Source organism: Perna viridis, chromosome 4 (genome assembly GCF_037379345.1).
Source record: "Perna viridis isolate PV_CMFRI_1.1 ecotype Kerala chromosome 4, ASM3737934v1, whole genome shotgun sequence".
NCBI classification, from domain to species: Eukaryota; Metazoa; Mollusca; class Bivalvia; order Mytilida; family Mytilidae; genus Perna; species Perna viridis.
Genome location: NC_142448.1, coordinates 28,471,207 through 28,615,385, shown reverse-complemented (window position 1 = coordinate 28,615,385; position 144,179 = coordinate 28,471,207). Strand labels below are relative to the sequence as shown.

General features: G+C 32.2%; 2 protein-coding genes across 2 annotated transcripts; one reads left to right on the top strand and one right to left on the bottom strand.

Annotated features, from left to right (window-relative positions):
* Positions 1-38,699: 38,699 nt before the first annotated feature.
* On the bottom strand, positions 38,700-74,604 carry LOC148619618 (neuropeptide SIFamide receptor-like). Its single transcript, XM_088579733.1, has 3 exons — positions 73,979-74,604; positions 41,175-41,274; positions 38,700-39,951 (listed from the first exon to the last, which is right to left on the bottom strand). Exons 1-3 carry the CDS (start codon positions 74,313-74,315, stop codon positions 39,198-39,200), a joined length of 1,191 nt encoding a protein of 396 aa, XP_088435859.1. The 5' UTR covers positions 74,316-74,604; the 3' UTR covers positions 38,700-39,197.
* Positions 74,605-90,298: 15,694 nt separating this feature from the next.
* LOC148619617 (transmembrane protein 94-like) lies at positions 90,299-142,131 on the top strand. The gene is made up of 29 exons (XM_088579731.1): positions 90,299-90,422; positions 94,262-94,497; positions 95,591-95,742; positions 96,637-96,830; positions 99,557-99,708; positions 99,909-100,014; positions 101,320-101,406; positions 102,657-102,770; positions 103,385-103,552; positions 104,955-105,117; positions 105,691-105,743; positions 121,926-121,991; positions 123,760-123,881; positions 126,415-126,508; positions 127,882-127,990; positions 128,391-128,493; positions 128,979-129,140; positions 129,951-130,137; positions 130,665-130,748; positions 131,471-131,950; positions 132,365-132,464; positions 133,701-133,809; positions 134,600-134,774; positions 135,930-136,175; positions 137,042-137,169; positions 137,924-138,018; positions 138,993-139,086; positions 139,567-139,731; positions 141,169-142,131. The coding sequence occupies exons 1-29, from the start codon at positions 90,414-90,416 to the stop codon at positions 141,239-141,241; spliced, it is 4,026 nt and encodes a 1,341-aa protein (XP_088435857.1). The 5' UTR covers positions 90,299-90,413; the 3' UTR covers positions 141,242-142,131.
* Positions 142,132-144,179: the final 2,048 nt, after the last annotated feature.

Sequence of the window (144,179 nt, the reverse complement as noted above, 5' to 3'; positions counted from 1 at the left end):
AATCTTCACTCCTAAAAACAACGTTCAGAGTAAATTAAAAAATGGCAGACTTTTATGAGTCGTATACAATTGCAATTATTTAAAGGCCTTGGGTGATAAAATCAGTGTTTAATATTTAGCTATTTGAATTTCACTTGAGCATTTTTTGTAGGATAAAGTTCAATAAGAACATTTGTCTCGAATATATTGCTGATAATATTTTTCTCTAATTTCAACATTTCAACGGGTGTTTCTAGAAAAGCAGAGGACGCTTACCCTACCGGTGCACCTGGTCCATGCTTCCACTTTTTAGTGGAATCCGAGTTGCTCATTTACTTTTGTTACTTTGTATGTATGATTTTAGTTACTTTATGTTCTTTGTTGTGTATATCTGCTTTCCATGTCTGGTCTTTGTCCCTGGATTACATTCTTTTGATTACCGCTATAACCTTGGTTCCCTTGATTACTCTTTCAAAAGTGAAAATGGAATTGCTCATTTGCTTACTGTCACATTATTATTATGTACATTGATTGTATTTAGTGTTAAAACGTTTACAAGAAAAACTGAAAGAAGATCTTAAAATCAAACTTCTTTATAAATTATGTTTTGTTCTACATGCACCTGTTGTATAGGGATGACAAACGCGTTGTGTTTGTTATGAGTGTTATTAATTGCTGGGGTGCCCTTTATAATGCTGTATTTTCTATGGACAGTATGAGGAATATGTAATTCACTCTTTTCTAAACAAAGAAAACGAAAAACAAAAACAAACAAAAACAAACAAACAAACAAACAAACAAAACACAAAACAAAACAAAAACAAAAACAAAAGAAACAAACAATACAAAATTCTGAAAAATTTTATCTGAATTTTTATTTAAGTGATCATATATCAAATGTTGATGATGTGCGCTGTCTAGTAAAATTAAAAACCGAGATTTGTCGAATTTAAAACATTAGTTATTTTGTGCTTTTCACTTCTATACTCACAGCTGTCAAAGAAGGTCTCCATACTTACCAAAAACACTAGTTACCGTAGTGGTATTAATTCATTGTGGATCCTGAAAAAAATCCGAAAGATCTTTGGAGAACCTCAATTCAAGATTATTATCAAAATATAATAGCATTAAAACCTATGATTTTTCAGTACTATATATTTCTATTCCCCATACGTAGTTAAAATCCCGACTTAAAAGCATTATATATCGTTGTTTCTCAAAAAAAGTTGATACACTTAGATACTAATAAATATAGTTCTTGGTAGAGATTCCTCATACTTTGTAAAAATAATTCTAAATCATCTTCCAAATATACAGAAGTAGATGTTTTAAAAATACTGGAATTTTTTATCGACAACATATTTGTCCTGTGTAGTGGACGCATTTACAACAAACGGTCGGCATTCCAATGGGAACAAATTGTGCTACTTTACTTGCTGACCTATTCCTTCACGATTGTGAGGCTGACTTTATAGCTGATCTAATCCGAAAGAAAGAACATTGTTTAGCTAGATCTTTTTAATCTCAGTTTTCGCTACATTGATGACGTATTATCGTCAAACAATCCTAATTTCGGGGATTTGATACATTGCGTCTACCCCACAGAACTTGAGATAAAGGATGATATAGACATGAAGTCAGCCTCATATCTTGATATACACTTCGAGATCGATGGTAAAGGAAAACTATTGACCAAACCTCACGACGAACGTGATAACTTTTCATTCAGAATTGTCAACTTCCCTTTCATCTGAGGCGACATCCCGTCATTACCTGCATATGTAGTTTTCATATCATAACTCAAACGTTATGCCACAGCTTGCCGTAGCTACACTGACTTTTTGTATCGCGCTAGACTTCATACAATTAGGCTTCTGGACGGTGTTATGTTGCTACAAGATTGAAGTCATCACTACAGAAGTTTTATGGTCGTCATCATGAACTTGTGGATCGTTACGGTGTATCTATCTGCCCCATTAAACCTGATTTGTTCAAAGTGTCATAGTTGTCCTTTCCTCTCTCCTCTACCCCGGACTTTTCATGAGCAACTGGGCGGGTTTGTATTTTCAGAAAAGGACGCTTACCCTACCGGTCCATGCTCCTAGTTTTTATAGGAGTCCAAGTTGTTCAAATACTTTTGTTACTTTGTATTATTTTAGCTACATTATGTTCTTTGTCGTGTTTGTCTGTTTTGCATGTCTGGTCTTTGTCCCTGGATTACATTCTTTTGATTTTCGCTAGAATCTTTGTTCCCTTGAGTACTCTTTCAAAAGGAAACTAATAATTAAAGTTTGTTTTTGATAAATTAATACACAATGAGTATATTTTGTTTATCGAGAAAATCCATTGCTTTTTTTCCTTGAATTTTGACCAATTAAAGTTCTCTTATCAATAACTTCCTCATCGAGCCACATTGAATAGATGTGATAGACCAATGAAACATATACATAAATAGATATATAGTAAGAAATTAACAGGAAATGAGATAAAAAATAAAAAAAAATATTAAATCTATTAGCAATCTCGTATGTCTCTGCCATGTTCTAATTAAGCATATATTGTAAAACTAAAAGTTCCGGCAGCCAAATACTTTAGAAGTAGAATTATATATTGAGAATTCATCTTTGAATATACTTCATTAGATTAAACACGAAAAGCAATTACTTATACTGTAAATATGATAAATCGAGAAAGTGCATTTCCTTGAATGCGAACCTAAACCAAATTATAAATGTAATCTATTTGGAATCGTTCACTTAATTCCATTAAAGAATTTTAAAAAAGAGACAATAATGAATTATAGCATATTCAGAGGAACATATTATAGTACATTTCCCTGTTAAGCCGTAAGTCTCAAATCCTTTTTTTTATTTTTTTTTTAAATTTACTATATAGTGTTAATATATTAACTCAGATATATTTTATTTCTTGTTTAATCCATTATTGAGAGAAAAAAAACATACAATTAAAAAGTTTTAAAAGTGACCACGAACTTATTCAAACTTATTTTTTGGGGCAAAGATTAAAATTAAATTTGTGAAAGTTGTTGATTCAATTTGGTAAAGATATTTTTTGAAGTTGTTTTCCGTCTCTGTACAGTTGTCCTTTGAAAAAAAGGTCTTGAGAAGAATTTCCGCCATGTGCTTATAACAATAATTTAGTTGTTGTACGTTTATATCGTACAATTCCACTAAATTTCAATGAAACACATCGAGTTCTACAGTAACATAGTCAGAAATTAAGTTGTGTCGCCCCTATTTGCTGACAGTATTCCAGTAATCGCAAACATGGTACAATAACCTCAGCAACTGCTTCTTGGAACCAGGTTTAATCCCCAAACTGTTGACGAATCTGCTGAAAATGTAAGAACTGAAGCTTTTTCATGATAAAACAAGCCCAGTACTTTTCAAAGATAGCTTCGACCCAAACTCTGCTTACATTCTTTTGAAATTAAAATAAATAGTTGGAAAGGTGATTTATTGAGTTGAGTGCTTTGCTTAAGTCTAGAAGGGACCTTTAATGAGATTCCACTTGAGAGACAAAGAGTGTTTGTTGTATTAAACTATCACTGTTGTAAACAAAAAATGAATTTTGCTTATCAGGTAAATCTTTCTGTCGCTATGTTATAGGTTCAACTTGCAGTATAAAACAACCCTGGGAATGAAAGCATATAAAGAGATTTGGTGAAAATGCTTGAATTTGGACGTCTAATAAAAAATCTATTTATTCATATTCTTAAAGTGCAAGGAGAAGTGATATTGGATTCGGCGTTTATTTCAAGGGAAAATGGGTACATGCTCACTGGCCTAGTGATAGGGCACACACAGTTCTCTTGTCAAATATTACATTCTCAGAGTTATTTTCCGTAATTGCTGTTTTGCACATTTTTTAAGCTATCGATAAAATTATGTTTTTATTGAGGTGTGGTTCTATTCTGATTTAAAATTTAAGCATGTCAGACAGAGAAATGGGTCTGGTGAGAACACTGTCGTGGTTTTACGACAAAGAATTAAAAGCTCGACATTTAAGTTAAGCTGAGAATGATATCGATGCATTGCCCCGTTGCAATTTTCAGAGACTGAGAGATTTAGCTTCTGTCCGACAAAGAACTAGTACCTATTCCAGGCCTTCTTTGGAATATTAAGCCAAGAAACTCGTAGTTTAACTACTAACTCCTTAGCCCAGGATACCTACAGTATCGTCCTTGGAGAAATTTGCGGTCGAATATGGTCTTTCCTTAACATGACCCATAGGTGTGCACCTCTTTCTTAATTTCATCGTTCAGCTGCACTTGTATTTCTCCGTCAACAATTTCAAATTTCCTTGCGTAAATAAGTAAATTAGTAAGTACGTAACATTTATTTAAAGTCGGAATATATATATATAAATTATGCTGCTTCATATCTAAAGGATTCCTTACTATAGACAGTGGTATTTGGCCGGGGTACCTCCGCTGTTTTTACATACCTGAAATTATAGTTCCTAATTTTAATAGTTACCAAGTCTTGCAAAACATTGGACTTTATTTGTTTATAACTTTGGAGGTCTCCCAGGCAATAGTGCGCATCCTTCTTGTCTTTATAGATGGTAATTTTGACTGTTCCAAAAGTGAATTGTAAGAACTTGTATAATCATTATAAATAAAACAGAACGCGTGCTCTTGTATTTTCTCAATTTTTGCAGTGTTTTGCTCACTACAGAAGTGCCAAGTCAAAGGGCAATAACTAAAATTGATATAATAAAACATAAAGGAATAGTATATAGTGAGCTTTCCAAGTCTATTTAAATGTTTTCCAGTTTTTTTTTTAAAACGTTTTAATTCAACCTCTTCATCACAAGTAATATGTATACAATTCAAATCATATTCTATATTTTTCTCATGAGTCTTTTTGCCAACTGGAACAGCTTGGAACTCATCAGTGTTAGCCTGCATTTTATCATCTGAGAACCATCAATAAGGGATTTTCTATCGTACTCAAGAGATTAATAACATTATCTAAACATTTACCAGCTTTTAAAAGGGTATTGTCATCTGCATAATTATAAAGAGAACACTAAACCAAAAACAATAAGTCATATATAAAAATGTTGAAAAGAACAGGTCCACGTATAGAACGTTCAGGTATCCCTTTAAAAATATCAAACATACTGCTCATATTCCGACCTAATTTTACAAATTGTTTCCTTTTAGTCGAATTACTTTCAAGAAGATCAATTGAAGGTATTGAAAAACCATAATATTTCAATATGAATAATAGCAGATCTTTGGATAAATCCGTTAATATTGCAGCCAAATATTCGCTGATGTCAGGAGCTTTTTTCCAATCTTCAATCACACGTAAAAGGGTTGATTAATATCCAAAACCAGATCGAAATTAAGCAGAAATGGATTGAAGATTTTGTGTAAGTGTTCTAGTAGCTGAATTTGAATTGCATTTTCGAAAATTTTTGATATGACAGGTAGAACACTAACGGATCTGTAGTTCCTTTCTCAAGACCACTATTTTTCTTATGGATAGGAGCAAATTGTGCTTGTTTTACACAGTCAGAGAATGCAAATAATGATATGCATAAACTTACCAACGTTGTTATGGGATTGGTAACGACGGGTTGAGCAAAATGAAGTAGTTTGGGGAAATTCCGTCTATGCCAGTTGCCTTTTTTCACATTGATTTTTTTCTATTTTTTTACATAATAAATATTAGTTAATGTGTGAAAAAGTGAAAGGACTAGCAGCTAAAATTTGGTGGTTGTCTTTAATAACCAATATACTGTGATGTATCATTTACCTTCACTTGATTGTTACCTATATTTTTCACAACGTTTACTAAAGTAGTTGTTAAAATTTCACCGACTTCAGATTTATCAGTCTTTAGTGCATTATCTTCTGACAGTATTGTCCCCCTTTGGTTAATAGCGCCTTTGTTCGTCAAAAACGGTATGACGGTTGGCCAGAAATCTTTCGATTTTGGACCGCCCGCTCATCGCTCAAATAAATAATTATTGATCGTTTTTTCCTAAAATCAAAGTTCTTAAAACGTCTGCTCCTCCTTTTTTGGAATATGTTTCGGGATGTACAGTTTAATTGTTACCGAGGTAAAATTGTGTATATCGCTGATGCCTGAACCAAAGTTGCATACATGTTTGAAGGCACTTTCTTGGGTCATTAAAATCTAAAAGAGTCGCTTTGGCATTATTTTTTAGTAAAACATGAAGCTTTCTTTTTCATATTTTAAAGATTGAAAATACCATGTCGTTATTATCACATATTTGTCTGAATTTAGCAGGTTAAAGTTAAAAAAAAAAACATGTATCTGTCATACCTTGTCAAAATGTTGTCGTCAGTTTGGCTTAAATATGTGTAAAAAGTATCATGGCATTAGTCATTGTCATTAAATATTAGTATTACAGAATCCCAGAAAACATTTTCTGTTTAAAAAGTGACTGGCAGGGCGCAACAAAAGGTTGGTAAGATAACAGAGTGCCGATTTCGTTTTAATCGCTTTGATGATATTCAGGGTATAGCCCTTAGTCTATTCCTCGAGTTACAAAGCGCCCATGGTCTTTTTTTTCTTCATACACTGTTAAGGGTAGACTGATAGCCGACACAAAACCGGACCTTATACAATTAAGGGCAAAGCCGACCAATGCAAAAAAAAAAAACAAAAAAAAACAAGTAAGTATTCTTTGGTCGAGTCTTGGATCTGTAAATGTCACGTTACCCTCGTTCGAAAGTGCATATTTGTGTGTAAAAACTTCCCGGATTATCTATTATTTCTGCATCATGATGGTACGATTAATATATCACTTTGATTTAGTCCTTAAGAAGGCGTTGATCTTTTGTAAATATCCAGTTCATAGCCATAGTCATTTTTTTAGGATGAGTGGGGATACATATTTTAAAAAAAGGGAGTCTCAGTAGAACAGGAAAAACAGCGAGGTCGTCGTATGGCTTGCATCAGAAACCCTGGTTAACGATAGACCACGTTGGTCTTATTTAGTATTGTAATCTAATAAGATAAGACGCCACTAGTATGGCACACGTGGCAAGAGATGGGGAGTTCTGTCCTGACGTAAGAACGTTATCTAAAAAGAGTAATCAAGGGAACCAAGGTTATAGCGGTAATCAAAAGAATGTAATCCAGGGACAAAGACCAGACATGGAAAACAGACATACACAACAAAGAACATAAAGTAACTAAAATCATACATACAAAGTAACAAAAGTAAATGAGCAACTCGGACTCCACTAAAAACTGGGAGCATGGACCAGGTGCACCGGTAGGGTAATAATAATGATCTACACTCTTACTCATATGACGTCATATACATATGCTCAAACAATTGAAGACAAACATAGGGATCTGATTAAGTGCTTAAGCAGTTAAGATTTACGGCGTTTTAGAAGTCTTTAAAGTTTGCGTGGAGTCAAATTTTGCATATAACCAAAACTAGAAATAGGGTTAATATCGCAGTAAAAAAATTAATGTGTGATCTGAGCATTGGATTTGTGTGGATCATCCTGATGTAAGAAATGCTGAGATTTTTATAGAATAGCCGACACACATTGGAAATGATAATTTTCTTGATGGAATTTATATAGGCTGTGATGGATACCTTTTATTCGGCTGGGAAACGAACTTTTCCACAACTTTGTCGATGAACAGTTATTGAACTGTTCACGTGGTAGGAACTGACAGGATGAAAACGGAAGTAAGGACCCTAAAATTTTCAGTTTACGGCAATTCATGCTACCTTGTAATACCACGGACCAGGGGAACGATACATTTAGTGTAGCTATCTCTTGTAAACCGAAGCGGACGGTTCATTTCTCGTTCCAGTTTGGACCTATAGACCCGCCAAAAAGGATTCAATTGAAATAATTGCAATTGTTCTTAAAAACGCACACAACGATTAATCTACCGTAGCTTTGGTCCATATTTTTACCGTTGTGGTGTTTGGGTTGCTGCTTATTTATTCCTTAGTTTCTGTGTGTAAAAATTGAGTAAATTTGCAATTTAAAAAATGTTTCTCAAATTGTCGGTCTACTCTTTGTCACTTGGTTATAGATATCCAGTTCCTTGTTTTAATCATGGTCTCTGTGCTTTTACTTTCAGTTTTACTTCGATTCTGTTATTATCATCTGTTTACTGCATGCTGGATTTTATGATAAATGTTAAGTCTATCTAATTAAAAATTATACATTGGATACATTAGATGAATAAGTTTTATGTTGTAAATACATCATTTTCTAAAACAATAAAATACATTGTCTCGGAATAATTATCAATAATGAGAAAATAACTGTTTGTAATTGTTGTAGTTATCGCATTTTATGTAAAGCTATTATTGTTCGCGTCAACGGTTTATAATTCAAGGCAAATAAATATTATTCACTATTAGATGACCTTACTGTGTCAATGCAAAGAACTGCTTTAATTTGAAAATACAAAATGATAAAACAAATATGAGGTATGATTATTATACAAATACAGCTAAAATTTTATAGCATTTGTTGAATTTTTTATTGCAGTCCTTGACTGAAATGCATCAGTATTTAATTATAACTGCTACATTAATTACTTGAATATGATTTTGCTACGTTTAACAAAGGAATGGAGGAAAAAAGTGACTGACCCTGGAGGGGGCAGGGGAGCTGGCATCCCTCCCTTTTATTGGAAAATTTGTCGTTTTTATGTGTAAAATAGACAATAATTGTAAATATTGCCCTAATTAAACCGCGTTTTTTTTGTTTGGTTGAATCCCGGTTTGCATCCCTTCTTTTCAAAGTGTCTGGATCCACCCCTGGAAAGAGTAATCAAAGAAACCAAAAATCGAAATTAAAAAAAATATGTGTTTCAAGGATAATGACTACAAAGGAAAAATACACACACACAGCAAAAAACATGAAATAAACGAAACAATACGCAAAAGGAAACAAAAATGAATGAGCAACCCAGACTCCATTAAACACCTGGGAAAGCATTTAAAGTGGTGAGCAAATACAACTTAAGGAGGTAGACCTAGGGTAAGGAGATAACTCATGAAATCAGTGATAAGTTGTATCACATTCAATTCACCAAAGCCTACCAAGCTTTCATTTGAAACAGAATGAAATCAGTACAAGTTACTTTGATGCTTACATAAGATTGATGTAAAATCCTAAATACAAACGTTCCAATGATCTGTAAGAGTTGTGTCCCTTACCGTAGGTCTACCTCCATAATTAAAAAAAATTACAAAGTTATTAATTATGAAGATTTAATCTAAACTTACTGTTATACTATTTAACACTATCCTTAAATTTAAACAAAAGTCTTTAAAAACTATAATATTGATATTGCAGGGAGTATACCCAGGCTAACCTTTTCAATAAGACGATTTGGTGCATAGTGTTGATCTGTTATGAACAACGAATATCACTTCTTACCATTCTTAAAATTGACGTGAAATAGAACCAAGTCGCGATTCCGATGATATTCAAATGCCCCAATTTGCCTTTAAAAGGTGACAAAAGGACAAAGTCCGATTTCTCCAAGAAAAAGAAACGGTCTTGAAAGGAATCTTTGCTACTGCTCAATATGTTCTCTTTAGGTGCACATGGCCAAAATGTCCTTATTAAGATACTTCGAGGGCTTAGAATTCCATTGATTATGCAATTTTCAGCCATATTCATAATGCTGTTTTGGGTGTTTTTTTTTTTGGCGTCACGTGCAAAACCACAAAGGTGTTGTTATTAATGAAATGTTGTAAGTTAGCCTCTAGATATATTTGTCACAGCAATTTACATTTGCTGTGTCTTCATTTGTCTTTAAAAGAAATGGTCATTTTCAATTGCATATTATCCGAATTTTAGCTGAGAGACATCTTGGGCAAAATTTTAATAATTCCATGTTTCTGCATATGTTGGTGAAAAACTACCTAGAACTTCATTTCAAGCAATACGCAAAAAGTCTTATTTTTATCTAATTGAAAAGAGGTACTCACTTATAACCAGCATAGGTTGAAAAACTTTAATCAGTTAATCAGCTTTAATCTTTCGTTATTAATGTGCTGCGGTGAAATAACTTATATCAATGACAGGTAACTTTATACCAACCTACCCGATTGGTAGAGGTACAAAGGGAAAGTACCCAGCTCCTTGGTCGATGTCTTTTGCAAAATGTATGTATTTTAAAAAAAATATTTGATAAGATTTAGAATTCCTTTGCGATGAAATACTCAAACATAAAACTCAAATTAAAGCATAAGATATTTTCTCATATTTGAAAAGTTGTCATCATAATGAATAGTAAACTATAACGCCATTAGGTGATAATTGTAGAATTCATAAACATGGCACGACAGGGAAAATTCAATTTTTCATCATAGCACACAATGATTCCGTTGCAATTTGTGCAGCGAATGTCTTCTTAAATATGCACTGCAAACACTTGATTTTTATATTCTTTGTTACTGTCTCAGCATCGTATTAATTTTCCCATAGACTTCTATAGTGAAGTGCATATTTTTAGGATTTTTTAAAAAATATGCAAATTGATTCAATAAAACTTTCACTTATGTAGCATTTCTAAGGACATGTGAAAAAATAATTTCCCGCAAAGAAAATAGGGTGAATCCACGAAGATCGGACAGAAAGTAGTCTTGAACTATAAATAGCCATTTTCCCCACTTTTACTTTCGTTTTGCACTCACCAAACCAACCTTTTCAGGGGAGCATTTTTATGATATCATGTTAGATTTTCTTTTAAAAAAGTTCTTCATCTTGGCAACTGAAATTGTTTTAATGACGTAACAAATGTATTTGAACAGTTTCTTTTTCGATTATCTTGGGATTTGATTTATTAGCCCTGCCTTGTTTTTAAACAGACCCATACTTAAACATTAATTGACAAAGGACCTATTCACCGTGTCTAGTAACGGATGTGTAGGACTTGATGATCTTTTTGTCAGTATAATTAACATTCACAACAACAACTCTGTCATTATCATAAAGTTTTAAGCATTTTATATTTTGTTTTGAAGATGGCAAATCCAATTTGAAAACAAAGCAATTAAACATTCCATTTATATTTTGCTTTCAATACATGGGATATAATTCTGATGTCATTTAATGTTTCTGTTTTTTCCAACATCGTAATTGAACCTCATAAAAATTTCAGACGTGTTCCCTCTCCCACGAATCTTAACATGTTTGTACTGTCTGTAATTTCTTTAATGGGCAGTGAACTATCAATGATTGGTAAGATTATCAAATCATATAAACATTAAGATGTAGTCTAGACTATACCAGGCCTTAGATTACCCGTTCAAATATTTTCAAGCATAATTTGATGGTGTCAACAAGACAGAGCTATTAACCCTGTCCTGAAAAAATATAGAGTTGGGTTTAAAATGTAAGTTGAAATATCCTTATACAAATAAAAACTCTCCCGTGCAGGTCCGGATGTTAAAAGAATAGGCCTGCAGCAGCGCTAAGCTTGTCGTAAAAGGCGACTAAATAGTGCTCAGAACCCCAGCCGGGGGCTAGGGCGCTCTGCCCACAGAGCAACTGGGATGTGAGCCCCAGGTGGTGGAATGGGGTACCTCTGGCGTGTTACATGCTGGGGTTGTCAGGCTATAATACGGGAAACTTGACCGCAAACCATAGTGATGCACCGTGTTGGAAAAGATGCCACGTTCCTCGCACGTTAAAGAACCCTACTGTGGTATTCTCCCGGAGTAAGAACCGTAGGGCTCCGCCACAGGAGGCTAAATTGCCCGACCCTACCCATCTCTCCCTATTTCCAGTGGAAATCAAAATTTGTCGATCCCATTGTCCTTGTGTCCCATCTCTTTTTCATTTCAACATCATTTCATGTTTATTTTATCATCCATTTCATGTTCATCGTCTGAATATAGGTTACAGACCACCAATTCAACCAATGAGCATTTGGAACGTACGCAAAAATAGTCCTACGCAGAAATTACCCCTGTTCCTCATAGTGCTGTGAAAAAAGTTCTCATCTTATTTTAAAAATTTAAACAGTTTCTGAAAGGAAAAACATTTCTGTACATTTTATAGGTGCATTTTGCTTCTTGTGATGTGAAGCCTAATCTCCATAATTATTTTTAAATATACCCCTATCTTGTGAAAACACTGGGATTTCCCATGCTATTTATAGACCCTACACTTCCGGTGACCAGTACTGCACTGCAAGTCTGCTAACCCCACATGCCATTCTGAGGATTGTGAGCTGACATATGTAGAATCATGCTGATATATAGTCATCTGCAGGTTAAAGTTAAGGTAAAGTCCAGAGAAGCCATTGAATATTGTGAAATTAGCATAGAAGCCTATGGAAAGTGGAATTAGTGGTTTTTAGCCTATAGCTGAAATATTGCTGCTCGGACGTTAAACCCCAACAAACAAACAAAAACTGAAGCATGTTAAATTTATTCCAATAATTTTCCTGGATCATTAGCTGTCGGTAAAGGGGTTATAGAAAGAAATTTGTATTGTATAGTGAAATTGTCATGCCAATGACAATTTGTGCATATTTGTAAAGATTCATTCCTTATATTTGGACTTGTAGTCCCTTTTCCAATTAAAATGGCTTCATCCTGTAATACTTTTTTTCAATTGACGATTCTATGTATTGATTTCCACCACCTTATACTTAACATAACATCAAGTTTAATCTGCAAGAAACGAGGACTGCCCATACAGGGACATCTGCATGCTTTTAAAACTGGTAGTGTAAACCTATTTTTATTCTTACCAAATTGGATTTATCATAGCACAGTTCTTTACAATTAAAAAGTAAATGAAAACGAAGCCAAGTGTAATCAACTGAGATAATACATTTTCGAGTCTTATAGTATCATTATAATAAAAAACAGTATAAAAATAAATTTTAATATGACGAGCTCCAAAGATCTTAAGATTAGACGTGGTAAAACAGTGATAACACCATTGGATATGACGAAGAATTCGTTCAACACATAGGCTGCGTCGATTAAAAAATATGAAGTTTCCATGGTTTACTTCTTAAATAAACTAGTTGACTAAAACTGGAAATAGATTAACTAAACTTATGTTTGTTATTGATACAAGGAAATTGAAACTCTTATGATTTATTTGTACAGCAATCATTATATTTTCCATGTAAATGTATTCTATTATTTCATCTTAATTTAAGTTATATGTGTATCTGGTCAGAAGCCATTATAATACCTGTTTACTTTTGATCCGTCTCAAGTTTTCTAAAAGTCTTTTTTCTTCCATTAATCCTTTTGAATGACTCTTATTATACATAAAAATATGATAGAACCATTTCCTTGTCATTTCTTTAGCACTATCATATTTAAATGACAAAGTCCTTTTACATCTCACGGGTTAGCTAAAATAAAAATCAACGATTTTTGTACCGCAGCTCACATTGAAACATCTTGGATAGGATGATGTAATGTCAAGGTCATTGCAGTAAAAATATGATAAAAAAAACTAATATACTGTAATATCAAATGAATTTACTTACTTGTGAGACAGATGTTTACTGATAATACCAATTTATATAACCTTATAATAAGATCAGTTGTATTAACAATGCCAGTGAGTGCGTATAACAGCAACAACAAGAGGTTTAAACACCAGGTAGTGCAAGGGAAATGCAGCTTAAAATAAATTGCATAATGAACTGAATCATGTTTTCAAGCCACCAGCTGTGAAATATTGTTTTCTGCGCTATCCCTCAATGCTATTAAAAACGTGTAAACTGGATCAACAAATATTTTGTGCTATTTTCATGAGCATATGTAAACAGTAAAATGCATTTAGTTTTATTTTAATTGGTTGTATATCATGTAAGAAATGACATTTTATTACAATAATTGCTTTCCTGTAATTGTAACAATTTGCTACATTATGTCATATTTTTATAAGAAAGAAAATACTCTTCTACAGACTTACATGAAAAATAACAAGTGAGCATACTTCACAAAAAATAAAGGTATGAAACTTTAAATTCACTTTTTTTTTTTACTTTAGTCGTCATTTGAAATATGTTTAACTTTTTTATTTGCAGTTTAATTGAGTTCTGTTCACTGAAAAGACTATGGCATGATACTCATTTTCTGATATATTCACATGTACTGCACATATGTTTTCGATATTTTTTTCAGTTCGTATTTGTAACAAAATTGTCCTTTGTATCGTATTTTGTTTTTCCTGAGGTATTTTTGTCATCCCCATCACACTGTCAAGCGATAAAAATAAACGAGAAAAGAGAAAATGAAAGACGTTTACGATCGTGAACGTGAAGCGCTAATTAGGGGCTTTTAAGATCATTTGTGCTTCTTTTGAAACAATTACAGTAAATAAACAAAGGTGACTACTATCATTTACAAAGGATTTTTTGAATAATGTTTTATTGATCTTGATAACAGTTTGTCAGAAATTGCAAGAGACAACAAAAAAGGAAGGAGTACATTTTATTGATTTCTTCAATGTTCCTGAATTTTGCAAGCAATTACAGATTAACACGCTACTTATCATTGAGGAGTAGCATTGAAGATGCAGCGATTTATATCCTTTTTTGTATAAACTGTATAAAAAGGACAGAATTATACCCACAATGATCGTTAAGGAGACGGTTAAGATATTTTGTAATCGTGTGTCACCATGTTTGCTATGCAACTACAGAAGACACACAGATTTCTGTTTGATTAGGTGAATGCTTAATGTTAGACAAGAACTATGAATGGCTAAAAATATTCTGACAGAAATGACGAGATATGTCGACACAGCAGTAATGATGCGCTGTTTTGTCTTTTGAAATGTCGATGGATACGATTTCATATTGATCTATTTATTTAATAATAATTTGGAAATGATTGGCTGTGTAAAAAGTATTAAGTTTTCCAAGAAGAAAGCCTCGCTAATACATGTACTCCTCACCAAATGAGACTTTGCCCATAGCAACATGGCTGTGCACCGTAAACAAAGAATGAGCTCCGTGATATGACAGGGTCAGGAAGGAATATGCTATGTGTTGATAACACAAAAATACTTCGTTTGCATTTTTAAAAAGAACGTCTTTTGTGTACAATGTTGTGACTCTAGAACACGCCGGCCACACACATGCCTTTAGCGAATTCGTAAACATTATGCCGTTTCGGAAGTAAAATTTTCATGAGAAAATATATAGTGCATCATTTTGACTGGCATTCTTCTTTTTTCGGGTACATTACTTAAAAAATACAATATTAGTAAAATATCACTGATCTTCCGTGTAACCCATCGTGTATTTGCTATTCACGATCCTGACCATCCTCCATTCAAGATCAAATTACAATACTTGACTTAAATCATCGATCTGTTCATGTTCATTTCTCAGACTTAATTTTGCTCATGGTAAAAAAGTAGAATACTTGAAGAATAACATAGGAATTAGAGGGTAAAGTCTAGAAAACAATGTTTCTGCCTGTTCAGACATAAATCTGTAACTTTTGATACTAAAATTTTAGATAGGAATTCCTACTCAAATAGGAAGAAAATCATGTCTGATTTCTCTCTCTTGATAGTGTGACGGGATGTGTGTGGCTTTTAAAGAGACGCAACCAAGTTGCACAGAAATAATAAATTGGGTTTTCAATAGCTATCTTAAACATGAGTTTAAACATATATGAATAGCATCCAAGATTGAATAAAACATTCCATGAAACAGTACAACATGGATCAGTTTATGTAAATAAGGGTAACATCAATCCTATTCATAATCAAGTCAAGTCCAAAACAAATCTGACAAAATAGATATCACACCACCGGAGTTGCTTGCCGCAATGGTTCTGACCCTGCACAGGCACACAAGACGAAATGGTGGGTCAAATCCAAGCTTTACAGTGCGTCAAACCTCCCTCCTCCATTGCGGCGCGCCTACACCAGTGGTGATCAAAAAGCATTTGCATGTTATTGTCATAATCGGTAAATCATCAGTCCTATCAACACAAAGAACATTTTACAAAAAACACTATTTACTCATTGTTTTAGAAGAAACTGAGTATTTTTCAACTAAGGACTGATATCTTAAAAAAGAATGTTGCAAGATACCTTCTTCATACCCCTGATTCAGGAATCTGTTCAAAAGATATTTATGCTGCTTTCTAATTTTCTGATACGTTTGTTCTGTAGACTACTAAAGGAGCTATTTTTCAGTACAGTTAAATGCGGCAATAATTTCATCATCTGTACTTTTTCTCAAATTACGAATTGTCATGGATTAACAAGGTACGTACATCATTCTTAATTAAAACAGATTTGGATTCTTGTTGCTGTCTTCATTACACTTGTTAGATAGCAGTTTCAAAACCGTTCTTCTATACAGATTTAAGATCGTCTGTAAGTTCTTAGATTCTTTTTTCAAAATCCATATCTGATTATTACAGTTATACCAATTATATTGTTGTTCTTTCAGAGGGCATAGTTGCGTAGATAGACATAAACAGCTAATTAATGGATTTACTAGCGTATTTTGATACACCCTGCCATGACTTTATACTGACACGTTTGAAGTTATGGTATCCACAATTATAATTGTTTTGGAACCACCACAGGAAGATCGGACCGATTAATTTGGTTTTTTTTTTTTAAGATTAACGTACTTCTAAATAGAATCAAATTAATTAGAATAGAATAAATGACCTTGTGATTTAAGACAGCCTTGACTATATATAAAATGCATTGTAATGCTGATAACTAATCTTATCTTTCCGATTTCAGATTATCATAGCCAATAACGTTCATATGCGATGAAGTTCATTCTTTAGAATTCACTCTAAGAATCGTTTTTTTTTTACAAGATTACAAATGGCTGGACGCTTTTTGCAGGTTTGCGCTCAAGAGGGACTTCTACTTACCCATTAGTGTCTCATGTAACATCATTTCTTTCGCGTAACTATATTGAAAAATGGGTAATAATTAAAGGAGAAGTTTTTTTTTATTTGAAGGAATTATCTTCTTATCGTGCGTGGAAATTTCATCGCCTGAGAGAAATAATCAAGGGAATCAAGTTTTTGCCATTGTCGTCATACTAAATTTCGAATGAGAATATAACTACTTTGTATTATTTGAATGAACAAAGAAAGGGAATATTACAATTAAGAAATCATACTGCTTCGGAAAAACCATGAATGTCAAGCTTAAAGCTATTTATATAATTCTATTACGTCATTAATATGTAATAGATTTCTTTTATGATCAATAAAAACGAAAAAAGCTAGTTATTAGTTGAAGTGTCGATATTTGTTTAAACATCATTTAGCTTTTGGAAACTAATATAAATAATCTTGAACAATATATTAAGAGTAGCAAGAGTAAGACTGTGAGAATTCGCGATGAGTACGACAATAAAAGAGCGCCATTGGATAAAGGCAAGGCAGAGACGTGACACCTAAATCTCTATTGGTACTGCAGTGGTAACGATCAGATAAGTTTGAACTCGTTTAATCTAGTTACCGAGTAAAATACTCCCTGTTTTATTTTTGACTAGAATTTTAGGTATTGCATGATGTAACAATACAAAATATTGGTACTGCCCCATCAATACCTGCCGTGCCAGGCGCTACGGCTCTGAAACGTTGGCAACAAGTTATAAACAATTGTATCTTCAGTTTTGAAATACAATTGTAGTTTATTCTATTTTCTACTCTGCGTATGGAGATTATCTCTGATGCCTGTTTTCATGCCTTTGGCTATATACTTGGATTTTGTCTCCCTGAGTTGTGCATTTGCTTGTTGATTCGATATGTTTTGCCGATATTTTGTATTGAAGTAAGGAATAAAAGAAATCAAAATATTTTAAAAGGCATCCCATTAATGTTGAGTCCAAAGCTTTGTAACAGTTAAAGGCATTGAAAAAAGAAATAAAAGTCTACATCACAAATAATCGCCTTTGTTACTAATTTGAATAGGGCAACAAAATTCAAAACCAATTATAAAAAGTAACCCTTTGTTAACGAGCATATACTAATTGCAAAAACCACATTATGGAAAATTGCCCATGAAATTCTTAAAGCACCTCATCGGGCATGAAAGATATGAAATACAAAAATAAAAACATTCCTTTTTTCTTAAGTTCACCTTCTTTTTACCTGCGTCGCCAAGAGCAAAATCATGTCTAGGATTCGAGTCACTCCGTCCGTCCGTCCGTAACACTTCATCGAAACATCTCTGTGTAATATCCTTTCTAAATGTCCCAAGTACCGTGAACCACGCTCCATGAATCGGAATAATAAAGTTAAAGTTCTTATGAATGCCGTGGAAGACTGAAAGAAAATGGATAAAACGAGAACAAGAAGACATTGATGCTCTGTCAGAGTGGTTAAATTTGAAACTTGAAACGAATGAAAGTAGGTCAATGAGTGCCAAGGCTACATCAGTTTTCAAAGACCCCGATGAAGCAAAAACATTGTCTACTATACATCACAAATATGTTGTCGCACCAGCAGACAAAGCCCAAAACAACATTGTTTTTGTCTGCAAAACGTTTTGCGTGAAATGTTTATTATCAGATGTAGACGTAGAAAATAATAGCAGTGATAAGACCTATACTGCCACCCCACTCTCCAAAGAAGAGATTGTGGAAAACCATAAATCTGTGCGATCTTCTATTGGTTTCTCTACCAAGGACGATGATTATGATTTATCGTCTATGTTGATTACTAAACTCCACAAGAATCAATACAAACAACGTTTCATCGCTGGATCTGCAAAGTGTACCACCAAACCTCTTTCAAAACCTTAAACTTCTATACTCACAACTGCCAAAACACGTGTTACTCCCGTAGTGGTATTAATTCAATATGGATCCTGAAAAATTCGAAAGATCTTTTGGAGACAATCAGTTCAAGACTATTATCTGAATATATTAGCATTAAAACCTCTAATTTTTCAATACTTTTATTCCCCATACTAAGTTAAAATCCCGACTTAAAAACATTATACATCATTGTTTTTCCAAAAAAGATAGATACAAATATATAGTTCTTGGTAGAGATTCCTCATACTTTGCAAAAATGATTCCAAATCATCTTCCAAATATACATAGGAAGAGGAAGATGTTTACAAAATGCTGGAATTTTTAATCGACAACATATTTATCCTGTGTGGTGGACGAGTTTTTCAACAAATGGTCAGCATTCCAATGGGAACAAATTGTGCTCATTTACTTGCTGACCTATTCCTTCACTCTTATGAGGCTGACTTTATAGCTGATCTGATCCGAAAGAAAGAATATCGTTTAGCTAGATCCTATAATCTCAGTTTCCGCTATGTAGATGACGTATTATCTTTAAACAAGCCTAATTTCGGGGATTTGATACATCGCAACTACCCCCAAAGAACTTGAGATAAAGGATAGTACAGACACTGTAAAGTCGGCCTCATATCGATGGTAAAGGAAAACTATTGACCAAACTTTAAGACAAAAGTGATGACTTTTCATTCAAAATTGTCAACTTTCCTTTCATCTGTTGCAACCACAACTCATACGTTATGCCATAGCTTGCCGAAACTACGCAGACTTTTTGTATCGCGCTAGAACTCTAACAAATAGGCCTCTGGAACAGGGTTATGTTGCTACAAGATTGTCATCACTACAGAAGTTTTATGGTCTTCACCATGAACTCGTTGATCGTTATGGTGTAGTTATCTGCACTATGAAAACTGATTTATTCGACGGGTCATAGTTTTCCTTTTCTCGTTTGTCTACCCCGGACATGACTTGTTTATGAGCAACTCGGCGGGTGTTTCTAGAAAAGCAGAGGACGCTCACCCTACCAGTGGTCAATGCTCCCAGTTGTATGTGGAGTCCGAGTTTATGTTGTTTATTGTGTGTGTCTGTTTTCCATGTCCCTGGATTACATTCTTTTGCTTACCGCTATAACCTTGGTTCCCTTGATTACTCTTTCAGCTTGTCATTGCAACTCCTCCTTTAATTCTTGTAAGTAAAATTTATAAAACTTGATATGCAGCACAAACACGATATGTTATTGCGCATATTAGAAAATTATGATTCTCTAATTTCTATAGGAATTACGCCCTTCGAACTTATTTATTAATCGAAAATGATCATGTATCAGTTTGTCATTGCAATTCCTCTAAATCTACAAAACAAAATTTATATAATTTGTATAATTATGTGTCGTACATCTGTTTAAAACACTTTTTTCGTCGCAATTTTCTTAGTAACTATAAATCATAGCTGCAGTGCAACACAAGTTCAGACTTCGCTTGGTCTAGCTTGTTAATCCAGGTTTTTGAATTATTCCAATAACCAAAATTATGAATCGTTGTTTTGAAAAAGGATTCTGAGTTAATGAAAATAGATTAAAAAAAAAACCCGTTTTGAACATAGATTAAAAAACCTTTTTTTTACATTTATGAATCAAAAATGAAATCATCCTAAAAACGTTTTAAAGATAACAAACATGCAGTTTACAACTGAGACAACAAATATAAAACGAACAACGAGTATAATAGTATGTAAACTTTTTAAAGGTACTAGACTACCTGGAAACTCTTTTTTTCAATTTAACATACTGTCACAAACTTATTCCTTGAGGTATTAAATAAATCAAAATGTATGTTGAATTTCAAAATAACAAGAAGAAAATGAATCAATTATATAAATCCCCAAATAACATATATCTATTACTTTTTAAAGTTGAAGGTACCAGGAAGTTTCTGTATAAAATGCATTTTTAATTATACTTTTCCTGAAAATTAAAAGCATTCAGTTTTCATAATTCGAATCATTTTTAAAATTGTAACATAATATATTGTTAACTTTAAGATTAAGACGGCTGCTTTTAAAGATTTTTTTTGATTATCTGTTTCAACTATTATTATAAAAAATACAGAAAGAAAAATGATAAATGTTTTTTTTTTTGTTCTTTTGATATCGATGTAGATATTTGTTAAATTAATCTTTAATTGTTCAAAGAAATCGTCATAGGAAGGTGGTGAGTACTATTTACAAACACATTATGTATGCAATGAGTTACCTACAGACAAAAAAAATATCTACCGTTATTAACCAGTGTTTAAAAAAATGTAAGCAATTGCCTTTTCAATACTAATCGGAAAAAGTCAATTAAACCCAATATTTTGACAAATACTAAAACACAGGGTTAATGAGGAACTCAATGGCCAATACGGCAAAACAGTATCAATACTAAAAACAGGACAAATACCGAATATTATGAACAATACGGTATACAAGGTCAATACAGCAAAACATATATGAAAAACACGGCATTTCATAGTTACTTTTCACGACGTTCAAAATTAGCAAATTCCGCGTAACATTGTTGTGTGGGCGTCGTCTTTTTATCTTGGCATTCGCATGAAGACCGTGTTTTTCTTAGACATTTTATGGCATTTTGTCATCAAATCCCATTGGACGTGTTTTTGTTGATACTTTTGTATAAGTAAACTGGATGTGCGTATCTGTTGCCTTTGGATATTTAAATAGCTCCCAGAAGAATTGAATACTCTTTCGAGGTATATAAGCTTGTTTTCTTTGATCATACCATTCATAAAGGTGTTTGTATTCTATATCGATCTCAAAAGTTAAATCTACATTCGACTGATTTTTATAGTTCGTATTATTGCCGTATTTTCCCACCACTATACTAGGGTATAAGGAGGGTTGAGCCCTCACAAATATTTTTTAACCCCGCAACATACTTTATGTGTCTTTTCCAAGACAGGAACCTATAGTCCAGTGGTTGTCGTTCTGTTTTATCTTCATTTTTGTCTTTTTTTAACAGTTTCACTTCATTTTTTGCGGGACTTCTACAGCTCGCTTTATGGTATGGATTTTGTCCATCATTGAAAACTAATGGTGTGTTGAAGTTCAATTGTTCGTTACTTGGTATTTGGTGGATGAATGTCTCTTTGGCAATCATGCCAAATCTCCTATTCTTATATCAATAAAGCAAAACAGGATCAATACGGAATATTGGAACAATATGGACAAACAGGCTGAATGAAGAAATACAGGACCAATACAGGAAAATAAAATCAATAAGGAATACAGTGCCAATATCACAAAACAAGATATCGAAAACAGGGTCAATATGAGAAAGCAGTATGAATACGAAAAACAGGGCCTATAGAAAAAAAAACAGGATCAATATTGAAAACATGATCAATAACATGACTAATACGTAAAACCGGCCTACTATGGAAAACATTACAAATATGGGATGCAGGATCAACACAGACACAGGACCAATAAGACAAAATAGATTCAACCCCGAAAACAGGGCCAATACAAGAAAGCAGGATCAATACGTAAAACCGGCCTTATATGAAAAACATTACAAATATGGAAAACATAGCCAATACGGCAAAACAGGATCAATACGTAAAATCTTGCCAATGTAGGATACAAGGTCAATACGAAATAACAGGATCTTTTGGAATAGCAGGATCAATACAGAAGAGCATTTTCAATATAAATTTAAGACTTCCAGTGACTTTAATTTAATACAAAACCTGATTGTTTTAACAATTTTGGCTAACTTAAGAATAAATAATATGATGATGCATAACATAAGTTGTAGCAGTTTACATAAACCTAGAAATATTGTTTTCTTTTTCACACAACTGGTATATAAAGTTGTCATAGAACGTGTTTTTTTATATTTGGTCCCGTATAATGTCTTCAGTTAAACCGCAGTGGATCATGGACAGTTGCATCGGGCCTTTGCAATACAGTTTTACAACTGACTTTTGGCATATTACGGGGACAGTTTAAAAATAAATTTTATTACCCTATGAAATAAATGTAAAATAAAATGACAAAAAGTAGAATATGAATGAGGCAATAGCATTGTTTTTTATGTCTTTTTAGACGAACTATTCGATAGTATCAACCTATCGAATTGCAATCATAAAAATGGATGTTTATTATGCACAATTTATTTCTATTTTATTTAGTATAATTAATATTATTTGTGTTTTGTGAAATGCTGAAGACATACAAATGTATCAGGTAAAAGAGGTATTAGGACTGATTTGCTGTTTATATACAACTTTAAAAAATACTGAAATTGATTTGGTCTAGTAACAAACCCTTTTACCATGATGTTCAAATTTACGTGCTGAACATAAAAAAGCAAGCACGTTCGCCATTTCTCTTTTATTCAAAGTCGGGTAATGAGGGGACTTCCCAGAAGTACATTGAAGACGAGACACATAGATGTAAATTGGACAAATGAAGTTGAAAAAAAATCTCTTGTTACAAATACATTAAGAACATTGGTCTTTATGACATTACGTAAGAGCTAGACCTACAATTATTAGAGTTGATAGATATTGCACATACATAGGATAACTTCTAATCGTCAGGAATTGTCTCAGACAGTCTGTTAAGAAACAAGGCATATATTGCTATTAATGAAAACACTTTTTTCAAGCGCTGTGAGAAATTATTCTCGAATACTTTCATAGCCATTGTTTTCCTTTAGAAAAGGATTCATATGACAGCACTGTTTATTCTTAACTCTAATATTCTCTTTAAAAGGAAGTTGTTTGAGAGAGTTACTAATATGAAATACTATATACAGCATAACAGAAGCATATTCGTATCTGATCAAAATAGTTAGGTATCAACTTTATGCTCTATATAAGACGTGATTAAAAAGGAAGTTGGTTGAACACACAAAAAGCTACGAAACAAAACTTAAAGTAGCCGTTTGTATATAAAAAACATGACCAAGCATATGTATAATAAAAAAGGAAATTTACTAAGACTCTGAAGTAGCTTTTGTCTTCTGTACATGACAGATACGTTGAGCGTCCTCTGCATTTCTTGAAACATTCACAGAGTGGCTCAAGTCTTTGATAGGCGAAAAAGGAAAGATAAAATATGATCCCGAGAATAAATCTTTCTCATGTTACAGATCGATACACAATAACCATTCACGAGTTCATGATGATGACAATAATAGTTATGTATTTATGACTGTAATCTTCTTGCAACATAACCCTTTTCCAGAATCCTAATCTTAAGAAGTCTAGCATGGTATAAAATGTCCCTGTGGTTACAACAAGCTTTGGTATAACGTATGTGTTGTGGTATGGTTCAATACACAGATGCTGACAGGATGCTGCCACCTATGAAAAGAAAGTTTAGAACACGGAATGAGAAGTCATCACGTCTGTCGTACAGTCTGGTTATGTGTTTTCCTTTTCCATCAATCTCTAAGTTTAGGGCAAGATAGGAGGCTGACTTCATAGTATCTGTGTTGTCCTTTATCGCAAGTTATATAAGGTAGATGCGATGTAAGAACTCATTTTATTTCAAAAATAATAACTTTTTTTTATGAAAAGAGACACATTTCTGCACATCTTGTAAGACGAGATATATTCTTGTGCTGTAAAATTTAATCTCCATGATGATTTCTAAATGTCCCCTATTTGGTAAAGAGATTTAGGTTCCCCGTGCAATTTATAGATCTTTGGTCTGCACTCCAAGTCTGCAAACTTCATTTGCCATTCTGAAGACTGAATTGTGAGCTGACACATGTAGAACTTAGATATTAACCGAAAATAATCATGTATCAGTTTGGCATTGCAATTCCTCTAAATCTACTAAACAGTATTTATATAATTTGTATAATTATGTGTCGTATATCTGTTTAAAACACTTTTTTCGTCGCAATTTTCTTAGCAACTATAAATCACACTGCAGTGCAACACAGGTTCACTCTCTGGGTTATACTTGATTTATAGTCCAGGGAGAGCCATTGTATATGATTAAATTCAAGCCTAAGGTTTCTAGCCTAAAGTCATGAATGTAGAAATTGTTATGTTGTAGGTAGCTCACGTGTAGTACACCTCAATTATAAACTCTTGTCTTCTTGTCTTCAATATGCGAATGGATTAACGGTTACAAGATAATCACTTAATCATGATCCCATAGCTAAAAATAGTTCCATCAACTGTACAAAATAAGTATTTCTAGATCCTTAAGTTAAATGATAGACAGGATTGCATGTAAACACTGAATTCAATTACTGGTTCCAATGACTGACAAATCCTTGAATAATAATGAATCTCAGCTAGCCGCCTGTAACTTGACGCCTGACTATTATGTAAGTCCGAGACTTGCAATTAATGATGGGTTAAGAGAAATTCAATTTATTACGTGTGAAGTAATGCAAGGAAAAAAAGGAATTCCTATTCGAAAACGATAATATTTTTGCTGACGATTTTTGTTGTTGTTGATTTGCTTCTATATCTCAATATTTATCTACTACTTCTTGTTCTATATTTCAAATATTCATAAAAACTGACGTACCCTGATAAAAAGTTTTATACTGATTTAAAGAATTAAAAAAAAAAGATCAAGAGACAAAAATTAAACGTTTCACAATATATGAGGAGATTACGAGACGAATTGAATAGTCATTGTGTGCAGTAAAGTGAGATGGTTTCTTCTTGTGGTGGTCTCATAGTGTGTCATTTACTGTATTATCTTGAAATGTAATAACTTTAACGTTCATTTTACAGTGCTTGTAGCAGGAAGATTGACTGTTCAACGACATATAGCGTATATAACACACATTAAAATGTAAAGCAAAATTACAATTACAAAGTGCAACGTTGTACGAGCATCATAAAATGTAGCGTAAAGTCGTTTGGAATGAGTGGCTCATTATGTCAACAGTACATATTCAAGTCTGATATACCATAATTGACCCAAAGAAAGACTTTCTGGAGAAATCACATTGATTCAATAATTGACCAATCAACCCCTCCCCGGAAAACAAACAAACAAACAAACAAAACAAAACAAAAGAAAAAACAAAAAACAAAACAAAACAAAACAACAAAAAACAACAAAAACAACAAAAAAACAAAACAAAACAAAACAAAACAAAAAAAGAAAAAAAAACGTATGTCGTATCAATGACTGTAAACAATATGTATTTATGTGACCTATGATTGTCCATATTTATGACATCTAAAACAATTTTCTAAGCCCTGGTTTCATTGCCGATTCTTCATTACATTACCGCTATTTCTGTTTATTTATCCAGGCTAAAATATCGTGTGGAAGATATAATGCTGTATGCAAATCATCACATCCAGGAATTTTACAAAGAGTAAAAGTTCTATATTAAAAGTTGATGATTACAATAATGCCGAACGGCCATTCTATGAATGATTAATCACGGCCTTCTTCAATGCATGATGAGTTTATCCTGACATGTATTGGAGACAAATATATAAACCTTTTGGTTTTATTGCGATTATGATTTATGCAGAACATTTGCTCCTTCGATTCTTTAAAATGAAAAAAATCTTTTTATGTAAAAGGTTTCCTGAAAACAGCTTAATCTCAAAATACAACAACTTTATATTATAATACGTTCTTAGCAACTTTTGGCAACGTTTGCAGAAAAAAAAACCAATTGCTTAAATTGTACGCCACTAAACGTTAAAAGGTCACAAATTATCCTTCTTAACGCATGTATTGACTATTTGCATCTGTGTTTTTTATTTATGGTTGACATACTGTCGCGAAGGAACACAAGCATTTTGTAACTAACAGTACTATTGCAAAAACATAATGTAATATCGTGCCGATTTTATAATGGCAAAGGACGTCAAAAAATTACAAGGACAAAATATATCAACGTAAATACAGCAACTCTTGTTATATTGAGATTATAAATTCTCAATATTTGTTAAATTTGATTCTGTGTTTTAAGATAATATCATCATTCGAAATTGGTATCGCCAATAGTGCAAAAAGGGAATTAAGTATTTTTCAGTGGGTATCATTACTCTGTCTGTTTTGTTACCTGAAGATAAAAAATGACAGATTTGACAAACTATTAATACCAGATGTTTTAGATAACCTTCAAAACATGTGCAAAGTTATGTTATTAATTGAAAATAAATCTTTATTTAAATAGGTAAAGGGTATTAACAACAATAATACTTAAGGATCCAGATTGTTTTAATAACCGCAGAGATGTTGATTGATCAGCAGAAAAAAGCGTAGTTACTTGAAAATGGATATTTTTAATTTATGGCAATTTCATATTCAGGTGAAAAAGAAGACGGTTTGCTGTTCCCTTTGATAATTATTAATGTTAAAGGCAGACAGACGAAATGTTTGATTGATAATGAAGCAAATACCCACAGGGAAAAAGGAAAGAAATGACAACAAGGAAACAATCTAAACATAGTTATGCAACATTTCCTGCTTCTGGCAATTAACACCAGACGAATAAAATGGACTCGTTGTTCGAAATATACAAACTTTTGTAAGAGTGGGTGCGAATACATCCTATTTAGACCTTATAGAGAAAATTTGTTCTTGAAATATTACTAAACATTTTACATACTTAATCAAAATAATGTCATGTTTTTCCTGAAATTTACTCCAAATCCGTTTCAGTACAAGGATGCTTTAGGCTTAAGTTGCCTTAAATTTAGACATTTAGGTCAACTGAAATTTATACGAGTACATATAATGATATAATGATATATCATTTTAATGGTGTACCCGGCGTACATGCTACCAGTTTTTATTGGAGTTTAAGTTCCTCATATACTTTGTTACTTTGTATGTATTATTTTGCCTATTTTCTTTGTTGTGTGTGTTTGTTTTTCATGTCTTTTGTCACTGGATTACATTCTTTTGATTTCCGCTAGAATCTTGGTTTCATTGATTAATCTTGAAGAGATATAGAACTACACATTGTTAATTGTAAGATACAGAGATAATAAAGGAAAATAAATGATAGATCACATAACAATAACACTACAGTCAATCGGTATACCCATTATTCCAATACTCTCATCTCTACTTTAACTTTCTATTCAGAGCATTAAAAGATATGTTGTTTTGACAACGTACCTGATAGAATGACCGTTTAATGTCAAAGGTTAAACGGTTGATAATCGTAGATAGAAACATCAACATATCTTACCTTTCAAATTTTGCTGTCTATAACATTTCAATAATCTTGTATAATTGAATTTAATTTGTAATAAGCTTTCCTTATGTAGGTTTTGTTTAGGAAGCAAAGATTTTTTTAGTTTCATTTTTGGTAATGCGCCGTCATTAAAGTCAGTAAAGTAGTTTGTTCCACAGCTCGCGATTTAAATACATTTAAGTTTGACTGAGGATTAAATTTTTAATTTAGACTGGGTTCGATAGGAATTCGAATATAAAGATTGTTTATCAATGTGACCATGTTATACGTGAATAACCTACTTTTGGAAGATTTATGCGCTTAGTATAAACTGCCCCTACGTTAGTTTTATCGTATATTAAGGTCAAACATTTTAAAACCAATTCTTAAATATACACTATACATATTTGCTATTCACATTTATCTTTTTGTTACTTTTTTATATTCATACATTTTAAAGATTTGTCATTCAAGGCTTTACACAATAAAATGCAAAATTAAAATAATACAATTGATGACCGATATAATACGGGCCAATTATAAGATATCGCACATTGAAGGATACGGTTGTAAGCATTCTATTCCTGTTTTTTTCTCTCTTTCTTGAGATAATGTTTTTGAAGTTTGTATGCTTAAGTAAGCTGCTAAAACATAATTTTTAACTAAATGTACATAAAGAAATAGAATGCGATCATGAAAGTCTTTGTATTTCAACCATGTTTTAGTATTTATGGCAATGATACTAAAGTGAAGCATACAGAAAAGACTACGATATTTTGTTCAAATACAATGCAATTTACGCCATTTATGCATTCTTGATGAACTGTTAGCAGTAAATAAGAAATGCTATTACAGTTAGGAGAAGAAAAACCAACTCAAGCGTTGGATTGGAGTCGTATCTGCAGATGACTTGATTACCTCGTATGGAAATAATATAATTTTTTCCTCCCTACAGATATTTTAGTAACAATGTAATGATATAGGTTGAGATAGCTTTACAGTATATTTGCATTTCCGCTATAATTGGAAATACTGGTGACTCGGTTTGAGGTGAGTAAGTGAAACCAATCCCAGATAGATTATGATTGCAGGTTTATTCCCTCAGAGTTACTACACTTTAGTGCAATGGATTTATTCCGAGCAGTTTACTTGTTTAATTAGGTATGAATCTGATTTAGTGAAGTATTTGAAGGTCAGTTGAATAAATGGAGGAAACAAAAACTTGTTTCTGATTTAAAATCATTTCCGGTATAAGAGAGAACCAACCATTAAATTCAATAATGTTATTAAAAATTATTCTATTACTAACGAGGGCCTTAAATCATTGCATAAGTTTTTTTTTATACTCATTTGCCCTAGGAAGATCGTTTACTCTCTTCAAAAAGAGCTGCAATAATTAAATCTGCACCTTTGCCGCAGAGTGATGCACAATAACAAGATTTGTATTAATATCTATTACTAGCAGGTGAATGATCTAATAAACCATTTCCTATCTTTTAGAATAAGTACCAGCAGCGGTTGAAACATATTGAAATACAAAAAAAGGATATATCTTCATGACTTTCAACATAAGATAGAATTCATTTTGAAAGTTTTGTACTTACTTATGAAAATAGCTTCCTTTGGTTTTGTTTGTTTGTTTGTTTGTTTGTTCGGGTGTTAAATGTCTACTTACTTTATCAGTACCTGACAGACAATTCAAAAATACAATTACAAAAAAAAAAACAAAAAAAAAAAAAAAACAAACAAACAAACAAACAAAAAAACAAAACAAAAACAAAAACAAACAAAAAACAAAAAACAAAAAAAACCAAATAAAAACAAATACACATACAAATATAAGAACAATCAAGCTTCTTTGTCTATCCTTCTTTTGAAATTACGCAAAAACATTATTAGAAGCATTAAGATAGTTATGACCAGGTTTTGTACTAATAAATGCATTTCATTGACAAAGTTCTCTGCGAAAAACGATTTTTCAGTTTTATTTATCTGCAATCTCTAGCACAAAGGTGCGTTCTTTTACTTTTTTAAATCCTGCATTGTTAAGCCATTTATCACACGCACTGTACATTGAAAACAGTTTTATCGATTTTTATCGAGGAGTGCTCTTGCCTTAGTGAAGTTTTAACACCTTGTATAGCAGAGCTTATTGGCCCGCATAGATTTACGTAAGTTTGTAAGGTCCATGGTAAGATTAAAGACTCAATAGCGAGGTAGACCACATGTTGATACCTTTCCCTAAGTGATAAATGTATATGTTTACAACTTTACACAAGGGGCTCAGAATTACCAGAACGCTTTTCACTCAAGGAGTAACATAACTTACTACTGAAAATTTACAGATCCTTATGCTAGTTTGTTTTCCGATATATATTTGTATTATAAATTCTGTTTTGTTTGTGTTGCTTTTTCCCTGTAAAACCCCATTTCTTCTGCACAGCTGAAATGGAAATAGGTTAAATTTATTCTTGTTATTTCTCCTAGAAAAACAGTACACAGAGGTTCCAATATATATTTATCTATCAAAATAGTCTGTGGTATTTATTCATAACTCATCAGTGGAGTGCACTTTAGTATCGAGAGGGTATATATATATACCACCATTACTTACAATTAATTAATACATACAATAATTTCTGAAGGTAGGATAGGCGTTATCAGATTTTGATTTATTATTATGTTATCAATAAATGTCAATATATGATTAAAAAAAATGAAAAAAATTAACACACAAAACACAAACAAAACAACAAAACAAATTAACCTCAAAGATTTCTTTTTTGTTTCCAATTCATTTTTTTTAATTTCAAATGATAATATTCATTTGTATGTTTTTTTTAACATCTAAACACAAGCAAAATTAGAATGCTTTACTGTAAAAAGTTTATAACATTTTGTTTTCAGAAGCATTATACTGCATTATTACTTATCAGCTTACTACAGAGCAAACAGCCTTTACATCCATGTATGTCTGGAAGTCAAGTGATGCTGTTCTGTCATGTTTTTTGTCAATACTGTTTTATTTACCCATCAAACTTCAGTAAATTCAGCAATTTTTGTGTACATTACAGACAGATGAAGGCTAAGTAAACTGACGTCTGAATTATGATGAATCCTTTATTAATTCTACAAAGTATGCTTAAGTATTTTGGAATGTGCATACAATGATACGCAGATTCAGTTCGTTCTGTCAATTCAGATTAATGCTGTTCTGTTTAGTTTAGGTATTCTTTTACGGATTATGCAATAATATAATAGATGATATTAAATGTTATCGAATGAACATATCATGCACGTAGTTGTCATTGATTTTTCTTTCAATTTACTACATTAATACATTTTTTATAAAGTAAACTTTACTTGTCCGAATAATGTTTCAGAATTCATAAGAACATAAAAAGGCAAATTGTGAAAGAAAATCATAAACTAAATTCATTCTACCAACGTATATGTTACACTCCAGACATTCGAAGTAAATGTATTTCCTTTCATCACGGATAGTTATTTGAATCACCAAATAGTAGTCTTTATTTGAACCTATTTGACGGGAGGGTTCCATGTGCTTTTATACAGCGTAATTTGGAAATAAATTAGAGCCCCAAAAGGGTAACAAGTTTAATCAAGTAAGCGTTATTTATAGACTGGATAGCTAAGTTACAATAAAAAAATTATCTCTTAAAGAGCTGTTATAACTGATATTAAGTGAATGACAAATATGCACAGAATGCATACACAAAATCTGAAAGTAAATAAAATGAAATATAGACAGACAGTCATAAATATGACGAAGACACATAAACTGGGTATTTATACATGTATTGAATTTATTTAATCAACAAAAATTATTTATTGAAAATGAACTTTGTCTTATAAAAATCTCATGTTTAAATAACACTATAACAATAAAGTTGAAAATGATAGCACTTTCCATTTATCCGTTACATCCTTCATTTCGTGCATTATAAAGTCGTAACATTGTTGCTTCAAGGAGATAATTCGACTGTCTTTGTGGATATAAACCACTAAAATCCCCCAAAAATATTTCTTAACACAGTGTAAGCAATCATTTGCATGATATGAGTTACGCTGACAATGAGCTGACTGTTCCTGTACTTGGTTTAATTTTTGTTTTTGTGCTAACATATATACTCAATACTGTTAGACTTGGTTTGCACTCACATGTGTAATACATGACGGATTGAAGCGTTTCTTAACGTCCTTGACTGTCGTTTGGGGTCTGTCACGGACGGTGTTAAGCGTCAATTGAAAGCATTCACACAGCCCCGGGCATAGTCAAACCCGTGAATGTGGGTCATTCAGTGTGTATTCGGGGAAATTAGTTGTCATGTGACCACGTTCATTCATGAAATTCATTGAAAGAGCAATCAAGGGAACCAAGGTTATAGCGGTAATCAAAAGAATGTAATCCAGGGAAAAGGACCAGACATAGAAAACAGACATACACAACAAAGAACATAAAGTAACTAAAATCATAATATGAAGTATCAAAAGCAAATGAGCAACTCGGACTCCACTAAGAACTGGAAGCATGGACCGGTAGGGTAAGCGTCCTCTGCTTTCCTAGAAACACACGCCAAGTTGCTCATAAAAAGTCAAGTCCGGGGTAGACAAACGAGGAAAGGAAAACTATTGAAACTAATGCATTATCACGTGATTCAATGTCGATAGGTGACCTAGTGATTTAATTTGGAATATGTACGCGATATACAGCGTTGTATAGCCTACAGCAGCATTTGCTGAGTCTTTGACCCATCAAAATACTTTTTGAGATAAAATCAACACTTTCCAATGCACGTAAGACAGATATTGGTGCATGCCAGTCAATTGATAAGAAATTTCCAAGGCCGAAAAAAAATAATGTTATGTTTCCGAGCACTTTTCTAAAATTTTGTAGGGACGATAGGTAGGGATTTTTATTTTCATTTGATATTTTTGAAATAAAATAAGTGAATGAAAACCAAATATGTAAAGACTAACCTGTAATAGACTTAGTCCACAGCCTAATCCCTTTGGGGATTCGGCGCATGAGTAATTTGTTTTTGTTTTGACGGAGTTGGTCAAAACAAAAAAAAATATCTCAAGTGCAGAATTCCAAAAAGGGATTATCCACGAACAAGATCACACTTATGGAATGTTTGTTTTCAGTTTTCAATTGGCAGAATTTTTACGTTATTTTTTCTTCAAAATTTTAAATAAAAACTTATGAGTATGAGTCTGGAGGAGGGTCAGTAGGGTGACCGGAAACATTTGTTTTAGCCCTAAACGGATGGTCTATTTATTACTCCAGTAGTACTAGAGATTGTCTGGTAAATTGTTTTCTGACTTGGCTTAGGGTAATAAAGAATGGAATTCCAACCTCATACACCAATTGGCTATATAAATACTAATAATGATTCTAAAGAAATGTTAATGACAGTTTTGGGAAGTGCTGAATGTACATACACGTTATGCTGGTTCTGAAACCAAATGATACTGACAGTCCCTCTTGATATATTGTATACAGCTGCAAAACAAGGTACAGTTTTTATCCAAGGAAACACTTTTCAGGCTACAAATGTATATGACTATTTAGAATTAGATAAAATTGTTTGATACAAGATTTAGTTGAAATATTGATTTTGAAGTCTTACTTGGGAGTCAGTACCGATGGATTTAGCCTTCAAGTCTTTTATATACCGGTATTGTATTTTGTTTCATAAGAATGTCGAATGTTTTTCGTTGAGTACATGACTGTAAGTGGGACATTTTTCCATTATGCATTCTTATTCTCTTTTGCTGGAGAACTGTTTTACTAGGACTAATGTAAAAACAAAGACATTATATGTGAAAATTCTTAGCAAATCATACACTACTAATTTGGTCCTAAGGGAGAGTAATTGACAGACTTTTTAGGGAATTGAAAAATGGTGCTGATAGCGACGTCATCTTCGGCGGCGTCCGTGTCGTCGTCATCCATATTCACTTGCTTTTCGTGCAATGACTTTATGGTTATGGTTATGGTTGAATTGTTATGAAATTTTGATATAATTTTACTAACTACTAATAAATGATTGCTCCTATTTAATGTTTTAGTTTATGACCCCTGCCATTTTAAACTTAGGGCCATCCATGTAACTGACAAATACAACACTGTTGGTTTCTGTTTATCTAAAAAAGAAACTGAGGGCCCAGAATTTTATCAAGCTAATCTACATAAAGTGAAATGCCTAATCCTTATTAACATGACACAGCAAGTTCAACATATCCATGCAAATACATCTTAAAGGAAGAATATGTATATGACATGTCTTACGGTTGTGGCAAATCATTGTTGAATTTGTTCCCCATTTATTGATATCAATAGATATTTAGTAACACATGTTCATATATATTATTTATAAACATGTGCATAATTCAATTATTGATTTCAGTAAATGAAGGAGTTTTCTGGGCGATGTAAACACAATCGCCCAACCGGTGCACCTGGGCCATGCTCCCAGGTTTAAGCGGAGTCCGAGTTGCTCATTTACTTTTGTTGCTTTGTATGTATTATTTTAGTTACTTTATGTGCATTGTTGCGTTTGTCTGTTTTCCATGTCTGGTCTTTGTCCCTGGATTACATTCCTATGTTTTTCGCTAGAATCTTGGTTCCATTTGTTACTCTTTCAAGACAAAACGTATGTGTTTTCAAATTCGCTCTTTGGGCAATACCAGTCTGCGTCCATACTTGCCCCTGTGGCAATACTAGTCTGTGTCCACACTTGTAGGAATAAAATAATTCTAAAATTTAGAATTTGTCCTATCTCTTGCCATTCTAATGGCTATTTTGATAAACTTTCGATTACAGCATTTAGAATACATGAAAGCCCTGAAGGCCTTATCATAACGATCATTTCACACAAAGGAACACAAGTTGCGATTGTTTGCCATTCAAAGACAATAACACTAATAAGTAGAATAAGTAGTCAACTTACGTGGATCATGTAAGGGCTTTTATAGGTCATTAGAATCACTTCAACGATTGGAAATGTATTCTGTCTGCTACGATTTTCAAATTACATGTAAACTTACACCAAATAATTTGTCATTTTGGCCTTTCAAAACATAAAACTTTAATGAAATGTTATCACACAATTTGAACACTTAGGACTTTTGAAAGCCTTTTTCTAAGGGTTATTTGAACAATCGAAGATTACTATTTGTAAACTAAAAACTACATAGATAACTTTTTATAACCTTTCAAGGGCAATAGCTGCTACAAAGTCGTCGAACAACTTGGTGACTCGGACCTTGATGTCTAAAAAATGGCAACGACGAGCATGTTTACAAGAGTAATCAAGAGAACCAATATTATGGCAGAAATCAAAAGAATGTTATCCAGGGACAAATACCAGACATGGAAAACAGACACAAAGAAAATAAAGTAACCATAATAACACATATAAAGTATCAAAAGTAAATAAGCAACTCAGACTCTACTAAACAAAACTGGGAGCATGCACCAGTTGCATGGATGGAGAAATCACAATATTCAAAGAAACACATATTCAAGCGGAAGTCAAAAGAATATATTTCAAGGATAGACCCCAGAGAGTAGACAGGGAAATAGACATAAAATAATCAATATAACACATACAAAGAAACAAAATTAAATCAGAAAAACTCCACTTTACACTAAGAGCATAGAGTAGTTGCACCGGTAGGGAAGGCGTCCCCTGCTTTTCAAGGAACACCTGCCGTGTTGCTAATAAAAAGTCCTGGGTAGATGAAGATGGGAAAAATATGATATATTGAACAAATCGGTTCTCATTGTGCAGATGGACAAACCGAATTCATGATGGCGCCCATAAAACTGTTGCAGTGATGACTTCAATATTGTGGCTTTATAAACCTGTTCCAGCCTAACTATTGAAGTCTATCACGGTACCAAAAAAGTCAACGTAGTCATGGAAAGCTCTGGCATTACATATAAGTTATGATGCGAAAATTTTATGCGCAGATGCAGAAGAGATGTCGTCTATTGTATCGGAAATATCAGTTAATTTGCTTCCTTATCTATTTCTATCATGAAAAACAAAAGAAATAATTTACCTACAAATAACTAAAAATGTAATGCACCAATACATAACGAATATAATAAAAACGCAAATCTATCAACAACTGGAGGTATTGATCAGTTCCAACGTTAATGAAACTCCTACTTTAACGCACAAATTAGAGTGATCAGTTAAGTAGTAATTTATATTGTCCTCTGTTCATTTTATTTAGATCGTTTTGGTAAGTCCACGAAATTACGTGCTTCTTCTAAAATCAATGACATTTCACATGTCACAACTCATACGTTATGTCAGAGCTTGCCGAAACTACGAAATGACTTTTTATATCGCGCTAGAATCCTAACAATTAAGCTTTTGGAACAGAGTTATGTTGCTACAAGATTGAAGTCATCACCACAGAAGTTTTATGGTCGTCATCATTAACTCGTGGATCGTTACGGTGTATCCATCCACGCCATGAAAAAAAGTTTTCCTTTCCTCTTTCATCTACCCGGACTTGACGTTTTATGAGCAACTCGGAGGATGTTTGCACCTGGTCCATGCTCCTATATTTTATTGGAGTCCGAGTTGTCCATTTGTTTTTGTTACTTTGTATGTAAGATTGTAGTTACTTTATGTTCTTTGCTGTGTCTGTCTGTTTTCCATGTCTGGTTTTGTCCCTGGATTACATTCTTTTGATTACCGCTAGATCCTTGGTTCCCGTGATCACTCTTTCAAATTCATTGTTAAAAAAACTCCCATGCATCTTTATATTAATAATATATGGGCAGAAACAAATACTTGAATAGTACTAGTATATAATTTCTTTGTATACGATAAAAAAAGTAATTAAAGGAAGTTCTGTTACTTACAATTTGATTTTAGCAAAACTTTTCCCACATTTGTACATTTTTCACCAGTATACAGAGGAAGATGTTTTTACTGTTCTGAACTTTGTTGAGCATTTTATTTATTTTAGTTTGGAAATAAGCATTAACAGAGCACAAAGGAATACTATATGTGGGACATTTTAGCCGCAAAATTTGGGCGATTTTGAGGCAAATGGGTGTACGAAGAAATAAAGCTTTTGGTGGATGCTGAATTGTGCACTGAGTACTTAAGACCATAGTTAATATTTTACGGAATCAATATTGGCGTTTATAGACAGTTCGCTAAGATACGCCACCTTTAGCACCCCTCGAAAAATATTTGCTGTACAGTATCATTTTCGTTATACTATGGACGAAAGAAACTGTTATAACTCTTTCGTTATTTATTTACTTATCGTTCGTTGATACTTGACTGAATTTGATCAAAGTGATATGAGTAGTTATTTTCAAGTCGATATCAAATTAAATGTAGTCTTTTATGTCAAAACAAAATTATACTGCAGACATAATCTTAAAGAGTCATAAACAACCACTACAAACACGGTGTAGTTTTATTACCTTAAATTCCATCTCGACATTTGCCCAAATGAGGAGGTTAATGATTTAGCTTAATTAAAAAAAAAGAAAGAAAACGACGGCTGTTACTTCCTTTTTTCAACTATCCTTTTCTGTGTAGGAGCTTTCAATCCGCCACAGTGTATAAAAGTTTTGTTTTTTAACTCATACATTTTGATAGTACTATTGATAATTGCGACCTTTACACCCTTTTTTCTAGAAAAGGTTCGGTGACTGAATCATAAACTACATGGACAAGGCTATGCTGTCTATAAATAAAGGTAGTCACTCCATATGTGATTAGTGTTCGTTTCCTAAATGACAAACGATTCCATTCTGTGTTAGAAATCAACCCTTTCTCCAGACTTGACATTCAACAAAGGCATCGGCGAATGTTGTACAAGAAGCTGGAACTGCTCACTTTCTCGAGTTCCGTTCAGATATCACTGGTTTTGTTGGGATTCATGTCGATCTTTTTTCTCCGTGTTTTTATTTTTATTTGATTGTTTGTTTGTTTTCATTTTCGCTTTTTAACTTTTCGTTATTTTTCTTGCTATTTTTGTTGTTTTTTTCTTTTTGGCTGTTTTGCGTCCCCTTCTTTCATCAATAAGTGTCACTTACCTGTACCTTCGATATTGTTTTATTGACTTACAACAATTTTGTAGAAGATAAAAATGTTTTGATGAATTTGGAACTTCCCAGAATGCAATTTAATTTCTAAGATATACGTTTGTTGACTTTTGGAATTGCCCAATTGACTGAAAAAACTTCTTTTGTATTTTAGCGGTAAGCGGAAGAGTAAGAGGATATCAGAAGACGAATAATGTATCGATGCACATAAAAGAGAATAAATTAAAATGTAATTTTCAACGGATGTTTCTAAAAAAAAGCAGAAGACGCTTACCCTACCGGTGCATCTGGTCCATGCTCCCAGTGTTAAGTGGAGTTCGAGTTGCTCATTTGCTTTTGATAATTTGTATGTATGATTTTAGTTACTTTATGTTCTTTTTTGTGTATGTCTGTTTTCTATGTCTGGTCTTTGTCCCTGGATTACATTCTTTTGATTACCGCTATAACCTTGGTTCCCTTGACTACTCTTTCATGCATTCGGTTCATATTGATATTGTACTAATTATACTAGTGTTTACTGTCATTGTTATTTGCTCCCACTTCTCTCTCTCTCTCTCTCTCTTTGTGTTTGTTTGTGTGTGTGTGTGTGTGTGTGTGTGTGTGTGTGTGTGTGTGTGTGTGTGTGTGTGATAAATACGTTTACGTTTTTTATGCTTTTTATTATATAAAATAATATATTCATTTGAGTGTTTACAAATGTTTATTGTTGATGAAATATTGGGCCAGGTGCACCGGTAGGGTAAGCGTCCTCTGCTTCTCTAGAAACACCCACCGAGTTGCTCATAAAAAGTCAAGTCCGGGGTAGACGAAAGAGGAAAGAAAAACTATTACAATGGTTGTTTTCGGATTCTGCATGTTTCTTTTTTTTTAATGTTTTTAAAATTCTCATGGAATAAATAGTGAAATTACGCCTTCAAAGTTACTATTAAATGAACATGTAGCCAAAACCCGTACCACATTGTGACTGAATACAATTTCGCTTAAACAGGAAAATAATCTCAATAAATTATGCAATATAGTCACTATAATAATTTACCTAACTGGACAAATATTGTGGCGTGTGCTATACAAACTTTTCTGACTTAACCAGTTTGTTTCAATAACATGTAAAAACATCTGAAAATTAATCGTAGTAGTTGCTGCTGGTAAAACTGCGCATGCTTGATTTCCGCCTTTTCTCAATCCCATGTGGTCTCAATGTCACGTGACCGTTACTATAATCGACAGAGAAGTATCTTGTACTTGAATATTTAGTTACATGTGATTGGTTCCTATCTAACAAATGACCTCTATTACATTTGAGCATGGCTTTGATTCTTAGTCGTATTTTCTTGCTGAACAAGCAGTAAATCACAGGGTTAATTCCACTATTCGATACAGCCATCCATTGTGCTATGGGCGAAATGTACTTGAACACAAACATCAATGTATTGTAGTTTTTAGCAGTATTTGTGTCGAAATATAACCAAAATCGGATAATGTAGTTTGGTATCCAAGAAATAAAGAATATAATTACTACTACTGCTAGCATTTTGACTACTTTCACTTTTGATTTATGGATCACTCCGTTTGCTTTGAAAATTCCTGGAGCGTTTCTATTCCAAACACGGAAAGCAATAAATGAGTAACAGAAAATGATTAAAAGTAACGGTATAGTATAGAAGAAAACAAATATTCCTGTAAAGTAAACTTTTTTAACAGTCTCATTCGGATATATTTCTTCACAAACATTAATTACTCCACCTTGTAGTGTTTGTTTATGAAAAAGGATCATTGGAACACTGACTCCAATAGAAAATAACCACACAAAACACATTATACACTTCGATGTTGTCCATGTCATTTTGTAATTGAATGAGTAACAGATGGCAAGATACCTGAAAGACCAAAAAAAGAAAACACAATGTTAAGTAGAATGAGTAATAAGATATTTTTGCTATGATCTCAATATGCTTTTGTGTATTTTGATATGTTTTAATTTCATGACTTCTTTAATTTAAAAAAAAAAATGAAAAATTATCATTGTTCTGAAATAATATATATAACGACAAACTTTGTAATTATACATTTTGCTTTTCATTTCAGTTTGTTTGTTTATTGGTTTGGTTTGTTGTTTTGTTTGAAATTGAAATATTTTGTTGTAAAATTTAATGGTACCTTTCTTTTTTAGCAAAACGATTGGATCTTTATTGAGAAAAAACTCCAGTATGGATATGTTAAGAATATCGCTGGAGATGAAGTCGAGGACTATATTTTTATTTCATTGTGGCGATCTTGTATACTACCCTCAACTGCAGGCAGTATATGATATATTAAACCGAATAGCATTCGTATATGTTTGGTTATATTCTCAAGCCAATCTGATGGATAGTTTTTAAAGTACCATTTTAGGTACGAATCGGGTAATGGGTGGCATATCATTTTCCCAATTTAGTCATTTTACCTAAAAATATATATAGTACATCTAGAGAATAACTCAGAAGTTATCTAAATTTATCCTGAAGCATCTGTAACGTAGAGTGCTTCTACAATGTATAAGAAAAAAAAAAGGAAAATTTTTCAGCCAATATTTTCACAGTGCATTTCAACGTAACCTGCCGAATCAATATCTTAACAAGGCAAACTTTACAAACACATCTGTTGTTATTTCTAGGAGTTATGAGGTAAAAATACTTGGATAATGAATTAAATCTCTGCATTTTCTTTCTTCATGTGCCACAACTAATACACATTTTCCGACGATTATTAGACAGGGAAGTACTTGATATAAACTAAACAATCACATTCATCTTTGCACAATTGTGTCCTTATTTTCTTTATTTTAATTTGCAAATCCATTTTCAACAAAATAAGTCTGATGTTCTTTAAGTTCTTTTTTTAAATTTGATTTTGGTTGAAGATGAAAGAAAAATTGAGAACGAAACACATAGAAATTTCCTGTTGGAGCGGGTGTTATTATTGAAGAAAGTGTGGTATTCACGGGGAATGTGTCATTCAAGAAAAAAAATCATCTTTTTAAACTAATAAAAAAAAGTAGAATGTTATATGAAATATAATACTCATGCATAACGCATATTCAAAATATAACAATATACATTACCTATCTACCGCAATAGCGGCTAGGGTATTTACAGATGCACAGACAGAAACTGTTTGTAGGTACGGAGTTATCTTACACAATAACGCCCCATATTTCCATTCTGTAAGAACAATCAAATTTAAAAAAATTAATATGATATACAAAATGTTGCAAACTATGAATGAATTTTTGTTTTTAGACGAGAAATAGGAAATGAAAAGAAATAGAACAACAGAAAAACTGCGTTTTTTTTAAACAGCTTATCATACTGTAATTTGTTTTCTTCCTTGAAGATTTTAGCTGAAATTTTAAAGCATACCTGCCTGCGGAACCCATACTAAGTGAGACAAAATGTATTTTATGCATAAATGCATATTTTCATATTAACTATTACAGGATATTAATATTAAATTACAGGATAACTTTTGATATCAAATGAATTATTCTTTGTTTTGAGGCTACCAAACCTGCGTTATTGTATCATTATTATAAAACTGATACATAACTGCCATACAAAATGAAAGTTCTCATCAAAAATATGCAGCAAATATAGATTTAATGAATAAAGAAACAATATATGTCTTTACAGACTTGTTTACAAGTCAAATGTAAGCTTGATTACAAGGTGAACGTTTGTTTCCGATCAAACGTAACATGGTCTTATTGTTGGAAAGTCTGTTGAAACAATTACCTGTAATAATTTCTGAAATGTTTATTTCACCAAAAGGCCAGATAAGTCATTACAGTAAAGATGATAGGGTAGTATAGAGCGCTTTCTTGATGATTAAATTACTTTTAATTAATGTTTACAACTTAGATTGTAGCGATATTGTCTACATTTCCGGTGGTTCATTGCAGTGGCATTTATTTTGGTACATTTCAGCGTAATTGTTTAGACAACGCAATCAGACAATAAAAGAAAAAGGTATTTAAATACAGATTAAACTAACTTGTAACGATGTCGTTTTTCTAGCTTGTGTTAACGAATGTCTTTACTTTTGTCACCTGATACATTAAATCTACGTAAAACAACTGATGTGACGCATCTGAGCATTATATATTACTTAGAATCTGCGATTACTACAAGTTATTGCCCTGCATAATATCAAACCACAATTGTACAACGTAAATATGCAATGCTAGCCAGGCCAAAAAAACAAGTAACCTAAACATGGCCTGGTCTCATTAGCATGAATCAAAATGGGTATTTTTATACAAGGCTTGTCCGAAATAGTCTTTAGTGAAATGTTTTTTTTTCATTTTTTTTTCAAGAAGGAAACCATTCCTTACTCTGCACTGCAATAAAAGTGAAATGCCATTCTTCAATCTAACTAGACATGCTCAAAATTATCAAAATTTATAAGCTAAATATACATAAAAAAATGATTATTCTTTTGCATTTAGTTTTGTGGTGTAAATAACAACTGTTGTTATCTATCATGCAGAAGAAATTATTTGTATTACTTAGACACGTTTGTCTGAAGTAGACTTTATTACTTCTTAATGTCTTATTTCAATATTTTTGTGTCATTTGTATGGTACTCAACTGTGAGTTATTTCTATGGAAATTGAGAGAATAATAATATCTGCAATTTAGACCGCCACTTGAGAATAATGCTCGTGTACAATATACACCATGACTATCTACAGGTGAAGTTGCAACCAAGTGCTTTTTTCTTAAATATTCTTACATCAATAAAATTATGATTTATCCATTTCATATCAACCACAAACAGCAGATTTAATGTAATGCAATATGTAAATGAACTCATAACTTTAACTTATCCAGTACCCAATTTTATTTAAAAAATGGTTAATTGGAAATTTAAGAAGCATTTGTTATGAAATTTGTAGATACAAAATGTTACATGTACATACATTCTTCACGTGAAAAAATAAATCTATATCACAATTTAATATGATATTATATTTTTGACGTCAAAAAGGTCATTTGGAGTAAATTATTATGTCAAATGAAGCCAAGTTTAATGTGTGAATTCAAGTATCTAAAAATCTTAAGGAATGAAGACACCCTGTTATACATTACTACAGATCATTCCAATGTTTTGACATGACCGTACCAAAACTTAATGACAAGCCACACCAGGCCAGGACAGGCCATGCTATGTTTTTAGAGATAGGCATTTTTTTAAGTATGAACTTAATCTTCAAAGACATTGTAAAGACTTATAATTTTAAAGACAATTCTAACACATCAGATAAAATGTCGGAAGTTAGGAGAAAATGTTGATAATGTGCTACAGTTTATATTATTTTTTTGGCTTTATCGTTCTTGATTTTTTCAAGGATAATATCTAATAGAATAAAGTAATTAAGACAGCTTAAGAAATTACAATATTATAAATTATAGACATAATTTATACAATTGAAATATTGTTTTTATAGCATTTTGCCAAGTAGGCATTTATTAAATAATATTTAAACAAGCTGTTCTTCTGAAAGACCATATACTTGGTGTGTGGTTCTTTTAATTTATGTCAGTAAGTCGATGTAAGAATAACATCCTCGATTAACTCTAATGTTACGTAATCATGCCCCTTTAATTATGGCTTGTCGATAAGTTTACGATCTTGGTAAGTCAACAACAATTACATGTAACATTGAACTTGTGGGGTACCATGGTTATAACAAGAATTTACCTGTGATGTAGCCAATAAATCGACTTAAATCATCAGCAATTTGGGCAATTGATCTCTAAAAGAGAGTTCATGTTATAAACATTTTGATTGTTTTAAAAGCAGTTCCACGTATTTCGGCATGATAACTTTTTCCCCCAGTTTTAATCATATAGTTAACAATTTTGTTGTAAACATTTAGAAAACAATGTTCAAGAGTTCTCTTATATTTACAAGTATTTAAATAAGTTCTTGTCTAATGAAAATTAGGAAGCTGTAAAACCGTATAAATTGTATAATGGATGAACAATTTGAACATTATTATGTAATCTGTATATTATAAATATAATAATGATGCACTCTACCAACACAAATCGTAAAAAAATGTTTGCTTAAACACTTCATGTAAAATCCTCTTGTTGTTTGTTATTTGCATAAATCAAAAGGAGAAGTGCAAAAAGACACCAGCAAATATTAAATATTACAGTTATAATCACCTTAACATCTTTATAGGTCAATTTTGTGCCCAGATATCATGTAAACGAGGTTTTTTAACTTTAAACCAAGATAGCAGCTATTTCAGTATGCAATAGTATTAAGAAAACTAATGCATATAAATATCAAAATTTTTAATGAAGATAGAAGTGTATGATTTATGATAACATTAGAGACGATGAACTGATAAAAAAAGATAGATATTAGGGGATATGTCACTTTTCATTACCAAAGAACTTTCAAATGCTAATATAGAACGTTACGTTTACTTTATGTTCTGCAATTAATTAACTAATATTTTCATTTGAGGAGGTAAATTGCGTAGTAACAAATGAAAGTTATTGACTTTTTAGTAGTCATTTGCTCGTCAATGTGTACGTTCGTAATTGAAGCAATTAGAAAAAGAGTATTTGTATCTTTTATGTTTCCTGCACTATGTTGCAACTGTCAAATTCGAATCATTTCATCATTTTATTCATCAATAAAAAAGCTAGGTACAACGTTTTATTGGGAATGTAAAAACTTGCATCTGGATATTTGATTTAATTTCTCTGTGTATCAATACATCGAACACGATAGTATAGCTTCAATATTACCGATGCATTGTTAAATGAAAATGAAGATATACGTTTGCATATGCAAAATATGCAAAATATTAACTAATTGGTTACTGAACAAAAATTATGAAATCATGAACAGTCCTTAATACAATAACTTTGTAATTTCGTTATTTCTAGAAACATTACAACATGTAGACATATTAAATATTAAATTGCATAATGAAGTAGTAATAATGGCTGGAAAAGATATTTTCTAAAGATCAAACCATAATGCCGATGGTATAACGTCAATATGACTGATCTTCTATAAGTTGTCAGTATCTATTTTTGTAGGTGGTTACTCCCTCTTGTTTAATTGTTTCAATATATTTGTCTTGTTCGTCATTATCTTTATTGAAATGTTTATATGTGCTAACAAATATGAATCACGCACTGAATTAACAAGCACGTTGTCTTATAATAAAACGTACGTTAGTATCCATTTATAATGCACAAAATCTAATTTTGTCTATTTTCTTTCTTGTTATTTATAATTATCATTGTCAGAAATCCATTTGGGCATTTCATATGGAAGATTCAAAACTTTATGATTTCCGTGTAATAAAATGTTCTATTTTAAAAGGACAGACTAATGCTTCCATTCAATAAATTCAAGACGTAGTATCAAAGGCTTGAACGTAAGTTCATGGCCAATAAATGTGTCTATGATTTAAGAGGATAGCGTTTGAATAGTGCATGATAAAGCTCATTCATTTTGGTTTTACCTGCAAGTATGACAATTTGACAGATTCTAAAAGAATAGCAACAGAATAGGACGGTTCTAGTATCCTGATGATACAAATTACTGAACCATGATCTGATAGGAAGTAGACAAAATAATAAGTAATAATAGAAGATGTTACAAATTGTTTTTGAAATTCCGCTTTCAGATCATAATAAGTCCATTCGAAGTTAAAGCATAAAAACAACAATTTCTTTATTTAAACTGGTTCAAGTTCTATAGTTAGTTCATTTTTGTTACAGGTAGCAGATCAATGCAATTTAATGAACACTTTAATTAAGAGTTATTCTTGAACTTTACATAAACATGCTCATCGTTAACTACATTTGCAAGATTACTTCAAAGACACAAACAACATCTTACATAGTTCAAAGATTGGCATCATGCTTTCATATAGTTTATCAATAAACTTAAATTAAGCATGTTTTGCACATCTATTTGACTTATTTTATTTCTTCGCTGACTGATTTGTTCTAAGTATGTCATACTTTCTGCTTTATGTGTTACTCTAAAGATAAAGTTCTATTGATAAGCTGTATCTTATATGAACACAAAAGTAGAACAAATGATTTAATTTATAGTTCAGAAAGTGTCCTAGAGTAATCGTTGTTGTTTGGGACAGATGTGATCTGGGACAGAAAGTGTCCTAGTGTAATCGTTGTTGTCTTGGACAGATGTGATCTTAGACAGAAAGTGTCCAGGTGTAATCGTTGTTGTCAAGGACAGATGTGATCTGGAACAGAAAGTGTCCTGGTGTAATCGTTGTTGTTTGGGCCAAATGTGATCTGGAACAGAAAGTGTCCTAGTGTAATTGTTGTTGTCAGGGACAGATGTGATCTTGGACAGAAAGTGTCCTGGTGTAATCGTTGTTGTCTGGGACAGATGTGATCAGAACAAGAACACAGTTTTGAACCCGATATACCCTACAAAACTATTGACAATTATATATTATTTTTGTAAATGTCAAAAGTCCTGTAATGTAACAGTCCACGCTAGCTCATGAACTGAACGCGGTACACAGGTTTCGGAGGAATCATTATTAACTTCTCTACCTACCTACATATCTCCTTCGTGCCCAGTGACACATAAGGCTAACACCAGATCCCTCTATTTGTGTCTGTCGATAGCTACTTCTTTTCCTTCTGCTGGTGTGTGTCCATTTCAGGGCTTCAGGACTCATTTCCTATCCTGATGACGTGGCCCAGCCATTTATATTATCTTTGTTTTATCACTGTAGCAAGGTCTTTTTGTCCTGTTCTTTTATATAGGTCTTTGTTTAATATTTTCCTTAGATTCTACATATCTTTTTGAGACATTTGTATGGAAGCCAGACAGCCTTTGGTTATCCTTTTGTGTTTTGTATATTTTGATTTTGTGTCTTTTCATTGATGTTACTAGATCTCCATATTTTGTTTAGTTGGTAAAAGAAATTTTTCGCCTTTTGTAATATGTTACTGATATCTTTCTGTTACATTTGTTTTGTAGATATTGCTTCCCAAGTAAAATCGTTAAACTCTTCCAAATTCTCATGCTCTAGTTTTATCTGTGCTGGTGCGGGAACAAACTGCAGGTCTTTTTTATTGATGGTAAGACCGATCTGTTTTGCATTTCTATTCTGGTCATCTGTTTTCTTTTGTTGATGGTCTACAGTAGACGATAGTAATTCGATGTAGTCAGCAGAATCTATGTCTTCCAGCATCGATGTTAAAATCCGTCTTATGCCTCTGAATTTGTTTCCAACAGTTCTTTTTATAACCTGGTCAATTGCAAATAAGAATAGCACAGGTGACAAACTGCATCACTCTCGTACTTCATTAGTTTTGTTGAACCATTTGTCATTGAGTTATCATGTATGACACTATATGAAAAGTTGATGATAGATGTAGATGATATACATAAATCAGAAGCAGGCTGCATATCTACCAGGTGTAGGCTGTATGTTTCATATATTCAACTTATAGAAACAGCAAAGAACAGTGCATTGAATGGAATAGCAAAGTCCATATAAATTTCATCGACTTTGAAAAGACTTCTTATATCATTGATAGAGAAAGCCTACGGGAAATAATCAAACTGTATAAATATCCAGATAAATTTATTAATATACATCACGTCTCTAGTTGAAAGTCATTCTTGAGATGGCCGGATAAGTCACTGACTCTTGATACTAAATTCATGTCCTATAGGTGTTATTAGTCACCTATACGACAATTGCAAAGACTATTCATTCCGTACAGACAAACTTTCGTTCTATGGCAATTTATGCTATGGGGTTTTAATCTTTCAGTTCATACGTCAATCGAGGGCTTATCGAAATATCGTGGTTTTGCATCAATTATGATAAACCTTGAAGCATGGATAAGATACATTTGAATTGAACTTTAGATTAATGCAACCATTTGCAAAGTACTACAGTTGCCATGTCAACTGATATGACAAGTGGTACATATCACCATGACATTATATTAATCACATTACAGTGTTCTTATTTCGTACTGGTTCAAACATGGTATAGGTTAGCAACTGACTTTGTCTGGGCAGTTCAACTGGTCTTGGCCTCCATTTTACCAATGGTTGTGTCCTGGTTGCACATATAGTTTTATTTTTTATTCTATATAGCCTTTCTACATTTATATCTAGATTCTTTTACTCGTTCATCTTAAAAGTTAAACAGCAGAGTTGTTTAAGCCATCGCTGCCTTTGATTGTAACATCTTACAACAGAAATACATTTGCGCGGTATGGTGAATACACCCCCTTATTTCGTTTCATCGTAAAGAAAAGCAGTTAAGATGTTTTTTTCTGGATATTTATACTATTCTTACGCAATGCGTCATTTACCTTAAGGTCTTTTCTTGATAATGAGTAATCACGAAAATTTAATTTATTATCTTACAGCATACAAAAATAACCTGTCATGTTTCTTGTCTGTTGTGTTACTCCTAATTCTCCGTGAAATTAGACGGTATTAATACGTAGTTCATGTTGGTGCTCGTAACGTGACATGTCTAATTGTGTAATTGCAACCCATGAGGCAAATTCTGTTTCAATTGGTAGCAAATTGTTGCATGTTTATTCTCAATTTCCAATCAACTTCATAAAGTAACTACTATTTTTCAACTATACGTGCTTGTTATAACATTTTGTTATCAACTAAATTATCCTTTTTGCAAATTTGATGATGCAACTTGATCAAAATTAATACTGTTTTGAATATATTTCACAAGCTGTTCCGAATAATACATTATCACAAATTCTATATGTGGACAAATATTTTAGTAATGGATGACTGGTGTCCAGCTGTATGATATAACGAAACCTGCCTAAACCTAACTCCGTACCCTACTCGCTTACCCTACCGGTGCACCTGGTTCATGCTACCAGGATTTAGTGGAGTCCGAGTTGCTCATTTGCTTTTGCTGCTTTGTATGTGTACATTTTAGTTGCTCTATGTTCTTTGTTTCGTATGTCTGTTTCCATGTCTGGTCTTTGTCCCTGGACTGCATTCTTTTGATTTCCGTTGTAACCTTGGTTCCCTTGATTACTCCTTCAGAACTTAAAATTTGGTTCAATTTAGCGAGATGTTTGGTTAACTAAGGTTCAAATTCATTTATAACTTGATATAAAGGGACTTCAAAAAGTATCTGGTCAAGACAAGTTAATGGCTTATTCAGGGTTGGGTTTAGACATTTTTTACTGTTACGTGATAAAACCTTATCAATTAGGAGGACTATATAATGTGGTTCCCACTAAAAGATTGTGTACAAATTGTCTGACTGATTTATGATTGAGACAGAACAGTGAATCTATATTCATATAATATTTACAACCCTTTTTATTTGAACTGATATTGATTTACAAAGAAATGAACTTAAACTAAAAACACAATTAATTTTATCACATAACTCGAGTTTCCTGAACAATTTCCTTGAATTTATAGAGATCAAAGAGATTCTTTTTAATTTTTGTTTAAAAATAAAACAGGACAGATTCATAAAATGCATATCAATGTAGACATTGTATTATATAAGATAAAGTTTTTAACGTAAATAATCATGAGGGTAAGTTTTAAAACCCATATCTTGTCTTTACCTAACAAATATATCAAATAATCATAAATCATGTTGCCCGATAATTTATGATTTTACTGCTTTCCATATTCTCTTGATCATTAGAATTACCACTGACCAATTATTTATGTTCTTTACATTTGTACCTTAGGTGGAAATATAATGTTATGTTCGGTAGATTGTTGGAAAGAATTTGTTGCGAATGCATATAATGACTATCCTTAAAATTAATCCAAACATGTATTGAAGTTAGCTATATTATGTACAATTAAGTTACTTCTAGCAACTTGACGGGTGTCTCCGGAAAACAGAAAAACAGAAGTCATCATTTTTACTACGTCCCGTATATTGTATTTACACCCGCTTGCATGTTTTGTTGTTTTTCTATTAGGTTTAATGGTTAGTGTATTATGAAGCGTTTAGTTTTGATTGACTTTTGTGTACTGTTAAATGGCTGATCATCATAGTTTCTCTGTACGTGTTATTTTGGTTATTGCGCGTTCTGTTGTTATGTTTGTCTGGTTTCGCTGTCTAGTCATTTTCCTTGGAATGTTCTTTTGATTTCCATTCAAATCTTGGTTCTCTTGATTACTCTTAAATAAGACAATTCAAAGATAGTGTTCATTAGATACTTTTTTAACGTATATCAAAATATTTTTGGACAGATTATAGATCATTATCCTTATAATGATCTTTATTTTAAGCCTGAAACGAAATTTGAATATATACAATACTGAATTGCATATATTAACCACTATCTATATGCCATGATTGTTTTGAAGAGTATTTTTCCATTCATTTTTTAGTGAATTAAAATACACCAGACCCAAATCACTACAACGTGACCTTTTTTTTAAAATGTATTTTTTAGTTTAGATGCAATAACAAAGATCGCTAACACGCATAAGTTATCATGACTCCACACTTATGACAGCAATTCAAAACATACCAAATTAATGGAAGAGACGCGGCAAAACAATAAATCAAAAACTGTTGTCCTTTGTGATACTGTGTAAAATAATTGAAAGTAATTCTCATAAAATTCACTTCGTCCACTTATGAGTAATCTTGTGAGCATCTTGTGGAAGAAAAAAAGGTTTAAAAACTAAGATAATTAAATTTTACATATTAATATGTTGGCGATGTTTCTTCATTTCAATTCCTTAATTTGGAGAATGGTTTACGTTTATTTTTCCACCAGAACTAGGAATACTACTGACACTATCTCCTCGGTGTCATTTTACAAGCTTTACCTCGAATTAATCGAAAGTTGTTATCTCAGTACAAAAAAATATATATGATATACAATTATTTTGTAATTCTAATTTGTAATTCCTTTCATCTGCAGTGATATGTTGGTTTCCCCTGTAAATGGTGTTTATATTTCTCAGCGGTTCAGGTATCATCAAAATATTGTCAGTGCTATTTTAACTACTGATGTCACTAACAGTCTGATGGCAGTTTTATGCTTTATGATGCCTGTTTACACTGCAATGTACCGGGACTAAAAAATCGTAACGAAAGCTGGGAGTTCAGCGCGCAATGAAACCAAATTTAATCCACCATTTACATCGAAACTGTCTGTACCAATCCATGACAACTGTGGTTATTTCAAACCTTTAAAAAAAAATGGTAATGATTTCACCACTTCTTATATAGACTTTCGTTTTTGACCACTGCATTGAGATGCCAGTTCGGTAATTACGATATTACCCTTGATGTCTAATTTTCTTGCTTTTGTTAGTCACATAGAATGTTTAAATGTGATGGGTAAAAGACTTAACAGGGCGTCCACAAAAAAAAAAAAAAAAAAAAAAAAATAGGCAGTGGGTTTGCATATGACAAATTTTGTCTTAAAATGCATCTTAGTTGAATGCTGTTTTGATTAACTGCAGTCGTTAAAGGGACATACCTCATATAGAAAGCATTGAAATTCGTTGAAAGAGTAATCAAGAGAACCAAGATTCTGGCGGAAACCAAAGGAGTGCAATCCAGGGACAAAGCCCATACATGGAAAACAGACAAACACAAAAAAAAAAAACAAACAAACAAACAAATAACCAAAAGAATACATGCAAAGTAACAGAATCAAATTAGTATCTATCTTGGACTCCAGCAAAAACTGTGAACATTGACCAGGTGCACCGGTAGGGTAAGCGTCCTCTGCCTTTCTTAAAATATCCGTCCAGTTGCTCATAAAAAGTCAAGTCACAAAAAGACGAAAGCGAAAAGGAAAACTATGACACGTTGACCAAATCAGTTTTCAAGGTGGAGATGGATACACAATAACGATTCATGAGTTCATGATGCCGAGCATGAAATTTCTGCAGCGATGACATCAATTTAATAGCAACATAACCCTGTTCCAGAAGCCTAATTGTAAGAAGTCTAGTGCGATACTTTTTGTAGCCGGCATAACGTATGAGTTGTGATATGAAAACTCCAAACGAAGGTGCTGAAGGAATTGTACCACAAATGAAAGGACAGTTGACAAGATGAAATGAAAACTCATCGCTTTTGTCGTATAGTCTGATCAACAGTTTTTCGTTACCCTCGATCTCTAAGGGTATGTTACGATATAAGGCCTGACGTCACAGTGTATGCAATATTCTATATCTCAAGTTCTTTAGGGTTTATTCGATGTATCAAATCCCCGAGACTATGATTGTTTAATGATAATGCGTCATATATATAGCGGAAACTGGGATTTCGCTAAACGAAGTTCTTTCTTTCGGTTCAGATCAGCTATAAAGTCAGCCTCATAAGAGTGAAGGAATAGGTCAGCATGTAGAAGAGCACAATTTGTTCCCATAGAAATGCCGACCATTTGTTGAAAAACGCGTCCACAACATATTTTTCCACTTTGGAAAAATATGTTGTCGATAAAAAATTCCAACATTTTGAAAACATCTTCTCCGGAATATTTGGAAGATGATTTGGAATTATTTTATCCATAGTATGAAGAATCTCTACCAAGAACTACATATTTGTATTTAGGCGTACCATCTTTTTGGAGTAATAATGATATATAACATTGAGTCGTGATTGAGTATGGGAAATAAAAGTATAAAGAGTCGAAAAATCATAGGTCTTAATGCTATTGTATTCTGGTCATAATCTTGAATTGAAGGTTTTCTGCAGATCTTTCGAATTTTCAAGATCCATATTGAATTAATACCACTACGGGGGTAACAAAAGTTGTGTTAAGACTGGAGACCCTCTTGGACAGCTGTGAGTATAGAATTTGAAAGTTTTGAAAGAAGCTTGGTGGTACATTTTGCAGATCTGGCTATTTAGTGTTGCTTGTATGGATTCTTGTGGAATTTAGGAATCCAGTACATGGTAAATCACAATCTTGGTATTTGGTATCTGATAACAAACATTGGGTATAATACGTTTAGTAAACAAAAACAATGTTGTTTTGGGATTTGTCTGCTGTTCCGACAACATATTTGTCATGTGTACTTTACAATGTTTACTTTAGCTACATCTGGGTTAAAAAAGGGGGATAAGTCTTTCATTCTATGCAGAATTTAGTTGATTGATTTCTTAATTTTAAATTCATTTTCTGAGCCAACCATTGTCGATTTCTAAAAACATTGTTTGTACTATTCGACATACGTATGACATTAACATTACATTGTAACAAAAAAGCCCAAGGAATAAAATTTACAATTTTCCATTAATATCATAGGAACTGCCTGGTTTCTATAAAATGACAGTCTTTAAAAAAACGCTTACTTCATTCCATTACTTGTTATTAAGTATTGATTTATTCTACTTACCTTAAGTCTTATATAACAAATTTCTTTTTCGGGCTGCTTTTATTGCATGTTTTACACATTATGTAGATGATATATTACCTCTCAACATATTCGTTATCGGAGTTTTAGAATCTCACCTTTAATGCTTTCCTTGTGTTATTATTATTGTTTTTTTTTTAGTTTTAAAAAAAAATTCTGTTTACATTGCAGGATCAAGGTTGCAGGCATGATGCATACCCTTGCATTTGTGTAAAAATGAAGCACAGGTTTTCGAACATGCAAAGTGATGTAATTATGGTAATACAACAAGTCGTTACCGTTGCTAAAATGTTTATCCATTAAGACAATCTTGCCTAGCAACATTTGAATTTATGAGCTTTAGTACACCGTTTCTTAACATTGTGAGGATGTAAATAACATTTTCTCATGGTGCTCATGTACGAACTTTGCATATTTAAATCACAGTCTTGCGCAAAATTTAAAAAGAATCAATAGAGAATAAGCCCTTACGCACAACATCAACAAAATATTTTTGAAAAGACAGAAATATCAATGTTTTGCGATTAACGCCCAAACGTCAATAGATTAATTGATTGTTCCTCAACGTATGTGCTATTTGTTCATAGAAATGATGTTTGCAGTCATTAAACAGTCTTTGTAGAGATATATGAATTTTCCATACTTTTATCTATCTTTAGATTTCCAACAAAAATGGAAGTGACATCTAGTTCTCCATGGTAAACATGTTTTGCTCCACCAGGGGCACCCATCACATTGCAAATATAATACGGTTAAAATCTAGCAACAATAATGCAATTCCTGACACGAATCACAAAGGGATCCCGACAAAAAGACCACGATTCACACTTGGGCGAAATCATCTATTTCATCAAAATAAGCTGACGGAAATCAAGTAAATGATATTTAAATGGCGGAAAACAATCCCAAATAAACAAATTAAGAGAATCAACAATCACTTGAAAACATGGACGAACACAAACTATATTTGTATCTTTACTATAATATTTGATTTTGAACGATATAACAACAATATCATGTAATAAACTGACATCGCGTCGAGGATTTACTGTCGGATTTCATACATATGATGTAAAAATTAAAGTATAACACAATATTTTCATGTCTGGGAAACGGTGAACAAATCGGTTTTTCATAGTTCTCATAGAAACTTCATATCAGTCAATCAAACTGTGATGACGACCGCTAAACGTCTGAATAAAGGCTGAATGTATCCCAGATTTGACAGGTATCTGTGCCCGACAAAGAAACTGTATACTACAAGATCTTAGTATACTATCCCTGTGAAATGGGAGGAGTACAATTGGAAAATCGCTTTGTCATAATATTTTGATTTCAAACGTGATGTATCATTTATTTACAAGTTAAAGTTCAAGTATGAAGCAAAATAAATCGTGTCAGTTATTCTTTGCAGATTATTATACTGCACTCGCATGCTCGTGTACGATAATACCTGCTCGGGACAATAATCACCAATATAAATAAACCGTATATCGTTTTACACATTTTTTTTTAGATTTGTTGTTATTCTTAACAATTACTAGTATTAAAAGAGAGTTTTGCGGATGGATATCTTGAAAAACCAAACATGCACATCGCAAAAGCAAACATAACAAGAACACAGACCAGTTGAAAATTTCACCTACTTTACCTAAATGATTTGATTTCAGAAATAACCAATTGCTGATAAGCTCAATCATTTTGTAAATCAATATGAAAATTTCATGTATCATATCATAGACACACTTTTGCTGTTATCGACCTTTTTGATAAAACTAATAACAATGTTCTACCGATTTGAAGGAACAAGAAAATAAAATATATATATTTTTAGTGAAGCAGTAACAAAAAGTACAAAAATATACGTCTACGACAATTCCTGGACCAAATATGAACGTATGAAAGTACTTATCTGTGGTCCTTTTCACAAAAAGTGTAAAATTAGTCGTAAGTTATGACGTCACAATACTTTGATTTACTGTGACGTCATAACTTACGACTAATTTTACACTTACGATTTTTTATATAAAGGATCACTGGAATTTCAGTTTGTGGAATTTAATAAGGAAAGTATCACTTTCAGCTGACCCAAAATTATGTTGTTATGACGATCGAGTATTCTTGGATTGTATTTTCTGCTTTCAATATGCGGTTGTGAAAGCATTAATGACGTATCCCGGGCCGTAATGTAAAGACGATTAAAGGCCTCTGAGTAAACATCAGACGAGTCACCAGCCTTAACATTGCTTTTCTTACCCCATGAAAATGGTTTGCGTCGGCAGCGTGCGTCGTCTTACCTCGAACAATTCCTACTGTATGTTCATGCTCTTTTTGGAGTAATCGTGACATACAGATCTGGATCTGTTTTCAACTTTAATCAGATGGCAATTTGTGTACCTGTTGCAGAAGCTCAAATAATGACACTAAACATTTTTATTTTGGAGCACGCAGAATTCGGTGACAGGATGAAAAGTAACATTATGGATTTTCATCGTATCCGTCTAGGTCTATTTTTTAAAAAGATTAAAATATATTTTTTGGACATGTATACAGACATAAACTGTTAAAGGGGTTGTAAATTGAAACATATATAAATATTGACAATATTTATTTGTATCGTTCCTGTTGTTGACTAGTATATTACAATATAAGAGGAAATTGTGTGAAACTGTGCCCGACGCACTGCTGTCTTCTAAATGGATCTTCATTTCATCTTTCAAACCCAGCAAAGCAACTCTTTCCAGTTTCATGTAAGGTAGTGTGTTTCCGTTATTTTAACCAGTCTCGTTTCTAATTTGGTAGAAATACGATTTTAATAACTGCATTACAAATCTTCTTAAATATTATGTCATTGTTTGATATTTGTAATTCTATCAATTGTATATAATCCTAACAGACTGCTATGCTGCTGATAGCTTACACTAGTTTTTAGACGAACTTAATTCCGCCCTCATCCATGGGTAAAATGATGTAATCTAAATCTCTAGACGCTATTTTATGCTTTCTTATAGCAACAGAGTAATCTTTTAATGGTTTGACAAAATGTCAAAATAAGCGCATTAGCAAAGTAATTTTATTTTATTATTTTTTCTTTTAACTTCCTAACTTCAAGCATTTTTGTAAATTTCATTTTATTTTTAAAAAAAACCCTACTAGCTCGATGTCTCTGCTGGTCCCCGAGTGTATTTTTCTAAGCATATAATAAAACTCGTTTGACCAAATTACATCATAGATTATATAGGTAGTAGCCTAAATTCTAACCCCTAACCAACCATTCATGTCTTCTTCAACGCATTTTCCTGGATTTGGCACCATATTTTGGTTTATCCTGCAAAGGACGCATTTACTGCCAATATTGCATGTCCAATATTGTTAATCGAACAGTCATACATTTTGTACGTTTTCTACATGTTATATTTCTCATCACTGGAAATAAATAGTTTGAATATTGAAATGCGACTTGTTTTTTTTATGTGATGTATATATAAATGGTGTCTAAGTATTTTTTGTGTTATTTTGTAACCCTATGTTGGCCTATCTTTCTCTTTCCTCATTCCACTGTAGACGCCCGGTAGTCGTTCAAAAATGTCTTCCGACAGTAAAACAGAGCCTGTATCGCAATTTAACATGGACTGATTACCTCTACTTGAACATCCAGAATCTAAATGTTTACATGCATCCACCGCCAAAATCCATGCATAAATGACTCGTTTCGAGACGTAATGATATAGTAAAATCGTTTGACATTTTTATCAAGGTGTAAAACAGTTACCTTTTTCATTTATATTATTGTGATATGTGATTTTCACGATATAAAGTTCAAAATAAATCATAAATTTACGAACTCATTTCAGCGCCCATTGTCAACAATTTCTACGGAAAAGTACATCGCCGGTTACGCAAAAAAGAAATACCTCAGCCCCGCAACCGTAGTGTTGTATAAAGATCATTGTTTGGCATAAAATCATAAAGAAAATATGTGTTTAAATACTTTTAAAGTCATTGTCATTTACATTTATAAAAATATTTAGGTTACAAATACAGAAAGCATTTTCTTCCGAATGTATTATTTCAAAATGAAAGGGCAGGCTCGCACGGATTTGCATACCCATTCTGTCGCTAAGATATTACTACGCGCTGCGCCATTCGAGGCGCAATAGGGTTACTTTTTGTAAACCACGTAAAAAGGCGATTTTATGTAGAATAGACTAAGACTACACCCCGTGCAGTTCCGGGTGTTAAAAGAATAGGTCTGCAGCAGCGATAAGCTTGTCGTAAAAGGCGACTACATAGTGCTCAGAAACCTAGCCGGGGCTAGGCCCTCTGCTCACAGAGCATATGGGATGTGTGCCCCAGGTGGTGGGATGGAGTACCCCTGGCGTGTTACATGCTGGGGTTGTCAGCCTATAATACGGAAAACCTGACCGCAAACCACAGTGGTGCAGCGTGTTGGGAAAGATGCCGCGTTCCTCGCGCGTTAAAGAACCCTGCTGTGGTATTCGATAGGAGTAGGAACCTTGCGCTCCGCCACAGGGGGATAAATTGCCCGACCCTACCCATCCCTCCCTTTTATCTTGTGGCAATCAAAATGTTTTGACCCTAGTATCCTTGTGTCCCATATCCGTTTATCATTTCATCATCATCATTTCATGTTCATTTTGTCATCCATTTCATATTCATCGCCTGAATATAGCTGAGATATTGCTGCTCGGGCGTTACACCCCAACAATCAATCAATCAATCAATCAATTTAAGACTACAAAACACTAATTCAGATTCCCATTACTGTCTTTGTTAACTTGCTCATATTCAGAGGATCCTCAGTAGTTTACCTTAAGATGTTTTAACAATTTTTTATTTGTAGTATAAACACAATACAAAACCAGTGTCCTAGCCTATTGGAAAAATAGGTTACTCGGCGCGAAACGGGGGTAAATCGCTCGTCAAAGCCTCGCGAATCCCCGTTAATATCAATATAGACTCAGTCCTTAAACTAAAAGATGTCTATCTGATAGTTAGGGTAACTGACAGGAAATATAATTTCATTACAGTTTTGTGTCTATACTAAATTGACTTATGACTGTAGTGTCTCAATTTGTGACATTCTCCAGTTTAAGCTTTTGTTGAGTAAAATCATATTTAACGTTTATATACATCGTTGACAGGGATTTTGGGTAGTTCAATGGCACATTGTTGCAGCAAATCAAAGATAACAAAAACTATTATTTCAGAAAAGTTAATAAAAGATACAAAATACAAACAAAATGAAACAGAAACAGCAAACAAACGAAAGAAAACATAAAAAAACGGAGAAATCTTGGCTTCACTACTTCACCAAAACCTGAAAGATGGCGTAAGTGCACCAGTATGTTATGTGTTCTTTTTTTTTTAAGAAATAATTGATTACTGAACTGATAGGCAAAATCTGGGCAATATTCGAAAGAGATGGTCAAATTAACAAACTCAACGCAATAACAAGAAGTACAGGCATTTCTGATGGATACAAGATTGTTTGTGTTAAATAATTGAGAAGAACGTGGAAGCGGAGAAATATTTTGACGGAAAAAATCAACCTTACAAAACAATAAAAAAAAAGAATACAAACAAATGATGTTATCGGCCTTTAATAACAATGAAAAATATATCAAGAGTGGGCCCCTGAAAAGACAAATATTTCGGTTCAGCGAAATACATATGAAGAAATATATAGAGAACAAATTTAAATCACTTAGAAATCGATTGTAAATAAAAACTATTGACCAAACTTTACGACAAACGTGATGACTTTTCATTCAGAATTGTCAACTTTCCTTTCATCTGTATCAACATCCCTTCGGCTCCTGCGTATGGAGTGTTCATATCACAACTCATACGTTTTGCCAGAGCTTGCCGAAACTACGCAGTCTTTTCTTATCGCGCTAGAACTCTAACAAATAGGCCTCTGGAACAGGGTTATGTTGCTACAAGATTGAAGTCATCACTTCAGAAGTTTTATGGTCGTCATCATGAACTCGTGGATCGTTATTGGTGTATCCATCAGCACCATGAAAACAGATTTATTCAACGTGTCATAGTTTTCCTTTCCTCGTTTGTCTACCCCGGACTTGATTTTTTATGAGCAATTCGGCGGGTTTTTCTAGAAAAGCAGAAGACGCTTACCCTACCGGTGCACCTGGTCCATGCTCCTAGTTTTTAGTGGAGTCCGAGTTGCTCATTTACTTTTGTTGCTTTGTATGTATGGTTTTGGTTACTTTATGTTCTTTGTTGTGTATGTCTGTTTTCCATGTCTGGTCTTTGTCCCTGGATTACATTCTTTTGATTACCGCTGTAACCTTGGTTCCCTTGATTACTCTTATTATTTTTTGCTAAAAAGAGTCACTTACTCTATTCCAATCAATAAAATACACATTGTATTTAAACAAGAACAAATGTTTGGATTTCCTACAAAAATAAGATATTTTGTAAATTAGTTCACTGACTTTGACTCCTGTAACATTGTGTAACGTTTCATTTGCTGACTAAATGTCATCTAGAAATAGTAATATGTATTGCAATCACAAAAAAATATGATTGGTCAGTTTAATTCGTAAACAATTCTATCGAAGTGGTTCTGTTTTTCAAAGTATTTTCATATCTAGCTGATCACTTCTCCATACTAAGTTGGGAAGCTATTTTCTGGAATAAGAAACTAAAAATGACCACGGAATCTTTGATACGGGCAAAATATTTTCATTTTCATCTATTTGATGAATGCATATTGCTTAACAAAGATATTTTACAGAACCTATTATTGAGTTAAGTCAGGACTTTTCTGGTTATCGAGAATCCGTGAAAAAGAAAGTTATTGCTAATAATTAGACTTTAGAATTTGACGTTTATTATGAAATTCACGATGAGTTCATGTCCTCCAACCAATTAATTTTATAACCAATATACAGATAGAGAACGATACATGCTAATATATTTCCTCTAGGATGTTAATATAACGATTTCTTCTCTAGAATGTAAATGCCAAATACAGAGGTGTAGTTGAGCACTAGTAGAAAAAAAATGCTTAATTTTGGTAAAGTATTACAACGGCTGAATGGTTATGCATTCAAAGTTTCAACAATTAATTGTACTAAAATGCCATTAGTCGAAGTTTCAATAGCAATAACTTTATATCACATGATTTTGTTAATGTGTTTTCATAAAAAAAAAACCAAATAAATGGTTTTACATTATTGACATTCTGAACAAATATTATTTCAAGTTGTTGTTAATACTAAAAGCAAGTAAAGCAATAAAACTCAATGACTGACATTCGGCTGTACATTCAAAGCCATTCCACTTTTAAATAACTTACAACTGTAAATGTGAGTACCTTCAATCAAACTGGAAGTACTCATCAGACTATAATTCATAAGCATTTCAGGATATTCATTATTTTCATTTGCTGTGGTGAATGTTGCAAACCTTTATAGGAAACAAACGATGTTTATGTACGAAACACCAAATTGAAATTTGCATTTAACACTATGACTTGCGTGACAAAATTATTTACATGGGTTACATATTGATATTAGCATGGAGTCTAAAAGCTGAGTTGAGCCAAGTTTCGGGAATCATTGTATGAAAATACGATTTTTCAACTCGGCGGGTGATTCTACAAAAGCAGAGGACGCCTACCCTACCGGTGCACCTTGTCCGTGCTCCCAGTTTTTAGTGGAGTCCGAGTTGCACATTTGCTTTTGTTATTGTATGTATGTTTTTAGTTGCTTCATGTTCTTTGTTGTGTATGTCTGTTTTCCACGTCTGGTGTTTGTCCCTGGATTACATTCTTTTGATTACAGCTATAACCTTGGTTCCCTTGATTATTCTTTCAGATGCAGAAATGCTCCAACAGCAGTATACAAACGCTAATGTTAAAACGTAATTACAAATACACATAATGGTCGTATCACTTGTTTAATCCTTTGATTAGAATCATGTCCAATATAGTGCAAAGTTTCCAAGCGCGCTTTGCAATAAATAAATCATTTATGTAAAACATAAAACAAATGATCGGTGTAAACATTTCATAAAACTGATAAATAAGTTATGACTGTGTTTCAAAAGGAACCATCATGCTTAACAGTTTGATTAATGCGTTAGAAAAGTTGGAAAATATTTTCTTGTGTACTGGTTTAAGTACTGTAAAAAGTGTGGGTTATTATCATCGTTGTTCTTGTCGTTCCTGTACAGTAAATAATAAAAATTCTCACTTTTTGCAGACAAACTGTACTGGAATATTAGACATTTCCTTCTTCTAACATTATAAACGCCAATTATATACTCAATACCAAGGTTATTAGAAAATGTTTGGTAGCAAATGTTTAGGTTTCATAATGAGTGAAAGTTGCATGTCGCAAAATATTAACTCAAATTATTTGATTTCAATATCGTTATAAATGTGTCTCGGTGAGTTTGTTATGATGTTGAAATTGAATAAAGTGAGTAGAAATTTTGCGATATTCAACTTTAACCAGTCATAAAACGTTTTTCTCTATGATTCCTCTGGAATATTTTGATAGCATTGATATACGGCATCTGTAATGCTGGAATTCTAGCGATCGTCCTTCTATATCTTCACCAATGTTGTCGAGAGAACAACGTTAGAAACGTCACAACATCGCTTTATGCCAATCAGGTTTGGCAGAAAGTGATACACAATCACACAACAACCAATCGCAAGGGCATTTTTTTCACTAGTGCCTATCACATGATTTCGCAAATGTCTAGCCCTTCCAAAAAGACTTTAGCGAGGGCATATACTTGTAAAATTAAATCGCTAAAAATGTGATATTATTAGTTCATATCATCAGCTACAGATATTTAGAGGTAAAAAATCAGTTATTTTGTTCTTCACTATTAAAATACAAAATAAACTTTTCGCGAAATAAATTTCGTTCATAGTATTAAATGTACATTGTTATGACATTATTGAAAAATAGAATGGAGATTGTTTATATGTGTTAAATTGCAGTATCGTGTCTATTTGTTGTGTAATATTAGTTACACATATCTATCATGCGATTAAGCAACAATCGTTTTTGTGACACAAACGGTCATCAGAGATTATGGCGTTCTTGATACAATTGCATGAGTCCATGATTGTAATAGTTCAAATTTGATATAAAATGAGTTTACTCCGTCAATTAAGACGCGAAAAAAAAGATATGACTGTCAGAACGGTGATTTATTCTTTGCATTATTGAACGAAATCAACAAAAAACTCAGCGAATTCTACAATTGAAGTACATATATCTGAGTAAATTTATATATTAATAGGGTAGGTAAGTCCCAATCTAGTATCATTTTCCTTTCCGGAAATTCCAATGTAGAATGTATTGGAATCCGGAGACCGATCTGCATTTTATTGTTTACTTAAAGGATCTCGAAACGCTGCATTACAATGAAATATCTTCTTTTTAGTGTTTTATATATACTTTTATCACATAGAAAGAGTAATGAAGGGAACCAAAGTTATAGCGGTAATCAAAAGAATACAATCCAGGGAGAGGGACATAGACCAGACACGGAAAACAGACAAACACAACAAAGAACACAAAGAACACAAAGCAACTAAAATCATACACAAAAAGCAACAAAAGCAAATGAGCAACTCGGACTCCACTAAAAACTAGGAGCATGGACCAGGTGCACCGGTAGGGTAAGCGTCCTCTGCTTTTCTAGAAAAACCCGCCGAGTTGCTCATAAAAAGTCAAGTCCGGGGTAGACGAAAGAGGAAAGGAAAACTATGACACGTTGAACAAATCAGTTTTCATAGCGCAGATGGATACACCGTAACGATCCACGAGTTCATGATGACGACCATAAAACTTCTGTAGTGATGTCTTCAATCTAGTAGCAACATAATCCTGTTCCAGAAGCCTATTTGTTAGAATTTTAGCGCGATACAAAAAGTCTGCGTTGTTTTGGCAAGCTCTGGCATAACGTATGAGTTGTCATATGAACACTCCATACGCAGGTGGTGCTGAACGGATGTTGACACAGATGAAAGGAAAGTTGACAATTCTGAATGAAAAGTCATCACGTTTGTCGTAAAGTTTGGTCAATAGTTTTCCTTTACCATCGGTTTCTAAGTATAGGTCAGGAAATGAGGCTGACTTCCCAGTGTCTGTAGTATCCTGTATCTCAAGTCCTTTGGGTAGATGTGAAGTATCAAATCCCAAAGATTAGGATTGTTTAAAGATAATACGTCATCTTTATAGCGGAAACTGAGATTAAAGGATATAGCTAAACGCTATTCTTTCTTTCGAATCAGATCAGCTATAAAGTCAGCCTAATAAGAGTGAAGGAATAGGTCAGCAAGTAGAGGAGCACGATTTGTTCCCATTGGAATGCTGACCGTTTGATAAAAAAACGCGTCCACCACACTGGACAAATATGTTGTCGATTAAAAATTCCAGTATTTTGTAACCATCTTCTTCTGTATATTTGGAAGATGATTTGGAATTATTTCTTACAAAGTATGAGGAATCTCTACCAAGAACTATACATATGTCTCTAGGTGTACCACGATATTTGTCATTTTCATTGGTATTATCAATCTAAAATGTTGAATTCATCGCTATGTTAATGTCAAATTTGAATGGTAGACAAGGAGTCATTCTCATGAAACAACAGAGTCACGTGACGAGATTTACATACCCTATTGACAAATGTGTATGGTTATGTATTTTTCTAATTCTTTTTGTCTGCACAATATTATATTAATTCTCTTTTATATTTTGATGGTTATTCAAAACATGAAACCCAACATTAATACAAACCGACAGAAGTGTTTTTTTTTTATCCTGCATTTGGATTGTTTTTATACTGTACTTTACTGTAAACTACGTAGTTTTGTAAGTAACTCTTAAAAGGAAGAATATTCTTCTTGATGAAGATCTTCTCAGATCGTTATTAAAGTCCAAACGGGCAAATCTGTGGATTGTGTTTAAGCTCTTGAAATTTATTCATTTCATAGTAAGAACTCAAATAGATTACTTAAAAAAGATAAAAAGCTTTACAGATTCCAATAAAGACCCAATTCTATTAAGAGCATTCTGATTGACTACATTAAAGCTTCATTTTGTCAAGTTTATAAATTAAGATGGCACATGCTATTTCAAAGATACGACAGCTGTTGTGTTACAGTGCTATTTCCTACCTAGTTGAAGATATATTTTTCAATTTAATAATCTAATAAAATCAATGTATAACATAAATAAATTACAAAAGAGTACAACAGTTGCAAGTTAATATCTTTGTTCTTAAATGTGAAGAATCTCACACAGAAATGTAATATGACATTCAACATTTTTAAAATTGTTTTGATATTCATCTCGACAAGTATGAACAATCTTTGGACAGAAAATAAAAACACTCTTTTATCTAGTCCCATTTTAAGATAAAAATGTTTTCTCTCTGCACTTCAGATAGTTCAATATTTAATTAAAAAAAATAAATTAATATCATTTTCATGGAGTCACTCTTTCTTAAGCAACTCTAGATTAAACCACCTTTAAAACCATCACGGTTAAAGCAGATAAAAGGATAAACAAGACATACAAACAGATTTCTTTGTGATTGCAGTTTATTTTGTGATTTCCCAATGGTATACTCATAACAAAAGTACTCTATTAGTAAGCAACCGTAACCTTAAAAACTAGCAGTATCATTTTGATAGACTATTTCATTGCCCTAATCTCATCATCCTCACACAATACAACGGTATGGTAAACCAGGAAGCGTAGACCGTACTGCTTCCATGATTTCCTCTCCATTATTCGTCAATGGAATTATATCTAGACAGTCACTCATTTTGATAGTACATTCGTCATTCAGAAAATCTAAACATTTTTGTTTTATATAGAAGGTCAAAATAGTTGTCTCCAACAACAAAATAGAGGGAAAACGCATAAATTCATAATAAATTGCGTATATCGATATAACCATGTATTGACAGACTTGGTAGACTTCATGTTTATCCCATTTACGGTTAAAACATTATTTTTTTCACAACTTTTAAGGCAGTGAACATGCTGTAAGTTTTCTTGTACAGTATAATAGTTAAACTTGTGATTTTTCTGAGCTGTTGGAGATTCTATATTAAAGGTTTAATCAAAATATAGTCATAAAAGACGAACTCATCTTAACAATGATTAACAGTTCAAATACCAGTTGAATATAACAAAGAAAGAAAAGGCTAATACTACATATGTCATTAAATTTAACTATAAAATATACACGAAACCGTCCTCTTATACATAGAACAACGCTTACTAAAATAGAATAACATCGTGATGATAAACATGTTACAATACCGTCTGTGGTGATATAAAACTTGTATTGCTCAACTAATTGGTCCGTCGAAAAACGTATCCATTGGCACAGTTTCCACACTTGTAGATATGTTGATGATTACAAGAAGATAAATCTGATAGAGTGCAAAAATTAGACTAGTAATTACGTAAACTATTTAAATACGATTAATGTGTAATCTCGGAAATGCGAAAATTGGTACAATCTTGACCTAATGCACACAGCAGAAAGAAGTCAATACGATACCTATCGAGACGCTGTTAATATGTCTATATAAGGAAACCAATTTTAGTTAAACCCTAAATTGAATCCCTTTTAATTGAGGTTTACCTAGATATAAATCATAGATGGACTCACACACAAATAGTTAATTCGCACAATATTGTACTTATGATCTACTAGACTTGTTATGTGATTAACATGCATATTTAATCTTAATTATGGGCACTTTGAAATCATTAAAATAAACTGTTGTGGTCATTAAGTGTTAAACATTCTAACATTTATTAAAACTATCTTTTTATCGAAATTATGAATAATCTCAAGTCAAAATCTGGAAGCACAAATGCACACATAAGAGTGACAATATATTCATTATTTCGAATCAATATTAAGGGATACTTTCTCGATTTTATGGCATAAATTTAAAGTGAAATAGACGATTTCTATTTGTGCAGGAAGTGCATGCTTATCCTACCGGTGCATCCGGTCCATTCTCCTAGTTTTTTAATGGAGTTAGAGTTGCAAATTTAATGTTGCTCTTTGTACCAGCTGTTTCATGATATTTATTAAGTGTGTATATTTCCCTCGTTTAATATTTATCATTGGAATATATTTTTGATTAGCAATCAAATCTTGGTTCCCTTGGTTCCCTTGACCGAGAAATACATAGAAAAATAAAACTCTTTTTGCCACGAAAAAAGTATTTGTCTCACCTCTGCATTTTTGGAACAAAATCTAAAATCACCTAATATAGAATGTACGCCAAAATCATATATTTATCATTCCGGATGGACAGAAGAAATACATTGAGAAGTAAGAATGGTATATAAGCTATAGTTCATCAAATTATGAGCAAATTGACATTTTTAACTTGTATTTATATGTGTGTCTAAAAATTTGACCTTAAAGTACTCAGAAATTCTTATTAAATGATAGAAAGTTCAAATTTCTGATAACTTTTCACTTAAGTAGATCTGGAAATATTCTTTCAATCACGGGAATACTATTCCCGAAAAAAGCTAATGAAACCATACATTTTCGTACTGATTATATCCTGTAGTGTCATATAACTTCATATTCTCGCTAAAATGTCTCGAAGATCAGAATTCTTTACTTCTTCCTGTATTTATTTTTTCAAATTTGATAATATTGTAAAATATCCAAACCTCCAAGGAATAGCCCATTTAGTATTTGGACCTATGCAGTAAAATTATCGGCCTTTGATTTGCGAAAATTAAAGATGATATCATACTTTTTTAATAAAACTTCCCTGTATGTCTGATGTATTTTTCGTTGATCGTGATGAAGACGGCTGCAAATTTGATGGCTTTAATTGCCGATGAGGGCATGGCAGTATTCTTATATTTCTCCATAGAAAGATAAATTCATTATTAGTTATTCAATATCCACTTGTTCAAGTCAGAAATGGTGTTGTTGTATTTTGCAGTTAGGGGGTGTATCAACGATCAATTAACAACATTCTCTGGACCAAATACACTTGGGACCTAAAATGCTTTTTAGTACTGTCCTCATTACTGTATGTTTCGTCATTTAAACTTTATCATGTGACATTAACAACAGATCTCGAAAACATCTATAGGACAAATCAAATAATGAAAGTCAAATAAATGAAATAAAAAAAAATCTTATTGTTAGTAATCACGTATCATAACTCGTAATAATTCAATAGTGATTTATATCTACATTGCAGTGATGAGATATCACACAGTATGTATAGAATTCGTCATAGACTGGCTTTGATGAATAGTTATTAATCTGATGTTAGAAAAGACTGGTCATTCCTATCGAATTCAGAAGAATAGCCCAATTTCTTGACAATGGTATATGTAAATGATGATTAGTATTTATGTCAAACATAAAAGACATTTTAGACATCCAATTACTGTTCCCATGATACAGACCATTGATACGTCAACATACTGTACCACAGATAAGTTATTTCAATTCCAATTTGATTACGTGTTTATTTTCTATTTATGTTAGGACACGTGTTGTCTCGGACATAGCCAGAATTTATATTATGCATGCAAACACTCGTTAGCTGTAAATTCAACTATTAAAATTGAACTATATTAATAGTCTTTATAGCTATTGAAGATGAATACCCCTTTGAAATGTGATAGCTATAAAACCCAATATATAATATCATTCAAGATAGGAATCTACATATTGAAAATATAAATAGAAAAACATTTTGCTTGTGGCAATAGGCCGAATAACCAATGATACGAGCAAAGTGGAATTATAAAACGGTTTTGTTTAACTTCAATCTAATTTATATATATAAATACTCATTTTTGAAGTCCCCAAAAAAGAAGGAAAATATCTTTCATCAAATATCTGTGTGTTTATTTAACGAGCATAAAATATATAATCGCAAATTTTGAAAGCAAATCAAATGAAATTGGTAAACTATTTACTCAAACTCAGCAGTCAGGGAACAAAAAAAATATTCAAAAGGAGAGAATAAACATCAAACAGAAACTTTATTAACGAACTGCGGGGACATGCTAAATTAACTTGTCATCGCATTTTATATGGTAGGTTATCACCTCTTTCCGTATAAAAAATTTCACCTTAGTTATGTAATTCCAAAATATCAAGAGAAAGGGAATAAGAGACAATTGATTAAAAAAGGAAGGAACCTCAAACAGCTAGAATTTACCAGAACAATTATAAACGAACTGTTGGGAGGTGGGAAATCAAATTGCACTTTGTTTGGTAGTTTATCACTTTCTTCCTTTTTTTTTTTTAATTTAGTCAGGCTTTTCTTAAGTTGTATATGTTGTTCAACTGAAAACTATGAAGTACCTAGAAAGTCTATTTTATTAAATTGATGGCGCTCTTAATTGAAAAGAAATCCTGTTGATTTGTCTATTCAGCGATTTTCCAACACATCCTTTTAAAAATACATTCTATTTGTTTCTAATGATTATCTTTATTCTAAATTGATATTTGAAGCAGTCGGAAGGGGCATATGGACGGAAAATTCGGCGATCTTGTCAATATGGTTATAATACTATAGCATAAGGAGAGCGAACATGGTGGATTTGTCAAAGAGATAACAACCCCATCGAGATGAAAAATGTCATAATAATGTTTGTGTAGAAGACCAATACGACAGGAACATTTTAGTGAGTGTATCAGGAGATTATCGTTGGATATATACTGTCCCTACCGATGCATTCCATCCGTGGTCGGACCAAATATAGTTAAGTCGACGTTTAATCTGGCCATGTTCTTATTTTAATTATTGTTCAAATTGATTTTATCGATTTTACCCATATGTATAGATTCTCCTTATTTCATCACGCACATTTATTTTCCTTTTTTTCATTTGGCTGAATCGGAGGCATTTGATTTTACAAAGAGTGGATTGATTATCGATTAAATATAATTTCGTATTGAACTTCCAGTTTGAAAAAGTTGAATATTGTCATCTCAGTTTTGACATATACAAATTTTCCTATTTGACCCTAAATTTACAGAAGTTTTGTCATTTTTGGGGATAAGCGTAACAACTGTAAAGACATTTTCCGATCAACAACATGCTACTTCCATTGATCTCGTAGTTTCCTCCTTTTCCGTTTGGTGAAAATTGTAATGAAATATATAAAAGTTAGTATCTTTTTCTCTTGCATTGTACAATTGTGAATACGAATTTATGGTAATTATCTATATATAAAACAACCGTTAACGCTAATATATGTTATTCTTTAAGTTTTTCGTGACTTTAAAAGATATATCTGCCAGTCAATATAACGTTAAATGTGTTGTCAGTGCATAATATGAATCCTTTCAAAAGGATTGCAACTACGCAACTACCGACTGTATATGTCTTCAAATCATGAACTATTTTCTAATAATATACCGTAATACTTCGTACAAAACTTCATATAAATGTGATCAGTGTGTTTTGAAAAGAATATAATTTTAGTAGTAACAGTCATAAAAATACAAAATAAAAACATCAGTTAAAACACCTTAATCTAAAACTGAACTTCTTCATACTTCTATACAATGCTACCTGTGTAAACCGAATCTGAAAAATCAGGAAACCTGTCTAAACCAGACATTATAAAGGTATCTTTATATTAGTTCAAATATATTTTGAACCTAGGTAAACAGATCACCTGTCTAAATGGTACCAATTTTAAAATCCAAAAGTGTTTAGGTTTAGAAAAGATTCTCTGTATAACTAGAACGGATTTGAATCGTGCCCCTGACCTTGTGTAACATAAAGACATTCCTATATCCCCCTCTCTCTCTCTGTCTCTCTGTCTCTCTCCCTGTCTCTCTGTCTCTCTCTCTCTCCTAAAAAACACACCTAAAGACCATATTTGTGATTTTTATCAAAATGTTTATCACAGACTTATTATGACAAGGTTATGGCACAAAAATGGCTTTATAACTTCTTTTGAAAGTGATTTATAATACAAATAATATACCTTGGAACGTTCAGTTCGGATGTTCTTTTATCTTAATATGCTCTGTTACTTCGTAAAAACGAAGGACAGAATAAGAGGCATTAAACATATCTAATAAATACGCTTCATAATAATTAAAAACTGCTCGATAAAATATTCACATTCTATATTTAGTTTATCATGAAAGATAATTGTCAATTATATAATTTCAACCAAAATTTGGTTTTATTTTAATAGCAAAGTCACTCCTACGTGCTCAAATATGTATTATCTGAGTGACTTGTAGAGTTCTTTACGAGATGATTGCTTTGAAAAGGCAGTTTGGTGAAAGATCTTCAATTAGCTATCCAATAAAATGATAATTGCTTCTAATGTCGATACTATTACAAAATGCATTTAGAGAGTCAATATATCATGTCAATACATACCAATTTTGGGAAACCTTTTGCTTTTGAGGACTTTTATTCAGATATGGCAATCGTGAATGTCCAAAAATAAAACAAATTCATTTCCACATCCATTTAATCTTCAATGTTTTAAGGAGTGATTGATTTATCATATTGCATGATCACCACCATTCCAGACTAGTGTAAGTCAAAGAGATATTTACATCAAAGAGAAGAGATAATTAAGACAATAAAGCACTACAGATTATATTTCTTTTATATAAATTTCTCGTTTTCTAAGGTGACAATAATACAGTCACTCATCCTGTAATTCTCAAAGGAAAAACTAATTTCATAGGGCTATTGTGTTCCATCTTTATGGCAGATTCAATGTAGTTTACTTCTATATAGTTATTGGTTGATTTATATTTTGATAACATAATCAAGTACTATAAAATGATTTTCGAAAAGATTCATTTTTTGTACAATTGTCTGTTCATCATATTTAGCTACTGCTCTGAATTTAAGTAAATTTAAGTGTAGAAATGAACAAACAGTAAAATAAATAAGGATACAGTGCAACCTTTCTAAAAAAAAACCCAACCCACATTGACTGTAGTATTGGATCATTCAGGGTTGGGAGTAGGCAGGACTCACTGAATCATGCAAACTGTTTGCTCTCTCTCTCTCTCTCTCTCTCTCTCTCTCTCTCTCTCTCTCTCTCTCTCTCTCTCTCTCTCTCTCATATATATACTCCTATTTGGTTATACATTTCAGTTTATACATTTTCAATTTTATAAACACAGAAACACTGAGGATGTGTGGTCCCCTATCAACAAGAGATTAGCTTGTAAATGTCAATCATAATTTAATATCAAAGTGAAAACAAAGTAATCACTGAAAGAATGTTTCATTTTCAAAGTTAATTTTGTCTCCTTGAACCATTCCATTTTTAATAAAAACAGAAAAAAACAATTCTTCTTCAAATCTGGCAACAAATTTAACTGGCTTGTATTTAAGACAAAAAACTACATTCGATAGCGGCATCGGAAGTACGAACAAATTGTTGCGAAGGAAATGAACAAATGAGTTTTATTTAAAAACCAAAAGAAAAATTGGTAAAGCTGACAAACTTCCAAGTTATATAACATAACTGTAGCAATTAGTAAAAAAATTTAGATAACAGTTTTGTCATCAATTTGAATATCTAAAGGTAGTGTTCAAGATTATTTCTGTTCCATAGATTGTCCATAAACTGTTTGTGCAAAGAAATTATATCAGCAATAATAAATTGATTGCTGCAAATCGTACTTGTTCGTGTTTCGGTAGTTTTGTTATAAACATGTAATAATTTTGAGTGAATCCAACAAATATCCAGTATATCATATACAAATGCACGCTGCTCAGAAAGTGTTCAAACAACTGGCACCAAAACATATTACATTATAAAGGGAATTTTTGTGAGAGAAAAAGTTTACGTTTGTCGCCATTATGCGCGACAGTTGAAACAAGGGAAGTATTTCATTGAATATTTAGAACGATTATGGTCAACGAAGTATGTTTTCATTAAGAAAACGGGAAAAGAATTGTTTTGTTGCAATTAGAGTGTGAGGTAATGCATGCCGTGGTACTGTTTCGTGTTAATATTAATTTTCAAACTATATTTAAATATAATCCATAAGTTGTCAAGCGGGTAAATTAACCCTTCGTACAAGATATTGGTATCCCTATAGATCGAAATTTGGTCCTTACCTTTTCTAGATAAGGCAAGACAAACATCGTTTATTTTGTTTTCATTTTTTTAAAGAAAGATGGCATTTTGATGACTTACTTATTCAAACGTTTAGATTGCATTATTATCATAGTTAAAAAAAAACGGGAAAATATCAGTGGCTTTTTAAATGGCTGATGCTAAAAGTCATTATAGATGAAATGGCTATTGGTTGTTGAAAAAAGACACCGAACCATTGTCCAATTGAATATTCTTAATACGATGTTTTTTCTATTTTCGAGTTAAACACACATATTACTGTGACCGAAGAGCTTTGCAACAAAAATCAACTTCTGTTGAAAGTTTCACTATGCAGACTATGCATTTTGCAATAGGTCTGCGCTCTGTATACATGTATATGTCTTTTAACTAAATGCTAAACTAAATGAGAATACCATAATGCAGAGATCACTAATGGCGTAAAAGTATAATGATACTTAGGTTTTTAAGTCGACTGTCAGTAAGGACAGTAGGTACTGACCATTACTTTCGACACTTCACGAAATTGGAAAACAAATATGAACTCCATTCTTGGCATAACAGAGAGTTGTTTTGGGGTTCTCTAAATGCTATATTTTGAAGTAACGATAATCATTGCTGTAATCAGACATTTATTTTTTTAGGAAATCGTACCAAATCAAGAACGATAACTCTTGCAAAAGTACTAATTTCATACACAATCTATATATTTTTATCTCAGAAATGCATTAAAAGAATGGTAATTGTTTCTGAATATGAAATACAAGTTAGCAGTAGGTGGGTATTTGACATGCATGGACCATTGTCTGTCTTATTTGTATATAGACTGCTACATAAGATGATGTAAAGAAATATGTATATTCACGCCTAGAACATCTATAGCTACATTATTAAAATATCCTAAACTAACCTTAGCTTCTTTGTTGTTCAAAAGGGAAAGAAAACCGTTTAATATATACTTCTCTACCTTGGGTTGCCTTTAATTCATTGCAAGTTCTTTCCCAAAATTATTTAATACTCAAATAACGATCACTTATCTTGAAATTAATTAATAAAGTGCATAATGAAAAGCCATTGAATTATTTTTCGATAACATCTGGAAGTAATGATGCAATAATAGAATTTTGACATAGTACTAGTATTTAGAGATCACTAATGGCGTAACAGTGTAGAAACAGATGCCCTTTTCCACGTGCCATATTACTGAGTGGTGGATCAATTAGAAATGAACAGCAACACCAATATAAAATTAACTTAACATTATGCACCTTAGTCTATAATGCTTAAGATTATATATAAATAGACATAAAAGAAAATATATACTTACCAACAAAGATGTGAATTAGCATCGTGATTGGTATACAAAATATTGCTACTAAAATATCAGCTACAGCCAAGTTTACAATGAAAAAATTTGTCACAGTGTGCATCCACCTGTACCGCAAAACTACGGCAATAACTATTAAATTGCCAAAAAGTGCAAATAAAAACGCAATGCAGTAAACTATAATATAAACGGCAGTTACTCCTGGTGGATGACGAAATTCAGAAGACATTACGTATTCGCTAGATTCATTTGAACTGTTTAAGTCATTGTTTGGAGAGATAGTACTTAAATTAGCTATGTCAACTTCATTGCCACTTGTTGTATTGTAGAAATACATCGCCGAAATGAAAAACTCTTCAATAGCACGATTGGTTTTTCATTGCGAAAATGAATACGTCTTCCAATCAATCAGTGTTAGATTCCTATTGAATGAGAGGTTTGTATGCTTCTGTTTTACAATTAACTGCCATGTCCACATGGTTAATTGGAATTAATCGATCCGTCTTGCCAATTGATTAAGAAGTTCGTCATGCTATTGATTAAAAATGAACTTCTGTAAGTCATTGTATAAAATAAACATTATTTTTTCCTTTCTAATCATTCAAGTTAACGATCAAGAACAACTGTTGCAGTATATACTTATAATTATTTTTAGAACAATTATTTACTGTATTATATTATGACATTGGAAACAATACCGCTTTAACTTACTTGTTAAGTTTAAATTGGTAATTCGATCAGCTTCTGCAAACTTTTATTTATTATATACATGCCGTATTAAAATATGAACTAGACTGTTTTATGATGTAATGCATTTACATTTCAATAAGAAAGTTATGTTGTGCAATTTATGTGTATTTACGTGTCATGAAAGAACTCAATAATCTCTATTTCAAGCGTATCGCTTGATAGATTATGCACCAAGTAATGATAAACATGTAGTGAGTAAAACGATGTATTTCTTGACATCTTCATGACTGTTTGTGCGAATCCTTAATCCAGGTTCAATGAAAAAAAACCACAGAAAACAAATAAATATCAAAGGACTTATAGAGAACACTTTAGGAGAAAGGAAATCGGTATTTTAGATTCCTCCTTGAGAGGTTGTGTCGGGTGTGCAGAACAAGTCACTCATTTTTTTAAGAATTCCCTACCAACAACCCATTGGCGAGAAATTTAGCATATTACCAAAAACAAAAACAAAAAAATTAGGAGATAATCTTCAAATCGAAGATAACTGATGATAAAGGTCCTTGAATAAACAATCGAATCTGATCAAATCTGATCTTCATCTCGGTCAGTTTTATTTTTTCATTTGTATAAGATCTTACAAGAAGCTGAGACAGGGTTCTCAAGGGAGCAAATCTTATCATCTTACATCTTGCACTTCTTCCCAAAATAAAACATTTTGAAGATACTGTAAGATGTGCTGATTTGTATTCTTTTGTTAATTCCTTATACCTTCTGCCTTGGTATGGTTAGTAGTAGTTTTTTTACATATATTTTTTTTACATATATTTGCTCATTTACTTTTGTTACTTTGTATGTATGATTTTAATTACTGTATGTTCTTTGTTGTGTATGTTTGTTTTCCATGTCTGGTCTTTGTCCCTGGATTACATTCTTTTGATTACCGCTATAACCTTGGTTCCCTTGATTACTCTTTTATTAAATCCGAATCGAGCTTAAAACAAGTGTAATTTTGAAAAAGAAATGGTTGTACAGTTAAGTTTATACAAACTGAAAAACTACCGTAGGTTGTGTGTATAACTTGGAAGTTATAAAATATCCATTGTATGGATGGTACATAGCAGTCATTGTAATTTGTTGAGACCGTGTGTTGTTAAGACTCGCCTATTGTCTAAAGTAGCAGTCTTTATAAAATAATCAGACATGAGGTAATTCATGCATTCAAAAACCCACCAAATTCTGTTTTAACTTTTTGTTCAGAAACAGTCACTGATCAAAAACAAGTCTTAGTTTTTCATTTGGCTGTTGCCCTTTTGAGAGAAAAAAAAAATAACATATATTGTACAAAAATTGGCAACTTGCAAGAATTATCATTCTTTATTTTGTTTAATTTGGTTAATTTTAGTGGGAAATAAATGTATGATTTTCTCAAGAGTGCAGATCTGAATACGGAAAAAATTATCATGACGAAAAATGTAGCATATGTAGACTGAGAAACCAATGTTTGTTTGGTTGTTTTTTTTTTTTTTTTTCTACAGAATGAATCACTATACTATTGGCAGTGTCTAAATTTTATGTTGACTGGTTCTGAAATTTCATGCTTAGTGCTGTTGCACTAAACACAACAATATCATTCATTTCTATAATTTCTTTTACGTCTTTAAAAACAACAAAGTTTATGTAGTTTAATATCATAATTTTTCAGACACTTAACGATTTGGTAGTATGTTGCAAATAAAACTAACAAAAGTCCACAAATAACGTTTTGTCGATTTCCAAGAAATAAAGAATCAAGTGAAGTGTGTTTGCTCATTTGCTTTTGTTACTTTGTATGTATGGTTTTAGTTACTATATGTTCTTTGTTGTGTATGCCTGTTTTCCATGTCGGGTCTTTGTCCCTGGATTACATTGTTTTGATTACCGCTATAACCTTGGTTCCCTTGATTGCTCTTTAACATGTTCCATTCACGAACAACCATATATAGTATATGTCTTTCATTGTAAAATATTTATATATAAGAGTTAAGTTTATTTTAGTATTTGCAAGAGACAATTTGACGGACTAAGTGGCAATATACACATTATAAAAGTCCTAAAGTGATTTATCTGTACAATGATCAAATCAAATATCATTATGAAGGTAGTGTCTGGAAAATGGGGCTGAAGCATAGTTAGTTCATTGCAGTACCACATGAACACATTATAATATATTTAGATCGACTTCAAGACTATTATCTTAGTATTTGTAGCAATTACAGGGTGTTTAACTTAAATGATGGATTGGTATCAATTCAAACTTCATGAAATAAACAGATCATCCTTCTCTGTCCGGCATAGATTGATGTATAGACCTATTGAATAATTCCAACCAATTACTATGATGATATTTCTAGAAAATCTAATTGCAAAGGCAAAGCTGCAGTGAAGTATAAGGCAGAAAGTCGACAATATGACAAGACCGTTTACATAGCGGAAGCTTCATGATCTTATTAAAATCGAATTGTTTGCAATCATAGGCGTTAAACAAAACATCAATCAGTTCAAAAACTACGGCATGATTTATATCACCTTGGAGTTTGACAAAGAGATTCTTGCTGTTTCGATTTACCTTGTAGTAATATAAAGGTATTAGCAATGTCAATAATTTCCTTTTTTGCTTTTTCTAACTGTATACCATGGAATAATATAAGCACCAAACTAGTTCAAACTGAGATACAGAATTGGAACATCCAATTCCAAGGAATAAAACAAATATCAAGTAAGCAGTGACAAATACCTACTGCAATTAAAACGTACATGCAAACAAATACGTATTAATGGTGCCATTTTCCTATTTGTACTTAGAGTTTCATATTGCGAATAACAAGAACTGGCAATATAACTACAATATATCAAAGAGTAATCAAGGGAACCAAGGTTATAGCAGTAATCAAAAGAATGTAATCCAGGGACAAAGACCAGACATGGAAAACCGACATACACAACAAACAACATAAAGTAACTAAAATCATACAAAGTTACAAAAGCAACTGAGCAACTCCACAGAACAAAAACTATTACTAGTATTACTATATTAACATTTTCTAGAACCTGTCCAATCCACCTTACTATCAATAATTGATAAAAGCAACAATGTATCCACTATATTTTAAAAGTAAAACCGAGGTATAAAACAAGTGTAGATCCATTGACAGAACACATTAAAAGGATAAAACATGACGAGCAAGTCACTCACAACAGAAAAGTACTATAAAGTAATAAAATATTCTAATAAAGCTGAAGTATAATGACAAAAGCGGAACATATACGTTTTTTGTGTGAACTGAATTTAGCAAGATAAAGAGGCAAACACCGGTCTTTCAATTTGACAAGCCAAATCTTGCCTGATTGCTAATGGTAAATAGTGAATAACTCTGATATTTATGTTTAGTACTAGGCTGTTAAAATAAACGGTGTCTTCCCGATTGTCCAACATTTGAAAATTACATGTCAAAAAGGTAAAAAAATGTTGAAGGAAAAAATCAAAATTGCATTTTGACAAAAAGAACTAAATCACAATAATATAGTATTATTGCGTAAGGTTTTCCATTTTGGCTTAGTTATTAGTCTGAGGCTAGCCATATTGGACTGAGGCCTAGCCAAAGTCTAGTATTGCTAGCTATGAACCAATAACTCAGCCAATATGGAAAACCATACATAATTATACCTTTATTGACTAACTATTCCAATACATCAAATTGACCCATGCCAATATGGATTTCAACTAGTGGGAATGTTTTGATAAGAAATATATATGTTAGTTCATTAGAAAATGTTTTGAAAAAGATAGTTTGAGGTTCTATAAAGTGTGTTCATTAAAAGAAAAGAATACAAGTGTTGGTTTATGTTTGTGATGATAGTGTGTATTCTGTTTGTCTTTTATTCCTGTGGTTTATTGCATCAGTATTTATTGTTAGCTGATGTTTTATGACTAACTATCTTGATTATCCTTTTTGTTTGTTGTTTCTGTAATGCCCCATGCGGGTCCGGGTATCAAAAGAATAGGCCCACAGCAGCACTAAACTTGTCGTAAAAGGCTACTAAATAGTGCTCAGAACCCTGGCCAGGGGCTAGGGCGCTCTGCCCAAAGAGCAACTGTGTTGTGTGCGTCAGGTGGTTGAATGGGGTAACCCTGCCGTGCCAATCGTTTTCACTGGTATTCTTCGTTTTCTTGCATTATAAAGGGTTTTTTTTTACATATTCTTGTCTTTTCTTTTTCCCTTTCTCTGCCTTTTTGGCTTCTTTATCCCCAATTAATTCGATGATGATGTCAGTTTAGAAAGTATTCTGTTTCTTTTTAAGAATGTCTACCGACAACTTTACTGAAATACTGTTTAGTCAAGTAACACATATAAGGGGGAAAAAATTTAAGGAAAGTAATTCAGTAAAACAGGCATTTCCGAAGTCGTCTGAGTGTTAAAAAGGAAAAGCTGACAACAAAGTAATCTCCTATTTATTACATCAGTTTATTTTCGGATGAAAACCACACTTACTCAAAAAAAGAGCATTACGAACGTGACTGTATCAATATGCAATACACGTGTTTCAAGGGTTAACCTCTTATCGGCAGTAGAAAAATCAAATACATACAATTATTATAGGAAGATCTAAATCCACTAATCAATTGTATACAAGAAGCACTCAAAACCAAAATTAGCGAAATAGAAAGCCAAATACATCAACGATAGGTACAATCGTGTGCACTATAAAAAATGAAACCTGGGTGTTGTGGGTATTTCTGCAAAATTTGATAAATATGATAAATAAAATCCTAATTTCGGGGTCAGACAAATCTGACTTCTCTGAATATCCTCAGGGACCTTTGGTCCACCAACAATTGCATCGACCCAGTGGTTAGAAAATACAATAATACCAATCATGTGTATTACAAAGTTCGATATACTGTACATGCGTCCAGGAGATGCACTCCCAAACATTCTAGGATCAAGATCTGATTGACTGATTTGACGTGCCCATTTGTAATATGACAAATGACCACTATAGATACTCTTCCTCAATCACTGGGTCTGAATTTTATAAAGCAAAATAAATTTGCAAGTGTCTTGCAAGAAACAATACGCCCATTCGTCCGTAGAAATCCGGTTTTCAGTGGGAATAATGTTCCTTTGTGTTAATTTGTGATAATTGTTTTTCATCTGTTTCCTTTTTTGATGATCCTGGTATTGTCTTTTGTTCACAGATTTCCCCAAATTCATTTTGTTAACTATTACTACTTCTACTGGATAGAAACCACAATATTGCTAAAACTCACCAGAACATCACTTGCTAAATCAAGATTTTTTACCCTTGACACTATGCTAAGGTGGTTGGTAATTTAACTGTAATTGCGTGTCACAAATGTGATTGCTATAATTATATTGTCGATGATTTTTTTGCACTGTCCATTAAATAATATTATTACCAGAAAGGATGGTCATGTGTCTATCAAATTAACTCACAAGGTATTTTAAGGGACTCAATAATGTTCAGTTTTGTATCATCTTTATTCATAACGTTGACGTTCAATTTCTACTACTGGGCTTTTCCATTAGAATGGTGAAGATTATGGTGACATTATTACATAATAATTCAGTCTTTAACCGAAAAAAGCTGAGCCCGAAGGAGGTTACAAAGAAGTCAATACATAAAACCATCATCGCTGCTAAAAGGTCTGAAAAAAATATTGATTGTAACAAACAAGGGTAATAAACCGTCAAATGATGTAATTCAATGGAACATACCGAACGTAATACTGCACCATCCAAAAAGGCGCTGTGTCTTTTCTCTTTTGTTATAACCTTATTTTATTAACAAAGCCTTCTTAGTGAAAATGGTATAAACTTATCTAGAATAATTTGCGTTATTTATATGATCAACTTCTCATAAAAATATAACCTTTAACCTTTCTATGTGATTTCTGAATAGAATAAAAGATATATGTGAATTATATTGTTTAACAATTTATCCCGAATAATGTCAACAGATGAAAATTATATCGAATGCATGCTGAGTAATTTATCTTTCTCATTTCTCTTTGGGATAGAAGACTATATTTAATCAGTTTCCTTCAAGCAACAGTATCTTTTGTCCTTTGAAAAATTATCGCAAGTTAACGTTAAACTGACAAAGAGAAGCAAAATCATTACGATCATAATGGTACTGAAGTAAAAGAAATGTGAGCGCTTGTCTCTATTGATGTTTGTTCATTTTTACAAGGAAGCGAACGTACCCACAAGACAATAAAATGGTATATTTCAAAGAGGTAAAATCCACCCGCCGCGCTATCCGATGAAGTCGTGTCCGGCAAAGAGGAGAACGTGTGAGACTCAATATAGTTCATCTGGAAAAAGATAGGTCATATAACGATAAACTAGGTATAATGACGACCGTAGAATTTCTGAGCGACGATTTCTGTCTTCGGACGTAATATCATTGTTTCAATAGTTCAGTTTTTTTTTTTTTTTTTTTTTTTTCATTTTTGTTCATTTTTAATAAAAAGTTTGGGATTTATCTGTCGTTAGAAATCAGATTTGCAACATTGAGAGACGTTAATATCCTTATCTTTTCAGAGACATCGAATAAAACTGATTGTCTTGGTTCTTCGAGTAGGTCAACTAAACACTCAATGAACTTCATCTGACCTGTTATAGTTATTACCATTCAGAAGTTGTGTATATTAGCATGATGTAGAACTTAGTTGGTATTCAATATATAATATAACGTCCAAGGTAATATATGTTACTAGGAAAAAATGAACACATTTATGCTAGAAACTATCAATGTAACATAACTATATGTATTGATGTGTAGTATGAACAATAGCGAGGTTGATAAGCCGCCATGTGTCAGTTTTCTACTATACCGTCACTTAGTATGTTATGTTGCAATATTTGCCTAGAATCAGGACATATTTCTACAATCAATGTTTACAAATCAATTAAGATGACTTTTCATACCCTCAACAAAATTATTCCACTGCACTTAATAATTATAATAACCTACCAAAGACCATAAATTCTGATTCAAATCGTTTCCTTTTCCTCCATTTTGATTATTGGAGGAGGAAGTCGACAAAAACGTCGATTAAACTATCATTAAGTGCAGGATTAAAACGGTAATTCAGTCAGCAATTTTAGTGTGCCTACTTCAGTTGACACAGGCGTTTCTATAAGAGTTTCTATTTAACGCATTTCAAGTCTGATGCTGAGCTGTAAGACGAGATTTATGAATTAAGTCTCTTTATATAGCTCATGGGTCTTTTTTATTGAATTAGTTCAGATTACGCTTGTTTCCATTGAGTTCGAGAATAACATCCATACATACATTTCTCAAAGGACAATGACCAGTCCAAATATCTTAGTTTTTTTTTTTTTTTTTTAACTCAACATAGTTTTTGTTTTGTTTGTTTTGTTTTGTTTGTTTGTTTTGTTTGTTTGTAAATAAATTATTACTTTCGAGTTTGAGAGATACATAATATGCGTTTTTTTCACCTAATGAATAAAATTTTAATTATTAAACAATTCAATTTGAAATAAAATACGACTTTGTGGCGATATGTGTATACGACCTCCTCATTCTTCACGAAAGATTTTTTTCATATTTCCAAGTTTCTTTTCCTATTTCATGTTGGTAACAAAATGCATCGATATGCAGAACTTAATCATTTCATAATTGTGTTTTAGCTAAATATATTTTCTTTTGGCATACGCATGTCACTTCACCTTTAACTTATTTTATTGCCAAATAAAGCATGAAATGGGGCGAGACAACTGTTGGGAGAAAGTTATACTTATAACAATAATTTTTTCGATGAGAAATGAGAACCTTTGAGAGAACAAAAATAGGAAGTTGCCTGAACGTACAGAATGAATTTATGCACTTATTTAAATAAAAATACATTAGTTAAAACGTTCACCACAAAAAGTCATAGAGCAAAGTCATCCTGGAACTATCCCATTTACTTTCCTTTAAAGCATGTTGTACTTTTGACTTTTATTATGTAGGTCAACCTGCTTTTGTACTTTTCGGTCGATAGAATGTCTACTAAAAGAGCAATCACAATTAAGGAAATACTTTTAATCAAACATTTTTGTAGGCAATATAAAGTCAAGCAGTTGTGGCAAAGTTACAACCTTTAGTGTCATACATATGTACCAATACCGTGACAAAGCAACATTGAAATAAAAACGGCTGAATGAAATCCGCAACGTGTCACGTTTTATATTAACCGTATTTACCGTATAAGAATCCACTTCCGGTGGCATATAATCAAGTAATTCTTGTATCAGCAACTCCTATCAGAGAAATGGTCATTACACGTTGAAACATCATTTGTTTCGACTAAAGTTTAGCGTTGTAGTTGATTACATCATATCCGTTCTTTTTCCCACATTATGTTGTGTCGGAAATTGATGGACAGATAACGAATCGTGCACTGTTAATAGAAAGAGATCATTTCTATTACTGGAACTAATTTTACTATGTAACAACATAAGTATTGCATTTGGTTTAAAAAGTAAAGAGAGAGCATTTATATATAAAAGGATACAAATAGTTGCATAGTCATAAAATGAACGAAAAAGAGCACTATTTTATCACACATTTATAAAATAAACTGGCTTTTCCCCAGTCTCTTTAAAAATAAGATAATAACAATTACTCGATCTATCTTACATTCGAAAATATATTTACCGATAAACGACGTATATGTAAAGTCGCACATGTTTGCGTGGAACTTACCAATTCGATGAGCATTTTTATAAGTACCGTTCTGTGTAAGAACCAGGCAATGAGTGGCACATCATTTTTCTCAATTTGGTCTTTTTGCCTCAAACATATTCAAATACATCTAGAAAACAACTATAAAGCTATTTAAATTTTTTGACTGCAAATGTAAGGAAAAAGTTCGGGAAAATTTTTCCGCCATTTTTCTATAGCGCATTTCAACTAAATTTGACCTATCAATATCTTAAAAGGCAAACTTTACAAACACTCTGAAGGTAATTTCTTGTCGTTATGAAGTAAAAATACTTGGATAATGCAATAAAAACTTCTAGTATTTTTTTCTTCATGTGCTACATTTAATACACATTTCGCCTGATTCTTAGACGGAGAAGTACTTAACATTTTGTCATTGATAATGGACATGTAGGAGATGGTTAGTCGGCAATAAAAGTAGTTCAGGCTGGCATTTGTATAAAATAAATATTAGGTGTAGTGTCAGTGCATTGCCGTTATTTTTAATTGCATATTGTGTCCTTTAACGTTCGCCTATTGTTGATTTTCACAGATAATTATACGTTTTCACTGTTGTTGTGTTTCTCATATTTTGTTTTATGGCCTTAATTGTGGAGAACATTTTATATCGCGGTCTGGGTTTAGTCACGTCATCAATCTAAAGTCAAATGTCCGTTTATCTTTTTGATGGCTTTTCATATTTAGAGTCGCACGAACTTGAAGACTGACATTGTTGAGTCGTTGCAAAACAATTTAGATTCCGCCAAGCTTCAGAATCATCTTTATCCTCATGAAACGTTAATAAGTGAATGAATTGAATTGAATGAATGAGATAAGAGTGTGTGTGAAGCAAGGATTACGGCGAACCCATACTTATACGGAAGGATACCGAATATTCTAAGTATATTCTACTGGAGAGAAATATGCCTGGTGTTCCTTAAACTTGCTTGGTCAGCTTGACAGCAGATATGATCATATCCCTTCGTGAAAACCACAGATCACCTGTATACACAGTCGCGTATATCCGAACAGACCAACTATTGTGGCTGACCCAAAATTATTTTAATTTCCATGATCAATTACTTTTTTGTGATTATTTTTCTTCATAAACGGTTTTTCTCAAAAGATTATTTTACACATTTCTACGGTGTGTATAGAATTCACATAGTCATACTTCTTAATTTCAGTTCAAACTAGTATCTAAGTTGAAATAAATTTATCTCGTGTTTGAAATCGTAATCTTGTGCAGAATTCTATTTTTTTTATCAGGAATATATGTTGCATATAGTTAAAACTTTATTTCATTGAATAAAAAATGTATATACGTATAATGATAACGTCTTAAATAAAGGTAACAACAAAATTACTGAACACTGATTCATTCCATAATCAAGTCAAGTTCAAAATAAATCTGGCTAAATAGATATTACACCACCGAAGCAGCTGGTACTGCAATGTTTCTGACTTGGGGATTTCCTAATTGAAAGTAATTTTATTATCATCCCGGCATTCATTTTCTTTCTTAAGAAAATGCACATTTAATTACAAAATATCGTTACCTTGTCGCTTTTCGGCTGCATGGAAATGCAGAAAAATCACGGAAAATCCGTTTCCGTGACATCGCACCGCGCCGCAACATCTCGAACACCTCCAGGTTTGAGCTGGACTGTCAATTTTTGATTTCCTTCTTCTGTGACACCAAGTCAACAAATAATTTGGCGGGCAACCTGTGGCATATCTAACTGGAATACTTTGACAAAGTAAGAACAGTTTTGGGTATACATTTTATTTCTTTTAATTTTTTTTTGCCCTATGTTAATTTTTATAGCACGATTTATTGCTTGGTGATATCAATGTCAAGGTTTAAAAAAAATACATGACGATTGGGTATATTTGTGTTGATTTTGTTACCTTAATCTAATTTTGTCTTTTTCTGATAATTGTTTCCACTATTTCTAAGTATCTACTACGTTTACACCATGATACTTAGTTGAATGATTTCGCCCCTGTGTGAATATTGATTGACGTGTCGCGGAGCTAGAATATTATATATTATTAACCAACTACCCCAAAAACGTTAAAATATGTCAAAAACTGACCAATTGATATGAATTTAAACCAGGCATCTATACGGGGCCAATATGGATCAAACCAGGGCCAATACGGCACCTATTTAGCCAGATTTATTTTGAACTTGACTTGACTATGGAACGAATTCCGGTCGTCTGACACTGCCATTTTAGAGTTAGAATTGGATTTCATGAACTTTGATCATCAGGACTAAAAGCTGCAGAAACACAAAAAAATCTTCCATTTTATACAAAACGGATATTTAAGACTGATTAATGCAAATAAACCTAAGTGTTCTTTTTTTTGGCAAAACACGAAAACAACTGTTCTACAAATCATTTAGTTGAGTTGGTTAATAAAATTGTCAATAAATATGTAATTTCATATTGGCCCTGTTATAGGTTTCGGTCAATCACATCGGCCTCGACAGCCGTATAGACCCTCGTCTTTGCCTCGGGACCAACAGACCTCAAACCTATAACAGGGCCAATATGAAATAATTTAACATATTTATTAACATATATTATTACCGGATTATACTCGCATGCAATGTGGCGGGTGTTGCTGCCGGAGCAGGACATGCCTACCTTTACGGAGCACCTGATACCACTCTGGATTTTTTGTTTTTTTGTTTTTTTTGTTTTTTGTTTTTTTGTGGGAGTTCATATTGCTATTGCTATAGTTTTTTGTATGAGTCTTGTTTCCCTTATCTTCAGTTTTTATGTGTAATCGTTTATTTAGTTCGCTACATTGTGTATGTAGATCGTCTCTGTTTCACGTGTTCACGTTAAGGCCATGTTTTGTGGTTTTGGCGTATTTCAACCATCCCACTGTTGATGTTTCGGTATTTTTTACTGATATTTGGTGCATCCGATCTCAAATCGCATTTTTTTTTTACAAATCTCAAAGATGATCGTTAAATAATACCAGAAGAAGGGAGAAGGAATTTAATGGTAATGGGAAAAAATACAACAATGTTCAACGACCAAGACAATTGGCCGACAAAGGAAATAATAGCCTGAAAACCTCTTTTTCTGGTACCTTTCTGTAACTTTCCTTTTTCAAAATCTCTTGATCCGCCACTCTAATAGAAGGGTCTGAAAAATATATTTAACAAAACTAAACAAATCAATGTAAAGCTAAAAAATAACATGAAGGGTCAAAGCAAAAGAATAATTAAGTGACACCATGCAGAGCCCAATTATAGCTAAAACGTAGAAGCATGAAACAGAGACGATGTAGACAACATAATAAAACACAATTTCAAATAAAACTAGAGATATTAGAAAAAATAAGACAACACACATAAATTACGATACTTTTAATATGAACATCAGGTTACCTCGATGTGTACGCATTTCTCGCTTCGTCAGCGGCACCCGTCATCGAACATTGCAAGTCCCACACAGAACAGCCCCGAAATGACGTTCGAAACCCACGAGAGTAAACGGTCGCTGCCTGGAGCTTGTTTAAGCAAGATAAATCAAGTTAGATAAATTTTAGCGTCAACTTTGGTGGTTGATCTATCCTAAAGATATCTTAACGCGACTGTGAGATCGAAATTTCATATCTTATTTGACAGCAAATGAGGAAAAACATAAGAAAAAATAGAAAAGAAAAGAAATAATGAAAGAGAAATGTTGGCTATAAACGTTCTAACGTGAAAGTAAGGATTTTTATTCATTCCTTGATGACATCATATATCTAAATTTTATTCGAAGATTTTCTTATGAATGTGTGTTATGTCTTGGTTCTTAGTTACACAAAAGCAAATGGTGTTTAAAATGATGTAAAAATGAAATGCTTAAATTCTTTTGAAAAGCAAGAAATTATGCTTGCCAATATATGTTTTATTATAATGGACCAATTCACAAAGTTCACTTCCGTCCTCGTAATCAACGTCGCGCCGTCGCTGCATACTCGTAAAAATATATTGACCTATCAGAAATATCATGAGCAATAGCAATGCTATTATAGATACTGTTTCTGGATCGCTCCATTGTTCCATTGAATGGTTGCTCCAATGGATTCGTTTTTTGCGATTTATAAAAAGTGTAAAGTGACTCAAATAAAATTATTTCGTATAACCTGTTCAAGAATTAGAAATATTCCTTATATTTTAATTTCTAATGAATGACAGCCCAAATATTTATAATCGATTCGAATGAAAACATTACTTTGCTTGGGATTATTTATTTGAATCGCACAGTGCGGACCTATCGACGTTAATGACGTCATAGTACTAAGCCAGATTATACAAAATAACCTGGTATGCTCAAGAGAACTAACCAATCGGAAAGCTTGTTACAAATCAAATTAAATTATTGGTATATTATATAGATCGAGCTCATAAAATATTTGGCTATGAGAAAAGTCACATAACTGAATCTTTGCAACTAGAATTTTGTAAATACATTATGAGTTAAAAATGTACACGTACTTTCATTGTAAATGGAGACCTTGGTAGAGTACCCTTATTTGTTTGTATTAAGGCTGACAATAATGGGTAGTTTTGGGGAACGTATTGTTACGAGTAATAATGAGAAAATTTATCGTTCTATGTATAACATGTTGTGTAGATTTGACTGTGGTATTGTATATGATTCCAAAATGTTTGATTATGTAAAATTTGGATATGTTGATGCAAGTAATAATAAATTTGTTGAAAAGAATTGTAATTTATCTAAAAACACGAAACAGTTCTACAATAATTTGTTTGTAAACAATTGGAAAGTCCAAATATTTAATACATATTTGGTTTTGAAAATTATTTTATTTTACTTTTTGATTTAAGATACAACTTATGTAAACTTACATGCGGTAGTTATAGGTTACCTATTTAAAGGGGTAGATTTTTTTTTCGTATAGATAGATCAGTAAGAGTGATTTGTGTAATAAAGAAGAATTGGCTGATGCATTTCATTACCTATTTAGTTGTTCGGTTTTTTTTTTTGTTTTTTGTTTTGTTTTTTGTTTTTTTTTGTTTTGTTTTTATCAATGATGAAAGACAGAAGTTGCTACCTGCAGAGTTATGGAAAATTTAACGTGCTGTTAGTTTCACCACAAATTATTGAATAATTTAGATAAATTTATTCATTTGGTTTATCAAAATTTTAGTGTAATGATTTTTACCTTCCTACTCAATGTCGTATAATGTACATATGTTTCTTTGCATTTTTGTTTATATTTTTGTAAGCGTAATCAAGTTAACCAAGATTCTTGCGGAAATCAAAAGAATGTAATCCAGGTACAAAGACCAGACATAGAAAACAGACACACACAAAAAAGAACATAAAATAACCAAAATAATAGAAACAAAGCAACAAAAGATCGGACTCCACAAAAACTGGGAGCATGGACCGAAAAAAAAAAAAAAGAAACTGTGTGAACAACATCATTATCAATTGAAAACAAGTGTTGTGATTTTTTGCATCAAAGTTTCTTATCAGTAAAACCAACTATGATTTAAAAGTTTTGGTATTGATACCCCTGTTACAAATTAAATTATTTTTTTTCTTTTAGGAATCATTTCGTTCATCAAAATCTGACAATTTTTTACAAATACAAGCAATATCATTAAGATCTAAAAGTATCATTAAATTCACGTAACAGATCATGTTTTGAAGGGTTAAAAAATTACAGCCTTGTACTGTAATCAGTAACAGCTGTTAGAGAAACAAATCGGCTCTAAGAGTAGCACAATTTAGTTCCCATTGTAATACCAAAAACCTGTATGTTAGAGTATTACTAAATCGAATATAGTGACTGTCAATTGAAAAAAATCAAATCATTAATAATAGGATAATTAATTGGAAAGAGTGAACAACAAAATATGATCACGAGTGCCGAAGAACGCTTAGATTTAACGAACTTGTTCCGCGCACGAGTTAAATCTTAATGCGTTCTTGGCACAAGTGGTCATATTTTGGTTATTCACGATAACCAATTGAGTATTCTATTTTTTATATAGATTTCCTCCATTGTTGATTATTTTCAACATAAATCTAAAATTTTGTGAACGGCGGATTGATATTCGTGTTATGACGTTTTGGCGGGAAAAAGCGCGAGAGTGAAATTGTCGAATCTTTTTCAGTGTGAATTATCGAAAAAAAAAAAAATGACACTATGAACATTCGGTAGATCCCTGCTATCTATATAATTAATTGATTTAAATATGTCAAATCAATGAATTTATCCCGTCTTAAATCACCGAAAAAAAGCATTATTGTCATTACAAGAAATGAGCTGAAAGCCAGATATTAGTTTAATATAACTTTTCTTTAGTAAGTATATGTGGAAGTGTTGTATACATGGTTTAAAAATCATAACTACAACAGAATCAAACGAATCCTGAAAGTTATGAAGTGGTCCTAATACCTCAGAAGAATTTTTGACACTCCAAATGTAGTTTACATCATTATTTTCAAAATGATTCAAACTAAGATATTTAATATAATCGTATAACTTAGATGTTCCTGGTATGATCTTTAGATATAAAGTCCCAGAATCTACCAAATACATCAAGTCACATTAAGAAAAAAAACTTTTCTTCATTTTCTTCACTATTTTTTCCCTATTGGCTGCATGATACTCAGGTTCAACTATTAGCTTACTCATTACAAACGAACGTAAACAGAAAATGTTTTTTTTTAAATAATAAAGGTTCTTTTCAAGTAAATTCGTTCTATTTTTTAAAAAATAATTTTGGTTTTCATACAAATCTTTTGTGACTTTCAACTTGTTTATTTAATTTCTATTGGTTTTCTAGTTCTCAGGAAATCCAATGAAAAACTATGTTGTAAATGCTAGTCGGAAAAGGTTACAAAATGGCGTCCTCTAGTGATTTGGAAAAATAATTTAAGATGACCACAGTTTTAAAACTGAAATAGCAAAAAAGATCATGATGATGGTATTTTGATATTTTAGAATATGCAACAATTTGCTTTCCGAACTATGTTTAAGTGATTCATTTTGAGAAATGTGCCTAAAAATCAAGTTTTTAACTTTTCAGTGCGATTGGATATGCATGTATCCATGTATTACCTAAATGTTCTTGTAGCCTCCAATGTCACTTCAATTATAATAGACATGTTTTAATCTAAATGATCTCTTCGTCTAATGATACAACTTGCAGATGCACCTTGTTTACTCCTGAAGAAATTCTTGGGAAGAAACCAACAGTCAGACTGCAAGATGAAAGCTTAATCAAGGGTACCAAGATTCTAGTGGAAATCAAAAGAATGTAACCCAGGGACAAAGATCAGACAATGAAAACAAAGAACATAAAGTAACTAATAATAATACATACAAAGTATCAAATGTAAATTAGGAACTAGGACTCCACTAAAAACTGGGGGTGTGGACCAGGTTCACTGGTAGGGAAAGTATCCTCTGCTTTTCTAGAAACACCCACCGAGATGCTCATAAAAAGTCCAGTCTGGTGTAGATGAACGAGGAGAGGAAAACTATGACACATTGAACAAATCGGTTCTCATGGTACAGATGGATACACCGTAATGACCCATGAGTTCATGATGACAATCATAAAACTTCTGTAGAGATGCTCATCATTTTTGCCATTTATGAAAGGAATTCATAGATGATGAAAATATTTTAGATTGTTTTCGTCACTTAAAATTTGAAAAGTGTATAAAAAAAATTCCATTTAAAAAGTATTTCAAATAAATTTTCAACAATTTCGTCACCTTGAATATAAAAGTTGTTAAAAACTGTCAATAGAAAGTTACATAATTTCACCTGGCTTAACGCTTTGATGAGTTTATGACCCCGCGGCCGCGCTTGGTAATTACCGGGTCAACCAGGTGTGAAATACATTCTATTATTAACCTGACAAGCCTCATATGTGCATCGTTAATAATCCTTCAAAATAACAACAATTAATTTATTAATTTTTTGATCATTAGAAGCACAAAAGATAATCCCATGATTCTTTAGCCAATTGTTTTCGACTGCCGAAAAAAGCTTCGAGATGACTCGAGACATTTCCGATTTTAAGTACGTTTAAAATATAACTTATATATATAATTAATTTAAGGATTAGTTGTGTTAAACGATTTCGATCTTTAATGGATGCCGACCGATATTTACTCCCATATAAAAACAATCCCTTCACGAACCTCGCACATATATATCTATCTATTTTTAGAAATTTAAATGCACACACTATGAAAACAGTGTCTCCGATGTGTGGTCATCTAATGGATATCAATTAATTTTAACGCAATACTGGACAGTTAGGAAGTATTAATAAACGATAAATATTTATTTTACGATTCTCTTTCTTCTTGAAATGAAATCACAATGATTACAGACTTCTTCAATTCGACTCATGATCCAGGGTCAAAGGTTACTAAAAAATTACCACCTAGCAGTAAGACATCATGGAGCAACCGCTTACAGAGTTCAAAATGACTTTGCCAATGTGGCCAAGCTCATTTCTCTCTGTCTAGTTTCAGCTTTATCATCTGGTGACCGTGAGGGGGGATTTAGTAAGTACAATCTGATCAAGACCTACACGTATCTTAGGAACAGACTCAAGGTTTCATCAGTCTATTCTCTTCTAAAGATCTGTCTCCATTCTTCTGATTTGAGGAGTTTTAGGTTGAAAAGGGCTTTTGAGGTGTGGTTGTTTGGGAAAGGACAGGAGGATTTTCTCATACCATATTAGTAACTTTTGTTAAATAGTAACTATTTCTAGACTTAATGTATCAAAGCTTTGTCATGATGTTAAAAAGACCTGTTTTTCTAACAGTAATTATTTTACTTTATTATGTAACACACATGTTTTCTTATAGAAAATAACAGTTATTTTATTGTAACATTTATTATATTTATTGTTATGTCTGTATCTGCAAAATTAAAATAAAAATAAATATATCAAGCATGTTTATGTCTTTATATACATGTAGTTTATGATACTATTGACTATTTACAAAAATCTGCTGCCCAATATGTGTTGTTTGTGCTTTACACAAAAGTGAATAAAGCCCTCTAAATCCTAGCTAAAACCCTGGAGATGACTTCAATCTTGTAGCAAGATAACCCTGTTCAAGGAGCCTTATTGTAAGAAGTCTAGTGCGATACAAAAAGTCTGCGTAGTTAAGGCAAGCTCTAGCATAACATATGAGTTATGATATAGAAACTCCATACGCACCTTACACCTACAATTTATTGTCATTATCTCTTGACAAATATTGCTAAGTTGCCTGTATGCATGAACCTATGATTGCTTGATGCAGTGTAGCTAGTGCAGGTTTTCCCAATAAAATTTATTCCAAATACATAAATGAAAAACTCTCTTATTTTCTCTCTCCAAGTGTAAGGCTGATGGTTCCCTTACTTGAAACAACAAGTAAGTAGTACCGAAAGATACCCCTATCCTCTCCTAAAAATGAAAGAAAAAAATAAGTCGTATTAAATAAACCTGTTTTTCAAAGCACGGTGGTCACTTTATTTCTCTAAAAATCTGCATAGTTTAGCTATGCACACATGTAAATTTCCTCACTATATAGAATTGGAGGGACACAGTGTCTCTCATTCTACAGCTAGCATCCTTATGCCCCCCTTTGAGTGGGCCTGTGTCCCTTTAAAGAATTTCAAAGTTCCCTGATTGAATTTTGATAAACAATGTCACCCTAGTCATTTCTGTGTAAAATAAACATTGTGAATGACTGCTCTTTACCCCCTTTTTACAAGTGTATATATTCTAGGTGCATTAAAACAATTTGACATCAGGAGGTCTGGAGAAGGTCTAGTGCATTCTGCATTTACATGTTTATGTAAGTGCCCTCCTTCTGTGCCCATTTATTTTCTGATCCTAGCTACCATAGGTCACTGTATTTGTATAAAGCATGAACAAAGAATTCAAAAGGAAGGCTTTGGTAGGCTTCCACAATTTGGTTTATCTTCATTTCTGGTAATAGTAACTGGCTTATCAAAGGGAAAGATCACCTTTTCATTAAGTTAGGCTCTTATGAAAAATCATACACATGTAAACAAAAATCATTAAATTTTCATGCAAAATGCCCTTTTGTAAAATGCAAAATTCGAAATCTTTGATATATTTGTGGTTAACCGTCTTGCAGATCTCTTCTTTCGAAAGGAAGATCATAAGCAGACTTTATTGATAGCTTCCAATTAGCTTGTGACATCACTAAGTCGGTTTGGTACTGATACAAGTACTGCATATTAATATGTAAACAAAGTATATTTCGTAAATATTTCTACGATCATGTTCTTCTAATTACCAAAACATGCTGTTTTTTCAAGCTTACGATTGCACAATGATAAAAAAAAATATTTAGAAAGTTTTTTGACCTGCAATACGAACACTCTTCAGAAGTAGCCAGACATAATAGTCTTCTAACTGCAAATCCAGTTGTTCATTAATGTTGTCTGACATTTGCTTACACGTTAACTGTGCCTCAATCTCTTCTGTATTTTTTGGATTGAAATTACAGAGGAAAAACGTCAAATTTGTACTTTCTTAGGACATCGTTATCAATTACATTATCATTTCACTTTACAAACTGACTTTGTGACATCACAGCTCAACTAATCATGGTGGCACCCATAGACACTATTATAAATTAGAATTAATTAGTTAAGAAAAGGAGATTGTTTTTTTTTTCAATGTAATTTTCACAAACATTTAACAGATAAGTTTCAATATTTATGACTTGCACAATAACATAGCCGTCTCCTTTAATAATAGATTTATCACTTCAGCCAGAAGATGATGTTATTACTGGGCTCAGAACATGTGATGCCATATCAACATTACATGAAGAACTAGAAGCTGAAATTAGTCATTTTGAAGATATCAACAGATCATCACAAAAGTGGAAGCTAATGCGATATTTCCACCCTAGAGAGCTGAAATCTTCATTCCATTGGACTAGTTTGTTTTTACTAAGTTTGGCAGTATCCGCTTTGATAACTGGTTTTATTGTTTTTGGGAGCAGGTGTGTACATATTCATTGTAATATTTTAAAGAACCAGTATGAATAATGAAGTGCTAGGGAAGGGTGAAATATATAAACAAAACAATACAGGGAATATATATACATGTAAAAGCATCAGTAAAGGTAAAAGTCACCCTAAGCACAATGGAACTGAAATACACATGGAATAAATGAGTAACGTACATTTGTATTTATGTGCCTCAATAGAAAGCAGAACACAGTTTTGTTAACAATTACATGTAAAATGCATGTCATGTACTCAAAACTTGCTTGTTAAAAGTGTGTCTTCTGTTGAATGTACATTTTTTGTAACTTTTTTAGCTCACCTGGCCCAAAGGGGTGAGTTATTGCTATCACCTGGCCTCTGTAGTCATCATTAACTATTTTTTCAAAACTCTTTTCCTCAGAAAGTACTGAACCAATTAACACTAAACATGGTATGAATATTTTTAGGGTATTCTGCATAGAACTGATTTGGGGAATTGTGGTCCATTGAAAAACATGGCTGTTGTTACTATAAATAGAACATAGGGTCAGACAAAAGTTTTTCTCATATATCTCCAAAATAGTTTGGTTTAGCAAAATTCTGACAGTGTTAAAGTGTTATGCATGATGACATCTATCTGTGGTAAAATTTTATTGTAAATCTGTTTTGCCATGTTGGAGTTAAAGATGTAGGACTACTCCTTGTTAGAGTTATTGCCCTTGAAGGGCAAAAATTGAACCAGGTTAGTGATTCAGCCTCTTGTTTTTAAAAAGTTGTTGATTTTTTTTATGTATAAATATATGTACAGTACAAATTAATGTTCAATTGTTGCATGCTATTGTATTTATATTTTAAGCTGTATTGAAGGGGAGAAGACAACCTAAGTTAAAAAACTTGTGACCTAGCCCCATTTGTTCTTTAAGTAAATAGAAGTCATTAAAGACTTAACTAAACCATACTTGATTCTGTTTTTAAGTCAACTACATTTATTTGAGCTACAGTTGATTAGATTTTGAAACCATCTTACACAGTGTACATTATATATATTTATAATTGAGTATAACAGATATGCATTATGCAAGTGACATATTCTTTTCTTTTTCTTAGCCAAGTTGGACAATACCAAGTATGGTGGATCATAGAAGCAGTTGTATGGCTAGCTATTCTAGGATTAAATGTTGTTAATAACATATGGGACAGTTATATAGAATCCAATGAATTGATTAATGTGGCAAGAATTACATTAACTAAGATCAAAGGTAAAGTACAGATGTATCAAATTATTATATAGATAACAGTGAATTATGGAATGTTTCCTGTGTGATAAATTTTGATAATTCACATGTGAATAAAATCTGTATTTTCACTCTTGGACATTCTCCCACCATAATTTCACACCTGTGCCCTCTTTTGATGTATAATTTGATTGATGTCGCTTATAATTTGGAACATCAATCTGCCAATCACAGGAACTAAAATTAATTTTAAAATAACAATAAATTGAGACAGTTTAAATAAAGAATAGGATAATCAATTGGTTATTGTGAATAACTGAAAATGTACTGAGAAGGCTTGGAGATTTCACCTGATCATGGAACAGGGTGTGTGTAATTGATAAATCATGGGTGTTTTTTTTTTTTTTTTTTTTGCACTTCAGATCATATTTTGATTATTCACTGTTTCCAATTAATTATCCTACAGATAATGTCATTATCAATTGTCATTACATGAAGTTCATTTTCATAAAAAGTAAATTCATCCTTGAATTTAAGTGACTTTTTGTCATGGGCAATTTAATAAGGATACATTACAAATTACCTGGTTATTGTTATAGGGTATCTTGACGAAATGAAAGTTATCAAACAAGCTCTGTAGTTGATAATGAATTATAAGGATGTTTGAATTCTGTTAAAATTTGATGATTTTTTTTTTTATCTTGGAACAACATTTAATAATATGTTGATAAGTAGATTGTTCAATGTAAAGGAGCACAATTTTCTATTCAGGTCATTTAGTACTATATCAAAACTACATGAAAAAATATAATAGACAAGTATGTGGATTTTACAAAAAATCTTTATGTAAGAAATTACCAGTATTTAAATTTCTTGTTTGAAACTTATGAATTCATTGTAAGTTTTGTTTGTTTACAGACTGCATGAAGGTGACAGAATGGAGTAGTAGTGAATATTTAGATGTAAACACTCCCCTGTCTCCTTGTGTCTCTCTACAGTGGACAATAAGAGATAATAAGGTGGTAAATCTTCCGGTTCCATTGCTAGTAGCTGGTGACATCATTTTGTTGAGACCTGGTCAAGTTGTTCCTGGAAAGTGTAGAAAATTGGAGGTAAATCTGTGTGAATTTAAACTTAGGTATTATATAAAAGCCAAGGTGGAACAAAGTGATACATTATTTTAACTACCTAATATGTTGTTGCAAACCATCAGAGCTCGAGTCCCACAGAGGGAACGACCAAAAATTTGCCTTTGCAAATTTGACAATTCTAACACATTCTGAGATAATATATTAAACAATAAAGAACCAGTAATGATAAGTATGATATTTGCATCATACATACAATGTACATTACCAACAAAGTTATGACTGCGATCTGAACTGTAATCCAGGGGTGTTGCAGGGGTATGGTACATATTTGTTTGTTAAAATGGTAGTTTTAAAACATTCCATGAAAAACTTAATCTACCTGTACTCAAACTCATGTTATGCCCAGACTATTCAAATTTGAAATTGAAATACAGTCGAACTTCACTCACTTGAACTCGGATGGCTCAAACACCCGGGATTTCTTGAAGACAATTCAAAGTATCAAAATTTTCTCCTATATAACCAATATGAATAACCATGGATTTCTCGAACACTCGAACTGACTAGTCGGTCTGTTCGGTAGTAAATCTTAGAGAATTACCATCACTAATTCGAACTCGTCAGACATCTTGTCAGCTTGGATAATAAAAGGTGTGAAAAACTGAAACCTATCATTAGTCATTGTCATTTTAGTTAATTACAGGTAATACTTGAGTCATCAGTAATTAGGTAGTTTTGATTTTAACATAGTACTGATTAAAGTTCAAGAATGTTCTGAAGTCAGTATGATGAAACCATCAAAGAAAATCAGATAAAAACAAATAATTGACCAAGGAACTCGACCTTTGAACGTTTTTAAAAGCAAACACAGCATTTTTAATGTCCACAAATCAACATAATCTTCCGAAAGCGAATGAAAAGGATCCACAAACTAACACAACTTCGTAAGAAGTAAGCAATTTCAAACGATAAAGTCGAACTCGGACCTGCAATGAAAAAAATCCGGAAATATTCAAACTTCAATTTCTCAAACTCCTCATAACTCGAACACATTTCAATGGTCCCTTGGAGTTCGAGCTACCGAGGTTTGACTGTAGATATACATATTTATATTCACCTACCAATGTTAAAAGTACATGTATTTGGAACTACTGGCTCAATCTATCACAAAATGATATCCCTAAATTTTGAATTGTTTAAATTTGATTTCATTTAAACCCAGCACCACAATGTTGACATTGTCAAACTGACTGTGATTCTGTTACTATGACGATTTTAGGTTATTGGTAGTTTGACTTAAACCATAATTTACCACCTAATGTCTTATCTTTAACTCTTTAAAAGTTTATCATTCCTGCCAAATGTTTGTTTATTTTCAAATTCATGAGAAATTGACTTTCCTGTCAATTCAGAATTTGAAAAATCCTATGATCAGTTTTTTGTGAACAATTGGCGCTAGCAACAAAAATGGTAGAACTACAATGGTAATTCTTGTTAGGAATTATAAAATTCTTTTTATATAAGCATGTGAACTTTAAAAACTGATATTTATTTTTTTTAATTTTTTTTTTTGTAATTAGAGAAACGCTTACCAAATTAAAGAAAGACAGTTCTGCCCTGAGAATACCAGTGAAAAAAATTATGGCTTAATCAATAACTGGTTTTACCTGGCATTGAATATACTGGTACAGTAGTCCCTCTTTGAAATGGCCACCTGTCTTATGCAACCACATTTCAATTGATTTAACAACTTATGGTGCAAATTGTAAAAACATGCAAAGTACAGAAAAGTTTGCAAATAAGGCTAAACATAAAGCAACACCTTAATTGTCGGTAAAGGAATCTTTATGTCTTAAGGAAATTGTAGTTGTATTCAAATAAATATGTGCCAAGTTTTCCAATTTTGGTCATGTGACAGAAGAGAATTCCATAGATTTCTCTTTGTTTCACAACACCTGCACAACTGACTTCTTTTATATATTTATAAGCTTTGCATATAAGCTATTCCATGTATATTTTTATTTGAAAATGTTATTGTATTAGAGAACCCAGGGTGTAAAAATTTGTAACTTTAAAGGGTTAGATCTAGAGACTAGTTTCAGGCCCAATATTTTGGTAAATTTCAACTTGCCATCTGAAACTACTTAAGCTAAAATACAAATGTAATATCTGAATCCTATTGTACAGGAAATATATACAAGCTGTTTTGTCATAATACTGCTTCTATACAGTTTTTTAAAGAATTTTTACAAAAATTAGATGAAAATGAGTAGATTTTTAAATGAAAAAAATATAGAGTGCAAGCTTTGAACAACCAAATGTTTTGTCAGAAGTTTTGTGATACAGAAAACTATTTTTGTATAAATATCAAAGAGTTTGAGCTGTGAATGTTTCTTTATAAAAATATCTCATGAAATAAGCTATTTCACCACAATTTGCTAAATTTTTATAATTTTGCTTGATTTTCTTCAATTTTAATGCAGCACATGCTTGAACATTTCACAGCAATGCAACTTTGTTTTTAATGAAGGCACATATTCTTCTATTGCATTATGTAATTTTTAAATATATTTTCAAACACTTTAGTTTATTTTTTGGCTAATTTTAATATTTTCTGAACATACCCCTTTGACCCTTTTGAAAAAAAATTGCTATAAATTAGTTTTCTGGCAACCGTTTGATTAAAAAGATGAAACTTATGCATAATAATTATCATAGTTTATTTGAAAAATAATTCCTTCCTACAGGTGGACAGAGAAGAAATATTATTGTCTCCTGGTGAAACATACAGTGTTAAGACTGATGAGGAGGATAAGAACAAGGCAGAACCTCATAACTGTAAACCAATCATTCCAGAAAAGTTTGTTATGTTGGAAACAGTGTTCCTAAATAACATTAGGTAAGGGGAAATAATTTTGTTGGTGCTTGTCAGATGATATTTTTTAACATTGCATATTAATTGAATTTTTTAAGTCCTCACATTTTTATTGTGGTTTTCTATAAGTTATCTATAAGTTTTGTAACAGATAATTAATTGAGGTTAGATCTAAGAAATTAATATCTGGGTTAAATATTTACCTTTCATTGTTTTCTTTCTAGAACAATGTTAGATGATAAGTTTCAACGACCAGTAACTGTGATTGAGAATGAAAGATATGTTATTACAACTCGTATGATAGAAAGGAGGCTGTTACCTATTGTTTTTGTAAGTGGCTGTCAGTCAAAAGTTAAAGGTAACCTAAAAACAGGACATAAACCTTGATTTGTCCCTGGTTTGTCAGAGAAAGCTCATTGGGATGAAGTATAAAATTAACAGACACAAATCACTTTGAAGATTTATTTTTGTAGAATCTGTCATATAAACATATTCACAGACATTATTTTTTTTTTTAAACTGATTATTGTACAGTCTCCATATAATTTTATCTGTTAAGTAAATATTTTTTCTAACCATTACTGTAATGTCAATTATCTAGTTAACTACCAGAGACATTTTATGAGGTTATGGTCATTTAATTAAGGGAAAACCAACTCTGTTCCCTGAAGTTAAAAGTAGTACTTGATGTAAATGCCTCAAAATTGATTAAAATAACTAACAGAAAGATAGAAGTGGTAGGAAACACAGTAAAAGAAAGTTGGGATATGACTGAATACGAATTCTTTAGTATTACAATAAAGAACATCAGTTTACAACAAACAGCAAATAATCTACTAATTATTGATTTCGATTTGGTCTTGAATGACTACTCGAGTACTTGCTGAGTACACAGGGATTACATCTCTGATATTACATGATGCTGGACTGTGACATTAGGTGTTAGAAAAAAAAGTATACTATAATTAGACTAGTACCGGTTTTGTTTTTCTAAGTAAATAACATGTATGTAATTATATTATTCTTGGTAAAATCGACTAATAGAGGGAAACTGTATGTTATTTTTAACCTAAATGTATGTTTTCTAAATAACACCGTAGAACGTTAAATAAACTCTTTTAAAGGCTGTGAGATCAAAAAGACAATCCAATGATTATCATAATTATTGAACAAACAAACATATTTACAGGTAAGTCTGTAGGTATTATGAAAACATCAAACATTGTCTTTGTGTCACAGTCTTGGGTCAAAGCAATTGTACACCTTGCTTTTAGCAGATTACAACTCCCTATTCATAATCAACAATGCATGCTAGCAAAGGTAATTATAAGAGGATAGTGATACTTCAATTAATGGCTAAAAATATTTGATAAAGAAAGCAATTATACGACTCAGTCATTATTTCTCTTTAAAAAAAAAACAAGGAGCTGAATTTATGAAAACCCAAACAAGAACAATTTTTGTATAGAGTACTCAAGTAGTTAATTGCTACTCAATACTCTGATTTATGGAGCAATACTCAAATACTTGAGTTTTCCTTGACATCAATACCAGAAATATAAGTTTTTTAATAAGCCACTTTTATTATGAACATTAAACTGTTTATGCTTTTATTGTTGTTTGATTTCTATTTAGGTTTTGATGTTAGTTGTCAACATTGTCAAATGTATCTACATGACTGATCTCATTGGACACTGGACAGAAATGATCTTGGTTTTACAGGTAGGTAAATAGTTAATTTGATTTTACAAAATGTAAATCAAAAAAAATTATTGCCATCTTTTTTTTCATGGTTTTCCCATGAAGTACTAAATTCATTGCATTTCATCAAATTGTATGAAACTTTCTGTAAATAAAACATTCAAATCAAACAAACCCAGCTTATTTCTGGGGAGTCACACTGAGCAAGATACTTAATGTGATAGCTCACAGAAACAATAGTCCCAAGAACTGAATATCATGCCACTGATACCTCTTTATTCTGATCTGTTTTCTCTCTATATTCTTTATACTATCTGCATGGCTGAGAAGCATTCACTACTGATTTTGAATTCATGGGTATGACTAAAAACAAACTTGCAACCGCTTATACTGGAGGCAAAGTGAGGTATACAGTGGTAGGGTTGTCTGGCCTACCTTCTGTTACACAGGGGGACGTATCTCTCATCTGTTACTCCTCCTATACCACTGAATGGATTTGAAAGATACTTTCACAGAATCTTTATTACTCGGTACATTTCTTATTGTGCATCTCCTACCTCTTACAATTTGATCTGAATCATTTTGTGTTGTTTTTTTTGTAGCAAAACATGGACTTTTTCATTTGTTAATATGGGACAAGGGGTACCCATAACTTATCGGCTACTCCTCCTACACCTCCGAATGGAATTGAATGAAATTCCCAGGATTTTTTATTACATGTTCCAATTGTGCATCTCCTGTTTTAGAATTTGATTGGAATTAATGTGGATGTTTCACATAGCAAAACATGGACTTTATCATTTGTTAATATGGGCCAATTTGGTACTTATCTCTCATCTGATACTCCTCTTACCCCACTGAATGGAATTGAATCAAATTTTCACAAAATCGTGTTATATGCTCCCATTTTGCACCTTCTATTTTAGGTGTTGATCCAAATCAAAATGGAGGTTGAAAGTTGCACATTATAAAATAGAGGGTATCAAGTAAGTGAGCATTGCTCACATTAAAGTTTGATTTTGTGAAATATCAAATTCCGAACATGAGTTTACAGCCTCAGTGAACCTCTTTTAAAATCTTTTGAATTATTTCTTTTTTATTGATAAATGTCTTGTCTCCTCAAGCAGGAAATATGTTTCACTGTCTTTTATACTTTTGTTTCTGGTTTACTGTTTTAAACAGAACTGACGTGTGGATTATGTATTCAACTTTCTACGAATATTGTAATTATCTACGAAACTGTCGCATGTTTTATTGTTAATATATTTCAGATACATACAATTCTTCCTATTTTGCCAGTCCTGTATCCATTGTTTTGGCGTGTTCTAAGTATATATGGACAGGCTAGGGTGTTTTCAGCATTCCAAATAGCCAAACATTCCCGGGTATGTTACTTGTATAGATCATTGTCTGGTGAGGCCACTTTTATCTGTTTTGCTCATGAAACAGTTTGTGAATTTTGTTTATATCTGTATGGAAATCACTCCTTGGCTTAGCGGAATTCCGCTATTTCAAATTTGGATTTTACCATTACAATTCTTTTTTTACTGTATATTTATTTCTGATTTTACCAAGTTCTGCTATGTTTGTAGACCTCGTAAAATCATCCGTGCTATTAGTATATACAACGTGCAGCATATAGGTAGTACAGGGCCTTATCTAGTCATTGACAAAAAGGAAAAGTTTTAGGAAATTCTGTTTAAAAATAATATTATTGACATTTTTGTACTTGTAGTCTATTGCAAAAACTTCTCTCTGTCAAGGACAAATGGGAGAAGTGAGCATGAACAAGGAGAAGTTTTTGCTCATTTCTCTTCCTAGATTAGGCCCTGTTGGTAGAAAGTGTTTCACAAGTTAAACTTAAGGTAAAGCTCCATAACACAGTGAACTTGTTTAAATTTGAATTGAAACCTTTTGAAAATGACAATAGTGGTTTATAGCCTTTTTATAGATGGATAATACTGTTCCTTTGATTAAATTAGTAATTTTATACTTGTAGATGGCGACAGAGGACAGTTTTAGTAGCGATAGCACTATATCTGAGGATGATACTAAGTTAGAGATAAACTATGACAAAATTTGGAAGTGGTTCTGGTCTATACTACAAGGAGACTGTAATGTCATATCAAGGACAGTTAACATCACACAGGTCCTTGGATCAGTAACAGTATGTTCTTTATTAAAATTTAAAATTATTAGATGGTTATTGAGAGAATTAATTTGTGTATCCTATCTTTACAGGTACCAAAGCAATCTTTCTCAAATTATTTCAAAGTATTTTCTACAGTTGGGTAAAAAGTTTGTTTGGTAGCATGTGCATTTTTTGTTTTTAGATATGCATTTTAGTTTGTTTGACCTTGACATAATCATAGAGGTCAATGTGTAAAATGGGAATTTGAAACAAACTAATTGGTGTTTAAGAATAAAATTATTAGCCTCTTCCTTTTGGACTAGTTGGATAAATGTGTCATAATTTTAAAAAGTTTTAAGTAGTACTCTGGCTAAGAATCATGCAAAAGGTGATTCATGGGTGAAAAGCCTACATATTTTTATTTTTGATATTTTGTTTGAAATGCCATAGTAAACAGAAATTAACAGTCGGTTTTTCATATACCCGGTGCTCTTAGGAGATAAAAATTATATAGAATGCACTGTAGATTTCAAAATTAAGGGAGATAACTCTGTAAATGACACTCAAATACAATAGAATCTATTGGATTTTCAATGTTGATTATCTCCTAAGAGCAGACAGATTTGAATAAATATTTACACATATCATAATATAGACCCATAAATCAACTTAATATCAACATTAAAAATATGTAGCCTTTTTTGATGTATATCACATTTTACAGATTTTGCATGATTCTTACAAAGACTACTACTTAAATGTAAAATTTTCTAAACTTTAAGCAATAATCAAGTTAAGTTTACTGTAAACGAAACATTTTTGCAGATACTTGTTTTTGAGGTTCATGATGTCAGGTCAAATTTGATGGTGATTTACTTACTATATTAAATACAAAAATTAAATTACTGTAAGCCAGGATATTTTTGCTCTGTTGTTTTTGCTTTTTTAAAAAAAATGGTGATCAATCTACTTTCATGCAATTATGAATTTGATATTGTCCTTCATATTGAATTAAAATGTACTTCTAAGAAAATATTCACCACTGTTTGATTTTTGCATTACAGGTCTTACTGGTAAAAATAGCAAAAACTAAACTGCCTTGGAAATATCATGGTTTTTAGTATGAAGATTGACTGTTATGTCTTTTAGTCTATTTGGAATAAATTCAATGCTCATGGTGTACACTTGAAAATAACACACTTCATTGGTTGTTCAATGTGAATCAAAAGATTGAGGTAATTTCATCAATGCCTGAAAAAAATATTGTAATCATTCCCTAATTACAATTTCCGTGTACCTTTATACATGCGGTTGAATAAATTATATATCAATATTAGCATTTGAAACTTTATTACCTCTTCTGTTCTATAAACTTTATTACCTCTTTTGTTATATAAAATGTAAGAATTATTCATTCAGAATCGTTTTCTTTTGTTAGTCGTTGTGTTGTGTAGACAAGAAAGGAATTTTGTCATGGCCAAATCCTACAGCAGAAAAGGTGTTTTTTCTCTCATCCAATACAAAGAAGCCTGTAGAAGAGAATCATACCCAAAACACAAGCTTTACTGGAAGTGAGAAGAATAAAATTATCCAAAGTTCGGGTATGTAGACTTATAATCTCAATCTCATAACATTACAGGCATGGAAATGAATGTATCTGCATTATCAGGCGTGGAAATGAATGTATCTGCATTATCAGGCATGGAAATGAATGTATCTGCATTATCAGGCGTGGAAATGAATGTATCTGCATTATCAGGCATGAAAATGAATGTATCTGCATTATAAACATTGAGTTATGAAATACTATATTTTCCTTTTTTCATTTTTTATTTCCCTTGATATCAATATATTTCACCATTTAGGTGTTAACTGATATAAAAAATGATTGGAGAACATATTGATATAACCTTTTTTTGCATTCAGAATATGTTGCCCTTTCAAAATGAATTTGTATGTTTAAAAATGTAAATACTGTTCTTATACTAGCCTGAACCAGCCTTTAAATGATATTGATTGGTCTCTTTTTTGAAAATTAATGTAAACAACTATAGAACAAGATTGTAAAAACAGTTTATTGTCATCATAAAAACCTATAAAACATGAGACAAGTAATAAGTCTTATCAGTATATATCAATTTTATTGAGTTTTAGATCCTTTCCTTATTTTTCAGCCTACGGTTCACTAAGTCATACAGAGGTTTTAGATTTGACACACCATACAAAGGTAGGTAACTCTAATTTCTTAGGACTCAGTTGTGGTGATTGGATTATATATCTTTGCATGATCAGTTTTAGTTTAAGGCTGTAAAACATCTGTAGTGCCATTTACACTATACTCTCTGTGAGGTCAGTAATAATACAATAGTGATCATTTTCTTGGTTTTCAAGCATTTTTTTCAAATATTTTCAAGTTGTCTCATTATCCCTTTAAATGAAATTTAAACATGATAAAACAGCTTCATTATCATTTTTACTGGCTGTGAATTCATCAGTTTTTGGAGACAATAATGGAGTAAAAGAAATTTCTCCCTTCCTCGTTACTTTTTTTATGAAAAAAAAATGGTCTTAGTAACAAGAAATCAACATTGTATGGCCTAAGGTTTCGTCAGGGAATATCATTGGTCCATGCCAACACTACAAAGCTTAAGATTAAAATACTTTATCATAGAATATTTTGCACAAGCTAGAAGTTTTAAATTGATTGATTACTTTACCATAGAACATGTGCACAAGCTAGAAGTTTTAAATTGATTGATTACTTTACCATAGAATATGTGCACAAGCTTGAAGTTTTAAATTGGTTGAGCATGAAGATTATGTAAAAAATATTTTGTCTGACCAAAAAGTACTGGTGCTCAGGTCTGGTAACACATGTTGGCTTTAACCTCAGAACTGCTGATGCATTTTAGCTACATGTAGTGTAGGATTATTCTCCATAGAAGAGTTGTTTAGTTTAGATTACATAGACAAAAGATATTTCAAGCTATGCCTTTTGCTAAATGTTTGTTGAGAATATATTTTCTTATGTGTGAAGTTATTTCATATCTGATGAATTAATACAATACAATGTCATACATCCTATGAGAAGTATACTTCAGGTTTACGCTAACTAAGATTAATATTGAAAAACGATGAAGGCCACATCAAACAAAATGAACTGATGTGTTCATATTTACATGTTTTAGTCTCCTTTTAATTTTTATAAAGTAGCAGAATAGCCATAGATCCAAAGAAAGGTGTGTTGCTTACACCAGAAAAATTGTTTATTTGAAACCTTGATTTTTTCATAAATTTTACCCTAAAAAATGTTCTTGTCTTGCTTCCACAGGCTTTAATTTCTAAGTGTGTGACCACAATCTGAAGTCCTTGATCTTCCAATGAGACTTTAATGTAAAAAGAAATTTAATTACTTACAAAATAAATCACAGATCAGTGAAACAGAATATCAAATTCAGATACAAAATATACATACAAAATCAGTGAATATATTCAGAAATAAAGTAACAGCAGGTATCTGTCATTACATTGCATAAATATATGTATATATTTAATTGTCAGTTAAATGAAATCAATAAATGATATAGTTATAGTTAAAATAAAAAATGTAAATGAGATATTGGAAACATTTTTAGTGATATGTACTATAGTACCTGTAAACTTTAGACTCATTCAAAGTGATTAAGTATTTTGTCTGTCAATGTTTTAAATTTAGTGAACAGCCAACATCCGGATTGGTTTATATACCTTCGTCACTAAATGCAGAAGTGGATCCAGACACTTTGAAAAGGAGGGTTGCTAGCCAGGGTTACCTAGAAAAAGGGGGTGCTATGATATTATTAAAATTTTTTGTCAATTTAACACTTGAAAATGATAAATTTTCCAATAAAAAGGAGGGGTGACAATCCCTTGCACCCCCTGGATCTGCCATTGAAGTGACACATTTCCTGGATTTACCCTGGTTCTAATATCCTTCTGTCATTCTGATTTGTCCAGATACCTGTACTTAATTACTTGTAAAATCTGACAAGCAGAGAGCGACAGTGAATATTTAACATTGTAGATTTATAAATTTGTAAAGTAGATATCAATACAGCGATACTAGCAACTAGTCTTTAAGTCTTAACTGCAAGATATTATATTGAAAACCTTTATAACTAAAAAAGAATATTTTATTGATGATATGATCCTTATGATGAAGCTCCATGAAAGTCTGTCTTTACTTGTGTGATGACACTTTATTATATAGATAAAAGTGTTTTATCGATTGTTCCTGGTGTAATAAATTTTGATAAATCACACTGTGAAATTTCACTCTTGGATATTCTTCCGCTAAAACGTCAAAACTTTGATATCAATCCACCAATCACAGAATTTAAAATTCTTATTGAAAATTTGGATAAATTATAAAGAAAATCTATATAATAAATAGGATAATCAATCGGTTATCATGAATTACCAAAATATGATCACTCGTGCCAAGAATGCTCAAGGATTTAACTTGTGTGCAGAACAAGTTCCGCACACTCATAAAATCTAGGTGTTCTTCGGCACTCGTGATAATATTTTGGTTATTCACTCTGTCCAATTAATTATTCTATTATTATTAAAGTTATTGCCTTTAAAGAAAGAGTATGATGTGTTTAAGTTTTTAACTCGATATATCATGAAAATAGATTGAAAGAAGCTTCAAATATACCAAGAACTTGACAAGAATGATGATGCTAGAAGGCATTCAAAGGGCCTCTTTAAATTATTCAATTTTAGTTTTGTTTAATAAAACAATATGGTCAACAGCTTTCTAATTCTTCCATGAGAGCTATTCCTGCACTTTCATTTGAGTCTAGTGCTTTAGTCAAGAACCTTCTCGAAACCTGGTCTATGGAATTAAGCTTTGTGTATAGCTTTCTTTTTACTTTTCTTTTTCAATTCTTCTACATTGTGTTTAGGTTTTTACATGTCAAATTCCTCTATCAATCAGCAGCTATAATAGTTTGAATAAAGAAGACACAAAAATTGAATTGTCAAACTGTTTCCATTTGTTTTTTGTTTTTGTTTTTGTTTTTTTTTTTTAAATAATTTGGTACTTTTATCTGTTAATTATTGAAATCTTTTTATTTAAAACCCGAGTGTAAAATAATTTGTACAGGTTTTTGGATGTTTTGTAGATTGTTTGCTAAATTCATGTTTTTAAACATCAGATTGGAAAGTTAATACAGAAGTAAAATGGTCCATTTTCCTCTTGTTAAAAATTAATCCTGTCACAGTTACATGTTTTATTACTAGACCTAATGGAATTTTTTATTCTTCTTTATTAATAAAAATACCAGAATACCAGTAGCAACACCAATGGTTCAAAACAAAGAGCATTTTTTATTAATGGTAAATCATACCTATTACATTTGTATACACCATTAGCAGAATAGTGAAACACAACAAATAAAGAGTATTTATGATAAACAAAAGATTTAAAGTAAATACCTATTACACAGAGAATTCTTTTCTATTATCTTGCAATATCATACAGAAATATGTATTTTCAATGAGCAAAGAGAGTTTGAAATGATGTAAAAGGACTGTCTTTGATCTATTTAAAAAGAATTTTTGACAAAAAACTATTAAGGTAAAATTACAAACAATTATTTTAAAAAAACTCCTTTCTAGGAGGAGATAATTGGCAGGAAAATGTTCCATAGAAATGCATTGGAAATTTTAGTTCTTAAATATTACAAAAGAATAGGATAAGTCCCCTCTTAATTGTTTTTTTTTAATATGAAAGACTGTCAGATAAGTGTTCTTTATATAGAAATAGATTATTAGAAATTATCTTTATACCAGTTAGCGAAATAGTGAAAATTCTCTACACAATATATATTAAATATTGTAATTTAGGAATGATCTACCTTAACCTTAATTTCATATTCACCTTTCTATGACCTTTTAGGCATTTTAGTACAATTCTACCTTAAAACCATGCAAACAAAAATTCCATTCATCTTCTTGCTTGATTGTTGATCAACTTACAAGTGGTCAAGTTTTGGTCGGGTGTTGTACATATGTTCGAATCTTGTAATCTGTAATCCATATAATAGGTGAGCTGGAATAAGCCGTTCAGGGTTGAAAATATCGGAAGATATGTACGTGAGAGGCCAGCTGTTTAAAATGTTATTTTAAATCTACTAATGCACATCCAAGTATTTTTCTGAGTCTAAATAGCCATTCCCAGGAAGCTTCTGTATCATAGGCTTTGTGGATTTGTCCAATCTTCTCATTTATTTGTAATGCTACACTGAAATCAACACCAGTAATGGAAAATGGTAGTTCTTATCTAATGAAAGTCTGTCTTTAGGTAGTGGTGGAGGATCAGGTGCTCGATGGGCATTTCCAGAAACCTTTTGGAAAGTAGTACATTTCTGTAATACCCATCAGACTTCCTGTCTACCAGACAGTATCTAGTAATGTTGTCTAATAGTATTTGTGTTTTCATTCATTTTATGTTGTCTTCCTTGATCTTCATTTTCGTTGATTAATGTAGTCACTTTCGTTGACACTCATGTACTCATCTGGCCAGTTTCCCTTATTTGGCGACCAGTTTGGTCCATAATTTCATTGCGTACTTGTGTTTTACTGCTCAATGTTATGTTGGGCAATACTTCCATTCGAGCCTGGATGTTAGTTCTATTATTTCAGCTATACAGTTCACTATAAAAATTTTCAGTCGCTTTTTGGATGAAATCCAGTGCAGAACAACTTGACTGTCAATCCATAGAATACAATTGTGGGTATTTCATTGAGTTGTCAATGCATGGGACACTAGTCTTGCTCCTACAAGTGCTGCCATAGTGTGAGTTGCGGTTTTGTAAGATTCTTCAGAGGTGCTACATGACTCTTGGCTATCATGAATGACAACTTGTTTCCTTGTAATATGTATGCACATGCTCAGTAAGCTGTATTTCTTGGGCCAGTTAATACATGTAGGACAGGTTTGTCTAAATCAGAAGCCCCATGCAGGTTGAGGGTGTTAAAAGAATCGGCCTGCAGCAGCGCTAAGCTTGTCGTAAAAGGTGACTAAATAGTGCTCAGAAACCTAGCCAGGGGCTAGGTGCTCTGCCCACAGAGCAACTGGGATGTGTGCCCCAGGTGTTGGAATGGGTTACCCCTGGCATGTTACATGCTGGGGTTGTCAGGCTATAATACGGAAAACTTGACCGCAAACCATAGTGGTGCAGCGTGTTGGGAAAGATGTCACCTTCCTCACACGTTAAAGAACCCTGCTGTGGTATTCAATAGGAGTAGGAACCCTTGCCCTTTGCCACAGGAGGTGAAATTGCCTGACCTTACCCATCCCCCCTTTTTCTATGGCAATCAAATTAAAAACCCCATCAAACAAACAAACAAAATCTAAATCAGAAATCACATTTTTGAAGTATGTTTTCAGAAATTCAACATTTGAGCATTTCTTCAGATCTTGATTAATGTTGATCCATTTTGCTGTGTTTGATTTTTGGCAATATTTCATCCCAACTGAATTTTATCAGTCCATAATTGTTGAGAAATGTCTTACTTCAGATAGTTATGATACTTAGCATTCCAAGGGGGGCGTACATTTTTATAGATATTCTAAGAGTCTCTTTTTGTATTGTGTCTTTGTTCCATATAAGTCCTTGAGCTTTTACATTCTCGTTACTGTCCTTAACACCACATATAATGTAAAATAAATGGTGTACCAGATGCTCCGAAAAGAACGGATTTGAAACAATATGTGATTAACTCAGACTTGGTATATCACTTGGGACTTTAATCTAGTTGAAATGTGTCATATCCAGGTTTTTTCTTGAAGTCCATTTAGGAGAAAGGCTTTCTCTATGTTTGTCACAACGGTGTATTTCTGCTATCTGAAATGCAATAGTAAACTGGAAATGTTATTTAGAATTGGGGGTTTATTCAAGCTGATAATGTCTTTTGACTGACAACAACTACCATTGTATACTATACAGATCGCAGTGGTTGCAGAATCCTTTTTCACTGAATGATGTGGGATGTAATGAACAGTCTCATCAGTACTTTGTGGATCTACTTTTTCAATAAATCCCCTCTTCTCTTGATCTGATATGATTTCTCTGTATTTTGTGAGCAAAGTCTTTAAGTTTTCAGTCTCCTGATAACATTCTCTGTTCTGTATCAAGGTACTTCTTGGTTTGATTGCACAATTGCGATCGTCTCTCCATGGTAACTTAACGGTGTATTTAGAATCATCATAAACTATGCTATCTGATATGTAGTTCTCTAAGTATTCTGTCTGAGTTTGGTCTTCGGTCTCGGATGTAATTCCTAGTGACTTAATTTTCAAAAATTTCTCCAGATCGCTTCATTCTACTTTATGTGAAACAAGAATGTTCATCATGAATGCTGTGCTTCCTCTGTTAGATAGATTACTTTGCCCGGAAATTACATGTAGGTATCTGATTTTCTATTTGACTGTGATAAGGCCTGTTCAACAAATTATTGTCTATCCACACCTATCAACAGATTTACACAAACGAGTCTTTCCTTGGGAGTGTATGGGCTAGTTTCAGTCCTTGTAAGTATGGTAAGCATGTAACCTCTGTATTGTGTGTAGATAAAGGCGGTGCAATTTTGGGTAAGATGAGTATGTTCATTTGAATGTTATTCTCTTTGTCTGTCGGTACTGTGCTCCCTTGTTGACAAGAATGTTTGCCTTTACACTAATATTTGAGTGAATTGACTGTGGCAATAGCAGTTTTCAGGAGAACTTGTGATGCAATAGTACAATGCATTGCTGTTGAAATTTTTTTACTAGTTTCTTCTTTTGTTTATGTGTTTTTTATTACAGTGGGTTTGTCCTTTTCATATTAACTTTCGGTACTCTGTTGGTCTTTTTACACTATCACAAATACTGGTATGGTGTCTACATCTACATTGTTTGCAGGTGAACTTTGCAATCTGTAACTTGATGGTTGGTTAAGAAGTTGAAGCAAGATTTTTTTCTGTTCGAACTTTTTGTGTGTCCACTCACCATAATGCAAATTTCTCAAAAAATATTTTTCTCAAAGTTTGTTAAGGATCCAATCACCTAAACCATATGCTCGCGCAATATTCTCTCAAATTCTACTCAGAATTTTGTTGAGGATAACTTTTGTCCCATAGATTCTTGTCCTCTAATAATGGTCTCTGATTGTTCGTAAAAATTACGGCAAGTCTGTACAATATCAAGTGGAACCTGTATATCTAGGATTTAATGTATGTAGGTATATGCTATTTGCTGATGTTGCCAGAATTTAGGGTGTAAGAGGTTTATGGCGCTGTTGTAATTTGCATTTATGGGGGCGAATCTTGATACTGTTTTTAAGGAGGAAGGACTTCAGATAGTGGAATCTTTGGGAATCTGTGAGTGAGATATTTTTGTGGATCCCCGCATCATACAAATCTCAAAACTCTTGCCAGTGTAGAATGTTGCCGTCATGTTTGCTGGTTCTGACTTCGGAAGTTTATGAAACATGGTGCTAATACTGGTAATGGGTTCATATATAAGAATAGTTGACTGTAATTGTTGATGTAGAAGCTTTATTTCTGTTATAATCAAAACTTTCAGCTAAAAGATTAAGGTTTGTCTGGGGAACTGGGTCAGGGTGTGTGATGGGTGTAAGTAGCTTTTGAAACTTACATATCTTCATTTCCACATTGATGGAATATTAATCTGTTTCTGTAACCTCTTCATTGAACTCATCTTCTGTTTTCTCATTCAATATTTGATTGTTAAGTCCTGACAAGGTTTTTTTTTCTCCACAATTGAATCTAATGTTATCCTACGCTGATCGTTGTCAAATTCTCCACTGATTCTCCCTTCCTTGAATTTCTTCAATTACTTTGTCATTGCATTCCGTTGTCCCGTTTTTAATGACTTTAACTTTAACATTTTCATTTCCGACAGTCATGGCTTAAAAACTAATATCATATATCGACTCAAACACGCATTGGTAGTGATCATATATTTTCACCATAATGGTGCTAGTAAAAAAATTACAGTAGAAAGGAATGATTACACAGTTGATAGGGAAAACTCAGGTAACGACATTCGTTAGTAACGTAACCCATGATAATGTGGCATTACATCTACTACACTTTCTAGTATCCTTTTTTTTTTTTTTAAATTTTATATTTCTTTTTGAATATAGTCAGAGTTTTACAACATTCCCCTACATCACTACCTGACTAGAGTGTAATGGGGTTTTGTAAACATGTAGATAATCCTCACTATATGATATTAATTTGAAAGACTGCACTTATCATACTTATTCACTCTCACTCTCACACTCTGTCATGCTCAAAAGATAATCATTCTATGATACATACATTTCAATTTACAATTTGAAATAAGAAAAGACAAAATATACTGTCTTGTATTTTAAAGTCTAATAAGCACATTTTTAGTTATCAAATATCTGAAATATTTCTAATAGGGGCCCATATCTTCTCAAATTTATGCAAAACATTATTTTTCTTTGCAATAAAATGTTCAATGTGATAGTAATGTTGAATTCTTTGCTTTAAACCAACATTGTTAGGCAGTTTTTCTTCCAATTTACATTTGAATATGTACTTTTTTCCAATAAATAACAAAAGATTTAATTTAATATCTGCCTCAGGAACACCAAAAAAGAAAGTGCTTTTTTCATAACAAAATCAGAATAATATTTTCTAAGAAAAATATGAAAATCATATAAGACATTTGAAGTGACTAAGCAGTCAAAAAACAGATGTTCTATAGTCTCTATACTCTGGTTACAAAAAGAACACAAATTTTAATCTTTTATATGAATCTTGTACAAAAAACATATTTGTAGGTACAACTCGATGTAAAAACTTGTATTTGAAATTGGCAAGATAAGCATTACTACAACAATTCTTATTCAGAAAAAAATCTGGAATTTCAGTATATAATTCACTTTCCCATTTCAAAAATTTTTCATGGGGAAGATAGCATTGTAATTTCACTAAATGACAATAAATAAATCTAATACATTTGTTATTAACAAGCAGTTTAAAAAATGAATCCTCAACGGTGTGTATCACTGTGTTGTCTACATTTTTTTAATGAATTGTCTTAAATCAGTAGGAATACTTGATATAAAGGAAAAATATTTCACAAAGTTTTGTGTATGTATCTTGCATTTCATTTCTGTAAAAGTTAGAAATTTTTTCCCCACTGTATCAAATACATCATTAAGATATTTGACGTTTGAGTCTTTCCACTTAATAAAGTAAGAAAAATCTTGTAAAGGCTCAATGTTTAAAATATCTAAGCTTAAGCACTCATTAATATCTGTAAGTTTTTGTCATGGTTTAGATAACGATAAGGCATAAAACGCATCTTTCCAAAACGGATTTTTAATATTTTTTGATACTTCTAATAATTTCTAGCATCCTGTTTGTCATCCAATGATATTGAAAACCTGACCACAAACCGTTTTGGTGCACTGTATAGGGAAAAATACCATGTTCCTTGCATGTTAAAGAACCATGTGCTGGTAAGAGCCTTGGCTTCACTACAGGAGGCTAAATTGCCCAATTCTACCCACTCTCCCTATTTCCAGTGGCAATCTAAATTCAGTGACCCTATTACCACTATGCTTTTTCTATTTCATCATTTATCTTATGATCCCTTTCATGTTTATTGCCCAGATATACCAGAAGTGATAATTACTGGTATGCTACATTGCCATAATCACTAATCAATCAATCAATCTCTTGATATGTCAGTATAATGTACCATAAAGGTATTTTCTATGATGAAATTAATTTACAGTTCATTTTTTTATGGTCTATAAATAATTTATCAAAAATGCATTTTAATTTTCTTGGTCCAGTTTAATGTGGCATGAACATACCTACCATCATCTTTCATGAGATTTTGGTAAAGTTTAAAAACTTGAAGAGAAAAAATACAAGATCAAAGAAAATGTCATTCATCAGCTTTAAAAAGTTTGAGTGCCTGTGCACTTGGAAGAATCACTTGTTTTTTTCATTTATGTGTACCATTACCAACTGCTTTATTACTATAGACTACTATAATTGATTTTCATGTTGACTTCAAGGTTTGTTAGGTCTTGTCTTTTTAATTCCTATTCATCATGGGTGAAACCTATTAATACATACATCCTTGTGAGGACACTTTGCCCTTGAAGTGTTAATATTACATTATTATGACAGAGTGTAGTGGTTTAATATTCTTTATTTCTGCTACATATAACAATTACTATATGACTATTGACATTAATTAAGTACCACAATACAACAGCAATATATCCATAATTAATTTCATTCTGATAACTAAGACTGGTTCATTTTTTCCCCAGATAACCAGGACTGTACCAAATAACAATCTCAGATTATTCCAATAATGATTCAGTGGGATGAATAAATGGACTATCCCAATGTTTTGCCTGCACTAATACACACTAAGAAGCTTAGTGCATAAAAGTACTGATGTCCCTTCCATGGAATAGTCCATCTGATCTGAGAACTAAAATGGAATAAGCCTTTGTACTTTATGAGCACTATGACTGCACTTATACTAAATAAAAGTACAAAATTTAAAGGTACTGTAATAGTGTAAAGTTCAATGTAAACAACTGTATAATCATGATTAACCTGGGATTATTGATCACAATTTAAGTTCAATTAGATCAATGGGAATAAGAATGTCAGTTCATTCAGGACATTAATGGCTTATCTTTGAACTACAAGCCAGGTACAAGGCATATGCCATTCAATGATGTTATAGGAAAATATTGTTAATTATCAGTAATGTTTTTTTTAAAATCAATGGATTTAATTGTACATGTTTTTTTTTCCGTGCAGACTGACGAAAATCTAACAATGACCATTGGCAGTTCACAAATGAATTTTTACAGACAATGTTTTCATAATGTAAATCAAAATAACTAATTGTTTGAAAGTTTAAATTGCCTTTGGGCAAACCATTGAACAAATTTTAGTCTAAAATTCATTACTATTAATGTTTCAAAATTTTGAAGGTCATTTTTACTTTAATACTTGCATTTTGGAGCTTTATTATTGTTTTTGCCTTGGCCACACAAAAAAAAAAAAAAAAAAAAAAAAAAAAACATGAAAAAAAATAAGTTGAATGGTATCACTATGACAGTGGCATGAACTCATATTGGGTGGATTCAAAAAAATCTTTTCACAAACTCTACCCCAAAAAATTTCTTGCCTATCTCCACTCTGCCTTTAATTCTATTTTGCCTCTCTAACCTGAAGTCCAGGATCAGCTCCTGTTCTGAGTGATATTTAACATTTTGAGGACCAGAGACCAGTGAAATCAGAAATGCAAAACAATGAAAAATAGATCCAAGATGAGAGATTTGATGTTGATGTTATATACTGTTTATCTAGAAAGAGACTGTATTATTGTATTGTATTTTGTCACCCTCAGTGAGTTATTTGATGGAACCATTGTTCGGTTTTTGATTTGTATCAACTTTTTATTTCTTCAAAACATATTGTTCTTAATACTGCTATTGTGAAATGGTGTCCTTTATTTATGGCTTTTTAATTAGAATAATAAAAATTGAATATTATTACTTTGATAATTGTCATGAATTGCAAAAGTTAAAAATGTTACAGCTGAATGTCTGGATACAAGAGAAATATGGGGTTAAAAAGGCATCAGGTTATATTAAATGTAAATACAAACTTGATTCTCAGTTCAAGGTCAATGTTGTTTCCCCCACATTTAAAATGGTTGCTACCTTAAAAGTCAACAGTAGGACAGGGGAAATTTAACATAGAATATTCCACAGCCACCTGAAATGACCTCTATATGAACTTACATGGTAAAAGAGTAATAAAATATCAGAATTATCACAAAAATGTTCACATTAAGTTCATCATTTCACCAGTTTGTAGCCTACCTAGTGTCATGGCAGTTTGCCAACAATTAATGGAAAGAATTTGTTGATTAAATCATATTAAAGTATTGATCTTCTGGATGTGGTTTTCTATTTATAAAATAAAGAATGAAATCAATTTCTCATTCTTTTGTTACTATTGGTAAATAAGATAATCAATGAATGTTTAATAACTTGACATGACCTATAGTAAAATATCAATTAAGTAAACATACCATACAAATATAACCTACTTTTACTTTCTTTGTAAAAGCTGAATAAGTTGTCTTTTTTTTTAATTTTGAAGGTGATCTGGTAATAATAATTTGACCTGCATTTTTCTTAAAACTTTGTTAACTCATCTTAAACTACTAAATAGAATGCAGCAGAACTTAGCATGCAGTGACAATATGTGTATACTGGGAATTTCTTATCCCTCAAATTTTGTTGGAGTTATGTCTCTGTGTAGTATCATGGTTATCTGTAGATAACTTGTTTTTTGCAGTAACATATGTATTAGGTGGTTGGTCTTTGATAATATTTCACAACGAGGTCCCAATTACCATTAAAAGAATGCTTGTATTAACTGTTTGGGTTATGGCCACAACCCTTTTAATTATCGATCAAAACAAACATTGCATATAATTTACTAGATAACTCCAGTGAATGCATGTGGAGGTCACAATATTCTATACCACTGAGGTCATTCTGGGACTGATTTTGGGGTTAAGACTTGAACTGATTAGGAGTGAAGTGCTAAAAAGGGGCCTGAACACACATTTTCCTTAAGTCTGAACAGTAAATTAATTATAAGGTTTTTTGGTCTTATCACCAAAGGGAGGCTGAGATAAACTTTGGGGGTTGTGACTTGAAACAATAAATAATTAAGAGTCAAAAAAGGGGCCAGAAACAGGTATATTCCTAATTGAATAAGATCTCTTTGAATTTTTACTAATAAGTGCCATACTCCCAATAGAAGGTTCACTTTGATTTTGTATTTGTGAATAAAACCAGTTTAAGAATTAAGGGCAAAAAAGGGTCATGTCCATTCTTGTCTAATTCTGAACCTGTGTCAAATTTATAACTGCAATCAAAATTGAAAGCTGTTTTAAGAAGCTTGTATGGTGTTTCCTTACTTGCCCAACTGTTCAGGGTTCAGCCTCTGTAGTCATATCAAACTGCAACCTACAAAGCATCTTTCTTCCTTTTTTTTGTACTTTATCTACATTTGTTGTGATTGAAACAAAAAATCAATAAGAAGAATAATTATTCAATATTTCCCCCATTATTTTTAAACAAATGGATTTTAAAATGAAAATCATAACTCCAGCTGTTGCTGAAAAAAAATCATGCTTATGCCAAGATTTTTTTTTCTTACTCAATGAAATCCCCCTCTATAAAAGAAAATGGTTTGTGCCTTCTGAGTAATTCATGAAACTATATGTATGTGTTTAGGTCAACTCTATTCACTACACTGCATCATCAGATCATGATTGATACAGGGAAGATAGTGTAAGCTAAATCCTTCAAAATAACACCTAGATCTACCATACACTGTGTACTAAGTTACAACCCTGGATTTATTTGCATTATGAGTGATGACCCAGGCATCAAAAGCTATATTTTATAGCCTAGCTGACCAAGTGGTCTAGGGTGCTATACTCAGTAAGAATCATGCAGTGGGTGGATCATGGTGGAAACAAACACACAAGTCTTTACGTGAAATCTTATTCAAAATGTTATTGGAAATGCAAAGATGGCATTTATTCTTTTTTTTTTTTTATTAAAGTGTAAGTAATTTGAGGTATAAATTATATGATATGCATTGCATTATCATCATAAAAATAGATAACTGACTTGCACCTATATCCTCTTACACCTTTAAAACTAATGAATCGTGGGTTTATCTTCATTAGACCATACACTATGTACCTATACTGTCGAACTTGTTTGTTTTTTTTTATTAATTATTTTTCAATTTTGCCAGATTCTTACAGATTCCAGTACTTATTAAACAACAATCTATAATACTAAACAACTTAGAATGTTATTAACAAGCAATTGCAAATTATAAAGTTTATAATTGTATTCAACTATTTAAACTGCATCCTCTCATATGAAATAACATGTCAACAAGGAACTTAGCCAGACAGTTCAGTTATCTATAGAATATTGAACTGCCTTTCTGCAAAGGAAATTGAAATGATATTGTCCTATAAACAGGACAATGACCTGACCTTGCCGAGGAGAACTTTTAACCTTTATACTTCCCTATATAGAGTTTAGACTATTCCATTTCTCAATTGGATTGACTGGAATATTTATGTAGCACTCCAGCTAAGAATCATGCAAAATGTGATACATGGTTGGAAAACCTACATAGTTTTATTTTTAATATTTTGTTTAAAATGCTTTAGTAAACAGAAATAAACATTTGGTTTTTCATATAACCCATGCTCGTAGAAGAAAAATATTATATAGAATGCACTGTAGATTTCAAAATTAAGGGAGATAACTCTGTAGATGACACTCAAATACAATAGAATCTACTGGATTTTCAATGTTGATTATCTCCTAAGAGCAATCAGATTTGAATGAATAATTACACATCTCATAGTATAGACCCATAAAACAACCTAATTACAAAAATAAAAATATGTAGCCTTTTTTTGGGGTGTATCACATTTTTCAGATTTTGCATGTTTCTTACAAAGGCAGCTGCTTAACTTGTAATAAACACATATTTAAAAGACAACATATGGCAAAAGCTGAAATTACCATCTTTAGAACAGACTTTAATTACCTTCCATATTATTTAATACAGGTTTTAAGCATTTTGTAATGACAAGCTACAATGCTCTAATTGTCATTATATATCTGTATATTAACTAATAGCACTTTCTTGTATGTTAATTTTTATTATACCCGCACTCACCAAGTGCCTAGTATATAGGAAACACCTAATGTCCAACATTCATTTTGTACAAATTATCATGGGTCCCAATGGTCCAATGGTTGGATTAGTTTCAAATTTGATGTGTGGTTTCATGTAGCTTGGGCATGCACTGTAAGAAATTTTGGGTGCTGTATGTTCCTGTTTCCTGTTTCTTGGAACTTTTAATTGAGAAAATTCCCATCACCAAAATCTTTGCTCCTCTTGGATAGATTGATTTCAGATTTAGTTGTGTTATTTAGATAATACATATGTTGTGAGCATTTTTGTTTTGTGCTTTCCACTATCTTCTTCCTATAATCTTTGGGTTATAACTAGTACCTAGCACAACAATGTGTGCATTTACTGTGCAACTTTACATTAACCTTAAAATAATTGCAACAAATGTATCATATTTTTTTGTGTCACTACATTGTTCTTCAGTGGCCCTTAATTTCTAAACAGTTCAAGTCACAACCTCCAAAATCAATTTCAGTCTTATTTTGGAGGTATTACACTTTGTGGTACATTTTCATGGAGATCCATTCACTTTAACTGCAGTACATGGAATTGTCCAAACATCAGTTAAATGCTTTTGTTTGGTTGATCTTTGATGATATTTCACAACGAGGTCCCAATTACCATTAAAAGAATGCTTGTATTAACTGTTTGGATTATGGCCACAACCCTTTTAATTATCGATCAAAACAAACATTGCATATAATTTTGGTCCCTATTTCCTAAACGATTTAAGTCACAATCACTGTAATAAGCATTCATCTCAGTAATGTTATATACATATAAAGGCTTTTAATTTCTTCAGTCATAAAAGGGTCTTATTTTATACCTCCCACTTTACTTTTATCAAGTAGGGGAATGGGGGGTATCTCATAATTGAGAATTGCAGTTTTTCTAGTCTCTGTATTGTAGTAGGGTATTATAAGGCTTCTATCTCTGTGATGTGATATAAAGGCCTTTATATCTGCACTATAGAAGGCTTCCATCTTTGTGATATAATATAAAGGCCTTTATATCAGCACTGTATAAGGCTTCTATCTCTGTGATGTAATATAAAGGCTTTTAATTATGTCTGCACTGTATGAGGCTTCCATCTTTGTGATGTAATATAAAAGCTTTTATGTCTGCACTGTATAAGGTTTCCATCTCTGCGTTGTAATATAAAGGCTTTTATATCTGCTCTGTAATAGGCTTTTATCCCTGTGATGTAATATCAAGGCTTCCTTGGTTCTCTATAGCAATCAGTTTGTAGTGTTTCCAACTTATGACATGAGAAATATATTTTATCATACATTTTTACATCATTACCCAGAGGGGTGAAGGGAGTGTATGCACAATACCCCAACCCATAAATAGAAATGGAAAAAGTGTATACTTTTGCATGAAATGTTCCACAAATGTTTACTCCAAAAACAGATGCAATTACAAAATGTAGTGATGTTTACACCCTCTGTTTTCCTTGAACTGTAAGATAAACCCTTTAACCATTTTAATCAGTCTCTACACTAAGATTTGTCTTTTTTTACAGGATGCCTTTGGTCTGCAGTTTGATGACTCTAGCTGGATGCAACATATTTCATCTTTGAAACCTTTGGTAACCTCATGATATAGCAGATAAAAGACAGTTATTTATTTATTTAACTTCTTTGTGCTGCAACACAAATTTAACAAGAAATAACAAAATTTTTCATTTTTCAGACAACATGCACCCAGATGCATCTTCAAAATAATGTAGTGTTTGTAATGTCATAGCAGAGAATTATATTCAGTTAATGAGTGATCTAGGTTGTATCACTTGTAATTATATGATCAGTGTATTTTGAGGACTTACAGTATGAAAGGAACTTCTTGAGCCTTTCTTTAACATTTGATATTTCTGCTTGGTTTATTCCATTATTGTGATATTGTGACCTTATGGTACTAAACTCACTCACATGTACTACTTTCTTATTCTTGTGATAGTTACCTCTATGTAAATTAAGTATACAATAAGTGTAAATAGGATCATTGACTTATATGTACTTCAATGTCTGGTATTTGTAACACCTGTATACATAAATGTTTTTGATTACTTGAAAAATAGCTTCCAGATCTGTCTCACTGTCTTAGCAAGTACATTTGTAATATGCAATCTATATGTTCAATAATATATTATAAAGTGGTAGTCATTTGGGCACAGTGATTTCAAGCATTTTCTTTTAAATGAAGTTCAAATATAATCATAATATTAGAATAAAAACTGGACTTCAGCCTTATGTTATTCCAATCCTAACCATTAATATATGGTAGAAGTGCTTGTTTATTGCATTGTTTGCAGTCTTTCAGAGCTGAACTAGAGAACGTTGATCTTGTAGTAGCACATACTCATGCATAACATATTTTGTAAACCTATCAAGTTCTTATCTATACACACTGCTTCAGATCAAACATTATATAGTTAACAGGATTTATATCCCATCTCACTTTTGTATCCTTAAAATCTATTCTACTTAAAGACTGATTTTTATGAATGTTTCAGGAAATGTTTGTTTGGTAATATTATATTGCACCTGCTTTTTCATCTTTTTATTCAAATAATTTGTTTGTTTCTGTAACATGTAGATGGTATGATGGTACTCATCTCCTCCTAAACTGCTGAATGGATTCTTGAAAATTTTTGGAAAATATTTATTAGTATTAGTTGATGCGGATCATTCATAGTTAGAAGGAAATTTCTAAAAAAAAACATATTTGCATACATTATGATGGTGGTATATGGGATATTCTATGACTCACATTAATTCTTTTTGTGCCAAAACTGGGTTTTAACAAAGAGTAGAATGATACTAAATTTTCACATTGTTAACTTATAGTTTTAGAACTCAATAGAGCAATTCTCCCACACCTGTATTTTTTATCTTCAATATTATACTGTTACTAATTGCAATTATTTGTCCATCCATCCATCCATCTGTCTGTCTTTCTGTCTGTTGGTCCATCTGTCCATCTGTCTGTATGTCAGTCTGTTCTTTAGATATTTGGTATATTTCTTTTGCATGATGAATTATACAGTGTCTCCCGCTTCTCTATTCCTAGATTATTTACTACCTTTGTTTGGCAATTTTCTCTTAATATCATCCAAAAATGAACTGTTTGACAAGTTTGAAATAAACATGGGGTTGTTTTTTTTTACCCAGCCTCTTGACATGACTAGTCTTCTCTTGATTTAAACCATTTTGTTAATTTTCTGTTACAGTTTTAGTCTTGTTTGCTTGACCTCATATGTTTTGGTACTGCATTTTACCTGGGTTCTAAACAGAGGCCCAGAGATTTTTAAATATCATATGGTACTCTTATATGTATTATCACTTGATTCTTTCCAGGGTTTAAATATTTTAGCCAATACTTGTAACCAGAATACAATAGACTGGTATACAGGTTTTACAGACCATGTTGCATGTGTGGCCTTAGACCGGGAAGATACTGTAGCTGTTGTAAATAGAAGGTAGGTTAATATTTGAATTATTTTCAAAATCTGTCTGACATCAGGATATTTATAATGTGAAGTAGTAAAAGATGATGTGGGCTAATGCCATCACTTGATCCCTTCAGCTCCTGCTTTTGGAGTGTTCATATCACAACTCATACGTTATGCCAGAGCTTGCCAAAACTACGCAGACTTTTTGTATCGTGCTAGAACTCTAACAAATAGGCTTTGGGAACAGGGTTATGTTGCTACAAGATTGAAGTCATCACTACAGAAGTTTTATGGTCGTCATCATGGACTCGTAGATCGTTATGGTGTATCCATCAGCACCATGAAAACTGATTTATTCAACGGGTCATAGTTTTCCTTTCCTCGTTTGTCTACCCCGGACTTGACTTTTTATGTGCAACTCGGCGGAAGTTCATAGAAAAGCAGAGGACGCTTACTCTACCGGTGCACCTGGTCCATGCTCCCAGTTTTTAGTGGAGTCCGAGTTGCTCATTTACTTTTGTTACTTTGTATGTATGATTTTAGTTACTTTATGTTCTTTGTTGTGAATGTCTGTTTTCCATGTCTGGTCTTTGTCCCTGGATTACATTCTTTTGATTACCGCTATAACCTTGGTTCCCTTGATTGCTCTTTGATGTCCCTTTTTGTCTATAATCTTTTCTTCAAACATCTTATTCTCTGAATCTAGTGGACAGAATTAAATGGAAGTTGGCATGAATGTTCCTTAGGGTATCCTCCACAAAAGTTTGGATTTTTACTCTATTTTAAAACATGGCCATATATTTATATAGCACAAGGGTAAAACCACTTATTTCAAGGTTAATTTTTCTTTGGCTTGAAAATCTCTTCATTTGGTTAAAGTGTTGAACAACTTCTTGTTATTGTCCATGAAAGGTGAAAAGATGGCACTTTTTGCAGTTTTTAGCGATTATTTTGAAAAACATAACATGATAGAAAAAAAATTCAAATGAAGAAATGATCTTTATGATAAGGCCTACACAAGTCTCCATTGGAACAAATTTATAGGAAGACTCCTTGTTAGAGTTATAGCCCTTGCATGGTGAAAAATAATGTTTTTTGCAGTTTTTATATGACACCAAAAAATTTGCCTTCGTGTAATGGTATCATGTTATTGTATTCATTATCTATAGACACTTCATGTCCAGACAATAACTGGGGTATAAGTGTATAGATCTGTAAGAAAGTGTACCATAAGGTGCCATAGCACAGACGGAAGCTTAGGATTGATTTAGGGGCTATTGCTTGAACTGTTTATATATTAGGGACTGAAAAGGGGCAAGAAACAATCATTTTGACAATAACTTGGCTATAAATGAACGGATCTTTTTGAAATTGTAGTACAAGGTGCCAACAATTGATCAATTGGTTTTTTTTTTAGTATTGTGACTGATAAAGAAATAAGGGCTAATGGGGGCCACGTACAAGAATTTTCCTGATGTACATATAATAAATTGAAGGAAAGTAAATGAATCTTATTTATATTCATCTAAAGCTAGCATACCCCCAAATGAAGGCTGGGATTGATTTTTGGGGTTGTGCTTATTGAGGAATAAGGGGTCAAGAAGGGGCCACGGTGATTCTGATTAAATTATTTTCCTGTTTCAAATATTTAATCCCAGTCAGAATTTAGAGCTGTATTAAGCTTGAATATTGTGTTCATATATTCAGGGTTTGACCTTTGAGTTCAAATCAAGCCATGATCTTCAAATCATTTTATTAGGCAATATCATGAAATCATAATAGATAGAAATTTCAAATGATGACATAATCTTTACGATAATGGTTACAAAATTTTCTTGGATCTAAGTTGTAGGAAGACTCCTTGTTAGAGTTATTGCTTTTGAATGACTAAAAATAAACCAGGTGATTGATTCAGGCTCCTTGGAGTCTTCAGTTTTAGATTTGCATTGTTTTTCTTTTTATTAAAGGGACTTTTTCCCCCAGGGAGCCACCCATAGAAATTCTGTTTATGTTTTGAATTAAACTTCATATTTTGTGAAGAGACCTGAACACCCACCCATTTAAAAAGAATATGCCTCATATGTTTTACTGGAACAGCCCTGAGAAAACCTTATGAAATGTTGTGTCCACTGATATCATATATTTAGATTAAAATATAGCTTTTTTGTTTATGCATTATAAGTGTTTGTTTATACCTTATATCATCTACCCGAAATCGCATACCATATATCATACCTCTAGACTTATATCGCACCCCTTCCCAAACTATACTTGAAGTATGGTTAAAATATATGATATAATGAACATGACATGTTAAAATCTGTATCACATGCTGTATCAACCCGAGACTTATATCACCCCACAGATGGTGGCCCTCTGGGTTATATAGGAGTCACAGGTTGATACAGTATGTGATTCAGATTCTGACATGTAATATTCAGTATATATCACTATGCATATATATAATATACTTATAAAATGAAGGAGCAGTTTTAAAGTACTAACAAAGAATACATATTCATGACCCTTCACATCTTTGATTGTTATACATGTATTTCAGATGTTTATGTGAAATTGCATGGCAGATCGGTTTTACCCACAATGCACTTGATATATTTGATTTAAGCAGAACATTGGGTGTTTATCGCCAAGTGGTAAGTATATTCAGTGCAGTAAAGCTTTTAACAAAATAACACTCTATTTCAACTATAGTATGAAAGTTATTATCATTTAAATTTTCTTCTGGACCAAAAATTAATGTTAATATATGGTATCACTTGGTGATTGTTGCTGTGTACTGTCTGTCATTATCAATTTGTTTTAATATACTGTATTGGGACTGCTTTGATTTTACCCAAACTTTGCTAGAATGGTGTACATAGTACATCACATCTTGTACTACCACTCTAAAACACTTAATAAAGGGATTTTAATGATTAAGCTCTCTGTTGTCCTGTTTTTAATGATTAAGCTCTCAGTTGTCCTGTTTTTTAACGATTAAGCTCTCTGTTGTTTTGTTTTTTCTGATTAAGCTCTCTGTTGTCCTGTTTTTACTGATTAAGCTCTCTGTTGTCCTGTTTTAATGATTAAGCTCTCTGTTGTCTTGATTTTAATGATTAAGCTCTCTGTTGTCTTGATTTTAATGATTAAGCTCTCAGTTGTCCTGTTTTTTAACGATTAAGCTCTCTGTTGTTTTGTTTTTTCTGATTAAGCTCTCTGTTGTCCTGTTTTAATGATTAAGCTCTCTGTTGTCCTGTTTTAATGATTAAGCTCTCTGTTGTCTTGATTTTAATGATTAAGCTCTCTGTTGTCTTGTGTTTGCTTTTAAGGGTTATTTGACTTTTAAAAAAAAAAAAAAAAAAAAAAAAACACACACACAAAAATAGGGAAATAACATAACCAGTGCTTTAGTACAGCTATTTATAATACCTCCACAGGTGGTGTATTGGAATCATGTTGTCTGTCTGTCATTTTGTCCTTCCATCATTCTGTTATTCCATCTATCCATTTTGTCATAATTATCTTGGCTCCCAATAAATGAATTGATTGTAAGCTATTTTGGTTGCTTTAGGATATCATCTTCCTGCTTTTTGGGACTTTGACATTTTGCACTGTTTTGAATAATGGAGAAGATTGTGTCACAGAAATCTAGTTCCCAACTAATGGATTGATTTCAAAATTTGATGTGTGGCTTCATATAGATGTAGCATTCACTGTTAGTGATTTTGGTTGCTTATGAATATCTTTTTCCTGTACGAATGTGGATGCCTGGCTTGACAACTTGTCAACTTGTGCAACTTCATGTTTTAAATGTGTTATTATTGATGATACAAGTTATGATAATTTTAAGCCTGTGGGAATTGTTTCAATAATTTCAACAAATTATTAACTGGGATCAGTTAAAACATTCCATTTGAAACCCCAGTCTGAAAACCTTTTTGGGTTTTATTCATTAAGTTTAAATTGTTACACATATTAGAATTGTGAGTAACTCAGGTTCATTAGAGAATCTTGAATTTCTTTGTAGTCTAATGAAGAGTCGGCCAAAGAGAAGTTGAACAGAGCAAAATCATTTGTACAACACAAGATTCCAATGCCTAATATGGTGTCTGTTGTTCTCAAAGATTCTCACTCAGGTATCACATCTGAAAAAGATACCATCATTTATTGTTTTTATTCATGTATGAGCAATTTCATGACCAAAACAAAAATAAAAACATACATATATATATCATATAGTGGGATTGAAACTAAAATTGAACCTTAACAGTTTTTCAATTCAAAAATTGATAATCATATAGTGATAATAGCCATAAATTGTTATGTGCTTTTTAGAAATCCATGTGCTCAAGACTTTCACAAACTATTAAAATTTGGACAAAGGACAAAAACATGATGCCAAAAATAAAAGTACCTTTTTTACCTTATATTTTGTTACTTCACAGTATGAAAGTGTCTTTTTACCCTGTTTTCTTTAGGTATGAGTCAGTTGTTACTTCACAATATTGAGAGGTCTTTTCACTCTGTATTCTTTAGGTATGAGTCAGGTGTTGTCACAGGGATCAGCTGATATCTTACTGGATTGCTGTAGTGACTACTGGAATGGAGAAGATGTTAGTCAGTTAACTCAGAGTGATAGGTAATACATGTCTGTTGTGTCGTTTACAAAATGATCAGGATATTGGAATATCTCAATGATGCCGTTTTTTTTTCCATTTTGTGTGTTTTTCTAAATTATTTAACTTGTAAAAATATTTATAATTGGAATATTGATCTCATGGATCACCTGTCAGTTTTTTTATCAAATTTTGGACAGTTGTTATAGTGCTACATAATATAGGCCAAGATCAGTCTATTATTAGTTGTCTGGTTATTTTATTTTGAACTTTTGCCATCCCCCTATTTATGGAATACAGATTTTAGATATGCATAGATTTATTGTCCCACAATGTGGTGGTGAATCATTCAGTGCCCCATTAGATACCTTATCACTAAGATATTTTTGTTTTGTGTACACTTGTATTTGATTATATTTAGTGAAGAAAAATTAAATAGTTTATATTTGTTTTGTATTATTGTATAAGGATACCACAAGAATGTTCATGGAAATTTTTCTATTTAAAGGAAGAAAATCCTTGATTTCTATCATCGAACTAGTATGGCAGCATATTGTACAGCCTTCAGCTACAGACCTCTGACACAGCAGATATCTGCCCATTTAGATGGTGCTTTTATACAGTTACCCCAGAACTGGGCATCAGTGCATCAGGACATATCAACATCAGTGTAAGTTTTTAGTATTCAATTTTGACTTTGTTTAAAGTACCAGTTCACATAAAATTCAGACAGTACCAATGGTAAAGTGATTCATTGTGTAGAAAAACCCACCAAACAAACGATGCTTTTTCAGTCTTTATATGCTACACATTCACATAACGATTATCATTTCTGCATTCAGATAAAGCACTTTTTGAAAATTATACCTTTATCTCCCACTAAAATCAACCAAATGAAACAAAATCAATAACAATAACTGTTGCAAAGTGCTAATTTCAGATACAATCTATATAAATTTTATCTCAAAAGTGCAACAACCAAATGTAAAATCTAAGGCTGGTTATGTGATCAAGGTCTGTGTCTGAACAAGAAATAGAACTAAATTTGATGGGTTTTTGAAGTGCATGAATCACTTGCTGTCTGATTTTATAAAGACTGCTGCCTAATACATTTTCACAGTCTGTTATTGAGCCCTACAAAAAAAAACTTTTCCTCAGTCTGTCACTGCTTGCAAAAGGTTAGGTAGTATATATACATGTTTTAAGCAGTTTTGTTTTGGTTTGTAGCACATGAACTGTAAATGTTCTTTAGTTTATGGGTGTCAATTTCATGGTGGGTCTATATTTCATTGGTTAGTGGAGTTTTCAATTCATAATAAATGACAGTTTTACATTTCATAGAGAATTAGAAAACATGCATGTTGTTTCCCTTACCACATGAAGTTTATAACAAACCACAAAAGTGATTCATTGTACCCCATAAATAAACAGTATTAGAATATGTGATACAAATGTTTTTGAAAAATTATTATTTTTACAGAGATTCAGATATCCATATGATGCCATTTGATTCACGGTCCCTGTATGAAGATAATCGTGCTTATAGTATGGACTCTTTGTTTGACACTACTAGTACAGCATCAGTGGATGATGTTACTGGGTGTTGTAATGTCCAGTGTAATCAAATATTTATAGGCATGATAACCATGCAATATCAGGCAAGACAGGTAAGTTACAAAGAAAGATAACTCTAGATTTCCTGTAACGTTCTATCCATATTTGTTGTGATTAGCAATATTGCTTTAATTTTTATTCTTTGTTTTTCTTGATCTAGATCTTTTTGATAAAATTTCATTTCATAGTAACTTCAATTTTATGTTTTATATTACCTGCAAAGTCTATTGAAATTGTTTTCCAACATAGAATTATACTTTTGAAGTATTGGTACTTTAAGCTTGAAGTATTCCACAGGTTATCTGCTCTATTTTAAATGTAAGTGGATATTGCTTTGCATTAAAGAAAAATTGAGTGTTAATTTCGTATGAAAATATCCATTTTGGTATTTTTGGTCTTCCTTTCAAGGTATTCCTATATTGCGTGCAACAATTTAATTTGTAATATGATGAAAATGAAATCTTATGCTTCTGAAAGTATATTCTGTTATTTCCACCTGGTACCTGTCAATAACCAATTTATACAATGTATCAATAGTTACTTTTTTTTTAAATATTTTAATTCATTTCTTTTTTCCTAGGAATTTGTGCAATTAATAGACAAATTAGAAGTTGCATGTATCAGATTTGTACATTTTTCAAATGAGAATGAAGTTAGAAGCAGGGTATGTATGTTTGAACTCATAAATAATAGGATAATTGAAGTAGTGAATAACCAAAATAATATCAGGAGTGCTGAAGAATACCTAGATTTAACGAGTGTGCGGAACTTGTTCCATGCACAGGTTAAATCTTCAAGCCTTCTTGACACGAGTGATTATAATTTGGTTATTTGGTTATGAACAATGTCATTAGGCATTATTTCCATGCACAGGTTAAATCTTCAAGCCTTGTTGACTCGAGTGATTATTATTCTCGTTAACCAATTGATTATTCTACTTATGCTATAGATTTTCCTCATAATTGCTTGATAGTTTCAACATGAATCTTAAATGCTGTGATTTATGTATGATTTTTTATACTGAACCATTTTAATGTCTTCATAATCCTTCTCTTTGAGAGAAGGTAATAACACTACTGTGATTGCTGATTGTCATAATGGATTTTAAAATTGTACAAGGATAAACCATTATTTCCTTAGTGAATTATCAAAAAAACTTGTGAATGTGTAAACAGAACATTCAAGGCCTTTTGAAGACATAAAATGTTACACTTGATCTAGTATAGAGAAAATACTGAAGTCTAATTACAATGTATTATATCTTTAGTCATTAAAAATGCAAAATACATCTATGAACAATGTCATTAGGCATTATTTTCATGACCTGCTAACTTGACAAAAATGCAATAGTCCAGTATTTCAAACTGAATAATTTATTTATTTCAGGTATTTTCAGAGAAGATGGGATTAGAAGCAGGCTGGAACTGTCACATATCTCTTCAATCTGATGATAATTTCAAACCTCTAGAAAGTTCTCAATCTCAGACTGAACTTGTCAATAGATTTTCTCGCCATTCCAGTAGACATTCATCAGATGCAGCCAAAGATAAACCAACGAATCTCAAATCAAGTATAAAATCAAAAACTGTGATAAGTCTACAGTCTAGGAGCCAAAGTGCTCCCAGTATAGTAAATTTAAGTTCATCCCAAGTCAGATTTGATGTGAATGATGCCAAGATGGTTGATGAGAATGTTCTAGAGGAAGTTTGTATAAATGGAAAAGAGAATGTATTCTGTGAAATTGACATGAATGATGAAAATGATTATCTAATATCTAATAAAGACAGTGATGGGGAGAGTCGACATGCCTCTAGCTATCTGACTGAAAATACAGAGGACAGTATTACTGGTGTGCTAGATAATAGAGTAGGTCATTGTTCATAATGTAGACAGATGACAAAAGTTTTATAAGTATCGCCCAGTCCAGTGGGTTTAACTGGGCAATACTTGGCATTTATATGTAAAACAAGCCAGTAAAGTAAGGCTGCAATTTTCTCTTTGCCATTTTCTCAGACATTACTTTATCATAAATAGGATTGAAATAAAAAGGAATATTACAGGCCTGTAGTTTTTGCTGACAAGTAGACATGCAGCAAAATGCAAGGTGCAATTTGAAAATGCTATTTTATAAATTGCAATGAAAATTTCAGGCTTTACCGTATTCAAATTATTCCTGAAGAAGTTTAAATCCTGAAATAAAAACACATCTCATAATTAATTGAATTGATTGTAAACATTTAGTCATTTTGATGTTGTTTTTTTATTTATGTGTAATTTCAGGCAAAGCTTCCAAGAGGCATAGAAAATATAAGGCCACATTTAGAGAACATAGATAATGTACCTTTGTTGGTCAATCTGTTCACAGACTGTACTTCAGAAAGTAAGTCAGTTTACCTATTCATAGACTGTACTTCAGAAAGTAAGTGAGTGTACCTATTCACAGACTATAATTCAGAAAGTAAGTCAGTTTACCTATTCACAGCCTGTACTTCAGAAAGTAATTCAGTTTACCTATTCACAGACCAAGAGTCCGGAAATTTTGACAACCCATGCCGGACATTGTATCAAACTTTAGCAGACGTTTTTGTCAGTCTTTTACACACTTAGATCAAAAATAAACTTAAAAAAAGGTTTTATGTAGTTATTTTAAGATAAATATTGGTAAGTGTGTTATTTCATCACATACTCTGTCTTCTGAGTGGTGAAAAAAAAAGTTAATTATTTATAGAAGAAAATCGTGAACACCTTTTGTATATTGATTTAAATGGTCTGTTGACTTCCGTGTTAAAACGTTTCAATCGAAGAATTAATAATTACAAACTACATGTACGACTGATTGGTAGTTTCAGTTCCATGTGCTTTCGTTACCTCTGAAAGATCAGCGGGAAAATGGTGGACTTGTCAATGTCTTTTCTTAGTTAATAAATGTATGAAGATTCTCTGAGTTACTTCATTAATTTGTATAGGCAAGGGGGCTGCATGTGTACTGTTAATTCAATCATGCAATCAACTAATCAGTTACAGGTAAATCACAGTCACAGGTGGCTGCTCATCGGCAAAAATTGACACACACCTGTCAATTAACTTCCAATAAACAATTAGGAGACTAGTAGAAAGGATGTTTATACACTAATAAAACTATGCAGACTGTAATTTATAAGGGTTGGCAATTTTTTTTTTTTTTTTGTCCGATATTGGAAAACTGTCGTTGGTCATTTGCAAAATTTGTCAGTCAATGACCGGCATTTTTGACCATTTCCGGATCCATGTCACAGACTGTACTTCAGAAAGTAAGTCAGTTTACTTATTCACACACTGTACTTCAGAAAGTAAGTTAGTTTACCTATTCACAGGTTGTACTTCAGAAAATAAGTCATGTTAACCTATTTACAGACTGTAAGTCAGTTTACCTTCAAAGTTAGTTGATTTACCTATTCATTGACTGGTCAAATTAGAATTGTAGTCTTAATTGAATCTGATCAATTTAGGATTTTGGTATTTGTTTTCTCCCTGAGGAACACAATTTATTGAATTGATCAATTCACGCTCATTCAGGGGGGTTATATAACTAATGGTTAAGACAGTTGGTATTTATCTCAATGCTTATTATTCACAGCAACAGAAGAAATGATCAAGATTATGCAAGAAAATGAAGAAGTTGTGATATGTGTTGGAAGCTCTCTTAACATACACAATACTAATTTGTTTATGCAAGCAGACTGCAGGTATGCTTTATGACTGTTTATAGATATTAACACTTTTAAAAATTGTACTTGGGATTTTTCCATTGTTCATAACATCATATGTTAAAGCCTTAAGCTTCTGCTTTTGGTACTGAAAAATATAAATGGAAGTATTACTCAACAAATATGATAATGGCAGTTTTGATATCAAGACAGACTATATCACAGCTAGCCCAGAAGACTTAGATACGATGTTCTGTCAAGATGTTCACAACATTTTTCTGTTTACTAGTGATGTCCCAGTCAATACCACATATGGAAATTGACAATATTTTTTTAGGATCAAATATGATAATGGCAGTTTTGAGGTTAAGACTATATCACAGCTAGCCCAGAAGACTTAGATACGATGTTCTGTCAAGATGTTCAGTTTACAGCCTTTTTAGATTGAAAATACAATGTAACTTGCAGTAAGATCAATGGAAAAATAGTAAAGTTGTTGATGAATTGAAAATGACATCAGTTAAGAGTTGGTGTACCCAAGTTATTACAAACATGATGGCCATAATGTTATATTTATGATAAGTGTTATCTCTACAATTTGTATATATCATCCTTCTATGTGGAGTACATTTAAATGTAATTTTTTCTAGGAATAAACAGAAGTCTATATGTGCCCACATTGCCCATTGCAATTTCACATTTATCTATATTATATGTCTAAAATACATGAAAATTTAAATTTATCATATAAATATATTACTATTAATTTCAGTTACAGTGTCAAAAAATAGTTTGATAATCAGAAAGTATAATCCTGTTTTATTTTTAGTTTTTCCTTAGAACCAATGTATCCACAGATTTGTGCCAGACAGAGACTGAATGTGGAGAAATGGTGTGATGATAGGCTTACACCTAATCAGTTGGCTAGTCTTCTTATAAGTATACCATGTCCTCTTATGTTCAGGAGAGAGGATTATGTTGGGCTTGTGCAGATTCTGGCAGAGGTAGGTTTTCACAATTTTCAGGGGAGATAATCCATGATTTTTTTTTTATTATTACTTAACCAGTTTTAATACATTGCACTTGAAATATGAAAAGTTGCTAATAATTTCAAGTATTGACTGTGACATTCACTTACTTCAAATATGTTGATTCAACACTGATTCTGATTCTCAGAGTTTTGATGATTCATTTTTTTTCAAAATTATCATATTGGGTCAAGGGAGATAATTCCAACAGTTTTGTTATATGCTAATTTGAAAATCTCCCATTTCTGAGTATTTATTCTGGCATTCATGGATCTCTCAATACATTTTAGACATGACAGGACATATTTATAAAAAAAATTATTGTCAGGAAGCCATGTCTTGCAGTTAAACACATAATCGGACAGTAACTCGTTTCTGGATAGTCCGAATCCTCTGACCCTGCAACCCTCCTCTTTTTTATTTGGATATTGATATGTCGGGTTGGGGTCAGAACGATGTGCCATACAAAAAGTTGGAGATTTAGCGGTACCACAGAGTATCGCCCTTCAACCGCTTGTAACGACTTGTAAGTTGGAAATTGTGCATGTCACACCTACCTAGTTTGATTCTGGAGTCATTTTCCTGTATGCTGATACCAAATTTGCTACAAAAATTACATTTATTATTGAAGAATCGTTAATTTTCCACGAGAGACCCTGTTTTGTTGAACCGTAATAGAGAGTAGGTTGAGCTTGTTACTTTTGGAACTGAAGGGTAGCGGGCACGTAATATTTCAGCAGAATTTTGAAATATTCTGATAGATTCCAGTTTTAAAAATTGTTTCTGCTCCGTTCCGGACTAGTTTCTGGACAGAATATTTGCATGACATACTGGTACCTTTCAAAATTAATGAAGAAGTCATATTTCATTGGCTTTGAATTTAACTGTATTACTATGCTGGAATGAAAATGTCAGGGATTGTGATTAGCTCTTTCCAAAATGATACAAAGTTTTATGGTATTCTGATTCTGCAACAAAAGAGATATAACTCAGTGATAAGTTTTGTTTTCTAACAGATGTGACTTGAGGCTGAAAACTACTCTTTAGAATTCAATATGTGTAACACAACTTTCCAGTTTGCAGATTATCTTTCTTTTGTTTATTAATAATATCTGTTTTACTTCCTTGTAGGCCAGAACATTCCTGATGTCTCAACGAAACTGTTTCTACCTGATGTTATGTTACCACCTGTCAATCTGCCTTGCCCAGGTGCTATCCAGTGTCATCCTCCTACCACCTGTATTATCCAGCCAGCATTTGTTATGGTTACTATTTATAGTTATTCCTGTACTATGTCTTGCTTTGATGGGGAATCCTGTTGACCCTAGAGTCATGAATAATGCAACAAGCAAGAATCCTGATTATGTTAGTAGGCAGGTAAGGATAACCTGGTTTGATTGTTTAAAGGTTATTTCAAAAAGTAACATCCCAGTATAGGTGTCTAACTTTGATAGTGTTCCCACAACTGATGTGTCATCTAAAAGGGATATGAAAAGGTGATCAACAAGTTTTGTCTATCTACTCATGTCTGTTTTTATGTAATGCCATCTTTGCCAAACAATTAATTTTAGGACAGGTAAAGATTAAATTCATGTTGTAAGAGTTCTGGTTTCTAGATGTGGCACATCTTAATTCCATTTTTATATTAGATTTAAAGTCTTGTATGAAAAAGGATTTTTCAGAAATATTTTCACTGCAAAAAATGCTGGAGAACCTTGCTCAACACAGAGAACCATTCCATTTTTATATTAGATTTAAAGTCTTGAATGAAAAAAAAAGATTTTTAAGAAATATTTTCACTGCAAAAAATGCTGGAGAACCTTGCTCAACACAGAGAACCATTCCATTTTTATATTAGATTTAAAGTCTTGTATGAAAAAAAAGATTTTTAAGAAATATTTTCACTGCAAAAAAATGCTGGAGAACCTTGCTCGACACAGAGAACCATTCCATTTTTATATTAGATTTAAAGTCTTGTATGAAAAAAAGGATTTTTAAGAAATATTTTCACTGCAAAAAATGCTGGAGAACCATACTCAACACAGAGAACCATGCCAGATTGTAGCCATATATATACATCTGTAAATGAAGCTAGTATTAGATAATGATTGCAGCAATTTCTTAGTATATGAAAATGACATTTAAAATTGTGTGGTGTATCACAACTAGTTACAAGTCATTCTTAACCAGCTTGTTATATAATTACATAATCACTATAAATAGAATACTTGATATGTTTACAGATGGTGCTACAATTCCTGTGTTGTTTCCTCTTGAGATTTTTACCATGTACATGTGTTGCTGTACTGTGTTATGGATTGACATTGAACTCATTATGTGATAGCCCAACCTGTGCATTGTATAAGTTTGGGTAAGTATGTACCATGTACCTACCAATATATCATTTACCTAAAGCAAAAGTAAATGGCCCTAGTCCCTTCAAAGGTAGAACTTCTAAAAATCTGGATGAATTATGTGGACAGAGTTGAAAGTGAAACATCATACTGGTATATGAAAAATATTATATGTATTTTTTTAAAAAGTAAACATAATTTTTTCCTTATTTTGTGTCATCTCTTGTTTGTTAACACAAGTTTTTGATGTTTTTTTTACTGGAACTTTGGGAAATTGATGGCCATGGATTTAAAAAGAGAAAAATCTAAATATTCCTACTCATAAAATCAGTATGCAAATTGCAAAAAGACTGTTTTGTTCAGTTACGGAATAATTGATATATTTTTTTGGTCTATGCATATTTTTTTCAAGTATGCACCACATACATTGAGGTTATTTCAAATAAACTGAAAAAAATATGAAAGTAGTTCCTTAAAATTTTATTTTAGTATCAAAATTCAACAAGTAAAGCATATAAAGAAATTGATGACATGATAGTCAGATTACAAATTTGGACAATTTTTTTTTTTTATCCAATTAGAGAGCATTTTACTTCTGAACTTTAAATTATCATATAATATCTTACCAAAAGAAAGATAGCTTGTAAAGTACATTTTAGATATTCCAATTATATTGCTGTTCCCATTGCATCGTGGTATTATTAGAATAAGAACATGGAGTGATGATAATACCATAAAGCATTAATTATTTATATATTTGATATTTTACAGGCATTATAATGCTACTAACTACTGGTATGACAACTTCTCAGAGAGTTTACCCATTGCTCAAAATATATTCCTGTTCTTCATTGTTCTTTATTTTGGTATGTTTGTAAAATTTGATCTAGACCATTAGTTTTGTCTGTTACTATGAATGCAAAAATTATTGCATTCATTTTTATATCGTGATTTGACAGATTTAACTGGAAATGTGATTTGAATTAGGTGGTTCTGGGAAATTTCCCCTATCAATAATGTTGAAAATTCCATAATGCAAGTTTCAATTAGTGTGAATTGAAGTCATTCACGTTTCTCACAATATTTATGTCATTGCAATAATTTATAAATTTACAGTATTTATTACGTGTGACTAGTATCATTAACTCGATAAACATGTTCTTACCCCTACATCATAAGAGGTATGAATACCATTCCTCTATACTGATGGCAGAAAATAGCTTGCCAGACAATCTCCAGCATTGCTAGAGTATACATGTACTATACATCTTGTACAAAGTTACAACCCTGGATTAAATATACAAGGAGGTATCACCTCATTGAAAGCTATTTTTTATAAAGTCTAGCTGGCCATGTGGTTTTGGGACTAGTCCTCATGCAGATGTTGTCATTGATGTCACTATACAGTCAAAAATTTGCTGTGTAAATTTCATTCTTACATTGAAAGTTTAAGACCCTGATCTAATATATGTATTTATACTTTATCTTCTGTATAATCTATAACAAATAGTGTTTTGTTGATATATTATACATGTAGTAACTAACAATTTGACAATAAATGCTGTGAGCAAACATGTACTTTTTGTTGTAGGAGTCTTGATACCTCATAGCACTGATTAACTGGACAAACCTGCCTTTTATAAGACACATTTCAGGAGGAATATTTACAGGATTTAAAAAAATTGTATTTAAGGCAGGTTTTTGATGAATATTTATGTTACACTGGATTGCATTATAATATTGTATTGAAATAGTTAATATGAACAGAAGCCATAATATTTTTGACAACTAGGCAGTATGTTGAGATTTACATGTATATTTATTTTCTTCATATTTTCAGCATGTATTTCCATTAGTTTTGTCCACTGGTTTGATCATATCTGGCAGAAATCTCCAACAACAAACAAGTTATGGACAATTACAGTACCATTAGTGTAAGTTTATATCAGCTTTTGGGTCTATGTCATAATGTCACTGAAACAACCTTTAACTCCATTCTTTGGCACCACAAAACTTAGAAAAAATAGTCGTATAAATTATTCTTCACTTCCATGGTAACTCAGATCAATGTCTTTGATATAATGATGTCACAAACAATTGTGGGTTGATAGGATTAATAGCTAGAAAAATGGTAAACTTCAGGGGATAGACTTGTTCTTTCATTGATTGAATGACTACTACTTGATAAACTTCCTTTGGTAGTTAACTGGAGGTTTAAACTTTCTATCAAATAGATTCAAATATGGTAATAGCAAGTTTTTATAGTGTCTTGTCAACTGTTCCATGAACTTCCTAGGAAAGTTCACCAATCAAAAGTAGACCAGCTCTATTAAACTGAGGTGAACTATTTTATAAATGAATATTTATTAAACAATTGAAAACCAGTGATACAATTTACACTTTTTATTTTACAGATTAGTTGGTCAGATTATCATTAGTGTCTGTGATATATACTTAAGAAGCAAGGATCAAAGTCCATTGTCATTCTCCAACATACATCCAGCTGTTTTTGCTGTTGGGTTCAGTTTCCCTCTTATCATCATAGGAGTCAATGAACTTGTCAAAAAATATGAAATTAAGTGAGTATTGTTTGGTAAAGTGTTGTTTTTGTGTTGAGTACAGTGATCTGTAAAATCATGGTCATAGAAGTAGCAAAAGAAACTAATTTAATAAGAATTGAACTACACAAAAAAAAATGGAATTATAAAACAAGAAATAAAACACCCACAGCATCCCAGTATTATCAGGCCCAGTTGCACAACTGACTTATATCTGAAAGCAAGTCTTGAAATTTTTAGCAATAAGAATTTTACATATCAAAAATAATGTTTATGTTTACTGTATCCTGACCACCTTCTGGTACCTGTTTGAACACTAGAGTTCTGCGATTAATGTAGGTCTGTAGTATCAGTACCAGTGCTAAACAATCTTGCTTGTTTTTGCAGTGTACATTGTAACGATAGGTACATCGAGCAAGGGTCCAGAAACAGTAAAAAATACTGGACATTCAACGATGAATTTTGCAAATGACTGACGACCATTTTCCAATGTTGGACATAAAAAATTGTCAACTCTTATAAGTTACAGTCTGTGTGGTTTTGTTAGTTTATAAACATCCTGTCAACCTATTTCCTAATAGATTATTGGAAATTAATTGACAGGTGTGTGTCAATATTAGCCGATGTGCAGCCACCTGTGACTGTGATTTACCTGTAACTGATTAGTTGATTGCATAATTAAATTAACAGTACATGTGCAGCACCATTGTGTATACGAATTAATTGAAGTGACTCGGAGAATTTACATACTATTTACATACATTTATTACTTGATTTATTAAGAAAAGATTGACAAATCCATCATTTTCCTGCTAATCTTTCAATGGTAATGAAAGCACATGCTGAAAGTATGAATCACTCATAGTTTATAATTATTAATTTATCGATTGAAGCTTTTTAATGCAGACATCAACAAGTAATTGAAATCAATATAGAAAATGAATTGGCGATTTTCTTTTATAAATAATCAACATTTTTTTTTTCATTACTCTGAAGTTCTTGGCTGTTTTCCAATGTGATGAAAAAGTCCGAGAGATACAATGTTTTGTTTACGTGTTAGAACGTCCACGTGTGGTCAAAACCAAACTTATTCAAATATTTTGTAAAAGACAGAGTATGTGATGAAATAACACAAATTCCAATATTTATATTTTAATAACTCCAAAAAAAGTTTTTTTTAAAGTTTATTCTCGATCTGAGCATGTAAACGACTGACACAAACATCTGCTGAAGTTTGATAAATGACCAAAAAGGGCTGTCAAAATTTCCGTACCCATGACAATGATGTACAAACATAAACCGGCAAAACTTGGTTAAGAAAAAAATTTATTTGGTAATTTGCATTTCATTCTTGATTTATGCTGGTAGTTTGAAAGGACAGAAAATAATTGTCATACTAGCAATTAACATTTTAATACCTTGCAATACTGACAACTATGTGCATATTTGTAATTTCAGGCTGTACACAAGATATCAGAAGAGAACAAGGTTGAATTTTGGTACAAAGCTTGGAATGAATTCCCCCTTTTGATGGAAATGGTTGAGGATTTATAGAAGAACTTGCTTTACAATGAAGATACAAATCAACCTTTATTAAGAAGTATTTATTTTTTTATTTTTCAATGGCAAAGTATTTATCTTTTTTATTTGTGTGCATGAAAAGATCAGACTTTCTGTGTCTTATTGTTTTTATACATGTACCTTTAGATATTGCGTATTTTTAATATACATGTACCACATTCTGAACTACATGTACATGTATGTCTAAGTGTTGCTTACTCACAATCATTATAAGTGGATCCAAAGGGGCAGGCCTGGGTTCCCTATTATTGTCAAACAAAAATTTTGGTATCGCATTGGATAGATAATCACTTGAGTGATTGGACCATTCAGTAGGCTACCCAGGCTCTTCCAAGTTTCTAGATCCACCATTAATCATGCTTTAATGTAAGCTAGTAAGGTTGTTAAAACATTCATTTAACATGTAATTCAATTGGTCCTGTGTGTTTAAAAGCAGGATACTTGCAGAAAGTGTTTGGGTTGTTTTGAGCAAGGGTAATACAGTTTTGTATTATAGAAGGATAATTGATGATCTACTTTATATATGTACAACAACTGTGTCATGAAATCATGAGAATACAGATCAATTGAATTAATATAGTTCTATTTTTACTCTATTTGATACATTTGTTTACTTGTGCAATAACATAACGTTTGTATTGTGCTGTGATATGTTGACTTTAAGATGGTACTGACACAATCAAGTGTTACATTTTTGTTTTGGTATGGAACTTGTATTCATTTTTAATACTTTGAACAGAGCTGTCTGTAGTACTAGTATAAAAATGTTAAGATCAAGAGAAAGATGTTGAAGATGTTCGATTTGTTACCTTTACATTGACAATAAAATGTGAAAATGAAGTCTTAGATTCATTATTAATTATTCAACAGTAAGATTTTACATCACATGATCAGGATCCACCACACAGGATGGTACTTGCTATAATAGAGCATACATGTATATAGCTCAAGTGGTAGCTTGTTAACATTGAGAGCTGGTAGCTTGTTAACATTGAGAGCTGGTAGTCAGGATTCAATTACTGACCTACTTATACATTTAAACAGGAAGTTCTTGCTGTGGCAACCATAAACTAGAAATAAAATGCTTTGCAGGGTGCAGCTTGATATGACTGTAGAGATTTAACCCTGAATAGTTGGAGCAAATATGGAACTATAGAATCTGTAACGATAACAAGTTGATTATGGAATTTCTCACATCGAGTGAAATAAATTTTATAGGTTTGATTGCAAGGCTTGCCGAGCTATTCAAACTATAAAATTTATTTCACGAGCTGAGAAATTCATAATCAAAAAGCTTTGAGTGTACTTTCTGTTTCTCTAATGCCCTAAAAACGTAAAAAATACCCAAAAATGAAAAGCGTGCAAAACGTTACGATTCCAATTCGTAGGATACATGTTGACATCACACAAACGCAAACATTCCAAACAAAAGAAACCAGATGATTTCAAGGGTTTTTTCACTTCAAATCTTCCTGAGTCCCTTCATAATTCTTATTTAAGGTAAGAAAACACCAAAATTATTTTATTCAACTGAAATACAACTACAAAGGCAATCGAGGCGATTCAAGATCGAGTAAAAAACAATCGATTTCTAAGCCAATCGAACTCCTAGAACAAAAAAGTCACTAGTGATGAGAACATTTTTTTCCACACTGGTCAAGCGGTATGAAAATTGATGCAAAATTAGAGAAACATCATTCAAATTTGATACAGCTTTGAATTTTGAATTTGATAAAACATTTGACACTGGATAAGAACTTGAACAGAATCAAAGTGGCTACTTATTCCTAAATGGTTCCTGAAGAAACCTCCAAAATCAATCCCAACCATCCTTTTATGGTTTGGAACCTTGTTATATAATTCTATTAAGATCAAACAACCAATATTCAAGTTATTGCAAGAGAACCATGTGTCTATGGACAACAATGATGACAGGATTGACAGCACCATACTATTAAACAACTGCTTATTTTTCGCAGATGTATAAAAACTGTCATTTCCTAAGTTAGTACAGTAATATTTGAAATACAGTGTCCTAGCTAGGGCAAAATGGAGGGGCTCTGCGCCCTCTGCCCCCATTTACAATTATCTGAATGGCCCTTTAAGATTTCCACTCTTGTTAATAAATTACCACAAGCCAATTAAGAAGTGTCACCTTCATTAACTACATCCTGTCGTAATTAACCCTCAGGTAATTATCGGTGATCAATCAGCTAACCAGTGTTATCTGATAATGATTGACAAGTAGGAAATGAATCCCGATTGGATCTATAACAATTTTATGGACAGCCAATCATTGGTTAATAATTAATTTCTACTGCACAATTAATTTTACAAATATTTTCAAGTTAACAGGTCTAAATTTTGTAAAGCTACTGGTGTAAACAACTGCATGTTGCACATGTTTGTTTACACAACATGCCATTTACCACCCTTTTAATTTCAATATTTTTAAAATTTTCTCTATCTTCAACAGTAAAGGACATTTTCCATAAGTTGTAATTGTGATAGTTATCGGAAATAATATTCCTTCTACTTATTTAAGATTTTGATATTTAATTGGAGCAGTATTGAATATTTGTAACAATTCATGCAACATGAGTTAACATGCTGCCTCACTGCAAGAACATTGACAAATCTAGTCAATAAAGATAAAAAATTAAAAAAACATTGACAAATCTAGTTCACACTAAATCCTGATCATATTGAAACTGAACTCTTAACTCTTTCAAGGGGGAACTTAAGGCTTCAGTAATACATTTTCCATTTATTTACCTATATATATAAATATGTTATGTAAGATGTATCTGTTTTCTAAAAGCACTTGGTCATATGAGAAAGGTCTTTCAATACTATAAGGGTGTCATGCATATATTAACCATACAGTT

What these genes read in the sequence shown, in the direction of transcription:
- LOC148619618 (XM_088579733.1), bottom strand. Translation starts at nt 74,315, where the DNA reads ATGTATTTCTACAATACAACAAGTGGCAATGAAGTTGACATAGCTAAT. An exon ending in GCTAATTCACATCTTTGTTG is followed by an intron (nt 41,275 to 73,978) that starts GTAAGTATATAT and finishes TTGTTCTTACAG; the next exon opens with AATGGAAATATGGGGCGTTA. An exon ending in GCCGCTATTGCGGTAGATAG is followed by an intron (nt 39,952 to 41,174) that starts GTAATGTATATT and finishes TTGGTCTTTCAG; the next exon opens with GTATCTTGCCATCTGTTACT.
- LOC148619617 (XM_088579731.1), top strand. An exon ending in ATTTGACACACCATACAAAG is followed by an intron (nt 105,744 to 121,925) that starts GTAGGTAACTCT and finishes CTTTTTTTACAG; the next exon opens with GATGCCTTTGGTCTGCAGTT. An exon ending in CAGTTAACTCAGAGTGATAG is followed by an intron (nt 128,494 to 128,978) that starts GTAATACATGTC and finishes TTCTATTTAAAG; the next exon opens with GAAGAAAATCCTTGATTTCT.